The sequence below is a fragment of the Tyto alba genome, unplaced genomic scaffold (assembly GCF_018691265.1).
Source record: "Tyto alba isolate M040663 unplaced genomic scaffold, T.alba_DEE_v4.0 Super-Scaffold_40, whole genome shotgun sequence".
In the NCBI taxonomy this organism is placed as follows: Eukaryota; Metazoa; Chordata; class Aves; order Strigiformes; family Tytonidae; genus Tyto; species Tyto alba.
The window spans coordinates 7,487,029-7,631,207 of record NW_024881316.1 but is presented as its reverse complement, the minus strand read 5'-3'; the positions used below and the strand labels follow the sequence as shown (position 1 = coordinate 7,631,207).

Sequence of the window (144,179 nt, the reverse complement as noted above, 5' to 3'; positions counted from 1 at the left end):
AGCATGTCCAGAGATGTGTCAGACTTCAGTGGTGCTTTCCTTTTTTGTTTCACCCTTTGTTCTATGGTACGTGTCACTGCATGCTTTTGTGATTGCTGTCTTAATTTTTCCATTTGAATGAAAAGGTGATGACATAAATAATTGTTGGTAGCTCCTGAGCAGTTAAATCCAAAGTCTCAGACCAACCACTAAATTCTGTCCTTCACATAGAAAAGTTTTGTCCCTAGTGCAAAGTGTTGAAGAGCACACTTGTTGACCATGGTCTTATCCTAATATTCTGTCATGGCCATTTAGGTACTTTAGCAATGAAAGAAGAACCAAATTCTTGAAGATATAGACAGAGATCTAGCATCAAATAAATACCATATAGCCCACACAACAGCTATGAGCTGCTCACAGATGCCATTATTAGTACAGAAAATAATCTGCAGTATTACATACCACCTGTGATTAGCACTGAAGACTTCATACCTTGTATCCCAATACACCTATACTGTCTTGATACGGTCAAGAGTAGAGGAATGCATAAGTAACTACAGTTAAATCCTTCTGAAACAAAGGTCTTCAGTCTCTTCGGTGAGAGCTGATATGGTTGGTCATGCTTAAACAGATTTCAGCATGAGTGAGGGTTACAGAAAGAGGACCCTGTTATCCACAGAGAAGGAAGATGGCAGATTCTGTTTTAACAGAAGAGCCAAATGCTCTGAGCTCCTGGAACTTTAAGTTAGACGGGAAAACAGGTTAGTTTGACATGTTTTTAATTGAAAACCTTCTTTCTGAGGAATATAAAGGAAAGTCAGATTTTCAGATGACTATAAATTCTGGGAAAAAAATATGAAGTTTGATATTGGTAATGAGGGTATCTAAACACAGAACTCTCAATGTACTTTTAACTGATGTTTTTTAAGTTGCTTCTTGCCAGAAAGAATAAATGCACTCAGAAACTCAAAACAAGTTAAAAATATGTAAAATATTAAAAAAAAAAATACAATGATAAGAAAACATGAGAAGAGATTATTTTAAAAATAATGAGTAAGGAAAAAAAAACTATGTAAAATATCTTAATGGGTTTATTTTAAATATTGAGTGAATTATACAGCCTGTTTTCTTGTTTTGTTAGTGAAGCATCCAGACCTAAAATATATTTGCTGTTTCATGAATATGCAACAAAATTTTAAATATTTGCTATGAGGCTTGGCAGTGTGAACTTTCCTGAAAACTTACCAACCTGAATACTTAAAAGTACCTTGGATTCACCTGCTCTCTCTGCCTCAAGGCAGGATTTCTAGTGGCTTTTCTTCTTTTGGTCAGGCAATGCAGAAAAGCAGCCACTATGGATGAAAGAGTTCATGACCTCTGTCAAATGATGTCCTGACCAAATAGCAGATAGATGTGTTCAAAGGCTCCCCAAGTAGGCTGAAGGGCTGGTACAACCAAAATGGAGTAATTATTCTTATAAACCACAGTTGCTCATTTTGCAGCTGCCACCCAAAACAGGGCCTTTAGTGTGCTCAATGAATTTGAAAACATTTTTCAGCTCTGTTAAACACCAATTTATTTGTAAAAGATCAGTCATAAGTAGAATTAGAGTAACTGTAAAGCACTGTAAAATGGAATCAGTTTTGCTGGATAGGAAAAAGAACAACAGCAACAACAACAACAGAAACCAACCTGCTTCATCATCTTGGAGCTTTTCCTTTACTTGGAAATATGATCAACCCAAAGAATGGACATAGGAGCTGTTTTTTGCCCCCATCACCGGGTCGGCTCAATGCAGCACTGAATCCCTCCCACACTTGCTTTCAAGAATGGTCAGAAAATTACCTGACCTCACCCTCTCTCATTAGTAAAACTGTAATCAAATCCTCTTGACAGTAAGGGGGTTTTTTAAGTCATAGTGACTATATTTCAAACTGCTGCTGGTAGCAGTGTTTTAATTAGGGCTCTGAGTCATACCAGGGCTCTGTGCAGCCCTGCTCCTGTAAAGACGCAGGCATAGATGTGCAAGGTGCATTTCTGCTGCTCGGGTGTGCAGGCTGCCTCGGTATTCCATGCTCCTATCAATTGCTGTTCACACCGAAATCATAGGCTGAAAATTGCAAGAACTAAAAGGCAGATATTCCTCCTACTTAATTATGCTGCTGGAAGGGAGTCACGGCTTTTTAAGGAGAGTTGGAGTGGGGAGTAGTAATCCTGTCATCTGTCCCACCCAAATTCCTCTGGGCACGTACACCAGGGCTGGCAATGTGATGCCACACAAGACAGTGAAATTGCTTAGATGACTTGGTTACAGGTTAAAAAGTGCTGGAAGAAGCTGCTCAAATGGGTTCAGACCATGCTCTCCAGCTCCAAATCCAGTGTTCACCATTAGACAGGCTGTAGTACGACTTGTTTTTTCTTGGTGATGCCAAGTGTTTCATCTGACTTGGGAAGATCTCAGGGTTTTATATCAGGGTTTTTCCTCTATTGGCCAAGTCAAAAAGAGAAAATTATTTTGTTTGGTTTTGTTTGTTTTTTTTTTTTTTTTGCAATTCTCCAATTTTTTTTTTTTATTTTATTTTCAGATTTCAAGATTCTGCAGTTCAGCAAAAATGAAGGTATTCAGAGTGAAGAAAAAGGATGGAGGCAGTATGTCTAAGCCTTAGTCTGTGAAAATATACACTTGTACTTGTCACGTCAATCGTCCAAAATAAAAAAGGATTTACTTACAACTTAAAAAAAAGACATCAGCCTGAAGCCCGAGCTACCTGCTCTGTCACAAACCTAACTAATATTTCCAAGCACATATTAAAAGTACAGAGACTGCAGCCTGAGATGAATACCAAGCGTATCCAAGGGATTAATGCAAAACCTGCCAAGTGTCACAGTTCACACCTTAACCTGATCTTTGGTAGCCCACCGAGGTTTGTACTGCTAAATTAGACTAGTTTTTATAGCAAATGGCAAACGAATGGGGAAATGTGACTAGCATCCAGCAAAGATCATTACTAACAATTAGCATACAGCGTCACTGGTAATTATTTAAAACACCAAAAGTTTAACTTTATTTATTATTAAATGTGCTGTGGCATTTCTAGAGCTCTCAGTCAGGTATTAAGGTTCTTTCTGTGTAAATGCAGCTGCACAACCCATAATCAAAGGATATTCTTTGATGTATAGAGAACATACACACAGCAAGCTGACTGGATAACAGTAAGAAAATTATGATGACATTGTAAGCTGTGGTTTCTGCTTTTTGCAATTTGTATTAGGTCTTATCAGACAAGCATAATTTCTAAGAGCAAAAAATGTATCATCCCATCCAAATCCCATTAGAAGATGATAGATGAAAAGTAGTTAGCTGTTTTCTCTTCCATTCAAGAATTTCAGGTTGTTCCTGTTTGCGTTATTTAAAGTTAGGTTTCTTGACAAATACAAAATCCTGGCAGAAGCCAATATTAATGGTATTTGAGTGAAACCATTAGTGCTTTCTCTTTCTGAGAAGCCAGGGCAAATGATGTTCTTTGCATTTCTTGAAACCATTTTAATTGAATTTGGAGCCAGCTCAGGTCTCCTAAATTCAGGCTCTGAATATCCAGTGGAGGAGAAAATACCAAATAGCACTTGTAGACTGAATGAATTATCAGCAAAGAGCCTGATGCCGTAAAATGTTCAGTGACTTTGATTCCTGTTTAAATCACAGTAAACTGTGATTGTTCAGTGTAATTGGCCCCAGGTGTCTGAGGCACAAGATTGCCCTTTAGTATAAAATATTCCCATCCTTGTTAGCACTAGTGCAATGCTAGAAAGCTGTGTGATTCCATAACATCTTGATTTTATGTACAATGGGAAGAAGAGAATGTTAAATCTTAGAAATTTATAGAGATTCAGGAATTGTGGAAGTGTCTTTGGAAAAGATTACATTTCAGATTGATAATATTTGCAGGAAGTATCTATTTTCAATCTTCTTTCTTTAGGCCAGTCTACCAGCATAAATTGCTGTGTCACTAGACTCATCCAGTTTATACACTAGTCACCTAGAGAAATGTAGGAAAGAGTGTGCTTGCTGTCCCCAAAGCTGTGAGTAAGCAGGAAATATTAGACCTCTGTTTTTAATGACATGTTACAAAATATTCTTCAAATTCTGAAATGCCTTATGTAACTTTAAAATATTCTCTTGTATGAATCCATAAATTCTATAAATATTTCAATTAGCATTCCAAGTGTGAAAACACCATGATTTCTTCTGGTTAAGTAGTGTTTATTTGCAAGTCTGAGGGTCAATGATTGATGGGCAGAGTATCAAAGGATTTACCTGAAAAATGGCATGTGATTATATGCAGATTTCCCTGAATAATAGGAATAAATTCAGTAACTTAACCAAATCACAGGAACACTCCCCATTTTCAGATATGTCATAAATCTTGCTCTGGTACAGAAGCTCATTAATAGCAAAAAAAAAAAAAAAAAAACCAAACAAGAGCCTTTATGAGCATAGCCACTCCACCTTGAATATCTGAGTTCAGATGTGATCAACAGTAAAATTAGTAATTTTTCCTTAGGAAGAATGATGTACTAAAATAAGCAAGAGAACAGCAGGGTGGTATGACGATGGCATGCTTGTAAGATGTTATTTGTACCCATCACACCTGAGATTTAATTGCTTCCATTTAAAGATATAAGGAATCTCGCTGTCACTGAGAATGAAAAACATAATAATCACTAGCTGATGACAGATCCTCAGCAGACGTCTGCTGTCATAGTGCTGCAGCACTCATTAAGGCATGTATTCAACTGGAAAATCTTCCCTTTGTTGTTCTATTTCACTGTTTAGGATTATGGTCTCCCTTAAACTATGTTTTTGGGTAAAGCAGGTATTAAGGCAATGTAATTGGGCTAGAATGTGCTCTGCCTGGGCTTAAAGGACCTGAGTCTTCGGTATTGATAACATGGTCGTGCAAGTCCAGTCTCTGAGGCAACGTGTTTTGTGATTGATTGTCCAATGCGCCAGGCTCCACTGTGCCATACTGGCAGAGATTCCCATCGCAGCTCAGATGCAACGACTAGGACTAGACCAATGGGACAGTGGTTTTGGAAATTACCCCTGTGCCAAATTCAGATGTGACTTCAGACTCTCTGAACAGTGACGAACTGCTGCAGATTTTTCCCAGGTCCCTGATGTATTCTGGTGCCATTCGTCAACTTTCCCTTTGTCCTTTGACAATGGAGTCTATATTTTTCCACTGTAATATAAGTTAGCACTTCCACAGGACTCCATCTACACAAAAATGATTTCTCCTTATAGTGTGGTATATCATAGTAGTTAATTATATTGTAACATTCAGGGACTATTAGGAAAGACATATGTCTCTCTCATGTCTAATTCACTGCTTTGCTTTCCAAAAGGTGCCAAAAGCCTGTTTCATATAGGGAAATTATAAAAACTATGGCCTGTAGAAAAACAAAACAAAACAAAACAAAAAAAAAAAAAAAAAAAAAAAAAAAAAAAAAAAAAAAAGAGTAGTGGAAAGAAGTTAAGAAATTTAGGGGAAAATAGAAAACGAAGTGAAACGTGAAAGGGAAATTATACATTAGGTTTTCCACACAGTCTAAGCAGCGAAAATACATACATAATGGATTATTGTGGTTCATTAAAAGCATCTTATAAGAATGGTATGTATCAAACAATGCAAGAAAAATGCATATAAACATGCCTAAAGATAAAACCACTAGACTGAATCAGTGAGGAAGAAAAATTCAAAATAATGGGCAAACATGACATTTGGATTTGAAGATGATATAGAGTATTTTACCAAGCATAAAGAATACATCTGAAAGAATGTGGAGACCAGTAAGCTTTCTGTCCAATCAGGAAAAATTGTCTGAGCACGAGCAAGATAGAACTGCATTAAATACTTATAACTATTTAAAGTTAATCAGTCAACAAATCCAGAGCAATAAAAATGACTGCTTCCCAGCAGGTGGCAGTGAAGTTAATGTACTCCACCTCAACATCTTTTTGCAATCTTCATAGAGATTGGTAGATTTTCATACTGGAGGGCTTCCTCCTTCTTTTTCTAGAAAGTCTCTAACCAAGATCTCAAGGAATGATAGAAGAAAAGAGGAGTCAACAGAAAAAAATCAAGTATCACAAAATGCTGGCAACCAACACTGTCTGGATAAAAAAAAAAAAAAAAAAAGAGTGTTTCTCATAAACACCAGAGAAGAAATTTGTGCAACATTATAGAGGCTTTTATATATCATCGTGGCTTCAGAAGTTTTGCTGCTTAAAACTGCTGAGAACTTGAAGGTTTTTCTCCCAGTTAGTCTGTTTAATCTACTTTTCTTGAACAGCTTTGTGATTCAGACTAATATCCACCCCTTATATTTTCAAAATCATAGGCAAAATATTTTTAACATGACTGTTGACAAAGCCTCTTTAACATGGTTACCATGAAATACATGGTGCAGTCCTGTGAAAGCGCAGCATGATAGATGGATGCTGTACAGACTTACCAGCCATCCTGATTTGTATGCAACAATTCTGTCTTCATTCTGAAACTCCCGCATTATGCTAGGGATTATGATTGTTCTGAGACTCCTGATCCCTAAGAGAGGCATGCAGAAAAATATCTAAAAGTGCTACAGTGAGGAGAAGTTGTAAAGAAACAGCTGGAGGAACCAGACATCAACAACAAAACAGGGAAAATACAATCCCATAGGCCTTAGAGGGATAATTGAATGACATGCTCTGTCTCTAGCATTCCTGATATTCTACCATTCTTTCTTCCTTGTCTGTTGCAATGTCACTGCAAATAATAACCCTCTCTTTAATAATACAGAAAAGATTCATACTTGACTATTATGATGTTTTCTAAATCACTCTACCTTCAACATTTTTCTACTGCATCCTTGAAAATATACTGGATACTGAAAAATCCTGTTAGCTGACACGATCTGTTGTAAAGAAACCTTGTTTTTTCCTTTGTGTTTGTTTAAATTTTAAAGTATTTGTTTTAAAAAGTGATCTGCATGACTGTCCCAAAAATGAAATTGTTTAAATTTTAAAACCAATTTACAAATTAGCGTTCTTTACTGTATGTATTAGTTCATTAATAATGGATTTCCATGTGGTGCTTCATTATTGCTTTTTTAACTGAAGAAATTTAGCCAGTTGCTTTTTTAATTGTGACTTGATTATTTTTTACAGTAGACTTTACTAAACTGAAATTAAACACAATTATCTCTCCTAAGTGTCAGATCCCCTGAAAATATGTATCTAACTGGTACAGCAGGAATGCTGCTTGTGCATTCACACAAGAAGCTGAAAGCAGCCCAGCAGAGAAATGATAAATTTGGGAGGCTATGTTTATTAGAACTGAATGCTGTGGAAAGTAACCAGGCATACTGGCAAAAAATAATATTTCAGTCACAAAATAAGTCGGTGGAAAACATCTTTTTCAAGGTACTTTGCTGGGGGAAAAAAAAAAAAATAAATAAAAACCACACCAAATTAATTTAATTGTCAGAGGAGTCTAAAATTCAGTTGTTTGGAAAAAATAGCTAAAGCTGGCTTCAAAGAGAATGCAGATAGTTGCACAGATATACAGATATTGTGACCAAACTTCTCTGCTAAAAAATATTAAAATTTCCCAAAAGCTAGGAAATGACAGAAATAAGGTTTTTTGTGGAAGGCTGTGTATATATTATTCAGAGGGTTTTCCTGAAGGACCCTGACTCATGAGTCTCCTTCATAGGATCAAGCAAGGATTCAGATATGCAGCACGGTGCAGTCTTAACATTTAAAATAAAAGATTAGGCAGTCAGTGTAGGAGGTTGTTCTCTTCTGTATGGGTCACCATGCAGAAAGGGACAGAAACATGCAGTTGGCATTGTGGCAGCAATTTGTTACATGGGGAAGGAATATCCAGCAGTGTGATCAAAGAACTGCTCAGATTCTGAAGGAGAGAGGTTTTGAGTTTCTCAACTCATAGTCTCTAGTTTATATTTATTCCCTTCGCCTGTTCCTTCTGCCTCTTCCTTTCCTGCTCCTTTTCTAATCTCTTCCTTTCCCTTTTTATTAATCTCTCTTATCCCTTCCCACCTTCTCTGCGTCCAGTCAGTTAAACATCTTTTCTACATTTTTCCTTATTACTCAGAGCTGATCATAACATGGGAACTTAGTTACAGAGACTGGAGTCACAGCACCGCTGAAAAGGCATGAGCAACAACAGACGCAGGATATTCTCATAAACAGGAATATCCTCCTAAACATCTAGGTCCCCAGGATGGACCATACCTGGACATTTGGGGTAGCAGAGACAAGGCTAAGTAGCAGACTGAAACAAGAGCGTCTTCAGAGGACAGAAACAGTGAGTTCTACCAAGTCATACATAATTAAGTTAATAATATTTCAAAAGATTTATAGTTTGTTTAAATTTGGAGAAGTATTTATAAAATCGGCAAAATATTCTTATTACCTCAGAAATCACCCTGCCAAATGTCAACTCCTTGCTCCATAGCACAGAGACCTAATGAGATACCCTTAGAGGAGAACTTTAAAATGTGCAAAATAATATTAGTCTTATCTCCTGAAAATTTCCAAACTGTTTCAGCTGAAACTACCCTAAATAAAGAAACATACAAACCAGCCCAGAAACTAGGAGTCTTAGGTCAGAAATTACTGGGAAACTTCAATCATTAGCTGGTGTATAACCTTGTCAATAATGCTGAAGGGGGGAATGATACGTTACTAAAACTGACAAATGCAAAAATTACAAAAACTGTATCTATAGTATCTGCCTGTCCTGCAGGACAATGTCTAACCTGCACCTGTTCAAGTACAAAATCATATCTTCTGTTAGATAAGCTCTCTTTAAATATTGATTGACAGAGACCTTTCTGCTGTTGATGGTAAATTGTCAGTTACACTCTGATGATTCCCAAGCTCTAGAACAAAGAAGTTGTAGTAAGGCTTTTAATGATCAAAATGAGAAAAAAAGTACAAATGATAAAATACCAATGTATCTTTAAATTGCATACAGCATTTGCAGAAAACACTCTTATTTTTTGGTAAGTATCAAAAGGATGATTTTTTTTTTTTCCTGCAGATTTGCTTTACAGCAAGAAAGATCTGAATATTACTCAATACAAGAAAAATATGCTTTGTTTCACCCAAACTGCTGGAACACCCCAGCAGATATTGGTAACACATGTTATGATTTTGATTGGCTGTGGTCTCATAGCTCTGATCAATAAACTAATTGACCTGTGTCAAATTGGTCTTCTGGGCTTTTACTGCTACTAGAAACAATTCATACTCAAATTCGGAATAAACATGTAGAGGAAACGGGCAGGGTAATGTCCCCTCTGTGAATAGCTCATTCTGGAAGGATAAAGGCAATTTCTTTTAATAGTTGCCACTACCCTGATGTTCCTTAAACTCTCACTTGATTGTAGAGCAACTCACTTTTTACCCTGCAACAGTTTTACATATGCTGCCCTGCTCTACTAATATCCCTCACCTATTTTTCTACACCGAATCTTTCATTGCCTTCCTGAAGTTCTTTTCTTCAGTGCCACATTTTTCACTTTCATTTATGAGGCCTTGAAAAACCTCCGTCCTGTGTTGTTTTCACTGTATGTTACTGTTATACTATACATGTGAAATTCAAATGTGAGGATCAGTAATCCTTGCATTTAGACAAAAAGGACTAGGGGAGATAATCACCTACATGATTTTTTATTTCTTTTTTTTTTTTTTTGGTGGCTTTCAATGGCATTGCGATATCTCTGAACTGCATTTAGAAGTTTTTACAGGTGTCTCTCTGCTCCAGGACTAACGGAACCATTTCCTTTCAGCTTCACTGTTAACAGTGTCTCCAAAACTATTTCAAAACAAATACCAGCAGGCATGCACAGATTGTCAACTTCCAGTAGTAGTAAAAGTAAATTCAACAACATTCAATGTGGATTTTGGGGAATTAATTCCTATATACAAGGTTGTATCTTCAGTTAGCTCAACATCTGTCTAAGTCCTTTATCCCACATACAGGTCCTGCTCACATTATCACTTCTTATACATGCGGAGTAAGTTTCTCGGGAGATACACAGTCCTGTAAGTACTACTGAGGAGCTCCCTTAAGAACTCTGCTAGGCACAAATGTCAGCACCTGGGTTTGTACTTCTCTTTCCTCTGGCCCCCACTCACTAGTTTCTTGTTTGGGGAGTCTTCTGCTGTGTTGCATCAGATGTACACAGAGAGATTTTCATTCCAAAGAACCTTGTGCAGTAGCACAGCAGAGACATGGGCAAATCCTCCTTAAATAATAATAATAACATCAAGATGAAACTAAGTTTTGGAAGTGCTCCATTAGCATTTACTCTATTAATATCAAGAGGTTATGTCCTTATGCTCAGCTAAGGCTTTAAAAGATGTTAATTTTAATAATTATGCAGCAACACTAAACTTTTTATGCTGTCGTAATGAACGGAGGTAACTATAAATCCCAAATGTAAAGAAAACCAGAAACTCCTCAGACGTGCCCGGATCCTGGCCAGATCCAGACACGCCTGAGTGAGGCATGTCAATCTACCAGATATCTCCTGTGCGTTTTGTTTAGACTTGTTTGTTAAACTGTATAAGAGCCGGGCCCTCTCACAGCACAGACGCAGACCTCCCCTACGAGCGGACGCCCTGCGTGGGACTTCCCAGCTGCCGGGGAAGGCTCTGCGACCCTTCGCTGGGACGGGGCTCCCCAGCTGGTGCACGGGTCGGGGGGATGGTAAAGTAGGAGGGCAATTGGTGATGGATCTTTCTTAATCACTATAGCCAGCTTTATGTAGCAATGACTAGGTGCATTACCTTGCTTATTCTTTCTGCTGCTTTAAACTAAAGTAAAATAAGCCTATTTCTTTAGCTTGGTGTCTGTGTCCTCTGTGTTAACCCCGTCAAGTGGCAAAACAGAGTATAATATCATTAACACCTCAGTTATTAGAGAGACGGTTTTTAAAGAAAGCAATTTTATTTGTGTTTGCAAGGGTTCCTAGGATTTGCTGGTTGAGAAAAGTACAGACTTCTGTGATGTCTCTGATAGCAAGAACTGTTCTTCAAAATGTAATCTTTTTTTGGAGAAAAGATAGCATCTTTTGCACTTTGCACACTTAGTTCACGAAGTTTTTTTTAAGGGCACAGGTCAGAGGTAAAACTACTTTAATGACCACTTTTTTTTTCCTCTCAGCTGCACTTTTCAGGTGAGACAAATGTGTCATTTGGCAAATGAACCCTGGCATTTACTATCCTGACCACACTTAACGCTTAGTGATTCCTTCACTAAAGAGTTAACAGGGGCTTTCGCCAGTTAGTACTACTACATTTCCTATCAACAAATAATGACCTTTAATCTGCTTTTAGAAGTGATTTAAACCTTCACTAACTGAAACTCTGACTACCTAGAAAGAGTGTGATGGGAAGGCTCCTGAGTTATGCTCTGACAAAAGCACATTTACCATGAACTGAGGACATGGAAAAAATCGATCAGCTGTCGTTACTTCTTGAGAAACATCCCATAATTCTTGCAAAGAACAGATGAGTTGTCCTGCAATTGACCCAACTGATGGGAAAGGGTTCATAGGGCATTTAAAACAAAAACCATTAGAATTGACCATCAAGACATGCAAGCAGAAGCAATGATAATATGGAAATAATTTGCTGAGGAAATGTTTAAACCTGTAGTAAACTACACCATATGGGTGTCACTCACCCAGGTTACTCTGCATGGGAGATAGTCTTGTGGACTGGCTGGCTGAGCTACACTTTTTAATATGTATCTATTTTAGTATTTGCCAACATTTATCAGACTTTTCTCTTTGAGCATCTGGCAGCAGCTGATTAAAATAACTGAAGACCAGCATCTTAAAGTCAAAGTAGCATGTAATTGCCAAATAGGACATAAGATTTAGGACTATATTAACACAAAAAAGAGACCCAATGTATCTTCTTCTGTATGAGATCAGAGGGCCTATCTATTGCCCTAGTATGGTCCAGCCTGTTTCTTTCTCTTGTCTGAGAGATCTTGGGTGCTGCTGGAGATAGCAGCCAGGAAGGATTCAGTTCTGAATGTTTTGTTATATATTAAACACTGCAATCAACTGGTAATTTAACTAATACATCAAAGAATTTGTAAATATTAAGATATATAGAGAAAATTTCTGGGAAGAATTCAATAAAGATATGACAAAAACATTTAGATTGTTAATTATTTTGTATCTAAAAAATCATACTATGTTTTCTCAAAGGACATGGTGTTTCAACATAATATAGGTGATAATATATCCATATTACCATAATGTAGGTGATAATTTCTCCCACAAGTTTATGATTAGGACCAGTGTCCATTCTTGCATTTAATAAGTCTGTAATCAAAACCAGTGCAATGCCCAACATATTAGTAAAGCCATACTTTTATCCCTTCTACATGTGTTCTTTATTAATGCATCAATTTTTTCCCCTACAAGCTATTAAAATACCAACGAGTAAACCATTCAAATAATCCATACAGCAGAGGTCGATGTTAATGATAATAATCAATACATGAATTTCCCTTAGGAAGAAATGTCATTTATAAAGTTATATGCTTTGGGAAGCATTTGGGCAACAGGCATTCTTGGTGCTTCAAAACAACGGCAGGGAGTCTGAGGCATGCTGTTAACACCCTTTTGAGTAGATGTGACTACAGTTTCAACCTATTGAAATTCCTGATGTGTTGCTTTGTATTTAATCACAATCTTTATTAGCATTTATTCATTGTAACTGTAGTCTATTCATTTATTCACTTAAATGTTTATGCAAAATTGAATATATATAACAGTGGCAACATCTTTTATGAGCAACAAATAAAAATTAAGCCTGCTTACATTGCATGTGCATGTCTATTCAACAGATGCCCTGTTATTATTTGATGGATGTCTGTGCCAGAAAAAGAGCTAGAAGCATATTCTGTTTAGTTTAGAAATAATTAATTCTTAAAGGATTTTCAGTTTTCTATTCATCAGATACACACACATATGTATATGCATGCACTCATTTTATAGTAAACATGTCATTTGTATTTGCCACAGTCAGAATTCTGATTAAAAGGAAGCATGATGGGTCAATGTCTCCATTGCTAAAAGTCAGTCTATTTTCACCACTGACACTCATAGAAACAGAGTAGTGCCAGTACAGGCTGACTGAGAGTATGGCCAGTGTTTCTCATCATTCTGTCAAAAAAAAAAGTCTTAACTTTAAATTACTTTTTTTTTTTTTTCCCCTTGTAATTTTTTCTATGTCAGTCTAGGATATAGGTTTTCATTTTCTACCAGGGAATAGAAACAGAAAGGTTTTCATGTTCGCACTCTTTATTATTCTATTGTACTAAATTCATCAGTGAAGTTCCCAGGATTGTTGCCAGTGAGATAGGAACAAGCCACTAAATTCTATTTGATAGTCTAGTTTCCCACATGTGTTCTTAAAGAATCATAGGTCACAGATATACTATCTCATTTTGAAAATATGTATATATAACCAGTGAGAATTATATCTGTTCTCAAGTGAAAGGGTCTTGGCCCACTACTAGCATCACTAAACACTTCCAAAAGGCATGGCTGGTTGCACCAACAGCAGGATGCCTTTTGTTCTGCCAGCCAATATTTCAAACTGGCCTCTGGAGAGAGAGAGCATGTCATATCTGCAATAATGAGACCCATGAATGATTTATCTGCATGCAACTCCAGAGTCTGTTCTCTTACTTCTGTCCTCTGGAACGATGTGTCTGGGAATTGTTTCTAGTACAATGCCTCTTTGTACGTGCAGCACTCTGGCCTCTCATCAGAACAGAGATGGTACAGGTACAGCACTTATCTCAGGTTTAAATGCTGAGTTTAAAAGAGAATTCCTGGGGGGAAAAAAAAAAAACAAGAATCGAGAACAGGGTTTTTGGTCAAACAGCTGCTTCTTCAGGCACTTAATTTTGAAAATGCCTCATGGAAGTCACTTAAAGAACCTCCTTTTTGTCAGCAAATCCCCGATGGCACTTAATTCCTTAATTCTTGACCACAATGAACAGTTCTTTTCTGTTTTGTGCCTAAAATGCTGTGGGACATACAAGTACCTTTACTCTTCTTTAACTGTGGGGTTCTGATCTAGAGCATATGCTCTAACCACATAGTATAAATCCACAGAAGGAGATACCCCTGACCACTCAAGAGCCAACACATTCACTTTGCACTGACCTTGAGTCAGGGACAGTACGTTTGAATTAGTAGACCACAAATTTGAGCATTGGCTTGGAATAAATATTTAAAGTATTTATATAAATAAGAATGACATAATCACCAGAGAATAATATTAGTATGTTACATCATATCCTATAGCTTGATAACAAAGGTGGGATGGGGAATGGGGGACTGAAACTTCCACCTGCTCTGTGAGTGGATTTGCCCTTTACTAAAAGGTACTGACTTCAGTACCTAAGCCCAGGAGAGAGTTAGTGAGTGCACAAGGGTGTGTTTACCCAGTTTAGATTTAGGCATCTCTGTCTCACAAAGAAGGAGGCTTTAAGCCAAGTTCTTCACTTCAGCAACTCCCTCTAATTGCCTTAGAAGTTCTGTACACTGAGTTTTGTGGATTCCGTTCTGAGGTACCTTCTCAGTCATTAAAGTATTTCTCTAATCATTGTGGGGAAAATGTACTTACCTAACTTGTGGCTGGGGATGCTGCTAAGTAGAACTGAAGAGGTAGTTTGGTTTACTGCTGCACTGAACCACAATTCCCAGTATGAGTCCAGGCCTCTGAGATTATCATTAAGTGAGAGAAAAATTGTCTTTAAAATGGTCTTTCATGCAGTAATTTCAGACTGATGGAACTAATTCTGAGTATTATAAATTACTCAGAGTAATGGTGATAAGGACTTAAGTGGCAACTAGAACCAAGATACAGACTCATATTTTAGGGCCACTAGGGATCACTGAACTCATTTAATCTGACCTGCTGCCGAGTGCAGGCCAAACAATTTCATCTAATAGTTCCTGCAACGAACAGAAATATTCTTCCCTACAGTGCAAGTTAGCATTACTCAATCCCTTAGCTTCTGGCTGAGCAAGAATGTAGCCCTTGAGAAGACATCCAGTGTTGATTTAAACACTTCAAGCTTGAATAAACACTTTTCCAAATATAAAGAAAAACAAAGAAAATACAAAGAAAACCATGTCTCCACACTGCTATTAATTGGAAGATAAAGAAAGAGTAAAGACAGTAGTTTTCTGAATTACAAAATTGTAAGTTGCACAAGAAGCTGTAGGAGTCCAGTCTCAGCCATAGATGTATTTCTTTGTTTATTTCCTTTATTCTTCTATACACCACTGAGATTTTAAAGTAGGTTAATTCTGGAGGCTGAAAGGGTTTTCCTAGTGATTCCAGTCAATACGGCTTTGGACATATTTCAAAACCACTGAAACTAATAGAAACCTTTCATTGTCTTAGACACGGTTTGAAACTAGCTCAATGTCTAAAACATGATCCAAAACACTGACACACACACTGGACTATAAGATGAACCCTTTATGACTAATTTTACACTTACCAATAACTAAGTATTAAAGTTAAGTAGCATCTTGAAACTCAATTTAAATCCTATGAAACATAACGGAGAAAACCTTAACCTTAGTACCTGGTACCTAGCTTTGCAAAAAAAAGCTTCCTTCTGCTGCCACTTATACTGAGATAACTAAATAAAGAAAAGAAAACACTAAAGTAATCAAAGACTGATCATAAAATGGATCAAAAACGTATTGCAAATATATGTATATGCAATACATATAGTAGCTGAATCTGAACAAATAGTGGAATGCATTTTATATTAACATTTCTTTGTCTCTCAGAAGATAAAGTAGATAGTCCTGTGTCACAAAAAGACAGTCCTTAGACTGTTGCAGAAGAGAATTTGGTCTATTGAACTGATTTGATGTGAGGTTACATGCCCAAAGGATCAAAAATAACTGTCAGAGAAAATTGCCAAAGTCATTTGGCTCCCTCCTGGAAATCATTTCAAAAAGCTGAGAAAAATGGAGTATCAAAATCTTGGAGATAGCCTAACAAAGCCTAATTACATTCAAGAAACTTTTGACCTCTCTGTTACTAAAGCTTAAGGCTCAAATCTCAACTACCGTATTGCACCACTGTGCAACCTCCCTCATCAATGGTCTGTGGTAGGATAGAAGGAAACTTCTATTGAGTAAGTACTCTGTCACTTTAGTTTCAGTCCAGCATGAATAATCCAGTATAGGAGGAAAAATAATTTGTATTAGGCACAGGGCCATCTATCCCTGACCACCTCCTACATGGAGTGGTTTAGGAACTAAATTACAAATGTTTGAGTCTCAAAATAATCTCTGGTCTCCTTGATGAGCAAAAATGCCACCTTCTCCCATCACCTTCCTTGGCTTTTCATATGTCATAATTGGTAATGGCAGCTCAAAAGCTATCATGGAGTATATTTATGGTAATTTCAAACCAAGCAAAAAGTCATTTGCATGGCTATATCCTGAGTTGAGAGACATGCAATCAGCTAGTAGAAAATGTTAAAGAGAGAGCATCAAAATTTAGACATGATTGAAAAATATAAGCCTGATGATATTTTGTATCAGGAATGCCGCATGGTTTGTCTGTTAAGCAGAGTACAGCAGACTTAAATTGTTTCAGTGTGGAGCAATGTAGCTCTGAGTAAAGCGAACCTTCATTTAGTGCATCATTGTTCTGTGGTAAAATGATGACCTTCTGTTGAGTAAAGGGATTTGATTGGCAACAGAAAACAGTACAATGAGCAGAAGATCCAGAGGAGAGCTCACAAAGAACAGATAATGTTAGATGAATGTAGATAACAGCCTTCTTTCTTTGACAAAAACACCACTTTGCTTTTCTTAAATGTGCCAGAAAGCACTTTCTTTCACTTTTGTCAGCCAGGAACCTAGGCTATTTTCATTAAGGCTTCATTTGTGGTATGAATATTTTTTGTTAAAATATGTTTAATGAAGAGAAGCAAATGTTTTTTTCAAATCCTCAGAAAACCCCAAGAAATTCCAAAGATGTCCCTGCAGCCCCTCCTATGAACAGATTTAAGAGATGCAGGCTGAACAGTTGTCTCAGACTTCCAAATCTGTATTTAGTTTTGCAACCTATTAATAATAAATTAAAACATAAAAATTACTTAATAATCACTTCTTGCTTTAAATCATGTTTTATTATTACCATGTATACCAAAGTATGATTTTATAGTTGCATGTCTTTAAAGATAGCCTTCTCTTAGTCAGGTGGAAAGTGTAAAAAGTAAGTACTTTTTAACATTCCTCTGTGTCTTCTGCAGTATCTTCTCATTACTCAAGAGCAGCACACGGTACATGCATGGTATGCTGTTACAGCATAAGATGGTTTACAGTCAATGCCATCAGCTGGAAAGTGTTTGATCCCATTTCAATGGTTTGCTAGGGATTGTGTGATCCTCAGGGGTTTTGCAGGCTCACAAGATTTGAAATACATAGACATTTTACAGAGCGCTTTGTGGTGCCTGCTGAGTGGTTTCCTGAAGGTTGCATCAATTCACCACACTAATCAACTGATGGCAATAAACAAGAGTCATTTAATTACTATTAAAGACCACTTTCTGCCTCTGGATATAGATGAGTAACTGCCAGTGACTTTAAAAGGAGGTACTGATGTGAGCCTGAGCCTAGAATCTAATTCTATGCGGTTTGGTTTTACTCTCTTGCTTAATGGTTTGGCTGGAAGTCCAAAGACCTAGATCATGTTTTCAGATATCTTTCCTTGGTTAGAGAAAAACTGCTTTATCAAAATGCCCCATGAGCATCCTCATGGCCTTATCTCCCAAATGCAGACATTTTCTGGTACTGGAGTAACCTCAGCATACCAGAGGTGAGCATCAAAATAGAAAACTACTCCATTCCACATGTAGCCTGGGCAAGACCACACCTTGAAACATTGATGCTGCAGATCCACCAAATCATGGTCTGCAAGGTAGAGGCAACACTCCAGAACACTGCAGGTGTTACTTGGTTTTCTTTTTCTAAAATGTTGCAGTGCTGTCAGAGGTCACTATTACTATTATACAGTATTACTATGGTCCACATGCAAATGTGGAGCCAGAGTCTGACCACACCGTGCCAAACGGGGAACCACACAGATGTACTGGTATGGGATACGCTCCTCCACCTGCAAGTTGCCTAGCAAAGACCTTCCTCTCAGCCTCATGGTTGAACCTGCATTTATCTATTAATTTATAGCAGAGCTTGGGCCATCATTAGCTGATCAACCGAGTCATTCCTTTGAGTAGTGGATGTAGGGTAAGAATAAAAAAAAAAGTCACTCTAGCTGCTGACATATCAACTCCACCTTGTAACTTCTACTGTAGGAATTTAACTCTTGGAAACTCATAGGAAATTATTCAACATTAAAAATTAAAACGTTGGAAAGCTCATTATACTTTTAGGATTTCAAACTATGTTGGATTTGATGACTGGTACCACCCAACAAGCTCTGAAGCTCTATCTTTACCATGATTAGTACAGCAGGCTGAGGAACATATCTTTTTGCTTCTCACCATTGGTAGTAGCCTGGTTGTAGCTTGGTCTCCAAAGACTAGATTCACCTCGTCTAATTTTAGATTCCCAAGTGAAGTAACTAGTGTATCCCTGTAGCCAAGTAAATGCATTTGCACTTTGGCTAGTAACTGGCTACAGGCTTTTTTAATAACTGCAGGGACTCAGGATGAGGCTTTTCAGACTCTCCTTGTCTGATCTTGGTTTTGTCAGTCACGAGGTTTGTTTCAGCTTGCTTGGTTGAAACTGCAATTTCCTAATGACCAAGTGGACATTAACTAATTTATTTTAACCTTGCTTAGCTTTGTATAATTTTGTGCTGCAGCAACTATTGCTGTTGTAATGTTGATATAATTCCTGTAAGTACTAGATACTGGTTACAGGTAGCTATTCTGGTAATTAATCTGCGTAGAGTGAATTATCTAAGACCCCAAAACAACATCGTGGTGCAGTGAAATACCAGTGAAAGATGCTAGCAGATCCATGGAAGCATGGGCCCGAGCCCTGGGGCTTCAGGGCTGTACACAACTTGCCCGTTGTCAACTACTGAGCACTAAAGGAATGCAAATCCTGGAGCTTAGTGAAACTGATTTTAGGAGTCAACTAGAGAACGAGGAAATAAGTATCTGACATATATAATATATACCATATAGAATAAATTCAGAAGTAACTTGAAATTGAAAGTCAGTGGAGAAAGAGCTCGGTGTAGGCTTTGTTAGAAAGCCAAAACAGACTCAAACGTAGACTCAGTTGAGGAGGAAGAAACCACCAACATCACTCCCCTCCTGGCAAAGGACTTGAGGTGCTGACTATTGAAGTAACCAAACTACTGAAGTAAAGGGGAAAAGTCAAGAATGATATCCAGGGACTGGAGAAAAACTGAGTTAATGAGTGAATGATAAGAAAAAAAAAAGTTTTTGTAAATATTTAACCCAAGACATATGGGGCCTGATTTATAGAAGTGCTGAGTGCTCACATCTGCAAGCAAAGTGTTCTGGATATACAAAGTGCTATATCAAGCCTAAGTATTCTGAAAATAAGGTCACCAAGGGCCATATTTTTAAACATATTTAGGCACCAAAAATTACAAAAATTTGCCTCCAGGGATTTTCAAAAGGACCTGAGAATTTAGATGCCTAACACCCATGAGGGGGAGTTAGCATCTCCTTAGGCTAATGATCTCCTTGTACTAATTCACCTACCTGCACTTCTAAGATTTAAAAAAATCTGTCTCTGAGTAGCTGAAATTTGGCAGCCTAAATGAATTGATATTTTTGACAACATTTGTCTAAGTCACTCTGTGCCTTATTTCCTTTCATTTAAAAAGTATAATAATACTATCTCATGTCATAGAGCTGTCAGGAAGATACATTGAACTAAAGGATTTGAAGCATTCAGAAACAAGAGTGAAAAAATTATTGAAACATCTTAGCATCTGATCATGTGCAGGTTTACACTACAATGCAGTGTTTGGATAATGTAGACAAAATACAACTCAAGCTATAGCTCGTCAGGAGAATCAGGCCTGTGAAGAGGATTCCGAGGGATGGGATCTGTACTTTTCTTACTCTTTTTTTTATTATTATTTTTAATAATGTGTGATCACAATTAAAGCAAATTATTAAAGAATATATAGCTATCCTTAAGAAATTTTTCCAAATATCACACCATTATCTGAGCCAGAGTGACTTCAGCACCTCAAGAGACTCATCATCAGGTCTGCTATCCTGATCCACAACCTACTTAGTGTGTCAAACAGAAATTTAAAAGGCAACTTGAGCATGGTTCATAAGGACCCAGAGGAGAAAACTTCTGATATTTGAGACACTTTAATCTGACAGACAACAGCATAACAAGGTTCCATTTCTGGATAAGCTGGAGACAGAAAAGTACAAATTAGGAAGAAGAAAAAAATTTTAGCAAGGAGGGTAATCATTGGTGAAGCTTACCAAGGGAAGTGACAACTTTATCATAAGTCTTTAATTCAACATTGAATGACTTTCCAAAGGATGGGATGCAAACAATAAATAGAATAAATAGGGAAGAATAACTCCTACCTGCAGAGGAACATTATCTGTGCTGCGATATTCAGTCATCCAGACTCAGACAGTGTCATCTCCTCTGGCTTAAAAAAAATGTATCTATACATGGCTGCCTTTCATGGTGAACCAAAGATGGGCACATACTATAAGATGTACAGCATGCACTCACTGAACTAAACACGCAGCAGCTATCTTTGGGGCATGTAGTGTGCCTTTTTTTAAGGAAAATTAATTACAGGTAATTATTATATATCATTTTTATTAACGTCACATATCAGCACTGCTCCTTAATGGATATAAATTGAAACACTGTCCTGGAGTCCTACCCTACCAAAAATTAAACAATAAACAGATCAAAGAAGAAGGAAAAAGTAAAATGTATTACAGTGTGAAAATTATTTACATTCAGCCATATGCAGTGGTATTTTTGGGTTTTGCTTTTGTTGTTATTTGCTTGCATTTCCTTTCAATGTCATTATTGCAAAACGGTGAATGTTTTAGATGTTCCAGACTACAGACTGTGTTCATCATCAAGGGTAATACAGATAATAAGAATAGATTTTGTAACTGTTTTTATTTTTTCCAGCATTAAACTTAAATAAATTTATAAATAAATGTATGACAATAATTTTGAAGGAGTTGTATGACTTTGTAGCAACCATGAATTTACATCCTAATTTGAATGGTCCTACAATTCAATGAAGTTTAAAAGATAGTTAGGAAACCTCGACAGAGAACAAGCCACTTTATATTGGGCACTCCATCTGGGACATTTTAGCAACTGAAAAAAAGGGAAGAGAAATTTCTTGTGCTAGCCACTTTAAAAATCTTGCATTTCAAAAATTCACATATCCATTGGTTTTCCCCTGAATAAAATTCCAGAGGGGGATTTAGAGTTCATATAAATTCAGAGAGTTTCATCTAGACTCTGATTTGTAATAGGTTATTCAGTTAGGCATTTAGAAAGAACATGACAGGACCTAATCTTGCCGCTTGTTATTCATGCTGCAGATTGTCCTGTTGCAGTCACAAGACTCAGATTCATCAGACACAGTATTTATATATTCAATATTATTCAAATAAAGGTGAGGTAATAAGCTGGAGCTGGGATGGGAGTACTACTTCTTTTCCAAATCCATCAGCTAGTTTTGCAAGAGAGATTCCCTCTCTCTGCAGACTTCGCCTCTCTTATGTCCCTAGACCATCACAGCCACAGCAGTAATTATGCAAATTAGCACTTTTTGGTTTTAATATTCTGTTTAATCTTCTGGTTTTGAGTTTAGTAATAATTGCTAGGTTTCTGGAAAGTGTTGCCTCAGAGGAGTGAATTAAACTGGACTTTGCGGTTTGACATCCAGTTTGATTGATCATGTTCTGAATGTAACAATGGAGTTCTGGAGATTGTATTCAAAATATATTAATTACTGTATGGATTTTACTCAAGTGGAACTCTGTGGCAAAAACTGTAATCAGTGTCCAACTTGTTCTTCAATCTTACGCCCTTACCAAAACCTGAAACTTTTCCAAATGTACTTTCTTTGAAGTTTTAATCTGTTAGATGCAAGTAGATTTTTTGACTATTGTTTCTCTAATTATACAAATGATTTTATGTATTTCACTTCAGCATAAGCAATTTAAACTGTTCTCCTACTTGCTCTGAAAATTTGCGAAGAAGATTTGAACTTTAACTTATCATTAACTGGATTGAAAACCTTTGACTGTATACATACTTGAAGTGGAAGTTTCCAAAGTACCAAGTGGGTTTTTTTTACCACATCTCCTGCAATCAGCGCGAAAGCAGCTTCACCAACCTCTCTGTGGGCTACTAACTTTGGCTTGTCTGCATACACAAACATTTCATGGCTGCTTCCCACTCCGACGCATATTTTTCTAACGTCAAAGGAGTTTGAGGCTTTTCACATCTCCCAGCTGTCTAGCCTATGTGAATACAGGATTTGGAGCCGATATATTATCATTATTACTAGTTGTTATTTGGAACCATACTGGTGGACCGTGAATCTGTTGTCCTACATACCGTAAAATGTGAGAACACAAAGATGGTTTGTGACTCCAAACAGTTTATGGTCCTTCCAGGCAAATGAATGAACCCAGGAATGTTAGAGAAGAGCTCAAAACAAAGAGACAGATCTATAATTAATCATTAATAGTTGTAATGGATACTGAAGAATAACAGAGAGAACAGAGGATTAACTCTTATATGGGTGAAAAGACTTCTAAAGCTTTATATGTCTCTGCAAGGACACTGCAAAAAGGGTTACTATGGTGTTTAATGCTTTGCTTGCCTCCATTAGTTCAATCTCATATATACAGAACCATGTTTCAAATAGAGAACATGTTCATTTTTCTAACTGTAGCCTCTGCCCAACCAGAATGGGCTCTGACATGAAAAGGGTGTATTTCAATTCCCCTCGATGTTAGCAGTAAAAATTGACATACAAGATGGGACCTTAGATATTTTCTTCCAGTATTGCACTCAGTAGCATTTCCAATATTCTACTGTCGGTATCAATCCAAAATTAAGCTACGCCGATACTGTAGACTTCTGATGGCATAGTTTTGTGAGCCACTGATGTGAAAATGTCTTCCAGAAGCTCCTGTTATAATCCTATTTGCATTAAAAAAAAAAAAAAACAAAAAAAACAAAAAAACACAAAAACCAAACACAAAAAACCCTGTAGCTTTTAACTGTTTAACTTGTTTAGCTGTTTAACTCAGAGATAATCAGATAAAGTATGCAATATATAGCTTTTACAAGAAAAGCGGCATCCTTACTAGCAAAGAGTTACTGCTATGGTACACTACTGTAGGAATACCTTTAAATCATTCCTAGTGAAGACATGGCCCTTAGTGAGCAATTCTGTTGATGATACACAGAACAAAGTTTGCAGCGTAGCTGTATTGACTTGGTAGCACTAGCTAACATTTGAAGAAATTGGTACATTCTTTGTTTCCAAAATCACCAGATTTAATAGTGAATTATTAAAGAAACAAATCTGTTGATGTGTTTGTGTTCCTTTTTTCCTGCATTAAGCTTCATTCTAGAACATCGCTGCTGGAATATATATATGAGGTATCAACGATAAAATACTGGCTCACAAGATAGGAGTCAAGGCAGGAGAAATCCATAATTAGATTTTTCTCAGTACATCCATCTTCATTTATCCAAGAGGCCAAAGTCATTATTATTTACTCAAGAATCTCCTTGGAGAGTAGAACTGTAAAGATTTACTGCATATTATGAGAATCTGTAAGTATATTGAAGTTCCCTAGTTCAATTATTTGTTCCTTTTACATTTGATTATAATAGGAAGAAAGTTTTACCAGTGCCTATATGTTTGGTTTATGATGATATCTTCCCTCTCCTAAATTGTTCCTGTAATGGAAAAGGGGTAAGTGTACTTCATTTCTTCTCTCATACTTTGTTTCTTTTTTCACTAGCTGATATAAGCTTACCTGTAAAGTTCTTTGTGTTTGGTATAAGAAGTTATTCATTTTAATTTGTTAAGAAATTCATGACAGAAAGTCTTAACTAGAGAAGTCATACTTTTCTCAGTCACCCTTTTTGCTCAGTGGAGACTGAGGCTTGGATGCAGCAAACCACGTCTCCTTAAAGATAGTGTTACCCCAGACCAGTTTGAATTAATGAATGAAGTCCTTGCTTTATCTTGGCCTGTTAGAGCAAGACACTTTTTTCAGGATCAATCTTATTAGCTTTAGTGCAGAGGCATTTAATTTTAAATTTTAAATCTGATTGTCCTGTGTAATGTGAAACTGCTGTTTAGCAAAGAGCCTTGCTCAATAAAAATGGCACTATGCACACACATACATAAACCCCAAACCAAAACTACCCTAGTTTACCATAGATTACTTAATCTCACTTAATCTTTGCTTTTCCTTGATAAAACATATGGAACAAACAAAATATTCGGTGAATAAATGAAAGCTATTATAAAGCCCAGTAGCTACACTTTCATATAGGATATATTTTAATAAGTGATATATTTTATTTTCTCTAAAATAAAGGCATTATCAGATTCTATAAATGTGCCTAAGAATGGAGATTTAAGCCAGTCAGATTATCAGGGTTAAATGTATTCAACCTGTTGTAAAGTAAAAATTGAGAACATACAGTTGTTTCTCCGATTCAAATATCAGTAATATTTTGTGTTATTTTTTATCTTAATCACATCCAAACCTTGGCCTGGCTTCAGTTCTCACTGTACAACACAGTTCCTGTCCGGATCTAGGATCCCACTCCTCATCCCACCACCCTGCACACTGCAACGGGCCACTGCGCTCATCACGGTCATTAAGGCTGATTACACAGCACCAGGCACTGGCATTAGTCAATCCAGCTGTAGAATCAGGGCCAAGTTTAAGGCAAGCCATAACTAATGAATGTCAAGAACAGCAAGCCAAAGGATGATAGATTTTTAAATGATGCAGTTAACCCCCCAAGCCAACAATCAATTACAAATAGGACAATGCACACAGGACTCCCATGAACACAGGTTCTGGGTCCTCCAAAATGAATGTGGAGGAAAAGAGGATCCCTGACCCTGGAAACACTGGTGGGGCAAACTATGGAAACAACATTAGTGGAAGAGCACATGTTTCAGTACTGCACGTAAGCTTTTAGTAAGTGCTTAAATGTTCTTACGTTAAAAAACACTCATTACATAAATGTTCAGACCATGTTGGGCAAAAAATAAACCCTCAGTTTTTTTTACATGATTTTGATAAGTATCTACTTTCAGGTTTGGGGAGGGGATTGTTTCATTTTGTTTTATTTTTGTAATTTAGTTCTGTTTCTTTCGACCTTTACAATATTCTGCTTTAAAAAAATCAGTCTCCATCTAATTTTTTTTTTTACTTTTAAAACATCTATTAACATCCACATGATTTCTGTTATGTGAATGAAACCTTTTATCAAACTGTGCTCTCAGGAAATATTTTGGAACCTTCGGAAAACAGCATAGTGTATTTCGAGTCTAAGGTGGCAAGCTCAGCAGCCAGCTTTTGCAAAGGCAATTTATGTAGCAATGGTAGAATCAAAAAAGGCTTATATTTTCTCTCCAATGAGAAAAAAATGTTTACTGCTCTCACACAAAGGTTTTATGGAAGACATGCAACCTCATATCTAAGAATAAACCAGTTCACTACAATGACTCTGAAATTTAAGGGTTAATGTTTGTATTCTTCATAAACAAAATGTTACTATAATTTAAAACCAGAAAATCTTCATAAAACCTTGTACATAAACACTAATCCTTGTACATATATATAAAAAGCATGCAAGAATTTACAGCGAGCCCTGTAATTTCCTGAAGAACTGACAAATTTCCAATGAAATAATTTTGGTGAAAAAAAATTTTCTACGGCCATATATGTGCTTGCTTTGATGCAGACTAAATTTGTAGTCTAAGCTAGGAGAGAGCTAAAGTCATTCATCTGAGAAGAGACAGGACCTCAGCGGTTCATTTCCTATTCTGAATCTCAGAGAAAAAAATGTTAACACTCAGTCTCCCATTTCTCAGGAATCACTCTAACTACCAGGCTAATATTACACTGGACTCAGCTGTCCCTACTGAAGATGTTCATCAGCAGCTACAGAGCAAGAGAGGAATAAAATAAAAATTACCTATATTAAAAGGTGCATTAAATATACCAAAATACATTATTAACTATGTCAAAAATATAAGCCAATTTCTGTGCCATTCACACTAGATAAGTTCTTGCTCAAAGATGCCATTATCTATGCAGACCCCAAATCTTACACACAGGCCAATTTCCCTTCCCTTCCCTGACTTCCCTACTTTCATGTCTCTTAATAGACTAGAGTCCTTGCTGGAGAAGGCAAAAGAGGGATGGGAGTGACAACAAGTACAGGGGAATCATAGAATGAATTGTAGAATGGTTTAGGTTAGAAGGGACCTTAAAGATCTTCTAGTTCCAACCCCCCTGCCCCGGGCAGGGCCCCCTTCCCCCAGCCCAGGGGGCTCCCAGCCCCGTCCAACCTGGCCTTGAACCCTTCCAGGGAGGGGGCAGCCACAGCTTAACTGGGCAACCTCTGCCAGTGTCTCACCACTTTCACAGGGAAGAATTTCCCTCTTACATCTAATCTAAATCTACCTTCTTTCAGTTTAGAACCATTACCCCTCTTCCTATCACTAGCCTCCCCAATAAATGGTCCCTCCACACCTTTCCTGTAGACCCTCTGTAAGTACTGGAAGACCACTATAAGGTCTCCCCAGAGCCTTCTCTTCTCCCAGCTGAACAACCCCAACTTTCCTAGCCTGTCTTCATAGGGGAAGTGCTCCAGCACCCTGATCATCTCTGTGGCATCCTCTGGACCTGCTCAAGCAGGTCAATGTCCTTCTTATGTTGGGGTCCCCAGAGCTGTACACAGCACTCCAGGTGGAGGTCTCATGAGAGTGGAATAGAGAGGGAGAATCACCTCCCTCGACCAGCTAGCCATACTTCCCTTGATGCAGCCCACAACATGGTTGGCTTTCTGGACTGGGAGCGCACTTTGCTGGCTCATGGTCAGTTTTCTATCCACTAATAACCCCAAGTCCTTCTCCTCAGGGCTGCTCTCAATCCACTCCTCACCCAGCCTGTATTTGTGCTTGGGATTGCCCCGACCCACGGGCAGGACCTTGCATTTGGCCTTGTTGAACTGCATGAGGTTTGCACAGGGCCACCTCTCAAGCCTGTCAAGGTCCTTCTGGATGGCATCCCTTCCCTCCAGCAAGTCGATCACACCACACAGCTTGGCGTCATCACCAAACTTGCTGAGGGTGCACTCGATCCCAGTCCATATCACCGACAAAGATGTTAAACAGTGCAGGTCCCAGCACCAACCCCTGACAAATGCCACTCATCACTGCTCTCCACTTGGACATCAAGCTGCTAACTGCAACTCTTTGAACCATTCAGCCAATTCCTTATCCACCGAGTGGTCCATCCGTCACATCCATGTCTTTCCAATTAGAGACAAGGATGTTGTGTGGGACAGTGTGAAATGCTTTGCACAAATCCAGGTAGATGGCTTCCGTTGCTCTTCCCTTATCCACCAATGATGTAGCCCTGTCATAGAAAGCCACCGAATTTGACAGGGATGATTTGCCCTTAGTGAAGCCATATTGGCTGTCACCAATCACCTCCACGTACCTTAGCACAGAAATCTGCAAATTAAAGGGGTGCTCAAATCTAATTCCAAGACTGAGACCAGAGAAAAGAAAAACAGAGGTAAATTTATTGAGAATTTCCTTGCGAGCAGCATTGAGTCCTGCTCCTACAGGCTTTGCAGATGCTCAGAATTGGATCTAATAATTTTACAGTGTCCCCTCTTTCCCTCCCCTTGCCTACTGTATTTGGTGGCTTGGTTGAGCCTGTGGAGATCAGAGGACATCCTCCAGCCAGGGGCTGTAATCTGCCTTTTAGAACACATTTTTGCCAATAGCTGCAGGGGAGCAGAAGCAGGCCCTTGACCTTCTCTCAACAATTTAAGAAAAAGATGCACATTTTAGTAATTTTTCTTTTTCCCAGGGAGTTCTTACAAGAATAGTGGCACTCAGAAATACCTTCATGCCAACAGTGAGCTCACAGTGTTTTGAACCAATTCCCACTATGGTTATAGAAATATTCGAATTGTCTTTGGTGAACTTTGAGTCAGGGCTCTCCTTTGGAATGAACCTGTTAGAAGACCAGACGAATTCTCTAAGTGACTGTAGACCTTACAGCAAATCAGCAGTTTGAAATGTGGAGCTACGTGGAAATCTACCCAATCTCTCTCTTCCCTGGCTTCACAAGTGGGAGCTGTTGATACCTGCACAGCTCTTGGTACAAGGCAGAGCAGAAGAGCATAGTAAATTAATAATCCACAAGCCATTCAGAAACGTCTAGGACAGAGACACTGACACCAGGGAATCACATGTCTGCACTGAGCATCTAGTAAATTGTTTATTTGGAGGGCTGATGAGAAACACACAGATGAACATCTGAAACAACTACTTGGCAGGTAAGGCTACTAACGTACTTTAATAAATAGTGCTATGTTCTCATCATTGCTATATCTTTTTCCCAAACGTACTCACAGCAGTTTATCAACATTATGTAATGCGGGGAGAGTTCAGAGCAAGGATAAAGAGTTGATAGCTTTTGGTGTGCTTCTTTATTTGACATACTTGATTTACAGGTCTCCTGTTTACACGGTGCACTTTGGGCTGTTGTTTCTTTTATTTTTAACGTTAAAATAATTACTCTTGATCCTAAATAAACATCCAGGAGGTCCTTTAGGTTTCGGGAGGAGGCTTGGAATACTGCTTTTAAGAACTACTCCAGCGTATGGTTTATTTCTCATACAGTCAGTGATTACCATCCTCTATATGTTTTCCTCTTGTTTACCGCCTTTTTCCCCTACCACAGCACGGTTTTGTTTCCTCCTGCCGGGTGGGAAAAAAAAAAAAAAAAGGAATTAGGAAGGAAGAGCAGGGTAGGCAAGCGCCAGCAGCGCTTTTCCCCTCGGCGATGGAGGGGGGGGGGCGAGGAAGAGGGGCTGGGGACCTCCTGCCCTTCAGAGAGGAGCAGGTCGCCCTTCCCGGCGGGGGGCGGAGGGGTGGGGGGGTGGGGAACGCTCCGCGGGGACGCGCCGGCGGGGCAGCAGCAGCGTGCCCGCGCCCACCGGCGCTACCTGCGCGGCCGCCGCGGCCCCGGGGGGCTCCGGGGCCACCCTGCGGTGGAAAGGGTGGGGAAAAGGGGGGTGGGGGGGTGGAAAGGACGACGACACCGCGGAAGGGACCGCGGCTCCGCGGCCGGGGGGAGCGGAGGGACGGAGAAATGGCGGGATGGACGAACGGCTGAGGGATGGAGGGATGCCGGGTGGAGGGGTGGCAGGATGAGGGGGGTGGAGGGACGGGAGGACGCGGGCTGGAGGGCTGAGGGCTGGATGGATGAGAAAATGAGGGCTGAGGGACGAGGGGGATGAAGGGCCGAGGGTCGCAGGGCTGCAGGAGCGAGCGCCCGCGCTTCCCAGCTGCTCCCCCTCCGCTGCGCGCCTCCGCGCCGCTCCCCGCCCCCCCCCCAAACTCCCCCCCCCCCCCCCCCCCCGCCCGCTCCTCCGCCGCTGCGCGTGCCCGCGCCCGGGGCTGACTCTCCCTCGCATCCTCCGGCGGCGGCGGCGGCGGCGGCAGCGCCGGGGATGGGCGGCGAGAGCGCGCCCAGGAGCAGCCCGGGCCCCGCCGCTCCCCCCTGCTCCCGCGCCCGCTGCTGCTCCTGCCCCGCCGCCCCCCGCGCCCCGGGGGCAGCGCCGCCGCCGCGCTACCCGCAGCCCCCGCCTCGGACGGGTGAGTCACTGGGCCCTGCCCACCCCCCCCCCAAAAAAAAAGCACCTGCCGTGCATCATCCCCCCCCCCACTTCCCCCCGCGCCTCCCATCCCGGGGCGGCCTCGGGGATGGGGGGGGGGGGGGAGCGGGGGGGGGGGGGGGGGTTCGCGGATGGAGGCACCGCGCTCACGCCTGCCCCCCCCCCCCCCCCCCCCCCCCCCGCCCCCGAGGAGAACGGAGGGTCCCGGCCCGGGCTTGTGCCCTCCCCGCGGGGGCGGAAGGTCCGCGGGGCAGCAGGGGGGGGGGTCCGTGGGGCTCCGCGGGGGGCTGCGGGGGAAAAGGCTCCCGCCCTGCTGCCCCTCCCGAGGACCGCTGTGCACATTCCCACGGGGGTCTCGCACACGCACAGGCGCACACACAGACACCCCCGACAGCCCCGCTCCCCAACCGGGGCCAGGAGCCACCTTGACCCCCCCCCCCCCCCACCCGGGGCGGCTCAGGGGAGGGGGCAGCGCCTTAACTTTTGCAAGGGACCATCTGAAGGCGGGATGGACCCGGCTCAGCAGAGTTGGCCACTTCCCCGGAGTCGCCCCCCCGGGAGGCGGCGGAGGGTCCCGGTCCCCCCTCCCGGGGCCGCCGGGTGCAGCGGAGCGTGGCCCTTCCCACGGGGGACGGGGGGCGGCTCCTGGCAGGACTCAGCGCTCAGATGGATTTTTCTGACGCTCCCCGCCTTGTCCCCAATAAATAATTAATTAAATAAAGTTGGGGCGGGGGGGGGGGGGGGGGGAAGGAGGAGAAGAAGCCTGTGCTCGTTTTGCGTTCGCTGCCCAGAGCCGAGAGTGCAAATGATGGGATGCTGAGGTTGGAAAGCGTTTTGTGGTTTTTATGTGTCATGATGCACACGGTTGGTTGTAGGTAGTGTAGTAACTCTCTGTATCCCAATAGTTCCCTGTCGCAGGGTTGTTATGGCAGCAGCGCTTCCCCCTTCTTTTATTTAGCATCTCTAGCTCAGAGTAATGTTAAAGACCTGGAAAGTGCCTTTAAAAAGATTGTTGTTTTTTTTTTTTTTTAAAAAAAAAAAAAAGAGCAACCTCTTGCCTCTTTGCCAAATAGCCAACAAGTACAAATATAAGACTCACACTAAATCTTCACTCCCTTCTCCAGAAGCTGGTGCTGTGATAACACTTAAGACTGAAGGAGGCTGGGGGAAAACGTCATTTTTTTTTCTATAATTCCTGCTTTTTGTTAAATTTTGTTGGAGATTTTGCTTGGGTTTGAAGTTTTATCTTTCATGTGTTTCACACTTTTTCATAGTATTATTTCTCACTTACAGAGGGCTTCTTAGTCCCGTATTACACCAGGTAAAGAGATTCAAGCAGTTCTACATACAAGTCGTGCACAACGTTTGTGGGAAGCGAAAGCTTGTAATTCTGTAGATTTAGATTTTCTGTACAATTTATAGGATGATTAGTTTTCTTCTTGCAATACAAAGAGGAATCTGTATAAGACTCGTCAGAAAAGGTTTCATCACATCTTAACTGCCATGGCTGGTCGCAGTCTGAAACAATAAGATTTAAAGGTTATTATGGAAATAAGTTTCTCTGTCACCTGTAATGGTCACCCTGTTCTCAGTCAAACCACAAATTAGTTGTAAGGGAAACACTGATCCTGATTTCAGTTTAATCAGTAGTGGTTTTTTGGAAACAGTGTTTAAACGGTAAAGCCTTTGATGAGTGTGGATATTAAAACCACATTAAATTGGTAGAGGGATATATTATTTTGCAGTTTTTACTCTGCACTGGAGTTCGCTTGAGTAGGGGTTGAGCAGTAAATGGTAAGGAGAGAAGGATTTTGTCCTGGAAACTCCCGCATTTTTATTTCCAGCAGAATATTTTCAGACTGATACAGATATTGCAAGATGAAATGTTATTGACTTGTGGTATCTTGTGTCCAATTGTACATTTTGAAATGTTTGGTTTATGAGTAGGAAAGCAGCACAAGTGTGTAACTGTTGATTTAAGAACGAGGAAATGCTGTCCCAGGATGATTCGCGTGTTGAAAGAGTCTAGATTCAGGTTAAATAGGTGGACTAAAATTATGTAGTGTAAGTGATCCGTAACTAATTTTCATTGCTTATCATGAAAACAGGCACTCTTGTCATCTTCAAATTGAAATAGATATTGGAAGAGAGATAAAGAACAGCAAAATATATGTTTTTAATGAGAAACCAAACTCCTGAATAAACCTCAGATATTTCTGAGGGAATACAAGCACATCTCTTGGTATAACAGTGGTTGTGATTCTGATCCCAGCCAAATCAGTATGAGATTCTCCCCAGGCACTGCTGTGAGCAGAATCAAAGTCATCTCTGCTAACCATTTTTGAGGAACCGACACGTGAAAAGATCATTCGTATTTTTTCCCCGTTGCCGTAGCTGGAAGGATTTATTCATGTCTCGTATGGAATATTCCATGCTTTACCCTTCCGAGCCATTTTCACACCTATAGTTCTTACCTGATCAGACAGCTCAGCTGAGATAATTCTTGTGAGAAAGAATAGCGTATGTATAGCTAGGGGCAGTTTTATTGGGACCAACTAGTTATATGATAGTTGTGTTTACTGGGAAAAGGGTTTGACTTTGAATTATATTTTCATATCTGATACCACTAAAATTTCATTTTGCGTGGTGGGAATAGCATGTTTCTTAAAATGGCATTATTTGTTTTATGATTCTGATATGAAAGGACTAGCTGAATTTAATCAAGCTGGAGAGCAGATGTTTCCAACTTCAGTGATTTAAAAATACCCTTAGTGATTTAAAAATAAACTTAAATTGTAATGAAGAAAAGACAAATTTGGTCACTCTGAAAAGGGTTACAGCTGAAGTTATTTGATACAAATGAACCAACAGATTGCACTTATTTAAAATTAAACTGAGGTAAAATGGAACACAAAAGAAAGCTGGCAGAACCCAGTCATCATAGGAAAATACACAGTGTGAACCTGGAAAGACTATTGCAAAAATTACCCAAGAGATTCTGACTTTAAGGGTCTGACTCCCTTATGGGAGTCGAATGGAAAAAGCCTCATTGACTTCAGTAATCATTAATAGCTGGAGCATATTCTAAGGGAAGGGATGGGTAAAGCTTATTTAATTAAGTACCACAAGAATTCTGACAGATAGTTACTAAAACCAGATTGGAAGTATACCGGTTTTCTTCAGTTAGGAGGAAGTGCAGGCTCCACTGAACTGAATTGGAGTCTTGCCATTGATTTCACTGGGGCCAAAATGTCACCCTGAGAATTATGTTCCAAGTGACTTTTGAAATACGTTGCATGTTATATTTAATCTGGTTTTAATTTGTGTGATATTCTATTAAAATGAGGTTACCTTTGCCAAGCTTGAGTTATTAATTAGTTATTAGCAATCATTTTCCCTTTCCTTTTACATTTTTTTAAATGTCAGTTTTTCAGAAATGGCAAGAAATACAAAATAGTCTTCCTGTAAGAGTGCAATCATAAACTGAATAATTCAAAGCCTGTACTGTCATTGTGCAATCAAATTTTTAATATGATGCTGTCAAAGTCATAAAAAAAGAAAATCAAATGTGACATCATAGAAGACAATGTATATAGCTGACATGACATCTGAATGTTTTAATTTCCCCACTTTATATTTAGTAGTTAATGAAGATAGACTTTTCTTTCTTTCCTCTGAGGAGGCTAGTAATACAACATACTAAATGTTCGTAAAAAATGATGAGTATATTTTCCTAAAAAGAGGTATACCTCTTGTGAAGAAAAGTCCCTAATGTGAAGGAAATGAAATTGTAAAGGAGGCAATTTAAATCCTTCATTGGGAAACATAGAACTGAGATAATTTGTAGCTAATGAGAAAAACCATTGTCAGGTTTTCTAGAGTATGGTAGGTACGATCTTGACAAAGGACAATTTATTAACTGTTCCTAACTACGTATGTAACCCTGTAAAAAAAAAATAGAGCACACTTTCGCCCTCAAAACCAGTCATTTCTGTGGTGTCTTTCTGCAGTCTTTTGTCCTAAATTAAGTATCTTTAATGGTACTGAAAAGTACCAGGTTAGCAGAAATGGAAAATGAAACTTTTTACCCGGCGTTTGTGGAGCACAGAGAGCAGCAGTGCAATGCGGTGCCCCCACACCCAGCTGCCATTTCAGCCCGGCTTGCCTGGGTAATCGACATGGAGAAAACGTTTGCCCACCAAGACTTCCCAGGTGGCTGAGGACCTCTTTGCTCCGAGTGGTCAACGTACTGAGGAACTCTGCCTGGAACAGGATTTTATTCATTAGCCTTGGCCTCTGCCATCCTCAAAGAAACCAGCCCTGGTTGAGGCTCTGCGAGGGTCCTGCGAGGAGCTCGGTCCTCTCGGCGCCGGTGCTTTTGAAAGTGCCAAGTGCGTTTTCGAGATCCTCTAAGAAATGGAGTGAAATAACCAGTTCATTTCACACGGGCCACAAACCAGCTTTCAAATCGCAATGATTTTCCGTCACTACTGCATGTTGGCTGTATTTGAATCAGTGAACTAGAGGTGAAAGGCTCCAAAAATGTGATTACCAGTCCCCGGAGACATTTAGTCTTTCAAGGATATCTTACTGGAAATACGTGTTTGTATTTCACAAACTGGAGTGGAGAGAAATGAATTAATAACACACAAATAATTTTCTTTTGTTTTAAAAAAAGCTTTCACACTTTTGTTTTGTTTTGTTTTGTTGAGAGACTGTTAATTCCATGTTGTCAGATATTTGGTTCTGGAATACATACATAATCCATGAACAAACAGCCTCATACTTGTTCATATTTCATTATCACATAATGCTGCATTTTTGATCTGACAGTGGACAATGGTTTAACCATGCACCCCCCTACCTGTTTAAATTAAAACATTCCAATACTAATGTTTGGGGTGTTGTATTTTTCCCCCTGATGTCTGTCACTCAGAAGCAGAAAATGTCAGAAAACAAATGCATTAAACAACAAATAATAACCTGTTACACATAATAGATTTTGATGTATAATTGCTTATTTTGTGTAAATTAAACCTACTACTCTTTTGAGAAAAAAATATCAACTTAAAGCTATTGTAATTGTTTTATACTACAACTTAAGCCTACTATGTAAGTAAAACTACTGAACTAAGGGAAGCTGCCAATTGAACACTGGGAATGAGTATTTAAGTGATAATCCAGCTGTTCAAAGGTCTCTTTTTTTCTGCATATGTCTTCTTCCTTTTAGTTTATCTATAGAAGTTTCAAACTGAGAAAATGTGTTAGAACTTGAAACTGCAGGAAAGCCTGTTTTCTCATTTCAGTGTTAGAATGGAAATGAGACACAGAGATCTATAAGGTCTAAACTTTGAAGGACACAATGATGTAAAACATATACTACATTCAAAAATATTTTTTTCATTTAGGAAATGAGTGTGAGTTTTTTTAAATATGGAAGGTATTTTTTAATTTTTTTATTTATCTAGCATCTTTATTATTGTTTTATTTACCTAATAAAATAATCCTAGAAAATAATTTCTGGACTTTAATTGTATATCAGCTTCCATCCCAAAGCACCTAGATAACATTAAAACATTAATTATCATTTTTCATATTAAAATGCACAAATTAAAAATCTGAACAAATGACAGATTCAGACTTCTTTGTGATTAGCAAAAAGTAGTATCAATTTTTGTCTAATGCCTGTATTTGTTTATCGGTGTGTTTTACTGGTTAAGAATGAGTGATGCTCAAATATTCTTTGAGAAAATAACTAAAAATCTTAAATATAGTCCATGATTAAATAGAATCATCTAATAATCATGGTGCCTTTCTTACTGATTTGAACTACAATTCAAATTGCAGATTTAAACTACTGTGATTGAAAACTGCTTGTACTTACGATAAAGTAATCACTGAGCATCTTGTTTACATTTCTGTCTTTATGTTTCCCCAGTTTCTCCTGAAGCTTAGTTTACCCATTTTCTTCACCCCAGATGGAGACACTGGGTAGGAGTTCAAATATATTTAAATAGCTTCTAAATAATTAAGCAGCACTAACTCCCTGTACGTTCAAAGACTTTCTTCAGATGAGTCACCACCCCTTAGGAAGTCAGGTACCAGCAGCAGTACCCAGAGCAGATCACTAACCAAGGACAGATGGGTGCAGGTGGCAAGTAGACCATGCCAGATACCACAGGGTGAAGCAGGCTCATAAAGCAATAAAACCAGTTTTCTGTACTTATCAGGGTGACATTTCAGAGGTTTTTGATATTACAAATGTCTCATTTTGAAATGAAAGAGACAAATTTAGAAGTCTTCAAAAAACAAAGTTTCTTCCCCAAATTGTTTTGGATAGACTGAAATGTAAAATAATGTAATACATGTTCCAATATATCAGAAACAATTTGAATATTTCTTTTTTGGGGTTTCCCTTTCAAACCAAGATTTCAGCAAAATCAGTTCAATTTTGTGAAGCACTGTGATTTCAGTGGAACTGCATATTCTGATAGAATAGGATATCAGTCAAGTTTCTCCAGTGACTTAACCTACAGAAATAAAAACACCTTCCTTAAAATTAAGGTTATGCTGAAAGAAGGCATCAATCCTGAAACTGTTAGTGTATATGCAGAGATTTAGGAATGTGTGTGTTCCAATAAATTGGCTGATTGAGTACATCAGGGTACTCATGTCACAATTACTCTGAGTTTATCAGACTTGAGTCCTCGCTATTCTTTGTCAAAGCCGTTGAAGTCTTGTCTTAGAGGGACAGAGTAGAACTGGTGGTAGAACTTGAGCTGGAATCCTCCATCAGAAATATTTTTCAGTAGAAATAATTCATGTTTTGAAATCAGAAATGACATTAGGATGGGTCAATTGTAGAAGATCCCTAATTTAATTTGAAAAATGGAAAATCATAAACTTTTGAAAATAAGGATTTGAAATGGGAAATATTTTATGGACACTACTGCTGAATACTGTATTTAAATGGAATGGGAGGACATCCAACTACACTTAGAAAGCAATCAAGTTATTATTATTGCCCGTATTGTTATGTTTGGAATAAAATTTATCAGCTAAACAGCCAAGGCTATCAAGCTAGGCTATACCAATTTTACAATTTATTTAAGCTGGCAATACAAGATTTTCACAGACTAACTGCTTAAGACTATTATTCAGCAGTTCTAAATACCCGTAGTTTAAAGGCCAATGTTTGAGTATAACGAAGTAAGCTTGCTCTGACACAAATGCTAATTAGTTTCTTGCAACTACCAGACTTAAAAAAAGAGTTTTTAAGCAGTACTGTTTAGCTGAATGGAGAGAGGAAATGCAATAATATCTAACAAATGCCATTTTGGAGCATAGGGAACTTGCTAATTCTAGAACTTGCAATAATTAGGAGAATTTTAAGTGAGAATGCTTGGCCCCAAGCAACATTCGCCTCAACCACCTACGCTAAGAGGCAACTGATGTCCTACGTTAAATATTATCACTGATATTAGAGTTTCAAGGGAGAAGCTCAGGGAAGGAATCAAACCTTACCTCCTGGCCAGTCCCCACGCCTCCCCTCCAGCTGCTTAGCATGCGTGGGAAGCACGGGAATGCCCAGCTGCCTCCTGGGGGACACAGATTCCTGGGGGACACAGCCATCATTCCCCATTACTTGACCTTGCTGAGCCTCGATGCTCTGCACAAGCCTTCCTGACCTGCTGGACCTCCAGCACTGGCCCGTGTGCCTGCTTGCAGCAAGCTGGTAGTATCTGAGATTCTAACTAAAGAATATTTAAGGAGAAAGCAATGAGAAGATTTCAAAATAATGTTTTAAATATTTTGGCAGTTAGAACGCACGTAGCTAGATAAAGTGTGTTTCCTTAAGGCCTCATTGAGATGAAGAGCCTTCCTTCCACAGGTATCCTTAGGACAGGCAAGTGCAAGCAGCTGAGAGCATTCATATTGTTCATATCAATAACGAAAAAAGTGTTAACAACAATAATTACATTTGGTTTTTAGATCTTTCCAGACAAGAGAAGTTTAAGCCTTGCATGACAAGTGGTACTAATTGTTGATCAGAAGGAATTCCAAACTGATTGCACGTTGGAGCAAAACATAGCAGCACTGCTATGAACTCGGGGCTTGGAATTTTAACACAGTTGATAATATCCAGCATGAGCTTGAGAGTGATTTAATTTCATGCAGTCAATGAAATAAATAGGAAAATTGTTGGGGTGTTTGTGTACGTATAAACTGCAGTATGAATGAGACAACTCAGTTCAGTAAAAGGAAAGAATCAGTTGACCAAAACCCGTAGACTACATCAGTGGGTAACCAAAGATACCAGCAGTCACATTTTCTTCACATTTATAAGATGTGATTATAAAATTTGGAGACAAATGCCAGTCTTGGAAGTACAACTTGAAACTGGGAGAATACCCGATATTAAAATAGGTTGCTTCATCCCACATCATCTTGACACTTTCAAATAAGCCTAAATTTAATTAGCTTTCACATCACTACATTCCTCTCAGTCTTGTTATGAGGCAAAACAGACTAGATGTGGAGACAACTCACTTTCTCAAATAAAGATTTTGCGATCACATTTATGCATAGTGTTCATCACTGAGGAACAAAATCTGTTTTCCTTAACACCTAAGATACACAGGGAAAAAATGTTATGAATCTGTTGTGTAGTTAATAATGAAGCAGGCAGCCATATGAAAATACCATTTTTTTAATGAGAAATTTTACTGTTTTGCCAGTTTTCTATTCTGAAAAGAACAAAAACATAAGTTAAACATTTCTACAGATTAATATTTTTTTTTATTTCAGTCAGTAATTCTGCTTATAGGATAGTATAGTTGTAGTTAAATTTAGAAGATTGGTTATGATAAAACCAAAATAATTTGTTATTCTATATGTGAAAAAAACCACTGCAGTAGAAAGCTATTTCAGAATAGAAATTTGATAAATATACCTTTTTCACTTTCTCAAACCAATTTTTTATTGAAATTTGCACAATTCCAAGAGATGCTTTGATGTAAAAACATCAAATTGTCTTTCATTCTCCTGTGAAAAAATTTCATGCAGCTCTAGATCTACAGGAAGAATACAATATCCTATTGGATGCTACTGGGAAAACCTGCAGCTTTCTGTGTTAAGGTATATAAAGACAGTAGTCTAATCTGCTGAACAGAATCACTGTGTTTTAGCCATAAAATTTAAGTATATATATATACACACTTATATAGGAATATATATATACACACATACATATATATATTCCTCCTGGTCCACAATAGCAGCTGAGCTCCTCAGGCACCCTACCTGCTTAAAAACCTCCTCCTTGAAAGTCAGCCATTTTTTTTTTTTTTTTTCCTGCCTAATAGAGCAATTTCCTGTGGTGGATTTGTGAATGTATTTCTTTTCTTGAACTTTGTTGGATTGACCTAATTTGTAATTCTTTTTGCTCGCATCACTATGCAGATAATAATTTTTCCTTTCACTGCGTTGTTATAGAATAAGTCATTCTGATGTTTGTGCCCCATTTTTGTAAGTGCTTAATGCTGTGTAATGGTTATGGATTATCTGTAGTTTTCAGGTAAGTAGAAAAAATGGCTCCAGAATTATGCCTCTCTGAAGGTCAGAGACACACAGCTAGAAATGGAAGCCGAGCCACTAGGTTCCCAGTCCCCAGCTCCAGCCATGCCTCCTCCTACAGTATAAAATTGTTTTAGCACAGATTTTCCACAAAATATGGAGAACAATTTTGATGCCACGAAGGGAAGATAATATGTGATAATAACAGGCTATTTCAGCAGTGATGAGAAAAGGCTGGCACAGACTCGAGAGAATAGTCCCTGACCAGTCTAGATAGTAAACTATGCTATCTACTGGTATGTATATTTTTTAAGTTTTCTACGAAGTATTGCTTCAAAATAGTATTTTCCTCCTGCTTCATTACCACCTGTTTTCCTTTCTAGTCTGTTCCCTCTTAGTCATTACTGATCTTTACTTACCTTCTGTGACACTTTTTTCCTGCCTTTGTTTCTTTTATTCCTCAGATTTGTTTTATTTCAGTTCTTAATTTCTTTTACATCATTTCCCAAATTGTCACTTTTTACTTAATTATTGAAAAGTTGATTTATTTGCCCCAGGAAAAAAAGAAGGAATTTGAAGTTTTCACTAACAATTAACTGTGATAATCGAGGGCAAAATCCACAGAGAGACTTACAGCTAAATACATTCAGGGTTTTAGGCAGCAGAGATGAGACTTGGATGCATTTGTCTGTATTAGCAAGTGATTCAGCACAACCAGTAGATCAAAGCAGCTGGTGCTGAGGTCCTTATATTTAAGGTATGTGATCAATGTGTTTTATCATGGACTAGATTTAGTCTGGTGTCTTGGACCAAATGTTATTAGCCTGCATGTAGTCTGAGGCTGTTTGAAGGACTAATTACTTCATATCCTTTTGTCCCCACTGCAGGTTATAGTACATTTGGTACAGACTGTAAGCAGAGCTTCCAATTTACTTTGCTTCAAAAGAAATCTAATCCATGCACACCAAGACTGCTTTGCAAACCAAACCGATGTGTGGTAATTGGGATTCACTGCAAACCCACACTTCTTCTCCCAGTCAAATAACAGTCTCTGAGACTCTTCACCACCGCCTTGCCCTGGAGTTATACATTCCTGACTCAGGTTCTAGTCTTAAAATTTTTATTTCGTATGTCCCCAGAAGAACCTTAAGTCTTCTGAAGACTGAACAAGTTCAAGGACCATGTAAATCTTTCATTGTGCCAGCTCATGGACTAAGTACCGCAACCAGGTACCCATTCCTGGGGCAGTTCTGTCAGACACTAGGCTAAAGCGTCATTCACCTCTTCTGTCTGGGCAAATAAATATTTAATTCCCCCATTCTGATCACATAGTGACACGATTCCTACACATGTGGTCAGTGTTTATCTCAGAACAGTCTCTGGGTGTAGCAGGTTGCAGTGCCACAGCCAGAGCAAGGAATCAGCAGAGTTGAACCCAGACTGACAACATTTTGGACAGCAAATCTAATCACAGTGTTATTAGGGGAGCACCAGCACATTTCTTTTCATTTTGAATGAAAAGCTTTATTCTATTTATTTTTATCCTTCATCCAGTTTCTAAAAATAAAAAAAAATTAAAAAACATATGTCTACTTTGCCAACATGATCTGAAGCCTGGATGGATAGATGCATATCTTTCAAATCCTAAGCAATGTGCTTAACTTCTGGCTGGGTGAAATTTAAAACAGACTTTGTGATTAGCGTTTCCTTCCATATCAAACTGCCTGTTCAGTGTTGTGACTTTACACAGAGCCCTGCTCTGTGTGCAGATTGACCACTAGCCAGTCTATACTGCTTGCCTTCCTGGGGGGATGGTGCCCACCTCACAAACACTTAAATGTGGAAGCTTCATCTAATGTAGGGACAAGACACCACAAGTGAAGTAATGGATTGCTCTGCCTTTTAGTACCCAAACTTCTTTTTGGCTGCAACCATCAAGCTTTGCAATGTTTACCTGACAGGTATTTTGTTTATAAAGACTTGTTGTCTACCCAGAGTTAGGCTTCCCATGCAAAGCCTAGACATATATGTGTAAGAGTGGGGTCCTGAGAAATCAGCAAGCAGAAGGAGGGATAGCTTAGAGGAAATATGATGGGACAGTACACATGTACAACCTACACCCTAGAGACAACTACTTTCAGCGCTGGGGAAGTGTCTACCATCCCCCTGAAAGTAAGCATATAAGCTAGACCTGCCTTTTCTCCAAAGTAACTAGGACATGCTGCTAATTGATGCCCAAGTATCCAGTAATCAGAGCACTTTACCATTTAGGTGGATGACCTTTTAAAAACAGATCCACACTTCTGAGTTGGAGAAAAAATTTCACTCACAGGCACTTTTGGGTCAGAAATGTGCCCTAACTGCCGACTGAATGGTTATTTTGGGATGAAGTTAGTGACTTTCTCCTCTTGAAACTTGCCAATTTGGATAATTGTTTAAATAGCTAGTGGAGGAGGAACTTAAAACTTGGCCCCCTTTCTCCACAGAAGAGCGGACTAACATTGGTCTGAGGAGTCGATTGCTTGCTATTTGGCTGAATAAATATTTAAAAGCAAACTGAACAGTTGCAAGAGGAGAAAGTGAAAAAGTTGTCTTGCCAAATAACAAGTACTTTCTGGTTAATGGGAATCTCCTGAGAGGCAGATAGTCTCAAATCTAATACTCTCTATAGATCAGATGAAGTGGGGTTGTCTATCTTCCAAGAGAGAATTTAATTTACTGTGGTTTCAGAAAGTTGTGCTTCCTGCTTTTTTCTTTTTTTTTTTTTTTTTTTTTCCCCATGCATGTGACGTCTGCTCTGGCAAGCATCTTCTCAACATCTTGGTGCTCTCTGCGGGTGAGGCAGTTGCCTCTTATGAGCGAGTTCATGCTCCAAGAACGTTGGCAGGGCCAGGGCTTGAGGGACCTGGCACATGAGCACCATGAGCTCGGACATACTGGGCTGCAGTTGTGTAGGGGCTGGAAAGTGTTAGTGGTGTCTGAATGCTCAAATTGGCACTGTCCAAAGTGGCAACTAAATCTCTTGATAGACTTTGTACTTCATTTTAGGGTGTTAAAAAGCAACACTTAGGAGCCGTTAGAAATACAGAGAGATACTAATAATGGAAACCTTCAGCAAATTTAATGTTTTATAGAAAGTGCTCAGTATTTGGTTTGGAAAACTGAATATCTCTCTCCTTTCATATAATAGATATAGTGCCGTGAGCAATAATATAGCTTTCTCACACTACTTCACCACTTTGTCTTCATTTTTTGTTAGAAGGTACTCAAGTCTGTGTCAAAGGTATAAAATAAGTTAATATCCAAGGGAGTAGAAGAATGTGTTAGTTCACGGAATTATGCTTCGGACAAAAGTAAATATCTATCACTTTCCCATAGATACCCATTTTTGACAGACTATTTACTCAAAAAGATCTTGACTTTACCAGTCCTTTGTCACTCTTCCTATTTAAGGGTTTTAAGTCTATGAGGCAGAGACTTTTATCATGTTTTCTCCTGTATCCTTGAAAGCAACTATGTACTAACATGATAACTCAATCTAATCTAGCTTTTACGTCTTATTTTACAAAGAAAAACTTACATAGGTTTCTGTAGCGCTAAAAAACCTTTGCTGAAGTCCTTAAAAATCTGATTTATTCAAGTTGAATAAGGCATTCATACTCCCTAATGCTCCTTGAGCCATTATCAAATCGTAGATATGATTTCAGTGAAAGCCATAATGTTTGTGGTAAGTCTTCTCTGGTATGGATAATGGAATAGAACAAACCTTTGAAATTTATTACTCCCTGTTTAGACTGAAACCTTTCTGAAGCAGGATTAAGTTGACAAGAGCATTAGAATTTCCCAGATAATTATTTTGTCAATGGCTTCAAATCTACTGTAAGCAGGCGGTAGGCTGCCTTTCTCTATTAACATTTTATGACCTCCTCCAACCCAAAGAAAAGCGTTTCCATGCAAAAAATTTATCTAAATTGTAACAAGTTGGAAAATATTATTTTTCTAATTATAATATGTGGTTTCATAGTTGCATGTGTAATTCCTTTTTGATGAGTTGCCTGCAATTCTTCAATAGACAAATTTTGACTAAATTTACAGTCCAGTGATTAGAATATATCTATTCCACAATATCTTAATCTTACAAATTATTCTTGGGTTTATTTCTCTTTCTGAGTTCTGGAAAGGCTAGCTTTTTTTTCTGAAACACAGATATGCCAGAATGGTCATCATGTCCTGTTAGAGTCAAATGCTCAGCCACTGATCGGTTGCGCATTAATATGCCTGTGAAAGCCAACTTTAAATATTTGCATTTTGAAATCCATGAATTTTCTATAAAGCCAGTGAGTGAAGCTAGAGATGTCTCTCTGACCATGAACTAAGTAATTTAAAAGACAACCTAACCTTACATATGAAGACACCTGAAATTTTAAGTTTAAGCATAGATATGGCAATGTATTTTAATTTCTGTATTTTTTCTCTATTTTTTTTTTTTTTTTTGTCACTAATAATCTGCACATTTGCCTCTCATCTTCTTCTGTATTTTCCCATATTCTTTAGCAGCATTTTATCATTCAGGGTCATGCTCTGACTTGTAATACTGTAATTGACCCAAGGTTGTGGGCCTGGAGAGGTTCAAAATGTACTCGTGTGGCTTTCCTCTCACCTAACTTTAGCCACCAAAAAACTAAGCTAATGTTCAAGGCTTCCTCTGTAGTTAGAAGAGAGAAAGAAATCTCCAGAGGGCTGCGCCTTCTGGACCTCTCTTAGAGTCCCTCCCTCTATATAGCAGAGAGTCTAGATAGGACTATAAAAGATCTTCAGTGAGTACCAGGAAGAATACGCCTAACTTCTTTAAAAAATACAACAGTATTATTTAATACTATAAATTATATTTATGTAAGATTTTCAGTTTCCAGTGTCATCACCTGTGGTTGACTTGGATTATGTGTAGAGAGCAGGAAAAGAGCCAGATGAGCTTGCTGTGCCACCCCTGCAGTTGGGAAAGCAGAGAACTATGGTACAGAGATATTTGTGCTGGCAGCACAGAAGCCATTGTGGGGCTAGGAGCAGCACAGCTGTGTTCATGCAACACTGCACACTGAGTCAAGAAACACTGCTGAAACCAGCTTAATTCACTGGCACAATACCCAAATTTATATGAAACTTGTTTATAACAAATAGACCAGTAGAATAGTCTATATATTTAGCAAGTTTCTTCCAGTTTACCACTTTCTTCAAGTTTCTTACTTGGTTTTGAACAAATCATTGCAAAAATTCAGAAAGTTCAGAGACATCTTGTACAAGACATTTTCTGTTACAGAATATATGCTCTCCTGAGAAGCAGTTCAACTGTTGCTTTTGTCCTGCTATTTCTGTATGTATGCACGTCTATATTAAGGAATATGCCAATCAGGAAAAGAGTGAGAACATCCTGATAGTTCTGGAGTAGTAGTAATAGTAATGCAACTTAATTTAATTACAGAGAAGTCCTTTCATTAATTTCTGTGAATGAATACAAGCTGAATGCTAATAGACGAGTGTGTACCAATAGTTACTGCTGAAACAAAGGGATACACAACCTAAATTTCACAATAAAAGGTCACAGCACTATTCCCAAAAAATTTTCTGAAGCCGTTCATGACATACCAATACCTCTTATTAGGACTGCAAGGCTATAGAGGATAAAAATGCAATCTTCTCTGAAAGCCTGGAAAGGAAGTCTGACTTTCTGTGCAGTTATTATCATTTTGCCAGCTGAATGGGTATCATTTAAATTAGACCCTGTAATATTAGTGCTACATACTGTTTTGTAAGAGAAAGTATTTTGACTGGGTAGAATCAAATTTGTCTTTGCCAAATTTGTCTTCTACACGGGGATGGAGACTGCTCCCCATTTTGTCTTACTATTCTTTTTCACAAGGGTTGCGCTATGTTGTTTTACCTAAAAGTCCTAGTCTGGGAGATAAAAATCTATGTGTAGGGAAATCTTAAAGGAACTGATCAGAGGGCTCCGCTAATTTTATCACTGTTATTCTCAGCAGAGGTGAGTTGGGAGTTGATCTGCTGAGAGGGAATTGTGAATGCCCCTTCCCATGAACTGTCAGGACAGCATGAGCATTTGAACTTCTACTTCCCTAACTTGCCTTTGCTCCAGGAGAAGAACATGGAGACAACAGGTTTGAGATCCAGCTCTGTCTTCTTGGAGCAGGAAGCTGACTTCAATTCTTTCATATATACACAAGGGCCTTACTGTGCTTTTGGGTTGAATGTAACAAGAGATGGGAAAAAAGGAACTAAGATTGGGTTTATAGCAGCAATATCTTTTCATTCACTTTACTCTTACGAATTCACTGCTTAATTTCCCTACTGTTTATGGGCACATGAAAGGGCTGGTCATACCTAATCTCATTATTTTATGATATGTGCTGTGAATTTTTTCTCTTATGCTCCAATCTAGAAAATTAGAGCATTACATGAAAATCTCAAATGCCATAAGACAGAAAAAAAAGAGAAAGCTAGGAACATGCATAGTACATTTGCTGTGCAAAATCCTTTCCGGCTTCTAAGCCTACTGAATGTTACTGTCTTCTCAGTTCCGTTAGCAAACAGATACTATTTAAAGTATTTAGGTTAGACTGGATGTTTTAGCCTGAAACAAATTATGAACAAGTTATATGAGCATATACTAATGTGAGCAATTGAACTGCTGGAACACAGAAGTTGTAACTTTCAGCTGATGAGGTGATGAGAGAGGGGGGAAGTTAATCAATTTAATCATATTTGTAACCAGAGGATGATGTAGGATGATGTTTTTCAAAATCCTAGGTTTCTAGGATGAGTGTATCTGTCATCAGTGCAGATCATAGCTTCAAAATACATCCCATAACAAAACAAAACGAAAAAAAGGAAAGCATTTTTTAAAAGTGTATACATATCTTTCTTTTTTAATCACGTAATTTTTGAGACCATCTCATAGTCTCATATATGGCTTCAGTTACCATTTTTGAGCTCCTTTGGCAGTTCTACAAAGCAATCTGTACCACTGGGGCAGTTAAGATGGAGCCTGGAGAGTGACAATGATTTTGAGTGAATCCACTGAAGTCAGATAAATTTGTGCTTCAGAAATGGGGCGGGAGACTTTTCTACTTTACATATACTCTTTATATAATTTGACAAATCTCCAAGCAAACTTTTTTTCTCATCCCTTTTGAGAACTATGAAGTTGTGCAGAGATAAAGGCATCTTTCTTGGCTTATAGAAGTTTTAATTATTTTTGTAAAAAAAACAAGGCCAGTAGGAATAAAACTACTCCACTTCTGTATAGAATAGTTCTCATGGGTGAGCCATTAAGAAATTATCTTTCTGAGATTTAACTTGAACTATTCTAACCCTGGTGAATCTTAATCCTAATTTAGCTCCCATACTTTGTTGCTCATATACTTAGGCAGGTAGTACTATTGACATTGGTGTGACTACTCACCAGTAGGAATATAAATCAGGGTGAGTAATCATAAGGAAACCCCTAACGCTATAATTATAATCTTTTACAAAGTAATACTCTCCTTGACTGCTTGTCTTCTTGCTTCATACCTAAAGTCAAGCCTTATACCTGAACCTTTGGTTAGGCTGTGTGTCTTTCTGTTATGGGATAGGCTGTGGAGAGTTGGTGATGCTGACTCATTATGATTTGCTGCAGCTTTCCCAGAGCAGCTGCTTTTTCTGACAAACATAATGCTCTACGCTAGGCCTTTGATTTTCTGCATATTTTACTTGCTCATTAGGTCTTGCTCTTTGTATATTACTTCTTCATTCATTGTACTTATTCTACTCTGTGTTCCCAGATGGTCAAGTATTTTCATCTGTTTTCTATTTTGATTTTGCAGAAGTTGCTGAAAGTTTTGATAAGCATGAGCGGATGCAGGTTTAAATTATAATTTAAGAAAATAATGTAAGAAAACCGTCTGAATCACTGGGTGCTCAACCATAACAAAAATGGGGGGAAGCAGAATACTAGAGGTATACGCTTTTCTACTGCAGTTTTGAGAGTTAAATCAGCATTATGAAGAGCTAAAGATCTGCACATGAGCACATGCCACTTGCTGGAAATTGTTCCTCTGACTATCGCTTTCACTTGGAAAATACTCAAATCCTTGGCAGTGTACTGCCAACATTCGTTCTGAGCCCTCCACATGGACAGAGAAGGTATTGTTTAATATCTTGTGTATCTGATGATTTCCCACTTTCACAGGAGAGGTTCTTGTTAGAGTTTTGCCTAAGGAAAAAAGGTAGTAGTATTTCTGTCACTTACGCTTCATGTTTACTAAGTAATTTCTTTTATCATTAATCACAATGAATTGTATCTGAGTTTTAGCTTTATGTGTTTTTTACTGGTTTAGAAACTTGTCACTCCATAAGCATCTGCATATTCTTAATTTATTATCAACATTGTGCAGTAATATATTATAATGTATTATCTACTTGATATCTTTATAAATTAATAACATTTTCATATTTTAACTGGTAGTAATACCCACAAGGAATAATCATTTCCATTTTGAATTTTATTCCCATACTACATTCTAGACCATGGTATTCTAAAGACTTATAAAATCAGTGATTTTATGGCAATGTGAAATGCAGGAATTTGTTTCTTTCTAATATTTTCAGGCAAAATTTTGGTTTGTTGCATTCTATTCAGATTATTGAATTTTAGGTCACAATGTGTTTGATTTGTTAATGTTTTTTGTTATGGTCTCATTAAAGCGGGATCAGGTTCACAGGCTCTTTTTTTTTTTTTTTTTTTGGCTAGTGGATTTTGAAAATATAAAACCTCAGTTCATTTAATGTGATACCCAGTTAGTTTGTAGCCCAACAGCGTATCCTCTGCATGACTCAGGAATCACTGTGCTCTTGTCCTAAAATATTTATGGAAGGATCATCAACTGACTATGCAGATAAATAGAGATTTTTAGATAGATTTCACCCTTTTACTTCTGGTACAAGACTGAGTAGTCCTTGAAGAATTTCGAGCATTGAATTACCATCCTTCTGTGAGCCAATTCTTATAAGATGCCACTGGATGGCATTCAGAAGACTAATGCTAGAGACCAGACATCGGAGTAACTGAGAGAATTTTCAGTTTTGATAGGTATTCTGAAAGATTTTATCTTCTTGAATGTCAGTTGTTGTTTGCAGTTAATATAATTTTGCTCCAGACATTGGCAAATAGCACCAAAGGAAGCATATTTTGCCTCATACTCTTCTTGTTATTTCAGTTTAGTAGTCTTCCATTTAGGGAGCCTTGCAAACACATAGAACAAGTGCCAGGAAACACCTTCACAGCACCATTCCCGTCACTCTGTGTGACCCAGTTGCCTTGTGGAAGGTCAGAGCATCGCGGATGTGTTGGGGCATCCAGAGAAAGAAACAGTCCTTGATGTCCTGAAGATTTGCTGCTCCCTGCTGCTTTGAAGCCGGTAATGCCGGGTCCCAGCAGCCAGCAGCAGCCAGCGCAGCACCCCTGGGTGCCCTCCCGGGCTTCTCTGCAGGCGCCCATCAGCTGGGGAGCCATCAGGAGGAACTCACCACAGAGATGGAGGGAGAGGTTTTAACCTCACGGTCCTTCACCAGCACCATGCCAGGCTCCCTAAATGGTCTTGGAGGGTCTGGGGCAATGCATCTGCTCCTTCACAGGGACCACAGGACCAACCCTAGTGCTTTCAAAGGGAGTGAAAAGGCCCCTCTAACACCTGTCCTCTGAGAAATCCTGATCATCTGCTGTTCATGCCTGATATAAAAAATGGCTTTCTAAACTATCTCCTAATTAAGGAAATGTATTTTTCCCCCAAACCAAAAGAAAACCCATTCCTAAATTCCTAGCCAAAATATTCCACAGTTGACATTTGTCATCTTTGTTATATTGTTTAAGGGGACTTAACTGTTGCATTCAGTGTCATTTGATTTCTATGTATTATAGTCATAGTATAGTTATCAGTCCATTCTCCAGAACTGGCTAAGTCTTGGTTTAGGAGTTTTTTAAGATTATTTTTGACTGTGTCAAGATGTGTTAATTAGATTAAAAAAGTAGGTTTTCTTCATATAGATGCATAGTGAGAGCTAAATGAAACTGAATTATGCTGAATAAACATATATTTACTTTAAATAATGTGAAACTGCATGCATATAATTAGATCTTTAATGCTAATTCTAGAAAATTGCATAATCTATTTTTTTTCAGCACTTCAAATGTGTTCTGGCTTTTATTCTTATTATCTCTTTACAGCAACAATCATTTTTATTAAGAATGTATTTAATTCAGTTCAGCATATATTTTTGGAGGTAGTATAAAAAGCTCTTGCTGTGATACTAAATGTAAGATGTCTGTTTTCTGGGTGAAATTATTGCACTAATGATTAAGAATCCATTTTTTAACTCTAACTTCAGAACTTTCTTATTTATACAAAAACTGTCATTAAAAAAAAAAAAAAACACAAAAAACAACAAAAACCCAAACAACCAACAAAAAAACCCCCACAAATAACAATTTCTTACAGAGTTCTTTTGTTCCTTTTGATAGTTTATATTGCTATTCACACAGGCTGTTTTCCAAGACAAACTCTACTGACTGATATAGAAGAAAAGCAAAAACAGATTCAAAATTAAATTTTCTTACTTTTCATCAGTCCTGAATATATTTTGTAGGGGGCTTTTGCTTGTTTTTTTGTTTTGGTTTGGTTTGGTTTGGTTTTTTGGGTTTGGTTTGGTTTTGTGTTTTTTTGGTTTTTTGTTTTTTTGGGGTTTTTTTTGCAAGGAATAGAATATGTAATGAATAAAGACAAGTTTAAGATGTGACTTTTCATTTTTCAGATCTCTGTAGTTTAAGCTTGACTCCTAAAATTTTACTGTAGTTGAATGATTATGAACATGCCTGCTCTGCCATTTTCTCAAGGAGGTAGTTTTTCTCTGTGAACCCGGCCTGATGAAGGTTCGGTTTGGTTTGGTTTGTCTGCTTTTTAAGAAGATTGAAAGAAACTTGGTTAGTGAATGATGACTTTATTTCCAAGAATATTTCTCTCCTGATGATTAAAGATTTTTATCAGTAAGAAATTACAGGGATCTTATTAATCAAAGTGGATGATTTAATGATCTTTCAATGATGTGTTCAGATGTTGGGGTAAAAAGATTCTTTTACTGACTAGAAATAATGGCAGCATGTAACAGAGTGAGAATGTTCATCCAGAGATGGGTCTTAATGAAAACAATGAAAAAATTAAATAAAACAGTTTTATACTTGGGAAAGAGAGAGAAGGAATAAGAAATACTGAAGACTGAAACAGCCACTGCAGATAAATTGTTGAAAACAGAATGGATGAATTACCAAAATAATTTCCAAATCTGTTTCCAGTTAGAGAAATAGAAATTGCCTTTAAAATTAGTAAGAAAAGAAAGTAGAGCTATAAAAAAATCCGTCTGTTAGCATAAATTCTAAGGGACAAATTATTTACAAAGATATAAGTGCCACATACCTAGCTTTATACTGCCTGGTTTCTGAAGTATACAAGTGCAAATGTCCCCTAAATTCAAGGCAAAAACTCCTTCTGAGGGTAGTCACATATTAAGTACTTGGAAAGACATGAGCTGGACTTTGCTTAAGAAAAAAGAAAAAAAAAAGAAAAAAAAAAAAAAAAAAGAAAATCATTGTAGTTGGCAGCAAAATTGGATATATCCATGGCATTTATGGCAGATTCACCCAGGCTACCTCGTTCTAAGAGAGGAATTCACTTTCCCTTTGCCCTTCCCACTTCTGAGAAGGGGATCACAACCTACAGGATAGTCTCATTTGTTCCCCCAAGATTTACATGAGATGACACTTATTTAAAATATTAGAAAATGAATGGATGCTAGTTGCCTCAATGTATATGCACTGATGATTTCTCTTTTTCAATGGAAAAAATTAAATCTGCTTTAAGCTAAATTAGGTTGTTCTTCTTTAGGAAAACAAGGAAGTGGTCATCATCAGGGAATGGGACCAGATATGATTTCCAGTTAGATGCCTATCTTCCATGTCTGTAGATATGGACCAACGTCAGCTTAAAGTGAAGGCTGTTCTTTATGCACATAAAGAGTTTGATGAGCTAAAAATTCCACATCAAACTTCTGTGGAGACCTGCAGTTTGTGAAGTCTAGTCATTGGGCTAGAAAGACCTTTCAAATTCAAGGATGCCATCACAGGACTCAACATATTTCTTTGTTCCAGAAAATCTAAGAAATCTTGTGTATTATTTAAAGAAACCATACATAATAAATCCAAACTTATTTTGGTAAACTTCTGAAAGTAGTCAGAGATATCATTTTCTCTACAAACGGAATTAACCAAATTTTCAGATTCTATGCTAAACAGTTGCTGAAGTATTACATTACATTAAAAACTATAATCTGTGTTTGTTCTTTTAATTTGATGACATAACAGCGAGTGGAACTTAAATTGCACAGATAAAGTTAAGAAAGACACAGTCCTCTCTCTATAAGGTCTGTTAGAATCTATTTATGCTTTGATTTAGGGATCATCATTGTCTGACAGGAGGTAGATGATACCTAGAGTTGTAATGCTTGTGTCCTGGCCATGAACACTAGGGAAATGTTAAGATTGTCTGAAGAAAGGGGCATGGGAGGGAAATCTCCAAACAAAGGGATCGTGTTTGACCCCTTGAGGTTTTATCCTTTAGCTCCTTGCAACAGAGTCTAACTCCATAGGACTAAAGCTGGCCAAACAAATTAATGAATAATAGAAATAATTTCCACTAGTTCTATTTAAAGTCAAATATGGCAGGTGGACAATTGTTTCCTTTTTATCCTAAATAAGCAGCCAAATTAGCTCGAGGCAGGGCCTGTGTTTGAATATCGAATGAGGCAAAATAGTGATTTCTAAGTCTTGATTTATTAGCAAAGACATGTATATTTTTTTGTCCCAAGTCTTGCTGATGTTCTTACTAGCAGGGAACAATCTGTTTAATGTCTCTTCTGCGGTTATGACACTTTCAGTCTTCCTTTTTCTGTGCCTTTTTTTTAATGATCGTAGCATTAAAAGCTAAGAAGAGGAAATATCACATCAACTAGCTTGACCCACCTTCTTTTATTGTTTGATATTCAGCTTCATTGTCTCCTACCTTTAAAGGGTCAATGCTAGAGCCTGTAACTGATCACTCTTGCTTTCAGCTGGGGAAATCTGAGGCGCTGTTACTGCATACAGTTTTGTTCTGTTTTGCTGCCCTTAGTTGTCACTAGGTAAAGCTTTTCGTATTCCCAAGAAATGAAGTGCCTCCTGTGAATAGTTGCCTTACACAAGGTCCCTTTGTCTGAGGTCTTCTCACTCAGCAGAATCAGCAGTATAATAAAAATGTCAGTTTAATTTTTAGTAGGAAATGCTTGACTTTTTTAACAAGAGAGGAGCGCTCAATGATGAAGCAGTCACAAAATAAAAACTCTTTTCATGACCACTGGAATTAGTGGACAGGGACAGTGAGGGAGAGAGCAAAGGGTGGGAAACTGGCTTTCTTCCAAAACAAGAAAAAGCTACATTTAAGGACATAATTGAATGATTTGGCATTGCTTTGAAGAACTAATGCAGCATAACCTTTTTAAATGAATAAAACCTAAGTGTATAATAATCCTACGTGAAAAATTTATAAATGAATGTTTGAAGTACTAATGGATGAATTTACAAATATTTTAAACTGGGAAAGCAAGAGACAACACAACTGCTGTCTGGATTAAAAACTACAAACACATGCACACAAGGCAGATTATCTGCAATGAACTAGCATTAGAAAAAGGAAATGAGAAAACTTAAAAAAAATTAACATCTTGTCAGCACACTGACTTCACTTCTTCCTTAATAGAAAAGGGTGTTATCAGTTTTATTTCCTTTGAGGATAGCAAAGAAGCTATTATAGTGCAGAATCCCTTGTGCTTATGAGAAAAGAGCTGAAAATAGATTGAAAAATGTGTGGGAAAAGCAGCCATAATCAAAACTAGTTACTCTACAGAAACATTTCATTTTTTTTATATCCCAGCTAATGATACATTTTACACATTTTTCTGTTTACCTAAAGAAGCTGCTAATAGTATTTTATGTAAGCACAGAAAGGAGAGAAACTGAGTTATGGCTAGTTTGCAGAGAACTCAAATTCAATAATTGCTACATAAAGCATGCTTAAGTAAAGATATTCAAACCCAATAAAAAGGGACATTCCTATAAATATCAACAGCGTCTAATTAACAGAGAATCATAGCCGAATCTATGACATACCCCAAAGGTTAAATATTGTTTTGTGTGTCTAAGAACAGGCGTGGGAAGCAAAAAATAAGAACTATTCATCACCGAGGCACAGTGAAACTTGTCAATAACAACCTCGCAAAGGCCACAACTTCCATCATCTTTGTAACTGTTGGCTGCATAACGTAGGATGATTAATATGAAGCATGTCTCCTGGGAATGGAGGTTTGTAGTTAGGATAGGCAGAAGTGACTATCAAGTGACTGGCAATATTTATCTCATTCTGAGACACAATTTTTCCCTTTTCACATGCAGGCGTGGCATAGCTGTGTGCTCCCAAAGATTGAAAGCCTGTGTGATGCCCAGACTGGAGAAGGACAAGGTGAAAACACATTTCAGGGGGTGGTCAGCACAAAGATGGGAACTTGGGTCTATGTCACCAGGGAGGCAGAGATTTCTCTGCTGGTGATTAGGTCTTTTTACAGCAAGAATAAGAGTGGAGTGTTGAAAAGGTATTTAATAGGGAATTATAAGGGAGAGGATTTGGGATTTAACCAAAAGGCACACATGCCAACAACGCCAAACTCATCATTCCCAATTAAGCCTTCTCACTTCTTATTCCTTCATGGTTTTCTACATGAGCAAGTTAAACCGAACAGCTGTTTTTTTCTTGATTTGTTGTGTTATTGCCTAGGCTGCTTCCTTTGTCTTCTTTCTCCTCTTGGATTATAGTGTATTTTCACTGAAGAGTTCATGATGCAACAGGAAACAGCACAGAAGAATGTATGACATGGAAAAGTGATTGAAAAGCTGTTGACAGTGAAGAAGGGAACAAGTCAAACTAACACTAGGAAGAGAATAAGCATGGAAAATGATCCAGACAGCTGATATCTGTCTTATCTACTGCAACCGAATAAATATTTCATTTTGATTGGAAATGGCCAGGAAGCCAAAACAATCCCTCAGAGAAGTCCCATTTTTCCAAAGAACAAAGACAGAGTATGAAAATACCACAAATAATTTCCACTTCTTAGCTTTTATTTTTGCTTTTCAAGTTCTCATAATACGCTGTATCTGTTTTTCAAGTTAACACATAGTGGCTTTTTGCTTTAGCCCATTGTAGTAGTATTGCAGGACTCCTCTTGTTACCAAGCACAATATAAGCTCAATATGGCATTTTTAACCCAAATTACAATTGCTTTGAGTCTCTGAACAGATGGAAAGACTGCTGTATATCATCCTTTTGTGAAGAGAAGCTCTTCAAATAAACAAATATAATTGCAAATTTCATATAATAAATGTAAAAATACCAGATAAACTGTTTTCTTTAACAAACTGCTATCCTCTCCAAAATGCTCTGAATTTTTCCTTTTCTATACTTCATAGAAGTCATCCCAAATTTACTGTAAATGGAAGCAATCACAACTTTTAAAAAATGTTATAAAATATATTCTTGTTCATAAATATCTCTGTACTATATTGCCAAACTTTTGGGGATTAGAGTATATTTTAAGTTTATAAATGAGAGTCCTATTTGATTATAGTATAACAATCAACAAAAACTAGCACAAAAAGGGGCATCTTTATTACTCAATTTTCAGTGTCTTTTCCAGCAAAATGTTGCTGAAGGTCCTGCTTTGCTGCTGGAAAGACAGGGAGCAAGTGGTATAGCTCCCATGGATTTCAGTGAAGTAAGATTTCATTTTTAGAACCCAAATTCCATGTCATATACGTGACATTGGAGAGGATATGTGCTCTTCAAAGCCAGCAGAGCCTATTGTCTGAGACTGAACGTAAAAAGCCTACCACCTCCTAACAATCTTTTTCTCCTTCAAGTTTTGCAAGATGAATTTTCTGACAGATACATCTGTACTGCTTGCCTAATAATAGCAATTGTCTGTGTAATTGGGAGCATAAAAAGAGGTGGGTAAGCCTTTGAGGAAAGCCAGCTAAGCATGCAAACACTACTTGTAATTGGTACATAAATTTAGGTGATCTAGTTGCATATGTATTTCCTGCTTAATGGTGATATTTAGAAGCTCAATACTTGCTCTCCTTCCCAGCTTTCCAGGCTCTAAGCAGAGATCCTTCAATGCATTTGACTTTATATAGCTTTTACAAGGCCCTACACCCAAAATTAACTGTTATAGATAAAACATATTGTTTCATTCACCTGTCTTTTTCCAATAATAATAATAATAATAATAATAATAATAACAGCAACAATAATAATAACAATAAAATAATAAAAATATATTATAAAATAATAATAGCAATAATAATATTAAAAAATAAAAATAAAATACATGACAGTATGGAACAATAGTTTGTAGATAATTCACACTATTTTTTCTTGTATTGTTTCAAATTTAGGATTGAGCTCCACAGATCCAGCTTTGTCTGGGCTGTCTTCCGTATAAAACGGTTTTGAGGATAGACTTCAGTTGACCACTCATACAGAACAGATTGCTCTTCTTCAAAATTCAAGTTCAAGGTCACTTCCTTCTATAATTTTCCTTCATCCTCAACACAAAGCAAGCTTCAGTGGTTCATATACTCTGTTTTTAAGTTTTTTTCAAGATTCCGTTTTCACCAATTAAACATATTTCATCAATCCTTGCTGAACTCATCAACAACTTCTTCCAACTACAGATTTTTATTCTAATGCTATCTTAGTTCTAACTTTCTGGAATTCTTCTCCTTCCATCTCATATTTCCATTAAATTAATTATTTAATTCTGCTCTGTCTTTCTTATCTGTCAGTTCTCCCTCTCTGTGCTTCACATCATGTAGCTTCCATGCTCTTTCACATTTCTTGTAATCCCTCAGTGGTCATATTGACCACCTACTTCTGTCGTTACTGTTTCCAGTTTATCCAGGTCATTGAATTCTGGTAAATCCCAAAATAGAAACGATAGTGAATCCTAGCCCACTGATGACTGATCGCATATTCACAAGGCTTAAGAATGGTAACATGATTTCTGAGGCAGTGACTGCAGGTGTGGCTTCATTTCTGGGATGCAGGGGTAAATCACTTTCTGTAGCACTTCGAAGCACATGCAAGGAACAACAATGCTTTGATGAAGCTGAACCCAAAAAAAGAGATATCTGGCTGCCAGCCAGAAATTTACAATTGTGTTCACACCCTTTCTTATTGAATCTGAAGCCCATACACATCATAGGATATTTGTAGATCAAATACTAAATTAGGATGCAAATACTAAATTAGCATGCAGTAAACATGTGCAATGACAGTGCTGATGACCACTTTTTATTACTATTTTTTTAACAGGTAGCAGCAGTTACAGTTTTAATCCCCATCATTATAAATCTTGACAGTAATAGCCCGATTTATTTTGTGTGCAGGTTTGAAATTGAGACATTATCAGCTGATGAATAAATGTTTCACTAACATCTCAATTATATCAATTGTCACTGCATGCAATCATGAATATAATCGTATGCATGAATAGTTGCATTGCCATTAAAATATGTGAAAACTGCATAACTTAGAAAAATAACAGAATGCCTATTGGTTTATTTTACTACATTTCACAGCTAACATTATTCTAGGAGTTTGAACTCTGCCAGGATTTGCAAGAGTTTGTTGCTTGTAACATATCATGGCTGTACCATTCTATATTGTTTCCATTTGCTTTGAAAAATACCTTCATAGTGCTCTATTGTGGCATACTTTTTAATTTTCTATGCGAACAACTTATATCCACAGCCTCCTTCAGAAAGACAGAATCTTATTTTAATGTTGAGAGATGTGTAGGAGAAAGGAACAAGACACATATGCAGGGATAACACAACATTTTATTCATGAACTTAACAAAATAAACCATAAAATATGTTATAATTAATAGTATTTGACTAAGTCCTTGTAAGACCCTTTTACAGCAAGAGGTCATGACTCAGGTCCAAAGATATAGCTCAATTCCCAGCTGAGCTGAGAAGAAACTTGGAACCTCAGTTAACAGAAAAGTAGAAGTTTTCCTGATTGAATTAAGGATATGGTAGGTACTCAGTGGAATTCATTAACTAAATTATCAATATGTCTATCATCCTTCAGTTTAAGTATTTCTTTTACTTCCCATTTTCACTCTCATCTTTATTAGGCCTCTTAACTTTTCCTAAGGGATGACCAACCCTCTTCAGATTGTCATAATAAGTCTTTTCACATCCTTTTCCTGACTGAATACATTTATCTCAGTGGGAGGGATTGAAATTTTTACCAGATTTCAAAATGTGTGTATGTGTAACTTCACCAAGGATAATTTTATTTCCTGAGATAGAAACATTGCCTGATATAAACAGGAAAAAAAAAGATCATTAATTATTTTTCAAACTGGGACAAATATGATGGCAAGTTTGCCATGGAATGGATCAAACTGAAAAATGATAGGCGAATAAATACAGGAGGTTTAGGTGATCATCAATTCCAGTTTTTCAAGTTCCTAGATAGGGAAAATGAAGCTCTGACAAATGTTATATAGATGTAACAGAAGCTGCTGTTACAAGGAAGCTTTTGAAGGTGCATGTTATAAAACAGACCCCAGTACAGATAGATTTTTTCTGGGATTAGTCCTCTGAGACTGATGTTGCTATGACTGATAAGAATCAACTAAGAAAAAGGAGAAAACTGAAATAAACTTATTTTCATTCATCCAGATAAGAATGCAGTTAAGTATCAGAGGGGATGATAGTCAGGTAAAAACAAGAACAGCAGTAGATTTACAGACTTCCATTAGATTCCTTTTTTGAAGGTGGAGTACAGAGTAATTTTGACTTTTCCTCCTGCATTTTTTCCCAAGTGACCATTTTTTCAATTTGCTTTTCAACAGCAAATTCTGCAGCACTTAAGTTGCAGTAAACTCTTTTTCAGCACTTCTCTTCAATCTTATGGCCCACAGCAACATTATTTAATTAAACCATGGGACCCATCTGCTCTACTGTAGTAAATGTTGGGTCACTCACTGTCACCAACAGGATCAGGGTCAGATTTCTTATTCTTGTTTGATTTTCTTGTAACTGACTGATGAGATCGCAAAAACTGTAATCTTAGAGAGATACACTTACCAACATCAAATTATATTTCATGGTATAGGCAGATGCAAAAAGGAATTTTAATCTGCCTACATATATCCCATTGATGTTCTGTTTTTAAACACAGGACAGAAAAAGCAAACACGTATTTTTTCTGTAGTAGAGTATATTAGACAAAAGATTTATTTTTATATTCTTTCAGAAAAGCATCTATTTCAGACACAGTTTTGACAAACTATAATTAATATCTATTAAAATATAAAGAGAGAACAGAGAAGAAAAAAATGTTAATCTCTTAGAGTAGTCATCACATTTTTCCCAGGAAAATACGTGTAAAAATAGGTTTCATCTATTACTCTCTTTTGCGTTTTAAAGATTATTGCAAGTTGCAAAGAAAAACATGAGAAGTTGTTTGCTGTATGGAAAGGAAGACAAATAAGAGTGATATGTAGTAACAAAGAAACACTGATCCATTCATTCCTGCAAGTGGGTAGTCTTTTTTTCTGAATTTCCTGACATCTGCTCAAATCCTTTATTTTCAGTTTCACCAATATGCATATCCATTCCAGATGTTCTAGGCTGGACACATGGTTGTGATTGCTACTAAGCTGATCTCCAGAGGTTATGTCATACCTTTGGATACCTTTATGATACTGACTGTTACTGGGAAAGACACTGCTATTGCTCTGAGAAACACAATATTCTCTGAAATATAAAATATACGTAATGACAGTAATACAACTAAAGTATAAAAATACCATAAAGCATGGAGTAAGAATTTTATTACAAAATTCTACTATTTATAGAGCGCATGTAAAATAAAGATAAAACTGAAATCAATATCTTTTATACTTTCCTTTTAAAAAAAATGCCTGCAGCTCACTACAGACTTAGCAGAGCAAAGGTTTAAAATCACCATCTAGTGGCTTATGGTTCGTGACATCAATTATTAATTAACTCTACATTATATTGAAAAATTAGTAAAAAAAAATACTTAGAGAAGGTATGTCTTTCAAAAATTTTCTACTATAACAATATATTAAAGCAAACAGGACCACAAATCCTTTCTTTTCCTTCCCAGCTATTGTTTTCTCTTTTTCTGTAGGAACCTGATTTTCCTATGGGGGGGTCTAAATCTTGCCAATCCTCCTATTTTTCATATTCAGAACCTTCCTGCACAAGTAAGCATTATTCCCAAAGTATATGCCATCAGAAACCCTCTTTTGATAGAAATCATTCCTGTTTGCAGTGCCTTTGCAGGTCACAGCAACGTTGTATGGCAAAAGGAACGGTCTTTCTGGTAGGAAGTTGATGATCTGCGGGGAATTTTGAACTCTTCCAGCTGACAAGCAGCTGCTGTAGTTTACAAAGTGTTATTTCCAGTCTCATCAGCTACTGAATTGGATGCAAAGTTGCACTGTTTTTCTAAGTCTTTTTGTGGCCAGGGCCCAGGATATCTAAACTGAAGTCCCAGAATGAAAACAGTGATTGACGATTTCATTCTACTGGCAAAGGGAAATCTTTGCAAGGACAGTAAATCTTATTAAATAGAAAACAGTGCTTTTGCTGGGGTCAGTCTGAGACTGAGAAATCGCCTTCTCCAGGAGGCAAGGACCGGCACAAGTTTGAGTGCCACCTTCCTTTCCAAGTGTAAATTGGATTTCCTTAACCTTTCCTTCTGTAACATAAACATTTAGACAAACAGTCAGACAAGCATTATATGTTGTAAAACAAAACATTGCACAGGAGACACATCTTCCCCTGGGGAGAGGAATGAAAGAATAAACATGTAACAAGCATTAGTCACATTGCTTAATGCACTACTGGAAGACACTCAAATATTCATTGTGAGTATGCTATAAAAAGATATATAAAGTATAATAAATGTACTATGTACTATATAACTTGTCAAGTATTCTACTGCATTCTGAATCAGCCCGAGTTAGAGAGAATTTTAAGAGTAGTTCCATGTACAGTTGAGGAAGGCAGCAAAATCTTGTCAGAAAGACAGTTTTGCATTTGTCTTAATAAGTGCAGGTACAAAAAGCCTTCCTGATCTTTTTTAATAGAATTCTTTTGCAGCATCTGTAATTGGCAAATCATCAAAGGCAATCTTGATTGAAAAACAGTCGAAAAATATTCTGAAGAAGAGAGGCCAGGGTAGTGCCCTCATCATCATCTTCATCATCTGGCTGTTTCCTAGCAACCTTTTAGTATCACCTCAGTTTATTTCCATTGCCATAGGGACTGAAGAAGGAACAGTTAACAACACAGACACAATCTGCTTAGAAACAGAGAGCAGACAGTGAAAGCCAAACTGAAGGAAATCAGAAGTTACTTCTATGCTCAGCAGAAAGCTCTTGGAAATGCTTGCTGCTACACAGATGAAGCCTCCATCTCTGGTTGAAAGTTCATATCTACAGTCAGTCACTTCCAGTGTGTAGTTTATAAGCACTACTTTGTTTAGGATAGGATAGGATAGGATAGGATAGGATAGGATAGGATAGGATAGGATAGGATAGGATAGGATTAGAATAGAATAGAATAGAATAGAATAGAATAGAATAGAATAGAATAGAATAGAATAGAATAGAATAGAATAGAATAGAATAGAATAGAATAGAATAGAATAGAATAGAATAGAATAGAATAGAATAGAATAGAATAGAATAGAATAGAATAGAATAGAATAGAATAGAATAGAATAGAATAGAATAGAAAGAATATAATATTTCAGCTGGAAGATGCCTACAATGTCATCAACTCATCCAACTGCCTGACCAATTCAGGGGTGACCAAAAGCTAAAGCGGATTATTAAAGACATTGTCCAAATGCCCCTTAAACACTGACAGGCTTGGGATTGGGACATCGACCACCTCTCTAGGAAGCCTGTTCCAGTGTTTGACAATCCCCTCAGTAAAGAAATGCTTCCTAATGTCCAATCTAAACCTCCTCTGGCACAGCTTTGAACTATTCCCACATATCCTGTCCCTGGATACCAGGGAGAAGAGCTCAGCACCTCCCTCTCCACTTCCCCTCTTCAGGAAGCTGTAGAGAGTAATGAGATTGCCCCTCAGCCTCCTTTTCTCCAAACTAGACAAGCCCAAAGTCTTCAGCCATTTCTTATAGGACATTCCTTCCAGCCCTGTCACCGTCTTTGTTGCCCTCCTCTGGATGCATTCAGGGACCTTCACATCTTTCTTAAATTGTGGTGCCTAGAACTGCACACAGTATCCAAGGTGAAGCTGCACCAACATTGAATACAGAGGGATAATCACCTCTTCTGACCAGCTGGTCATGCTGTGTTTGATGCACCCCAGGATGGGGTTTTCCCTCTGGGCTGCCAGGGCACGCTGCTGACTCACGTTGAGCCTGCTGGCGACCAGCACCCCCAGATCCCTTTCTGTAGGGCTGCTCTCCAGCCACTCCTCTCCCAGATTATATCTGTGCCTGGTGTTACTTCATTCTAAATGCAGAATCTGGCATTTTGACCTGTTAAATTTCATCCCATTAATCATAACCCAGTGCTCCAATCCATCTGGATCCATCTGCAAGGCCTCTTGTCCTTCAAGAGAATCAACAACATCTCCCAGTTTGGTATCATCAGCAAACCTGCTAATGCTGCATTCAACTCCTGCACCCAGATCGCTGATAAATATATTGAACAGGACTGGCCCTAGAATTGAACCCTGAGGAACGCTTGCTCATGACACCTAATAACTCTTTAGATACAACTACTAATAAAACCTCTACTCTCTCCAGCTGGCCTGTGGAGTACCCTTCCAACCTTATACATAATGGGCATCAGCCCATTACACACACGTGTTTCATACTGCATGTTAATTAGTACAATAAGTATGGTAAGCATCAGTCTTTCAGAAGCACAGATGAGTTCTTCAGCTTTATGAATCGGAGAGATTAAAAAAAAAACCTCACAATCCTGAGTTCCTGTATCACACCATGGCAAATTTATGGTCTCGGGTATGTAGTAGTCAAGACTAGGATGTTGAAAATTAATCAGTGGTTGCAGATAGACACTGGTCTATAACTGTGCTCTGCTATTAGAATTAAATTTTCTGACGTAATGGTAAAGTTTGTGCTGAAGACAACAGGTTTGCAGTAACTAGGTTCTACAACAGAGACAGTTTTTCAAAATGTTTTGATTTTGTATGTTTTTCTATTCATTTGTTTGCTTCTTTATTTTGCTTACATGGAATATTACTCTCTTTCTCATCACTCCTTACCCCCTGACATGGAATTTTCAAACTGCATTAAACAGAAGTCAGCTCTGTCACAATTCCTTCTTTAGACCAATCAGTGGTGAAAGGTGAAGCATGTCACATATTTTCAAGAGTGAATCCAATCTGTCACAGTTTTCTACTCTTCTTAAAACTTGTTCATGTAGTGTCATCTTTAATAGAATTTAACTTCTGATGTGGATTCCCCTACAGTCACTAGAAGTTGTTCAGTATCTTATTGTCATAATGTGTAGGGACAGAGACCATGAGCTGTCCCCAGAACCAGGGCTGTTTGGACAAGTCAGCAGCATGTAGCCAAGCATTCTTCTTTAAACATTCCTGAACACTCTGCAGCATGCTGGGGATACAGACCTAATTTTTTGTCTGCACAGTTTAGGGCCCCACCTGTGTTTCATAGATCAGAAGTGCAGAATTTTATGTGGGGTCTCCAATGCCCATTTGGTTCTGCTCATTTGATTTTGTTGACTAGTTGAGGAGTCTTGGCAGAATTGTTGTGACAGTATGAGGAAGAATCCAGATGTATGTGCTACAGTGCTTCATTTCAGAGCGAGGTTCTATAGGCTGTGTGTTCAGTATTGTGGTGCTAACAGTGCTATAGTGGTGACACAGCTGTTTGTACAGACTAGGCCAGAGCTTTCCTGAGGCTATGGAAAAGGCAGAATAGATCGGAAGCGTACTCTCCACCAGGTAAGATGCACACGCTAGTAAGACAACTTAAAAATGGAGGGGAATGGGAGGAATCAATTTATTAAAATATTTACAGGTGCACTATAGGAATTCTGACATAAATGTGCAATGACTCCTACTAGAGAGTAAATTATGCAAAACTCTGCCAGTCAGTGGCAAACCTTACATAGACCTCAGTGGTTCCAGAACTTAAGCAAGTCATCTCAAGTACCACAGAATTAATGTTTCTCTTTGAAAAGCAGTAATTCAAGCTTTGAGTGGGTAAAATATTATACCTCTCGCTTGTAATGCACAAAGTGAGTGTCAAATTTTAGGCATCAGTTTACCTTTCATTTAGCGTTATATCACTTTTTATTTGTATACATTATTTATATCAAAGGTGCAAATTCTGTGAGTGAGGCTTAGTAGAAAACTGTAGGCCAAAGCAAAGAGCCTTGGACTTCTCTTGTTCTTTTGCCAGTTCTATTTTTATTACTCTCTTTGGCTTTGCAGCACACCTTTGAATTGCCTCTTGTGCAGAATCACTGAATCATTTAGATTGCAAGGGAACAACTTGAGAACACCTAGTCCAACTCCCTGCTCAAGTTCATCTTCCTTTGCCATAACTGGTCACTTTCTACTCTCTTCTCTGAGCATTGTGAACACATGATCCATACCCATCTCTTCTAAGCCTTCTTCTGTTGTAAGGTTTTGTGGCTCAGTCACAGGCAGCCATTGACTCCATACAGGAGGTGACCAAGTTTAAGGCCTTTCCTGAGACCCAGAAGTGAATGCTGTTGGGGGGCTGATACTTGCTGTCCCCTGGGTAAAGCAAGGAGTATTATCTGCATCTGACAGAGAAACCCTCATACCCTTGCTCAGTCAGCATGGAAGGTTTGGGGACAGTGTATGGGAAAGGGCCGCTCTGGGTGCAGAGTTGGGGTCTGGAGGACAGCAGGGGATATGGGACCACCACAGGGGCCAGTATCCATGGTGCCCAGCTCAGGGCTCAAGAAGGTCTGAGCTCGCTACCAGGGTGCTATGCAGGCCAGTGGTTTCCTCAGGGCTGGGCTGAGGGTGGCCAAGGGCAGTCATGGTGCAGGGGGGCAGCACCCACACTGATGGGGTGCAGCCCCACAGCGCCCGAGCCAGCTGAGCCAAGTGGGGTGGTGATGGCAACAGGCCCTGCTGACGGGCTGATGAACATCAGCCAAAACCAAGGTAACAAGCCAGGGCCAAGGACAAGCCAGGAAATCCAGATAACTGTTCAGAAACAGGGCTGGAGATCCTGCAGCATTTCTGGAGGGTGCTAAAATGGGGTCTTGGGTTGCAGGCAGGATGGGAGTACCCTGAAGGAGGTGGACAGGGACAGTCAGGTCCACCAGTGCTCTCACAGCCCTGAGAAGGACTGACTCTCTTTGGCATGCACACTGCTTTGGGATGTGTCGTAAATAAATAATGATAATTACAAAGTAAAAGGTCATTCACTCAAACTGAGGAAAACTGAGCAATATCATTTCATTTTTGTTAAACAAAAACAGTTGAGAAAAAAATAAATTATGAGAGAATATCTTGTACTGGCAACATTAATAAGTGATGTCAATGTAACTTCAAGGTAGTCTCATTAACAGCATGATTTTGTACAAGCTTTGCACAATAATTGTCAAAAGACTTCCAATATTACTTAGATAGTTCAAGCATACCTCTCTTAAGGTCCACTGGCTTGGTTTAATAGTTTATTCCCTGAGGAGCTGAATTATTTATTGATTTGTTAAGGAGAACAATGATCTAAATGCAAGAACTGAAGTGTATGTAATTGAGAACCAATTGGAGGGGCATTAACCTACTCACTAAATTTAAGTGCAGACACTTAAATTGTCCCAAAGATTAAAAGAAATTTTTCTATTCAGTTGGATTCTTTCACTGCCAGAAAGTACATTTGAAGAATGAAAAGGCATAACTTTTTCCTTCTTTTTAAATATCTGATTCTAAAAGTGGCAGAGCAACAGAATGTATTTTTAAAATGACTCAATACTTGCTTACTTAGGACTATAACCTCAGACTGTATTGTAAGTACTGCTATAGCTAATATGATTCACTAATGTAGCTTTCCCAGCATGTGACATTCGAGCAGAAGTTCTAGGAGAGTAAAGTGATGAAGGAATTTCAAGATCTGGGAAAAAAATTGTGAATCAGTATGCTTTTTAGTCTGAGCACTGGGAGAGTTCAGGACATTTTGCTACAGTCAAGAAAATAAATTTATTGTAAATGATATGCCGTTAACCTTTAAAGTAACTTTCCTTTAGCAGGAGTGGTGTTGTACCAGCATCTTATTATACTATCAGTTCCTCTGAGTAATAGAGGCTGTTAAACTACCTCTTAAAAATTAATTTCTCTCGCTAATAATGGGAGCATCACTGGTCCCCAGAAGAATAAACTATACTTGAATTGACTCAGCCTGGAAGTACTGCCTTCTTCCAGTGCTGTGTTTTGTGAGTAAATAGTGAAAAACTATTTGAGCTTTTTAAAAGAAAAGCGTTCTCATCTGTTTGACTTCCACAAGATATAATTAACTGAATTCCCAATGGGGCAGTTTGAGCAGTTTCCTTTCTTCAAATTGAACACTGTCAGTATGTTGGTAACCCTCTAAATAGCTTGTGAGCCCTGTGATGATGCTTGCTTTGATGCTGCTTCCAAAGCTACTAGAATGCATTCAAAGTGGTACCATGAATGATTTGTTAGGCTTTATGTGTTGTGTGTGGTCATTTATCTGGAACTATATGACTTAACACTAGTAAATAATAGGCTTATAAGAATGTCTTCAGCCCCACTGAAAGAGAGGTCACTCTGTGGAAGACATTAAGTGTGGGCTTAGATATGTTGTGCTAAGCTTAATTCTTCTCTGTATTTTTATCTGCAATTCCATACGTACTCAAAATAGAATCTGACATCAATTTGTTTTGTACAGTGCCCTATATATCTATTGGATTGTGCAAATTATAATGAAAGTTATAACATTTCCTTGAAAAAAACAGAATGATTCTTCTCCATGTGAGATCATACTTTTAAATACCTTACAAGCAAAAAGAAAGCACAAATTCAAGCTCAGGGAACAGTGTTATTAAAAGCTTTTCTGTTTCCAACATGAATTAATTTTCCCTTCTTCCTCCCTTTCCCTCTCCAATTCTACCCCTTACTTCTTTCATGCTCTTATGTGTCCTGTTTCTTTTTCTTTTCTCTCTCTATATTTTTTTCCTCCATCCTCTGCCTTTGTTCATTTTCTTTGTCTCTCTCCAGGATATCCAGTGTGAAAATTTATTAGCAGCATAATTTGGGCCTTCTCAGATAATTTTTCCCTAAGATTGCTGGAGGTACCTGGAAATGCTCTTGTGCACGATCACAGAAATGGTCGTAATTTGTTGTTGTGTTTCTAACTTGTTTTTGAAGTATCGATCTGTTGGAGGCAAACAAAATCAGAGTTAATTAGAAGGTTGAGATTCTCACAGTCCAGACCCAAATTTAAAGCACTTTTGTGTGTGATGTGTTGTAGTTAACAGAGATTTATTTCTGTTTTGTGTTCTATTTATGGTGGATTAGCTGCATGTTGTAGGGCCTTTCTTTTTCTTTAGTAAAGGATAAAACAACGTTATATTCCACAGGTTACAGCTTTGTTTGGCCAGTCAAAAACCGTAAATACAAAAACTCCTGTGGTCTTAAATATGGTTATAGAAGTTGCCCGAGAGGATTCTTCATTAATGTTGAGATAGACACTATCATCAGCATTCTTCATAACTGGATATTTCTTTTGACTGGTCTTATATTTGCTTTGAGACCCAAACCAAGATATTATGCAGAATTTTTAATTTTTTTTTTTTTTTAATGAGTAAGAAAAAACCCAAAACATGGTAGTTGCAGATGTTTTGATTTGTAGATGTCTAGGTATGTGATATTTGCTTTATCTGATTTTACTTTATTTTTTAGTCTTTAACACATTCCTCTCAAGATGAATTTTAAACACTTAGATTACAAGGCAATGGCTGTTATCCTGTGTTGGATAATGACATTCTTAACTTTAAAAACCAGTGATTAAAGGCTAAATAAAGCAAAACATACGTGACTCTGCGTGTCCAGTATACAATACAGTATTTTTGATTTTGAGTGAGCATGGAATTCAGCCTCAGGAAAAAGCCCTAAAGCAGCTTTCTACCTACTACACTTTGACTTTAGAAACATCTACACCTACTTTCAAGATGGTATCAGAGCCTAGGACCAGAACTGCAATCATTGTATTAATGCTTGGAAGATTCATGCTTTCCTTCAAACGCTGAACTATATTAAAAGTTAGTTGATTTGTTCAGCTTTCAAAAAGTGAGTCCCCTTCTCTTTTTCTCTCCTCCATCTTCTTCACTGCTTCTGCGCAGTTTCAGCACAGTAACAGAAAAAAAAAAAAAAAAGAAAAAAAAGTCAGTACTGATTCTTCTATAGAGCGGTTTATTAACACTTACTATCATATTCATTTTCATGTGGGTAATCATTGGGATTTTTGCCCTGAAAAAATTATGAAGATAAGAATACAAAACTGCAAAGTACATAAGTGAACTGAGAATTTTTGTAATTTTTTACTTTATTTTTATTTATCTTACTTAACCAGGTTATAGGTTCAAACACCCATAACAGGCAACCAGGATTCAATGATAAGAATTAAAATTTATTAGGAATATCTAAAGAAACATGACTTCCTGCAAAGATATGAAAAGCTTCCACTAAACTGTGGACCAACTCCAATGAAAATATATCTTATTTCTTTCCAGCTTAGTTTGCAAGCTGCTAGCAATTCCTTGTCATTCTCCATTCTAGCAGAACCACTCCTAAAAAAATTAGTTCTTCTGGTCAAGCCTGTGGAAAATGGAGCCGTTTCAGAAGGAAAAATTCAGATGCCTGTGATTAATGAGGACTCCTGTTTCCTGGTGACATATTTTAACAAATTACCATCCTTATTTACTTGCTCCAAAATTTTTCTGCCTTAGTAACAGAAGTAAATGTGTATTATCCACTTGGTCGTGACACCCTGTGGTTCAGCATATCATCCTAAACTGAAGTGGATGGCTTTTATGTTAATGCCATAGGCTGTGAACTGTGGCAAATCAGAAGACAATGCACTTTCACAAAAAAAAAGTTAGCAATAACAGCCAGCAGTAGGTCAATACATATAGGAAGACAATAACATCTTAAGAAGCCCCTCTTAATCAGTTAGCACCTTGACTCCATACTGATATAATGACATGAAAATAAGGCTCAAGCACCTGTTGCAATGGCTAATTATTACTACAGAGAAGTCAGCATGAGCAGGAAAGCGGTAAAAGACCCATCCCATGAGTGATATTTTCATTAAGCAGAAGATATTGAGCATCTAGAAGCAAAACTGCCTGGAGAAGGAGAAGTGGTGGGGGTCCCACGTGCACAAAACCAAAACAAGAGAAAATTTGAGAAGGAGGAAAGTCATCTTCCAGTCCAACCAGTAGTATGATAGCTCATGAACTATGTTACCTGACAAGAACATTGAGAAGTAAGACTGGGAGAGATATGTAGAGAAAGAAGCAGCTTTCAGACACATCTTTTGTCATCATTGGGTTTCCTGAAATCCTTGAGCATCTCGGCTAAACTATTTTAGAGGGTACTGTTGCCAGCCGGTTCCATGAGCTATCACAGCACATATGTATATTAATTGCCAAAGATGTCAAATAAATCCTTTTGCATCTTGGCTTTCTTACACATGACAGCCTACACAGAATGTGGTTTTACTTTGTTATAGGCTGCTACATTTCAAGTGAAATAATATACTGAGTTTGTGCCATTGACTTACACCCTGTGCATCCTACTTATACCAGTAGATTTATGCATTACTGACAGTAGGCACAGACCATAATCATATATTTCCCCCCTTTCATTTTAGTGGTGTAAAATTAATGCATCTGATTAAAATATCTTCACAGACTGACAGGGACAGCAGTATCACTGCAAGGGAGGTTCTCCTTGTATTTGAAAATTACCTGAGGGGTTTCAGATGGTCTTTTAATTAATTTATAATAACTTCTGAATATAAATGACAATACAAAAACAAGTTATTGAGACAAAATGCCTGAATGCCATTTGAATTGTATTCAGTAATTCGACAGGCCTAACTGAATTGGGATTGCCTCAACATATGGCAAAGATTCAAGAAATTTCCAACACAGAATAGATGACTGAGATGGCAGTTTACACATTACACTACTTGAGACATTAATTTATTGGTACATATGTATTACTACAGACTTAATTTTAAAGAATGTGTGTTTGCCCTTGTTTCATCATTACCTGTACATTTAAAAGGTGATGACAAAATTACCTTTGTGAGTGTATTTACAGGCAGATCTTTACACCTATTTTAAACATACCAAAGGTGCCTTCACAGTGATGTGAGTATAATTATACACTCAAAGTAAATAACAAAAATATTATGTGTTCAAATTTATTTTAAAATCACATTTCTGGAAAGTATATTAAAACGATTCAGAGTACATTAGAATGTCTGAAAATAATTGCCACTAAATTTATTCAGTTATGTGGAATGTGAAGAAATCAACCTAGGGTCGGCTTAAAAAGGAAATTAACAATTTAATCAGCCATTGCACAGGAACAGATGGTATGACTGGGAGGTTAAAAACAAGAAAGGACAGAGTTCTTCAAAGTTGTCTTAATTTGTTAATGGATGTATACTGGAATCATGTAAATGAAAGGTTCACTGATTATTTACAAATCAAATTTCCTAATTTCTTAGTTGCTGAAGGGAAAGAATGGAGATAAGAGGCTTAAGATACACATAACTTTTTTTCTATTCCTATGAACAAAAAGTGCATAGTTTTTCTTAAAAATTTTCATATTGTTCATAGAAATCTTCAGCCCTCCAGGCTCCCCCTACTCATTTCAGAGTGTAAATAAGAACAGGCAGGCTGCATCTCTTCTCCTGCCACCTTCTGCTAGCCTCTTTACAGAGATCTTCAAGGTTATTTCCATTTTATATCTGGTTTTCCTACATTTTAATAGAGATAGGGAAATACTCATCTAAGAATTAAACATGCATAATTTATCCTTGTCTATCAAGCAGGTTTCCCTTTAGACTATCAGCTCCCCTTGTTGTGTTCATCTCGTCATCTCATATCTCTACTCCAGACAATAACTTTCTTTAGATTCTTTCAAACTATTATTGACTTTGCTGTCACTTAAGACATTTGCCTTTCTTGACACCAAAGGACATTTCATTTGTAATTTAAGTGCTCTTCTATTAATGAATTAATAGCTCATAGTTGTAAGGGGCTAAAAGCCAAATGCTAGTCAGAGATGTCTGCAAGAGCATTAGACCCGAAGCCAAGCACTGCTTTAAAAGCTAGCGTATAAGAAATGGGAGAAATAGACACTGTTTGAATAAAGCATGACCAGCACCACCTTGGTCCTTGACTTCTGCATCAGATTAAACTGTTATGTTTTCAAGAAAGATCATCTGATAAAGTTGAAGGACAGCCTAGTGTCTATAGAAGTAGCCTAGAAAACAAGAGAGCAAAGTGTTCTGGGTCTCATGTCCCCATCCATATACAGATAGTAACCTCCTGCTTGCTGAGGTAAGTAAAATAGGTGTAAATACAGTTCAGAGACTAGGGGGAAGTGCTGATTCTGTTGCTGCATTGTTAGTGTACATATGAATGTGTGGGTGAAGGAGGAAGACATATATAAATAACTTTGATAGGAATTTACAGAAAAAGGCTTCTCCAAGGGAAAAGACTTTTGGTCACTATTATAAGGTTGAGATTGAAGAAGTGGCTTGTTATTTAAGAAACTTTTTCTATGATTAGTGTTATCATTTGTTCAGTTCGTTAGCTGCATTTATGTTCCCTAATAAGATGACATTCTTATTTAACATTGACACCTTAAATATCAGGCATCTTAACCCAAGCAATGATCTTTCTATAACAGTTTAGGCACATTTTGAGGGCAATTAATTCTTATGAAGAGTTAAAATCATAAAATAATTCAGGATGGAAGGGGTCTTGGAACATCTGCAGCCCAACCTACTGTTTCTCAGGGCTTTATCCAGTTGGGCCTGGAAAAACTTCAAGGATGGAGACAGCACAACCTCTCCAGGTAACTCATTCCACTGTCTGGCTGCCCTCAGCAGAAAACATTTCTCCTTATATCTAGTCTGAACCTCTCTTGTTTCAATCTATGCCCATTGTCTCTCATCCTTCCACTGTTCATCACTGCGAAGAAACTAGCTCCACCTTCTCAATGACCTCCCGCAGATACTGCAGAGGTGCAGTTGATTGGTTTGGCCCTGGTTAGAGACAGGTCCGACTTGGAGCCGGGGGAGCTTTTGAGAAGCTTCTCACAGGTGGTACTTCTGTAGCTACACCAACCACTACCAAAAAAAAAAAAAAAAAAAAAAAAAACAAACCGCACCACAGAAACCCAGCACAAGTCCCCATAAAGCTGCCTCTTCTCCAGCTGATCTCTCTCAACCTCTTCTCACAGAGCAAGTACTCCAGCTTCCTGAGGATCTTGGTGGCCTCTGCTGGGCTCTGTTCAGGTTTTTGATGCCTATCTTGGTCTGGGCAGGTGGGGGATGAGGGGAGGAGAAGGAAGAGCCTCAAAAATGAACACTTTATCTAGATGTTGTCTCTTAAATATTGAGTAAAGGAGAGTAATCACTTCCCTTGATCTCCTGGATGACGTCCTGTTAATACAGCCTCTCATGCTGTTGGCCTTTGCTGCCATAGCACACTGCTGCCTCACGTTCAGCTTGCTGTCTTTTAGGATCCCCAGATCCTTTTCCACAAAGCTACACCCCAGCCAGTCAGTTTCCAGCCATATCATCATAAGGGGTTCTTTCTTCCTAGGTTCAGGACTTAACATTTTCATTGAATTGCAAAGGTTCCTGCTGGCCCATTCCTTCAGCCTGTCTAGGTCCGTCTGGATGGCAGCCCTGCTTTCAGTTGAACTGACTTGTGCCCTCAGTTTGGTGCCATCTGCAATCTTGATGAAAGTGCACCCTATCGACTACTTCAGGTCACAGATAAAAATGTTAAAGAGGACAGGTCCCCATATAGACCCTTGTGATGCTCGCTTGTTACTGTCTTTCAAATAGAGTATGACCTATTAAATGCCATCCTCTGAATCTAACCCTCCAGCCACCTTTCTACCCATACAGTTTTCCACCCAAACAGACCATAATGTCCTAACTCAGGTACTGTAACACCATGAGAGACAGTCAAAAGTCTTGCTAAAACCCATGCTAATGACATCCACTTATCTCCTCTTGTCAACAGATCCATTCACTTTATTGTAGAAGGCATTCAGGTTAGTCACACATGTTTTACCATCTCCCTCCATCACATCTAGTTTGCATTGTTTACTGTTTAGATTAGATATTTTTATACTGCTAAAGTAAGTTTAAACACATCCTAAAATTGTTCTTTCATAGTTCTAGATATTTTTATTCATGTTGTCCTTTGTAAACACAGGACTGTTTTCCTCACCCAGTGTTTGAATACTGTCTATCAGCTCTTACGACAAACGAAATAAAGAGGTTTAAAGTGTGGAATTGCTTTCAAATAAGAAGGACTTCTGATAGACTGGATGCTAATTGCAGCATCAGGTATCCTGCCAGTTCTAGGTTGGCTCCTCAATATGACTCAACTTGGCAGAACCAGCACAGACACAAAAGCTGATTAGTTATGGTTAGAATTTTTTTGCAAGTTTGCCATTGTAACTTCCACGAGAACAAATGATAAAGCTCCAATTGCCCTTTGTGGAAACTAAATTATACCACTAGAACAATTCAGGAAATCCATCATGTCTCGTTTGGTTTTGAGGTTCTTGAGAACAGTGGCTTAAACTGGAAATTGGGTTGTTCTGAAAGAAGAGAGAAAGCTTTACTCAGAAAAAGAATCTTCAGAATCTAGAAACTAATTTCCAAATCTAGAATTGAGAAACTTTTGGCGCCTGTGAAATATGACATCTACAATACATTTGAGGAGAGTATAAAAGCAGATTAGCCAATGCATTTATCTGAAGAGTTGCTAAGAACATTTCAAGCTTAGACCAAATTTCTAGCACTTAATGATACAACACCCCCCCACCCCCAGATTTTATAGTGTATACTAAATAAAAAAAAATTATTTTGTATTTCTAACAATGTTACATACAGACAAAGATAAACTGCAATCAGAATTATGTTGCCAGTGCCGGTGTAGTAGGTATTATGGTCCAGATGTATTTTGGTACCCTCTAGCCTCTTCCCTCCTGGGAATCTCTGTTTCTGCAGCCTGTTGGATACTTCAGAGTGGTAAGGAAACCTCTTTGGACTATATAACTTTAATACAGTTTGTTCTCTTCACACTCATCTATCTGTGAATTCTATCTCATTTGCCAGTCTGCAGGTGCTCTTTCCCTATTAAGTCAAGCATTTGCAAGGTCCACAATCATCTACAGAAGATCATTAGAAGAGATATTGGGTTAAATTATTTGTGTATATACGGCTAAGTACCAAACAAGGGTCAAAAGCTTATATTGTCTCTATACATCAAAGATCTCTAGTTCACAGTTCCAAGGAGTAGACTGAAAACCCAACTCCTAGCTGTGTTACTCAAAAGAATGAAATCATGTGGCTCAAAGCCTCCCTCACAAGGAAATATGTGAAGTAATCTAGCTATCAGGAGGAAAGTAAAGTGACTGACCTATAACATAATAATAAACCAGGGGCATGGAATAGGAGAGGGCTAATGGATGCCATGGATCCATAAATGGATGTTATTTATAACTGTAACAAAAACCACGGCCTACAGTTTATAGATAGGCACATACAAAGTAGAAATATGAGACATTTCTGTCAGTGAGAGAAAATAACCACTGGGTCAATTTATGGGGGAAAGTAGTAGATTTTCTGTCCATCATGCAACATTTTAAAATCAATATTGGTTTCTTTATAAAAGATGTACTGTATTCAACCATAAATTATTGAACTTCATGTAGATGTTATTGGGTGAAGTCTTACCATCTGTGTCACATTGCAGGTCAGGCTAAATGACTGCAATGTTCTCTCTGGCCTTAAAATCTATGAAGTGATCAATGACTGTTACAGGACAGCAGCAGTTGAAAAAACTAACAATCACTTATGGTCGAAAGGAAAAGGAGACACCATTTGATCTGATAGACCTATTCGGTCAATACCAGCCTATGTAGACTTCCAATACTTGTAAGGCAAAAAGTGACCATATCTACCAACCCTCTGATTTCCGCTTTTAAATTCAAATTCAGTATTTTATAATTTTCACTCCTCTGCATAGAATATAGTGGGTTCAGTTAAGATGTCATTTTATTTCATGAAAACAGACACAAATGCTCAAATAGGACTGTCATTTTAATGTATATAAGCAATGGGTGCTTTTTGTCTTGTAGTTTGTGATCACTGCTCTATTTTACCAGTTTTCTGATCTGCCTCTTTCCCTCTGAATACCACTTCGTGCCCCCACCTCAACCTTTAGACTAATACATCATTAACAACTTTACTTTTATTTATGATTTAAGGAAAAGATGTCTGAAAAATAGAAAAAAATATTTATGATCGAATGACAGAACTCAACATCTCTCACAGTCATGAGTTCAGTATGATCTTTGCAGTCTACATGATACCATGTAGAAACAAATGAAATAATTTTTTATAAATTTGTTTTGAGGTTGGAATTAAAGTGCCTTTGAGATTCATTATTCTTTGCCTTCCTAAATCTTTTGCATATCTTGGGACAGAGAGAAATACCATTGTTTTTAAGAATAAAACTAAGAATTAGTGCCTTGTTAAGACAGAAGAACTCTGGAAAGACCACAGTCTGACTTTGTATATTATGTGTTATCTTAATTAATTTAGCTGTAAATTAGCCTTCAGGATTTCCATGCAGTCTGTCTAAAAGGTCACTGGAATACTAATAAATTCTCTTGACTTCTTTAGCTATTCTATGTACAGTAGGCTGTGTAGTGAGAAGTGACTGAACTTCCTTGGAGACATTTACTCCAAAACATTTTTTTTCTAAACAAAACTATGTATTACATGAAGTTTAAAGAAAGCGCATATTTTAAAAATACAAGTTCTGGATGTTACTTGTGGGGAACCTTCATTTTGTTTTAATCATAAATATCAATTTCTCCTGTTGAATGAAGAGCACTGTGACAATATGCTAGTGGAAGATCGACTATTTTTTTTTAAATATATATAATTCCAGTATTCTCTGGTGAAAGTAGACAGGAGGATGGAATGAATATCTTGTATTTCTCTATGACAACATGTTTCTGGATGGGGAAGACTCTTCCTGGACCATTCTCATTTAAAAAACCTGTTTCAAAAATAAAGAATATGGGCTAACCCTCTGAGTTGATATGTTTTCATATTTTGTACTTCACAAAATAATTTCACAAGCACCTGTATAAAAGGATCTTGTACATACATGGAAATTACTTTAAATTACATTCTTATCATGATGTACAGTTATAACAATCACACCAAAATTCCGTTAGTCTTAAAAGAGCTGACAATTCACACAAGATTTATAGAAGAGCAGGTAAAATGCTACAATCTTATTCTGTGGCATTGTATCAGTGATGTGTAGATCAAATGATTCTTAAAAATATATTTTCCTATAGTACAAGATGACAGGTCTTCTTAAAAGCATTACAAAGTATTGTATGAATCTGTTGATGCTATCTACATAAAGTGACATGCCGTTAAATGGCCCAAGTAGGATGTAGCTCATCTGCCTGTTCTCACACCAAAAGAATTCATAGAACTTCGTTAAAAGTTGGGCAGAATTGTGTTGCCTTCATTTAATCTTAAAACCTTTTTCTTTCCATAATATATATTAAAAAAAAAAAAAAAAAAAAAAAAAAGAGTATAAAAGCTGTATGAAAATATTATCTTTATCCTGGTAGATTATGAACAGATATTGTTCAAATTATGAAGCACTAAATTAAAATAGTAATAATGAGTGCATTATCTGATGAATTATCCAATATTTACTGTAAGTTCTGCTGGTAATTGTAACTTTATTTAACATCTGCAATAATTTGGGAAAAAAAAATAGAATCAAAAGGATACATTCATAGCCATTGCTATCAAGACTATTAAGAGAGAAATTTAAAACCTGAACCTTGTGAAACCTGATAAAGGTGTAAAAAAGATCAACATGAATTCATCCTGCAAGAAAAAATTATCTAAGAAAATATCATCGCAGGTGAGACTACTTAGTAGAAAGAAATACCTAAACAGTTGTGCAATCAAAACACATGTGTTGTCAATAATTTGAGTATGATATCTATTTTTAAAAAGGAGCTTCAGATGTGATTATAAGTCTAAAAGCAGTACCTAAAAGACTAATTAGGACACAGTGTCTCACTATAAGCATAAGCAGTAGAATCTGCTTAAACCATATTATAGTGCTTTCAGTCCTGAGTATTTGGTTATGAAGACACTGATACTCAAAGGAGAAAACAACATATGCAGCCTTATACATCACGTAGCGCTGTAGGGCAGCCATCTGTGTCACAGTGCTATTTCAACCAACATTAGGAAGGGTATGTCTGCAGCTCACTGCTGCATCATATAGAGGTACCCATCTCCAACAAGCAAGTTCCAGAACAGGAAGCATCTGAGTGGTGGCATCAGTTTAGCCAAGCACCTGAGTAACTAGCACTGCAAATCAGAAGAGTAAAAATACCTAGGGATATTCTCTGCTATGGAAAACATCATACTAAGACTGTTAAATAAAAGACAGAAGTGAGTCACATGGATATTTGATGACTTGCCACAGTTTTTTCTATTACAGCCTGTAAACTAGGCTAAGGTCTTTCTCAGTACTGAACTTGCTTTGATCAAAATGAACACCACCATTCTCTCCTGCTTCATATGCTTTGTTGCCAGCGCCTTTGTACTCAGAGATTCAGAAGTGGCTGTACTGAAGTGTCTTGAGCTGATCTTTTCATGCCCTTTTCTACTGAGAGGGAATATTTACATTTTCCTGAACTTCTAAAAATAATAACCCTGAAAATCAAGGGAAGACTGGAATGCAGGACACTAAGGCTACATCAGTGCTAGTAAAACAAGCAAGTCACTAGTAACATCTTGTACTGCTCAGTTTTTTGCATGTTCCCTGGCTTGATTTTCTCTGGTGCTAAGAAATGCTGAAACATGTTTCAGAGCTTGAAAAACAGACAGAATCAATTCATCTGGCTGTATTGATAAATCTGTTCCATTTCAGGAGAAATAGGTTTGTGCATAGCTGTGTGGGGATATGCCATCCTCAGGCTGAGGTTTGGTTTTTGTTCTGTATGTGTGACCTTAGATTCATTGCTATCAGCTGTCTTTCTTGAATCAGATAATTGAACTGAGTCTTCAATATCTGACCTTAATCCTCTCATCCTGGGTTAAGGATCATTTAGACAGGAGGAATCTGGTCATGCTCATGGTTTTGACCAAAGGTTTCATTCCAGATTGCAGAGCACTTTCCTAAAAAAAAATTGCATTGAATGTGTTGTTTCATCAAACAGTGAAGCGGTTTTGGTTCTGAAACTCACTATTTCCTTATAGAAAAATAATGAATCCAAATCTGCTCCAAAGAGCCTCCTGTTTGATTCCAATAGCAAAATATTACTTACCTTTGAATTATAGATTTTTCCTTCTCTCTGTCCATATTTACTCAACTTTCATTGTGCAAAGGAAGCAAAAGCTTATTTTATGCTAAGTATCTGTTTTTGAATCATGCAAAAACCACTCAATTCTAGGTATTATTGATCATCCATAGATCATCATTTTGAAAGAGGAAATAAAATACATAGGGTCTTCACTAATGTTATTTTATGATTGAGTATTTATACACACCCAACAGTCAGAAGCTGGCTTTCAAAGTTGTTGCAACACTACCGTATCCTAATTTGAGACTCATTTTGTTGAAGCCATAGATATATGCTTACATGTGCACTACCAAATATGACTCTAATGTAAGAAATACAGAACACACTAGTTCAGTCCATCAGCTACTCACATTAGTCTGCTACACTAAAGTCAGAGCTCATTTCTCCACACATCCCTGTTGCTGAGCTAACACCTAAGGACCACACACTTATCTACCACCATTAGCAATACACAGCATCCAAAACTGGAATAGCACGTGAATTCTCTTCTAATGTCTCTTTTGTCCAGATGACCCAGTATTTCACAACTCCTCCAGCAGTTCTTGTTCCTACTCTTCCATTTCTTTTGTTTACTAGTTCTTTCCTCTTGCCTTACAAGACTTACTAGACTCTACTACTCATGGCAAGCCTCATTAAAAATAGTTTGGACATCACAAAAAATGTTCTAAGTTGTTCCTAAATCAAGTTCTATCCTTTGTAATGAAGTCACTTTATAGTTTAGATATAGATCTAGAGCAGATCTACAGTGGATCTACCAGATCTACAGTCTACATCTAGTTCCAATCTAGATGCCTCAGAACTAAACTTAAATTCCCTAGGTTGCCAGCCAACACTGATCATAATGATGGTTCTTATGGGACACCTCTCATCCTCCACTTCAGGAGATTATCTGCATTCCTTCCCCAAATTCCCGTGAGATTTAAAAAAACCTTGTGGTTGGTTCTACTTGTACATATTTTTCTTTGCGGATCATGTCCACCAAGTAAATGGTACTACCATCTTCAAGCAGCTCTTCCTTCATTCTCCAGACTCTGACTCCTTCTGGCCAAGCTGAGATCTTTGTCCTTTTGAACTCTCTTAAAAGTAGTGTTTTTAGGAGTCGTGGTAAACACATGTAGTTTGTCAGGAGTAGCATAGCATAGCACAGCATAGCTAGCACAGAAGTGGAACCTTATGAACTTTTACATCTTCATCAACTTTAGCTCTGATACTTCCCAATCCAAAGATCATGGAATTTTTATTCATTCAGGGCCTCAAGGCTTCAGAAAGTACCCAGAAATAGAGAACTATAGATACATCCTAGTATCTCATATTTAAACTTCTATCCTATCTTCATATTCAAATAATACACTTACCAGTACACATACTTTGGTTTCATATGCATGTCTTTTATCAGTACACACATTTACAGAGAATGTATCTTGAGGATAAAAGAGATCAGTTCATAAATTTATGTTCTTAAACAAATTTATTATTTTAAGACTCCTAGAATTTACCCTGCACTACTGAAGCAAATGAAGTTTTGCCTCAGACTCTTCTGAGAGCAATTCTGTAGGCTGTGTCCATTAGTAATTGGGAGAAAATGAGGAGAATTCAAGTTACATACCAGAACAGGCCAAAGATTTCAATGAGACTGGGATGAATTAATAAATAATGCATTTTAACAAATCAGTCATGGCAGCAACTTAATTCACATCATATTCATACAAGTAGAGTATTTCACAGACTCAGAAGCATTGATCTAAAAGTTTTACAGAAATAGAGCTTATATTATATTTATTTAGAGCTAAAATTATATTTATTTATCAGGCAGCCAGTTTATTTGAAATTTACTGGTAATATTCCAGGAGAAAGTTGCGATTGATAATTATATGTTCATATGGATTATTTTAATAAAAAACTTATTTGTCAAAATATATGATATGAAATATAGTGTAAATTAATCTAAATCAGTTACACTAATAACTTCTGGCTCTGGACTGGAAGAGAACTTCAAGAACAGCAAAAAGAACAGCCCTGGATAACGAATACACAGCACACAGTGAGACTTAATTTTAAAGGATGAGTGATTTCTTTCTCTGTTTGTTACCCTTCAGCATGTTCAACTAATGCACTTCCCTCTCTGCCTACCCCTTTCACTGTTCAAGACTTTTTCTCCTGATGCAGAATGGAAATTACAAGGCTTTTGAATAAGTGAGTATGTCTGACAAGTCTAAAATAATTTCCAGTAATTCACATTATAAAGGAATTTTATTTGTATCAAGTTAGAAACATATATTTTGTACTGTAAACAAAATCAAATCAGTTTCTAAAATTTCATCCATGAAACAGAACTTAGCAGGCATTTAGCTTACTGGGTCTTAAGCACTTAGCTTATTTGGATCAAACTTACAGGAATTCAGTTATGATTCAAAATTAAATTCTGTCTAAACTGGTGAGGTCTGATTCTCTATTTTCTCTCCCCCCTCACTTTTATCAGTGCATGTGTTTGCCAGTGTAAAGTAATTCCAGAATAGACATAGACCAGCCTGCTTCTTTTACACCAAATTGGCAGAGTCACGTGTGGTTACACAAGATGCAATATAGTGAGAACAATCCTGAGATGATGGTGTTTGCATTGTGTCATTCAATGAAAAAGGAACAAATAAACAAGACCTACCATAATTATTACCGCTACCAATTACAAACATTGTGAAAACTCCTGAGGGTCCATGTTTTGAGACTTAAACAAATCTAGCTGTGAGACATGGTGAAAAGACCTACGTGAGGAAAGCACATATTTAGAAAAAACAATATGAGTTTCTAAAATCTTTCTCTAAATGCTATAGCACTGGTTACAAAAAGAGGGAACAGATTGCAGTAGAGTGCCTGGAAATCTGCTGTAGAACAATAATTCCTGTTTCATCTGAAAGTGTTTTAGAGTTGTAAGTGTCACTTTTGTAAACTGTTACTCCTATGACTGGATCACCTAGATAAGTAAAAAATATAGATGTGAATCAAATAAAGACTATACATGTGAATTGAAGGATCAGCCCCTTATTTAGTGAACACTGAGTTAATTGAAACCACAAAAAAACCCAAAACAAACCAAAATCAGCTTGGAGTTAAAAAGCAGCATCAGATCAATGGCACATAGCAACAAAATAGATAAGTTCAAAGGTTAAAAAGGAAGCACATCTTTTTCAGTTGGAATTGCAAAAGCAATATAGACAGGTATTACACACATGCAAATTAGCTAAGGCACTGACATTAATTTCATAAAACTCAGCCTGCGTTGAACCTCTTTCTGGTTATTCCTTTCCTTGTTTTTGCTAAACTCATTAGCTAGACCCTTGAGAAAATTTGCACTCAATAATTAAGTGCTCAGTAAATTGCTCAGTCACTGTGACGTGCTATGGTCCAGAACCAGAGTTAAATAGGAAATAGGATACTGGAGCTTTTGAACAAATGAGAATGTGTTCTTGAATTCTTTAACAATGTTGTTTCAATTAATAGAACTTACTTGCTAGAACCAACGTTTTTAGGCAGGTGCACAAGTTAGACTTACCCTTCATACCTTTCTGCTCACAACGCAGAAGGGCTGGGACAGGGACCAGGTGTTGGCTCTGCAGCTGGGATTCACTGGGCGGGTGAATAACTTCATCCCCATTAGCAGCAAAGCAAAGGTGATTGCAGAATCCAGACAGGTACAAAGATGCTTATTTGCCTTCACAAGTTCAGGCTTTTGACCTGAATGAACACAGGACTATGTCCTTTTCCTCTGTATTTTTTCAGGAAGTAGCACAGCTTTAGATAAAGTCCCTTCTTAGGATACTTTTTAGTTTACTGTTCTCTGGTAAATTAACACAGAAAAATAAACTAAATTATCTGGAACTAAATGTTACAGTTGTAAACATTCCATGGGCTGAAACTACTCATACATGCCAGAATTATTGCATTACAAGATTTGTGTATTCTTGTAATGCATTGCATTTGAATAACATTGTTCAAATCAAACATTGTCTCAGGCACTGGTTCCTCTTTATCCTATAGACAGCTGCTTGTGCATGTTCTTGGAGGACTGTATTTTATTCTGTGTCCAGTAAACCATTTCTGTGAAAAACTTCAGTAATCAGTCTGTAAGTGAAACACAGCTCCAAGTCACCATGTAGACCTCTAACCCAGTATCTATACAGAAGCATAGTTTAGAGAGAATAACACTTTTAGAAATAAATTCCAACTATATCTTCTCCATGAGCTATTATCCTTGATACAACTTTCTTCTTAAAACCTGAAAATTCAATCACGTGTCTTTGTGCTGTTTGTTTCTCTCTCTGTTCTTGTCATACAGATTAAAAATTTACAAGTGTTTGCCACTGTCTGTATTCATTTTTATTATTCCTTCGGTTCCAATTCCTCTTTGCCATTCCCACGTTTTGTGCTCTTTTTCACTGTCATTGGGATTACACATAAGTGTACCCTCCTTCCATTTTAGTAGCCAATCCTTCAGGTGCAGAATTTAGCGTTAATTCTGTCTGAATGCTCTGTGGATACCTCAGCTTATTCAATGTGGATACCTCAACCTCAAATTCTTGTTCCCTTTTCTCCCATGACACTTTATTTCTTCTGTGTTCTGCCTACATGTCATTCTAGAAATAGCTACAGATCTTTTACCCCTTCCTTTAAATCCCTTCTGAAGAGCCTATTCTTCTGTAATGTGATATCCACAAGAATCTCATCAGTCGTTGATCTACTTAGAGATGTTCTCTTCATTTACCTAGATAGCATAATAAATAATCCTGACTTGGATCTATCCTGCCAAACATTAGCCAAGTTGTGACAAGGGTCTGATCCTGGTATGCAGGGCACTCCTCTACTTCTATTGTTCTATCCTTCTGCCCTCATTCCTTATTCTCATATTCACTATGTTACATGCAAATATTTGGCATATTTTCTTCAGGTAAGTATCTTTGTGTTTCAGCACAAATATTTAGTGGTTATGAGGTGTCATTAAGTTACAATATTAATTAGGGTTTTTGTAACTGGAAACACAAACATATGTCAACTTTCAAAGACAAAAAACTACATTTTCCCTATATTTGCATTAATCTAATTATAAATATCTATTATGTATTTTTTAATACTTTCCATTCATTAAACAGTTTAGTAATATTTTGAAGGCATATTCAGCATTTGGAGAAAATATCCACTGTTCCCAGGCTAGAGAATAGACAGCAAAGAAACACAAAGCAATTATACCCAGGCTTTGAGCCACATAAAAAAGAATTATGATATAGTATATTAGCAGATTACAGGTCAGATAAGGATTTATCTGCAAAAGAGAAAAATTTTCTGCTAATGGTGTAATAAAAGTACACAGTGACAATTACTAAAACACATGCATCAGAACAAAGAGAAGATCACAGAAAAGTGTGATCAATATAAATGGTAAAAATGTGGTTCAATATAAAATGTGTTTAGAATTATGAAATATAGCAATAGCCTAAAAACTGGAGGGAAAAAAAAAGTAACTAAGAAAAATAAATTACATAATTATAAGGTCATCTGTGCAGGGTTGGAGATATAATAGCATTTCATTTGAGAAACAGCAAGTGATCTTATAAATGAAGACATCTATTGTGGCACTTTAGAGAACATGGTGAGGATGTTAGCGTCTAACTCCAAGGACCCAAATCAAAAAGTAAAAGCGCTTCTGAAGCGCTGCTTCATCTCATGGAGATCCCTTTTGGGATCACAAAATCCTAATTAAAATGTCTGTGCCTACACATACACCAAAATGTGTCAGGAATACAATTTTAAGAGGTAATTTTCCTTTTAGTAGAGTGTGTTGAGTCATACAACAAATGTGCCTTTTTTTCCTCTTGGCCCATTTTCTGCTAGCGTGGACTACCAGTGAGATGGCTCTTGCAGAATCTCTCTTAGCCAGCAGGACAGGTCCTGTCCCTTCCTCCCCTGCATCTTCAAATATCTGTGTTATCCCTAGTGACTATGAAGGAATAAAGACATGGAAAGAAGGGGAAGCTGAGGTATTTTGGACCATCACATAAGCAGTAGCTCTTGGCAGATTATCAAAACCCTGTGCACAAGCACTGAAAGCAAAAAAACTGTGGAGAATCTTGGGATAATTTGTATATGATGGCACACATTGATATCTCATCTTCTTCCTCTATAAAGATATTCATAGAATATTAATGAATGAAAAAATGATGACTATTGAGGATCTTAAAAGCAAGAGCCGAGCAGCATATTTGATTAAGGTCTACTGTGCAGGGCAAGTGTTTGCAAAGGTCTCTGTTAAGTCATGTTTCTCCATTCTGAGATGTAGCTTCCTCATTATTCTGAGCATTTCATGCTTAAAAAGCTTTTTGGTCTTGGTATGGTATCCCACACCCTCTCATTTTATTCATTTTTAAAACCTAATTACATTCCCGTCCTGAAATTTCAGTACCATATGGCCTAACTACACAGAGTACCTCTAACGGGCAGTATGTCTTTCTTTCAGGTATACGCTTGCCACCTTATTCTAATTTTGTTGAAGTGTGATCCCAAATTCTATTGGGAAGTCTGGCTAATATAACTCATCAGACCTAGGAGGTTATGTTATATCTATGGCAGTAGGATATGACCACATATTCTGTTAAACTAGCAAAAATGAGGATTCAAATCTTTGTGTCTTAATATCAAACATGGAAGAAGACACTCCATATTTTAAAATCAAAGCAGGTTACTATGTTAAAAACCATCAGTCTGAGACAGAAATCATCCATGGTGACGTATGCAGACCAATACACCCCATTTTCCTCTAACTTGGTTTATTTCAATATTTTCATCAGAAAACATGCAGTATTTCTGTAATAACTTGTGTATGACATACCAGTACTTCAAGTCCTCATAAAAAGTATATTTATCTTTTCATCCCCCAGTAAAAAACAGTTCTTGCTGACCTGAATAAATCTTAGTAAATGTTTATATTTTGCAGTCAAAATATCCTCACTATTTGTGATGATGACTCATGTTATCCTTAATTGCTTGATGGATATTTTTAAAAATCTTAAGGTATATAGTTTGGAAACTACCCAACTTTAAAAAAAATAGATGTCACCATATTTAATGGGATATGAAATTAATTTCAATTTTAAAAAAATGATACTTTCTGTCATTTTACAATTCAGGTAATATATAGTTACTGTTTCAACAGAAGACTGAAATATCATATTTCTTCTGATAAAAAGTATATGCCCTTATACTTGAATGTTTCTAATATGACTTCTGAACATAACTGTAATAAAGAGTTTGATATCTGTTTTTTGTGTATAACTTTTACAGAATTACAGTCTTGTTCTTAGAATGAAATTAAGCAGTGCTCTGACTTGTTTACTTTTATGTTTTCATATTCCAAGGGAATGAATTCCATAATCAGAAATTTTTAACATCTTCCACAGACAATTTGTTTGCATGTTACTCATTATTTTAAGATAGTCACAATAGTTTCTTAATTATGCAGCCTGTGGTGAAAGCATGCACTTGATAACCAAAACATAGTGTTTAAAAAAAGATAAATTCTGATACCAAAATATACAGAAAGCAATATTAGAGATTTTCTAGCTCTGAAACAAGAAACAAAGGAAATAGAATAGCAGAGATGGTGTATGTGTGTATATATGTGTGTAACTTTTTTGTTATGACATTGCCTTCCTCCTATTTGTCTTGAACAAGGCCATCACAAGAGCTGCTCTCTGCTGATGTTTCATCATGCAGTTGTTCCATCTATCAGTCGTATACTGCTGATGTCTAATGGACAGTGAGAGCTGCCTGTGTGTTCTCTTCTCAGCTCAGCTGCCCTCCCATACTGAATTTTCCTCCATTCCTTTTTTCAATAGGTTGCATGCTTCTCCTGCTCCTTGCTATTATCTCTCATGAGATATTACAGATTCTGTGACATCCATTCCTGAGAGTAACAAATCTCAAGTCATGGATTGGAATAAAAGGGAGATGGATCTGTACCAAAGAAGGCAAAGGAAGGAGGGAGTTAGAGAATAAGTAGAAAATAAACATGTGGTTCAGATATAGAGATAACTTGGATAACTTCCAGAAGATAAAAGGAAGAAAAGGGAAAACACACATAATAAAGGAAGCATTTGAAAGGTAGAAGGAAAAAGACACACAAGAAGATAATTTTAAGCCATATTTATATTAGTACAGAGATTCTTAACCCAGTACAGAAAATGTAAATGAAAACCTGTGTCCACTCTTACACCAAGTTAATCCAGTACATAACAAATTTGCTTTTATTGTACCTCTGTTATAATAATAATGTATGTTAATATAGACAGTGTGTACAGCTATTAAGTGTAGATTTTCCAAGTGTATTGTGTCTTTCATTTCAAATATAATATCTTTGGCAGCAGAGAAGATAACCAGGAAAAAAAAAATCATCAGCTTTTTGTTGGCAAAGCCTAAGTATAAAAGTAGCAGCCTTGACAAAGGTAATTAGAGGCTAAAATTGACGCCCTTCTATTTAAAATAATTTTGGGGATGGAAGTTAAATTTTATAGTCCCTGAAGTATGTACAGTTTCTTCCCCGCCACAACTTTACTCAAACTAGAAAAGACTACCTTGACTGCTGCATTACTATGCTTGTTGGATTAGATAAATTTCATTCAAAATGAAGCCTGGGGAAAGTGCTGCTGTATTGTCAGTCACTTAAGCATGATTAACTTGCTTTTTAAAAAGGCTTGATAGTATAACAGGAGTTCTGTATTGCTTGATTAAATAATACATAGAATTAATGGGATGAATCTTGTTCTGGGGTGCAATCCATTAAAAAGCATACTTTTTTTTTTTTTCTTTCTGCTAAGATTTTTGTTTGTTTGCTTTTTAGAGATTTTATAAGTCATGCAGGTAAACCAGAAAAAAAATAGTATCAATTTCATGTGCAGCTCATTTTCCCTTGATTGCACACTGAATCATTATATTTTAGTTGCTACTGTTATGGGATATCAGTGAATGTACTCCTCTTTACATATTCAAAAATGTGGAAAATCAAGCAAGTCAGTGTAACTGTGAGCAGAAATCAGTCTACTCTTTGGGTTTTTTTGTTGTTGTTGGTGGTGGGTTTTTTGTTTGTGTTTGTTGTTTTGTTGTTTGTTTTTTTTTTTTAATAAGGTGGAACGGTAGTGCTGCAGAAATTATTTAAGAAGTCTGTGATACATTGCAGCAGATTTGGGTATTAAATCTAGTGCTCCAGTAAAATCATTAGCTACACTCCTCTCTGATTTCAGTTCAAGGTAGTACTCTCTTTTAAGTCATTTAGTAGCTTCCAGTTCCCTAGACTATGCAAGATGACCCAACTAAACTGGCAATTTCCCCAGAATGAAGACTACAGGAGTCAGCCTACAGATTATTTTCTGGTTTTACCACAAATATTCTCACCTAATACTTCCCATGATTCGTATACTTCCTTGATATTTATTGAGCAAGAACCCTAGGGTAATTCGGGAAGGAATGGAGCCTTCTAGTACAACCTCCAACTCAAAACAGTCTCAGATCTGAGGTCAGAATCCAGGTGTCATCTGGGCACTGAATAGTGGGGAATAAGCAGTTCTCCTGATCTACTGGCTGCTGTCCCATGCAGCCCAGTTGCTGCTAGCCTTCTTTCCTGACAGGGCACATGGACAGCTCACATTCGGCTTGCTGTCTGCCAGGATCCCCAGGTCCTCTTTTGGCAGAGCTGTTCCCCAACCAAACAGTCACCAGCCTATGTCATTGCAAGGGGTCTTCTTCCCAGGGACAGGACTTGGCATCTGTTGTTGAATCTTGAAACCTTCCTCTTGGCCCATTCCTTCAGCCTGTTTAGGTTGCTCTGAATTGCAGCCCTGACCATTAGCACTTGCTTGTTCCCCAAGGCAAAAAAAAAAATCTTATCAAATCACCCCTCACAAAGAAACACTTTAGGCATCTAAAGACAGAAGTCTTTGATAGTTTTGCTATTTCAAAAGTTGACAGAGAGTATCTTCTCATATGAAATTTGGTTAAGTGTCTGGCTTTTCTGATACCCAGCTCATACAGATTCTGTGTGCCAAACATGAAAATGTTCAGCACTGAAAGAACTTTATTTAGGTTATAGTCTGGGCTGCAATACAGCTTTATGGCTTTACAGGCAAAAAAAAAAGACTCCTGAAAGAAGAGCTGTGTCCTATGTGAAGTTCAGCAGCCTCATAGTGTAATTGGTGTAATTGGTGTGGCTGGGTAATGGTCATTCACAAGTCAACCTAACAGTCAGGACCAGAAAACTCCTGAAGGCTAAGCCATTCATAGTCCACACTAACATGAATTTTTATTGAAAAGGCCATTTTTGGTGCCCTCACATGACCTTCGCTGCTGATTTAGTGCAACTTTCCGATCTGCTTTGCTTCTGAATAGGGCCACTTCAGAAGAACGTGGGATCTGAACCACCTCTGCTGAAAGCAGTGTCAATTTTGTCTGATTTCTCAGATAATACTTTCTCTCTTTCCTGATATGCTAAATCCCACTCATTGGTTTGTCAGTGCCAGAAATCCTGGAGTCAGGCTTGTCATTGGCAGACAGGTCCATTCATACACATGCTGTGTTTTTTCCTCACTAGAGTATCCAGGGAGCTTCATCTCATCCAAAAGAGAAAGAAAGTGAACACCTTCCTCCTGGCTTTTTTCCCCTGGAGACGTACCTGCCAAACTCTCTAATTCATATGATAAACTCAGGAATACCCTTTTGGAGGCTGGTATCAAGACCCTTCCATCATCTCACACATCATAAAAGCCCTTCAGTATTTCATTTCAGGTCAACAAAGGGTTTGGGTTTTTTCCCAAGTGGTTGGCAGTACGTCTGTGGTCTCTAGAGTGAGAGGTCATTCATCTGTCCTCATACAATGGCTGATTAAAGCAGATGAATTCAGACTCAGGCACTAATTACAGTGAGTAAGGTTCAATTCTTTCCACAACCCCATGCACTGAATTTAGGCTGAATGAAGGTTTTGTATCTTTCCTGCATCACAAGCAACTTAGCATCACAAATATGCATGATCCTTATGTTTTCCTGGCCCAGTATGGTAGAGGTGATCACCGAGAAAAGGCAAATGATGTAGAGTGAGGCCAGCTGCTATAGCAGCCAGCATCACCAGTTCTTTCCTCCAGTTCCAATTTAACATTAATATGCTACAAAATTTGACATTAAAAATCTAGCTGTGTTGCCTCTGTCATCTGTATCCAATGACTACTTTGTTTTTCTCCCATTGTTCTTCTAATGTTAGTCAGCCTACTGACTGAGGTTTTCTACCAGCTCATCCTGGAATGAGTTCACAGGGCTACTATTCCCCCCAACCCCTCTATTATTCCAGTAACAGTTCCCTGCATGGCTATAAAGCAAGACAATTTCTATTGCTCGCTTTTATCCTTACTCACTGCTCAGCTATAGATTCAAAACAGAAAAAATCTTACCTTTTTGGTCTTTGTCACAAATCAATTCCTCAAGGATTCTTTATCACTTTGCTTCCATTTCATGGTCTTGCTCTGTTTTCATCAATATCCTCTGAAACCTTCATGTCCAGGACTGTGTCTTCCCCTGAGTGGTACAAAGAGGTATTTTCTCTTTTTTCTTCATTCATATGATACATCTTCAAAAGCAGCCCTTTGTTACATATTATTTTGAGTTTTTTTATTAATATCTTAACATTAAAAGAAGCTTTAACTACAAAAACAAAGACATATAAAGAAAACCTGAACTGAAGCATATTTTCTTAGTTCTCTGGTAACCCTGAAAATTCTGACAGATCGTATTCTCTTCACCATGGACTACAGCCTTGTTCTTTTCTTTTCAAAATAAACACTTTATTTGTTTGTTGGCTGGTCAAATATGTTAAAAGCAATTCAGGAGAATGTTGCAAGAATAAACATAGTTATACCGATGGAGAACTGAGATAGCAGTGTTGACTTTGCATGACCATTCTAATCTTGTATTATCTCTTTTCCAGATTCTAGAATCACTAACCAGACCTCTATTGTGAATGCCAATTCACAAAACTTAAACAAACTGAAAAAGAAACCTAAGACTTTTTTCCATTCAGGTTTTGAGGATGAGGAGTGTCTGGTATTTGCAAATTTATGTCTTGTTATTTCATAGATTTCCAAATAAATTTTTAAGGAAACAAAACTAAAAAAAACAAAAAAAAATAGCCCAAAATGAAAAAGATTACAAAGGACTCTGTCATCTTTAGATGTTCAGCTCCTGGAAGACTATCCAAGCTCACATAGGTCTTATCCATGATCAAATAGGAAGACTGTGCCAAAGCTCTGAGTAGACATCAGAATAGTTAGTTCTGTGTTTTGTTCAAAACACCATTCCTCTTAATATGAATCTACTGTCCAGAACAATGCTTTTCTAAATCTACTTGCACCCAGCTCTTTTTTTTTTTTTTTTTTTAATTTCTAGAAGATATTTTATTGGAAAGTCTGAAATTGTTCCTGCTTCATCTTTGAACAGATGACAGTAAGAGCACCTTATTAGTTCATAGTGAGGACTGGACAACCTCAGACATTCAAGTGAATACAGTAAAGCTAAAATTTATGCAGTGTTGTACAAAATGAGATAGAAATGTCCAAACCTGGTGATTTTACAATAATCTCTTCCTAGTTTAAAGTATCATCCATATATTCCTTCCACCTCGTTTTTTAGAGGTCTATGCTGCCCTCCATTTTACACATGACATTGGTACCTGTCACCTTTGTCACAAGCTCCAAACCTCACAGTCTCCTGAGATCCTCAGGCAGTGCAGTTTCTCCCAAAGCTGCCAGGGACCTCTGAGCAGTAGATCAGGAGTTCACCAGTAGCATATTCTGTAGCTTTTACGTGTTTGAAATCACAACCTTAACACTGTCTTTTTCCATGTATAGAATTATTAATTTTTGGTAAAAATGGAAAAAATGTCAAATACCTTTTATCTCTAATAACATTTGTTTTCTTCTGCTTGGTGCTCTATTTTTATCGTCTTTGTGCTTCCTTGCAGCTTCATGTTTTATAGCACATCACACACAATAATGGTCATATGTCTCACACCTGATTATTTCTATGCTCAAATTTGCTGGAACATTTGCTGGAAACTTTCCAGGATTACAAGGGCAACAAATAATCTTCATAAAACAGAACAGATGGCAAGCACCTTTGTCTTCATTATGGCATCACTGCTTTAGAAATCTATCAGTCCAGATGCTAAGAAAAAGATGGATCTTTGTTCACGAAGACTAATATCTGTTGTTTGTTTCACACTGTGTTAAAATTATGGTAAATATGTAATCTTTTTATGACTCGGTAGCTTGGGTTTATATGTGCAATTGTCTGTGTGTTTTTATTTTCCCACTTAATAAGACAATTGCAGACTCAAACGTAATCTCAGAATAGTAGCAGTCAAAAAATCCCATCCTGTTGGTATTTGTTCACAGCTAATGAACTCATATTCAGTTAATATCCATCAAGCTGCTGGGGTAAGTGATGAGAACTGATCAGTGTTTCTTTATCTGAAAAGGTCCCAGTTCCCTCAAGGCAGGACAGATCCAATAGTGGAACTGAAAAAGAAATGGGAAGTTATATGATTCTTAGGATCTAGCTTTCATAGATATTTTGGGAGTGTATTTTTTACTTTAAAATGCAGCCAGTTGCATCAAACAGGCTCTCTTCTATCAAAAACTAGCATAGCTGAGTAACCGCATGCAAGAATCCCTCCAAAGTTGCTATTGCCCTGTCCTTAAACTACAAAGTTCAAACACTGATCTACTATAGACTAAATTGGAAATTCAAACAAGTCACTTCTTTAACCTGCAAGCTGAATATATAGATAGCCATAGATAAACATACCTGGGGGGAAGATAAATAATTACATGCCATGATGAAGAGCAGAGGAGTTGCCTCAGAGGCACAGAAGGATATAGAGTAACATGATGATATCAAGTCAATGCATTCTGAGAGCAAAGTAGGAAATGTTGCTTAGTCTACATGATGCACAATGAAATCACCTTATTTGAGAACCTGTGCAACATTCAAATTTAGTTCTTACTACACCTTTTTTTGTTTGAATCGAACTTCGTACAAATGTTCATTCACATAAGTCAATTCTTCACCCACAAAATATAGGTCAACATATGTTACTCGGGTTGGAAAACCAAAATATTGAGAGCTAGGAAATGCCAGAATTAAGGCTGTTTGTCCATCTTCAGTCTACTCTCATGTGAATGTGCATATTAAATCTTTAATTATATGATCACATACTATTTTTCCCAAAGGACCTCTTACTCACTCAGCACGAAAGTTGGAAAGGGCTCAGTGAATGAGTTAAATAAAGGATCAGCTATTCAAAAGGCACTATTATCCTGAGAAAAATTACAGATTTTTTGGCCAATAGTACAAAACTGATACAGAAGACATTGATTTTCGCTTGACAGAGGTGAAGTGGGTGAATATTTAGAAGCGTCATCAAGGTGTCTAAATACTGATAAAATATTTGACAGTGAAGTTGATTGGAAGCATCCTGTTTTTGTAAATGATTTTTAGAGTATTTAAGAATTTAAATTCCAGCAAGACTTAAAAGGATCAATCTGTGTGACTTCTACTAATGCCAACAGTAGTTATACAACTAAATTCCTCTGCACCACCCCAAATTTTCCTCTATATTGTATTTGATAATAGAGATTATCATGCACAGTTTGAAACAAATGATAAGACAGCTTGGTTACACTGACAAATTATAAAGTAAGTAATTGTCTGTAGTTGTATTTAATTGTTAGTCAGTAGAGCAGCTGGAGAAACAAAAGTGCCACTAATGTCAGTGCTAGGAATACAGAGGATGGCAATAGTGGGGTAAGTATATTGTGAATGATCAGGTAGTTCCAGTATATGCAGCACAGCTGAAAGACCGTTAGACACAGGAAAACACACTGCTCCCATTCAGCCTCAGACTGCAGTATTTTTCTCTGATTATGATTTATTGTCTTACCTTCTGACGATTATTCACCATCTGGGAGAGTCCATAGATCACCAAAACCAGGAGACGGGAGGCAGGATCTGAGAAAGAACACCAAGTACTTTGCTTACATACTCTAGAAAAAATCTTGGATAAATCAAAAGCAATCAGTGCCACCAAACAGGATTTTTGACAACGTCTTCTGAAGGGAAAAAAAAGAGGTAAAGCAGCGGCCTAAAAGTCAGGTTCTGAACACCCAAGGCCAAGTCATTATGATAGCCAGAGCTAATACTTGATATATTCAGGTAAAATATCCTTTTTTTCAGTTCCTTGACACTGTAAAATTTCAATCATTTGAACTGGATTTTTCTGTGTTATGTGTTTCAGTTAATAGATGCTCAATAGGGTAGTTACTAATTTATTAGAAAAACTAGATATACTGAGAATGTGACGTGCCAGACCTGTGCAGACTGAAAAGAACATTCTCTACAGTTTTTTCTCCCAGATTCTACAGGTCATTCTGTCCTCTGACACTGGGGACCAAGAGCACAGAGACTGTCTCCACTGTGCATAATATTCTCCAAGCTAATAATCGAGTTGAGGGTTGATTGGAATAAAAAAAAGAGACAAGGTTAATCCACCTTAGATTATTATAGCTATTTCATAAAATTGAGTTATCTTGGGCATTTCTAATGTACTAGATGCTATGCCAGCCAATAAAGCTCACTTCTAACTGTAACTAATCAGCAGCTTAACCTCCACCATAAAGAGAACTGGTCAAATTGATTCATGAGTGCCTGACATAAAGTCTGACTACTCTCCCTTTTATCTACAAAATAAAGTTCCCAAATCAGAAAGAGAGTTTTAAAGGCACTGACTTTTCCACCTAGCAAGCCAGTATGGTATGAAGGTACAAAGTAGGTCTATATGAAAGGAAGAAAAATCTCTGAGTTAAGACAGTCATGTGATAAGGTTCCTGCAAATAATTTAAAATATAAGGTACATATGTCTCATTGGGTTGCCTTCACTTTCAGACTCTGTTAGAGGGAAACAAAGAAACTTTTTCACTGTTCATTACACCATTATTTATTTTACATTCAGTTGTGGAGCTATTTCATGCACTGAGAAATAGCTATGTTATGCTCTAAGTTGAAATAGGTGGGCGACCTTTCCATTGTGCAATTCATACTCACTTTATCTGGGGGCAAACAATTTTGTTTCTGTCTTTCCAGTTTCATCCTAAGATTTCTTATGTGTGTGCCTTTAAACAAGTCTCAAGTTTTCTGTATTGCTACCTGACCTGTTGGTTTGGTTTTATTTTGCCTGCAAAAATTTTGTCCTGCTTTATTTCTTATGTGTTTTTCTGTTATAATCAGTTACCCAGCATAGATATCTTGAGTTTTATTTTAATAAATCACTAAATAAGTTTGAACTACAACTTTAATGATGTGAGGTAGGACAAAGAACAGAGTACTTAACAAAAACAATTACAGAAACAGATTGTTGAAACAGAAGAGACGTTTGACCTAGGCATGTCATGTTATTATTGTTTGAAATTTGAAGAGGTTAAGCTTTGATCTTGCAAAGGCATGCTCAGAGGCTTAGCTTAACTCACTAAAATCAATACTGCTTTTTGTAATGTGCGATGGCAAGCAGGTGCATACACCTTTCAAGTATTGCAGCCTAAATGTGCCTATAATCAAAACTTAATGTGAAAGGCCACAGTGTCACTGTTTAACAGCTTTTAGAGAAAACAATGGAAATCACATGTTAATCTTAACTCCATGTTTTTCTTAGCACATTTTATTCATTAAAAATATTAAAAGTCCAAGTTTAAAGTAAAAAAAAATCAGTATGGTATTTAAGAGATGAACACCCTTCATGATGTATTTCCACACAAGAATTGTTCACCACAACATGGCTTTTAATTTTTTTGAACCACTAATTGTCATTCCACAGAATGGATTTTTTTAACTTAAATGTTAAGTGGTTTATGTGTTTATTTATTGTCCTTCACTACACCCTTTCCCATCTTCCGCTACCAGATTATAAAGAAATGCCAATGTATTTTTCCCCAAAAGATTAAGGTACACTTTGATTTATTTTTTTTTTTTTAAATTATGGATAATCTCCATTACACATTCGATTCATGTATTTGAATATGGATTCTTCTATAAGGCAATAGTGTCATCTTTGGTAGTTCAATAGTGTCAGACAGGACAGTTGCACAGGTTTTTTGTCAGTTTTCACAGTGTTGGAATACTCTAATTCCTGTGCATGTACACAAAAAAATATCCCTTTTGCAATGCAACTATTTTTTTTTTGATAAATATTAAAGACTGCACTGGCTATATCATTCTTTTGGTGGCATAAATCAGTCCTATGTGAAGGACACACTAACAGAAGGACAAACATGAGTTGGTTGGAACTGGCCATTTGCAACATTAAGAGCATTACACTTCAGAGAAGTTTCATACAAGTGGATTTAAACATTTTATAATCCTCTGCAAGAAAAGTGTTCTGCATACAAAATATATTGCATCACTTAATCTTCTTAGGTGGATGAGAGAGGAATGCAGCAAAAAGTCACTTATCTTGTGCTAGTTCTAATACTGCCAACCCATGTGTGTCACATGCTCCTGTTTTAAGGAATAATAACAGGAAACAGTGAGCAGGGAATAGCTGTGAGTTATATAGTTTGCCCTAATACATACGGATGAGAATTCTAGGACCAACACAGGTCAGGCCTGTAGTGTGTAGCACCACAGAAATATAGTAGAAATATAATGTTGCTATATATCCCCGAGACAACAGTTCTCAAATTCTAAAAGAATATTTTCCATAAATCTCAGACTATCTTCATTGTTTGTGTTTTCTTTCCCTCTAAGGTCCTGTAGCCTTGGATAGCTGCCAGCCTGCTAGTAAATAACCTGATCATGCAGTCCTTATTCAGACAAATATGTTGTTGATTTTTATTAAGCCTGTTCTGCTATCTATCATATTTACCTACACATAGCTGCAGTATCTTCAAAGGGCACAGGATACAAACATGTATGCTGGGGCTAATATTCTTATAAGCCTTGACCTGGGAATTGATCATGAACTCTTCATACACGCAGAACTTCCAGAAGGAAATCACATACCATTTTTTTATTATATTATATAGACAAGCTACAATGATACTGTCCACATTACAGCTAAGCTGATGCTCATTTTTTTAGATGGAGGTACCAAAAATTTTGGTACTCATATGCAGGTGTGAAGAAAGATGTGCATGTGTCTTAGTTTTGCCTTTTGCAAACTAGAAATCTGGCATTGAATCAAAATTGTTCCAGAACAATATTCTCTAAAGATTATTATTGTCTTAAAATTCTTCATTAAACATTAAAAGTTTTTGTGTGTGCTTAACTCCACACACATGAATAACAGCTCAGTAGAATTACCAACATACATTAATGTAAATTATCATTATAGTTCCTTTAGAAACATAGTACAGTAAGGAATCCTAACATCTTTACAGTATTTTGATTTGTTGCGAAACACAGAACAATTTTAGCTATTAATTTACACAAAAAGTTTCACTCATATTGCAAACTATATTAAAATCTAACTTGTGTCCTGAAGTAAGTCAATTAAAAAAGTATTGTTAAACTGGCTTTTTTATGAGCTGAGTGGTTTTATATCATAACTAGTTAAATAAAAGCATATGAAGCATATGAAACATCATAAGAAAAAATATATTACAGACTAAGATAAATAGCAAAAAGATCAGTTCTAAGGAAAAACAAAAGCAACAAAAAAAAAATAAAAATAAAAACCAGTGAGATCAGTATAAATTGGAACAATGGAAAAGAAGCAGAAAACTGACAAAAATTAAAAGTCAAATTAAGGTAACCAGAGGATAACAAATGCCAGAAAAAATTTCTTAGGTATGGTGAATGTCATTTCAGCTAGAAGTTAATGGAAGTTATTTGATCTTTTAAAAGTAACAGAGAAGAACTTGTGGTGGAAATGGTGCTCTCAGCTTTTATGATGGAAAATGTGGATTGACTGTCAATCAGCTTAATGATGTTGAAAGAGAAACTAACTGAGGTTGAAGCAACAGATTTGTTTTATAAAAAGACTAGAGGTTCACTTCAGTAATAAATTTCTTTTTTTTTTTTATTTACTTAATTTATATGCCAGTTGAATTTATAGGCAGCAAAAGGAGATAAAATGTTACACATTAATAATATGTTTATTGTTAATAAAATAAAAAGAATTAAGAAATGTTAGTTCTGAATAAAGACAATTGTGTAGCATAGTGTACCTTTTTGTAAAAGAACACTAGTAAGTCTTGATAAGTATTTCAATGTTATTTAGACCCTTATTGGAATATACAGAGATGCTTGTTGATATTTTTTTGCCTATATAAACCAAGAAAGAAATAATCAACAACCAGTAGAAGGGTTTTCAGGTCTCAAAAACTAGTCCCATTCTAGAAAGTATCATGCAGCCTGATGCCCATCAGGAGGATTTACATAGTGTCAAGATCAAAAACAAATAGGTTTTCTTGCATGAAGCTGGAGAAAGCTTAAAAAGGCTTAAAAAACTTGCAAAGATCTTTCCCAAAGAGAAGGGCTTTCCCAGCAGATCAGAAGCAGCTAGGGACCTCCTAATCTGGAGCCAAAGTAACCACGCCAGTTGTATATATGAGTTAGAAGGTAAGGGAGACAAGTCTACACTAACCTGGAGAGGTGTTCTTGAAAATCCCATCTCCGTTACTGAGCATCATATATCTGACTTTGTGTCTGTGGCCATTCAAATACTTTTCATGTGCTCCATGCTGAGTTCATGAGTAGTTCTGCTAAGTTTAAGTGTGAACATTCAGAAGTTTCAAATGGAAAAAATAAACGTTTTCAAGTCAAAATTCAAGGTAGCACCCAAGCTTCACAGGCAACTTCTGTTCTGAAGGTGAATGTTTTAAGGCGAAATAACTATTCTGGCTTTACACCTCCTCAACACAGGGAGAATTTACTTCTTATGTTTTCAACTATCTCCAGGTCAAACAATATATTTACTGAGTACCTACAGATAAGCACATTAGCAGAAGACCTCTAATACACTCTTTCTCAGGTGTATGTTGTAAACACAAAGCTCTGTGCACCCAAGATATGCAAGATATGAGCCTTCTGGGCTTTGATTTTGAACTGATTTCATGTCTTTCATATTCTTGGCTGACAAGTTGCAAGAGAGAAAAAAGAAAAGTTATATCACCAATATCTTTCCACAATGAGTCACTGCTTGTTGGGTTGGACACTCTTCTGAGACTACTCGTTCCAACAGTCATGAGTCCTTCATGTCATAGGAAGCAAAGATCATTCAACACCCAATTTGGTAGCCAAGTGCAGGAGCTGGGCTTCAGGGTCTATATTCTAGTTGAAGAAACATGACTACCTACCACCTTAATATGCCTACCTGTAACAGAAGTAGAGTTGGAGATTCACTCTGCTCGGGACTGGTTTAAATACCAAAGCGTTTCACCTGATGGCCAGGTGCAAATCCCTCTTGTAGGCTTCTAGACATCCCCTTCATTCAAGGCAACAGGGACACATGGCTTTATATTGCAAACCCCGCTCCAGATGCTCCACTTCTCAGTAGCACAGTGCACTTTTCAGGGCAAACATTACACTTGGCTCTGAGTATGTAGGTTTTAGGCATTGGAGCATTAAACTGTAGTTGCCTGAACCTTTTTTTAGTTTTTAAAACAAGTGACAATAAGCACTGTATTCACCAGTTTTCCCTTCTGTTAGAAAAAAAATAATAGCAGAAATTGACATGAGACTTGGATTGTAAGCAATTTACCACTGAAATAAAAGGCATAATTCTACTGAGAAAAGCCAGAATAAAGTGGCCACTTGCATATAGGATGTATATGAGTTCAGAGCAGGGGAAATCACACTTAACTCCTGTGCAGGATTTATTTCAAATTGTGTTTAAGATGATTTCACCTCGGAGATTAATGTTTAAAGTGAAGAGAAGTGAGTAGTTGCAGGATGGAAAGCTGATTTGCGAAATGTAATCTGAGATGGAAACTTTCAGTTTGGGAAAGGATTGTAGTATGCTACAGTAATTTTAGGGCTATTTTGCATTTAGATAATGTACATGTGATTTGATGGAGAAAACTGATGGAAAAATGGGTAAGGAAATTATTTAACTCAGGAGCAATATAATTATTGAAGCGTAATTCATACAAGCAGCATACCTGGGATTGGCAATATGTGCCTTTTAATTTATACTTGTTGAGTATAAATGCATTTTATAAAGCTCCCTCCTCACTTGTGCTCAAGGAGGACATATCCTGTAGAGAAAGTCCCTTCACTAAAAGGGTCAAGGTGAGTGCAGCTTCCTTCTGGTGGCCACACTGAAGAAGGGAAAAAACAAGACAACGTTGGCCTCTGTGGCAGCCAAGACAGTATCCTCACAAGTTATAACACCTCAGAGGATATGTGCAAAGTTAGTTGCCTACTCAAAAAGCACTAGACTAATAAATAATGCAACTAGATTTAAAGAACTTGGATCATTCAAGGGATTCAGCAAGCACTGAGCAAATAGAAATCAGTCTGGAGAGACCTAAGCACATGCTGGGACATATTTGCTAAATAGAACAATTGTAAAGTACACTGGAAGGAAAGGGAATAAACTGAGGAGCAGCAGTAAGAACACTGACTTAGCGTGTGAGCATAGGGACACTCTGTGTTTCTATTACCCTGATGGCCCAACCCTTCTCACCATTCGACTGGATTGTCACCAGGCAGTATTTGCAGTGTCTGGACAATCTGAATGGTATAAAAAGCAGTGACCTCTTAACTTGCTGAAGGAAATTTTCAGTTCCTCCTTTTCCATTGCCTTCGCTGCCATGATAAGGTCACCGATGGCCACTTGTTCCTTCAGAGGAGTTTACACTGTGTTTTCCTGCCATTGTTGCTACAGCCCTCATCTGGTCTCATGAATTTTCAATCAATAACCCCACTGCACGCTTCTTCTCACATGAAATATGGCTGCCAAAATAGTCATGTCAGCTATTATGGCAGGCTTGCCTCTGTTCTGTTCTGGCAAGCTCTACCTTCTTGTCCTGTTTCCTACCACATCAGAGCCAGCCTTTTTGTATTTGCCAAAGCACATCACATTGGAACATGTCCATCTTTATTCACTTTGCTGCTATGGTGGCAAACGTATATTCCAGTTCCATCTAGATACCTCCTTAATGCTACAATAGATTCCTAAAGTTGATCTTCCTATTAACACCTAAGGACACATCATTTGGAAAGAAAATGAAAAAAAAAAAAAAAAAAAAAAAAAAGGAAAATAAAGGTGCCAGAAAAGGTTTTTTTAAAGAAAAGAGAGTATTCTGATATGAATTCACCAGCAAACAGGATGGCTGATATAGATCAATTTTAAGCTTTCTAAAGCAATTTGGACATGAATACTTAAACACATGATCTTACTTCTGTTATCTTTGTCTTTCTTCTTATCTTCTGCTGCCATCATTTGTTGTACCTTGGCTCAGGCAAAATACTCCTTGTGACAAATTTTCCACCTGCATGTGAATGTTCATAATGCAAACACAATAAAATTTCTGATCTAATGGGGTCCTCCAGGAACCTGCCAAAAGATATGTTATTTCTATACTATTTTAGAAACTATAACTGTTACCTCAGCCAGGCAAATTCATACACCTTTATAAAGGAGAAGGTTCTGTCGTCATGTGATTTTTGCAAAATATTAAAGAAGTTTGAGCCACCCACATGACCCAAATCAACTCAGTTATGGAGTAGGCTCTGTCCATCATCTATTACATAAGCAAGATATCACTCTTAACAAAAAAGTGCACGGCAAATTCCACTGAACTAATGGCATTCATAATAAAATATATTGTATACAGAGAAGTATTTCAGATTTCCAGATGATCAAAATCTTTTCTGCTTGGTATGAGGGGTAAAAAAAAAAAAAAAAGGTGACAATTTTTCTGATGATATATAACAGCATAGATTAGAACCATCAGGAAATGACAACTTCCATTTGTAGTCTTAACATAACTCTTCCACATATGTTTTATTGTACAGCCACTATTTACATGTATTTCAGTATTTCTCAGATAACACCCTCTAACATTATGCCTTTTCTATACATATTATCAAACATTTAAAAAAAAAGAAAATTCTTTAAAACAACAACCAAAAAAATCTTAAAAGCCCACTCTGAAAACTCAGTTTTGTAGATACAGCTGAAGAAACTTACCTTTAATTATTCCATTTATGATCCCTGAGAGCATCAAGCTTGCTAACCCAGTCCCCAAGCTCACGTTTACAGGAACAAAGTCCAAAACACCTGAACAAATGCATGTTAAACAACCTGACCTTGACTCTGTACTATGTACATTATACTAGTGATGTCTTTGTAAACTGTTGTTTCAGCTGAGTTAATGAGTACGTTTCCTAGACAAGATCAAACTGAGAGCTCATGAGAATGCGGGTGACTGAGAGCTAATGTGATATGAGATGGAGCAAAAGAGAACAAAGACACACACTCACTTTTGATTTCCCTGAGGGGTTAAACAGAGACACTGAGAGAAAAGTCTGTTGGAGGAGAGGGAGTGGAAAAAAATGCTTTCGATAAGTGTGGAGAGTTGAGAGATTTTGTGCTGCTATCTATTTTCAATATTTTCTGTAAGAAACTGCTCAGGGTATCCAGGAGAGTCCCTTACTGGGAAATCTCACTGTAGCAAGTAGCTGTTAATTCCATTTTAAATTAGTACATTTTCCTGCAGTACAATTTTGGCCTTATAAGCACATATCTAATAAATGCTCTTACTCAAGAGTTCTTCAACTGCTTAAAGGTAAGGGTGTGCAGTAAGATCATTGTCTCCTGGAGCTGTGATCCAAAACCTGCTGTATATTTGGCACAGGCCTAGCTGTGTCCTTAACAGGCCAGTTTTAATGCAAGCTACAATACTCAGTTGAAATCCTTGCCCTACACAGCAGCAAGTTGGGAATATTCCAAAGGTTTTGACCTCAGAGCTGAAAAAGAATTTTGTATAATCCAGAGAACACCAGAGGCTAATCAAGAGCAACACTGAGGCATTTACTGAGATAGTCAATGACAGTGAACTAAACGAAATCTTTTAGTAAGTGTGAAGCATATAAAAATCAACTTTCTTTCACATTTGTAACCTTTACAAAACAAGTAATTCTTCTGCTTAAGATTGAAAAGACCTAAACTACAAATGAAATATTTAATGGGTTCAAACTGGCTAGGAAAGGGGGGAAAGGTCTATAAATCTACAAAATAAGACACCTTATGTTTTGCATGTTTGGTTGTTTTTCCTGGAGTTTGGACTAGAGAGGTGTGACAAGCACATGGGAAGGTTGGATAGAACAGCATGCAAAAAAGGGCTAAACATGTTGTGCCTTTTTGGTATTCTAATTGCATTGCTTCCTTCTGTTGCTTCAAATCACATCTGACACTTACTTAGTTAAATTAATCTGATAGATTGCAAATGTGTATCCAGGGCTGTAAATGTAATTGGCATGTGTTAAAACTATAATCATATTGGTCTGAAGTATCTGCATCTTATCCTCCTAAGAGCATTCCCAATTTTTTGACCTGTAAGTCAGAAATAGTGGGGTTTTTTACTTTGCATTCTTAGCTTACCCAACACTTCTGGATTTTATTTATTACATGGTTCAGATTTGTCATTTTCTGTTGTCATGGCCAGTGGCTGTGATGTCCATAGATGTCATTCAATAATATGAAATTGTACTTTTTTCCTCCCTATATCATTTTTTGTGAATTTAAGAATTTTTACATTGACAAATGTTTAGTTCTCTTCAAGCTTGATAGAAGAGATTAGGATTTTGTCCCTAAAATATATTTTTCTTTATCACTGTAAAACTTATTTTTAGTTTTGCATGTTACTAATATCACTTTAAATGACAAAGATGAAATTCTCATTTTAACCAAATAAATACACAGTAATGTTTGTTCCCTACTTTCTTTACTATTTTATTCTGACATTTTCTTTGTCACAACAATTTTATAAACTATGTTTGTATCTGTGCTTATTGTGAACATACTTTATTTTCTGGGGTTTTGTTGTGTGTTTGTTTTCTTTTTTTTTTTTTTTTTTTTCATTTCATGTTTGCAATGGACTATTTATATGGTGGAATTTAGATCCTGGGTTGGTGTTGGCAGTTGACCCATAAAGAGGTCCTAATAGTCTGCTAATCACTCTGCCCTTTAGATCCCTATTGCAAAAGAAAGTAGAGAAGACATATACAGACCAGTTCAGATTATACAGTTCAATTTAAAACTATAGATGAGGTGTAGAATGTTTCTGATGTCATTGCATTTCATACTTTCTGCTCATGACAATACATCTATGCAAATTCCACAGAGTAGAGATTAAACATAGATAGGAAAATGTTCTAATCCACTGGTTTTATTCTTTGCTACATATTTTGTGTGATAGCATTCAATTTTTCTCAGTGCTAAAGAAAATGCTTTTTATAATGATATTAGGCCTTTCTGCATGAACACATGGATTCCTTTTTCTCTTTACTGGACAAAAAGACCCTAGCCCTAAGATGACTCTTTCACATAGGGGATCACCACATCTGGGATCTTGTTCTCAAGAAGTAAAGAATAAGCAGGATTTACCTAAGAGCTTTTGATCCTCAGATTTCTCTGCCTTTCATATATCTTGTCAGGCCGTAGTATGATTTTGTAAGGTGATTGAATGGGACTGACAGCCTGATCAGAAAACTTGATTCTGTCATTTAAGAGAGTTGTTTGGGGGAGTTTGCTTTTATTTTAGATTGGCAGATGAGACTTTTCTTGGTATTATGAGTTGGAATAAGGCTCTGTGAGGGGTTTAACTGCCCTCAAAACATTAATTTCTGGTCTATGTGAGGAAAATGTAGTGAAATTTTGTGTTATTTTTTCTGGCTGCCTAATGTACAATTCTCTCTCTGAGAAGCAGTCATACAAGAATGGAGCTGTTTCAGAGCTATTCCTGGATTTACTCTTTTTCATGTTGCAGAACTATCATCACTTTCATTTGCTCATCAAGACCAAGAAATACAAGCTTCCCCAGGCAGCTGGGAGTGATAATGCTTGTTTACCTCAGGACAGGATCTAGGCTTACCCAAAAACAAAGTTTCCGACTCCAAAGGTGATACAGATATGTAAAGTATCAGGAGAGATTCAAGCCACGGGAGATCTTTCCTATATGGCATTTATGGTGAGAGATCTTTCCTATATGGCATTTATATAGGTTAGGGTATTTAAAATTATCTGTCTTTATACTGCCACACTCAGAAACAGTTCACAGAAAGTGAGGAAATAAGAAAAGTCATTTAGACAGTTTATTCAAGTTTCAAGAACCCTTACAGACTGCTTCTTGCACATAGTGTAATCTTTTCTTGTAGCACCATTGCAAGATCATAGGCTAATTCATGTCTGCTACCTCTGGGTTACCCCTGAGTCTCCCAAGGCTCATGCAATTAATCTTCCTTTCACAGGGGACCTCTTTGTTCATGAAGACACGAATCAAACACATTTTTAAAAATTTCTTATTAAGCTATGAGCTTGATATACTCTGCTTTTAGTGGCATCAACCTGACATAAGAGTAGCATCGATAAAATCACTGTATTTCTCTCTTGTCTATTCTAAATCTGTTGGGTGCCTTGCTGAGAAAGAATGAAGCCTTGCTTTTTCTTTTTTTTTCTCCAAAGTAGTTGCATGAGCTCTTTGTTCTCCAAACTGTGCCTCAGCTCTAAAGTTAAAATCACTTTTCCTTGAACATATGTAGGGAGAGACCACAGAGGAGCTGTGAGCTAACCTGGGCTTTGCGGTGGGCCCTGCCTGTGATCAGGAGCAGATGTAGGTATGCAGGACTTACCTTAGGATATAGTCACAGGGATAGCAATCATCTATTTAACACCTCATTCCTTTTAATACCACAAAGGATGCATGCCACCTTCTCCCAGTTTGTGTTGACAAATAAATCAGGTGGGAAGTTCAACCGGCTCAGCTGCATCAGTTATTTAAAGAAGTTGAAGACCTTTGACAGAACACCCCAATTCAAAGTAATAATTCATTGACCATTTACTTCTGGATATTGAATAGAAACGTAGGAAATTTTTAAAGATATTGGTTGGTGATTATTTGTTCATTCAAAATGGCAGTACTTGTACATCATTAATATTACTCCATAATTTCTCTGAACGGTTCAGCAGCATCAATGAGAGTGCATTTGTCACACCTCTGGGGCATATGTACAGCCTTTTTTTTTTAACTACTGCTTGAGATGTTTGTTTAATATTTTGTCTGATGTAGCCAGATTCAGCAGCTCTGTGGGCCAGATGTGTGCTTCAGGAGCCCATCACCTTCAGGACAAATCTTGTCTGTTGCCCATGAGCACAGTCTCCAGCTTTCTGCTTGTTTGTTTGTTTTTTTTCAGCCTCTAGGACCTGCATGCTAAGCCTGCAGTCAATGTACTCTGTGTTGGTTTTGTGGCTTTTAAACCATTAGACTGTGGTAAATATAGATTATCTGGAAGATACCCTTTATTCATCCTTCTTTGGAACTGGCAGGTGCAAGCAAGAAAGGTAGAGTTGCACATTATTGTTCTCTGCTGCTTTTGAGAGTAATTTGGGCATTAATTAGATTTAAGAGCCAAGAGAAGGACTTTACATTTGTTGCTCAATACATTTCAGGCAGGGTTTTTGTCAGATGCAGGACTATAAAAAGTGAAGATTTTTGTACAATCAAATAGCCAGGCTATAATCTCAGAGTTTGGTAACAGCAAAATAATGTTAAACATTCATCATACTCTGCGATTCTATCTGTATTCTACCTGAAGACAGAAATATTAAATAATTAATACCCACAATCTCTCAGCAAGTTAACTGTCATTATTTCCATTTTATATATAAACTGCAGAGTAGAATAATTAAATACTTTGGTTAAGGTCACACAGTAAGTCTGCTGAAGATATGAAAATAGAATCAAACTCCGCTGATTCCCAGTTTGGCTCTTTAGCCAGAGAACAGTCTTTTTCCTCAACATGTCTTTCACTCATGATACATCCCATACATAGTCTAAATTAGAAGCATCATTAAGAAGTGAAGTTAATTACCTTCTCTCCTTCAAAAACTATTTGCTGATTTTAATATTGAATACATTCAAGCAGTTTGTTCATGCGATTATGATGGCAAAAAATCTAAACACAAATCTGAAAATAATCATGCTGTTACTCCATGTTTTCATGGTATAAACATCCAGTAACACCCACAGCAACATTATTAAGACAAAGATCAGCAAATATAGGGGTTTAATTGGATTCCATTTTCAAACATATCAAAGCCCTAAAAGACTAGCATTTACATCCTCCTTCTTCTTTATTCTTTTCCATGACATTTTAAGCAAACCCATTGTTATGAAAATTAAGGCACTGCTTGAACCAACAAAAACTCTGCATTTTTCTAGAGAAATGGGAGGGTAGTTTTTAAAAGCATGTTATACAACAATTTCTAAAATCTCAATTTCAAAAGCAAGTACAAGGAATGGAGAGGGCAGAATTTGAAGGTACGAATGTTAATCACTGAATGTAATAATAGCCAGAAACTTTAGAAAATTCCCTCTGGTATATTTGTTGAATTTTTATGTTCTGACGTAAAAGGAAAACATTTGACATGTAGGCACTTATGGAAATTTTTCATATAGAGCCTAAAGAGTCAGAATCTCATTGAAGATGAGTGATTCTAAACCTAAAACAACATGAGGACTTAGGCACCTACTTCATGCTCTTAAATTCAAATTTTAAGGCACCTGTGAAACACTACACCCTCTCAGCTGCCTTACAGGCTTCCCATGTCTGGAGACCTCTGCATCTAAGGTTTTGTCAGCGAAGGCTTCAGCACAGAAGTCTACATATTGGCTCCTGAGCTCTGATGAAACCACTCACACTTCTACCGTGACTGAGTTGTCGAAAGCCCAGGGGCATCCCATTATCCTGCTACGATTCTCAAATCAAAATGGGTTCTCCCTGTGCTACTTGCATACTCAGACCCCATCACCATTTTTGGCGGATGCCTGAGATTGACATGACTCAGCACGGAGAGGGGAAGGATATCTATTTGGCATGTAGCTGAAAGTACTCACCCATGATGTGGCAGGATGTGGTTAAAATGTGTGTTTTTCTGAAGTTTTGAAACAGAGATTTACACTTTCTGCAGGCTCTCCCATGAAGCTGCTGTATTCTGGGATACATCAGAGATGGAGGATGTTTGCCTTCACAACCACGGTGTTTTGGTCAGGTTCACATTCTGCTACAGGAGCCAAGTTTTTAAATTTCACCTGGGATGCACAAAGATTTTTATTTCTGAATGACTCTTTACAGCTTAGCTGTTAGGCCTCTTTCCTAGAATATAGGAAACCAAATCAAACACAGAAGGGATTTGGATTTGATTCTCCAGTTTCCCAGAACACTGTTATAGACAGCTGCTCCTTACGTCCCCCACCTCCCAATCCAGAAACGACTGACCTTGCTTCATCCACTTGACTCCAAAAGAGGATTAATGACTCTACATCCCAAGAGGAAATAAGAAATAAGCACCTACTTTCCCTCTGAGACACTTATTTTATGATGAGCTGAATTACTTACTGAAATGTCTCTCTCCTTTAATATGAGAAGTATATTATACAACCAGACACCTAACTTTTAGGGGATCAAAGTCTCAAATGAAATGTCTAGGTTAGTTTTGAAAATAGTGATGGATTTCTGAAGCATATGGATGATAGGTTCTTTTGAAAAGTGTGCCCTTGGCTCTTCTGTAAATAAGACCCTGGTGCATTTCACTGAGCTTACTGTTTTAACTTGCGACTGTGCAGAGCTGTGCAACATATAACAATAGCTTAAATTATACCTGTTTTCAAAACCATTAGGATGTATTAAATGAGGAATTTTAATGTGGCCATCATTATGAGATGCAAATTCTAAGAGTCAACTATTTTTTTCTATATAGAGGACTTCCATTAAAATTCATTATATTTATTTAATTTCTAGTCTAAAATTGAGTGATTTGCTTATTCTCTGTGTAAAACTGTTATAAAATACTATGCAAAACATAGTTATAAAATACTGTGTAAGAAGCTTTAAAAGGTAATTTTATGTATAAATCTCTGCAGAGAGGAATGGAAACACTTGCTGACCCTTAATATTTAATCTTCTGGTTGTCACAACATAATTTTTTTTGTTCAGCTCTTTCTTTTCTAGCTCCAACATAGAGGGGTTTCTGGAAGAAAATAGAAATAAGAAGCTTCACTCATCCTTATTGTCATTATGACTAAATTTATAACATAATGCTATGAGTTTACCAAGAGCATATTATTACAGATTTGTGATGCACAATTATAAAGTTATGCTACAGAAAAAGGTGTTACCTGTGGTCACAGCTGTAATTCATATGTCATTAAAAAAATCTATGATTTGGAAATCATGATTTGGGGAAAATAATCTGAAGTAGCTGAGAGAAGAGAACTAAGGAAGGGAGTAGGGGTAACTTTTTGCCTTGAGGATAGTAGAGTCCATCACAACCAAAAACTTTATAAACCGTTTCAAAATATTTCTTCGTTATTGTGTCTTAATAGCAACATGCCACAATGGCATAATACAACAGTAACATGCAGTAAGCAGTTAACATGGGACAGATCTCCATAAACGCATTCTTTCTTTTTACTAATGCATAACTGCCACAGTTTACTTTTTTTTAATTGGTTTCTCCTTTTTAAGATCCATGACAGCTAAAAAGCACTTGAAACATCTATGAAAGTCATGAACAGACAAACAGAGACTGCTGATACTATCTACTCCTATATATCAGAAAATTGAATGAAAGATTGGGTCATTTTTCTGTGATGAATATATCTTTACATAATATTTGTTTTTTTATAGCACATTGATTGTCTTCTCACAAAGTCTGTAAACATACAATATACAAACGGAGAAGAAATGTAAAAATAATAGCTGTATTGCATATTAGCTCAGAGTATATTTACCTACTCTGGTCTTCCTATGTATCCATCAGTTCCATCTATTCCTTCTTTGTATCATCCTGCAACTAAGAACTGCTTCTTCCTGGCATTCAAGTCATACTAGAATAGAGGTTGTATTTTACCAACCTAAAAAGCTCAGTGTCCATCAAAGAAAATGCATGGTTACCTTTCAGATGGCAAAGCCTTTACACACAAGGGCTATGCAGTGTATTATTACCTGTACATGCCTTCTGTGAGCAAAGTTCTGACCTCATTGCCCTTTTGCACAAATTAATAGAAGTGCTAAAAATCCATGATTCGTAAGGACTGTCACAATGTCTATGCTGAATAACTCCTCTGGTCATACTCAAGAAGTGAACCAGCTCTGTTCTGGGTTTTGTTTAAGGGCATCAGTGCAGGCAGCCCTCCCAAAGTCATGATATAGGTTGGACATGTTAGCTCAGACAGATAACGGCTTGTGCTCACACGATATCTGAACTAAAATGGTTTAGTTTGGGCTTATTTGGAGGGCAAACATGTCAAGGCTGTAAGCTGATGATATGAACCTACCAGTGGTGTAAATCAGTTTCTTCTGCAATCAGTACAACTTACTTTGTGCACATGACATGATGCTGATGTTAGGAAATAATTTGACAGACCACTTTTTGCTTTTTATTTTTCCAGTCTGATGGATTTCATCTGTGCTAATTTGCAAGCCCAAAGCTGTCACAGAACCCAGTTACTCCCTTAACAGAGGATTCAGACAGTACAAGAGAACTAGTCTTACTTACATGATCATTTCTGTACGTATTTTCGGAATATTGCACAAAGAATGTGAGTCTCTTTAACTCAATTTTATGATTGAAGAAACTAGACCAGGCATAAGATCTGACTTGCCAGTGTCACTGTCAGCTGTCCCATCATGCAAGCAAACCAGGTATAATGACATTCAGCTGGAAACTCAGAGTATCCTACTAATAAGTTGCTCTCATTTCCAATCTCTGTCAAAACTACCATCATAGATTCTCGTTTATGGTAGTCTAAAGTGTGCTTTCCTATGTGAAGGGATTAAATGATATTTTAAATGTGTTAATGAGTTTACACTGAGATAAAACTCTTCCTGTTTGTCTAGAGGGAGATTTTATTTATATAAAATACATCTTTCATTCATAGCAAAATTTAATACCAGCCCAGTCATTATGCTTTCCACAATTACTCTGAAAAAGAGCCTTGTTACAAGCAACAGCTCTGTCTAACTATGCCTTAGAGATACTGGCATTTCCAAACCTATGCTATAACAGTCAGCAGTCCTTTGGGAGCAATGATAGAAACTGATACCTTTATTAAATATTAAGATTGAGCATCAGAGGAAAATCTGTGGAAGAGACTAGAATGTGAATGGGGAATGTATGTGCATTTGGGAAGACTTGCTGCAGATCAATGCCCTATTCAGAGCAGACAGTTCTGAAGGTTGAAGATGAGGTTCTTGCCCAAGAACAGATCCCAGATCTGAGATTTCTATAATCATCTTGACTTCTTTTTCTGAACAAAATAAGAGACACTTTTAGCTATTTATAGCATAAGTAGCTCTGAAACTTTTTTTTTTTTTTTTTTCAGCATATCTTTCCTCAGTGGAATAAAAGTTTCAGGTATTATTGCAGTATCACAAAATAAATCTGTTCTTCATCTTTCTTCAATTTTAGAAGTGAGGACAGTGATTTTAAAGTTGCTGGAAAACCACAGGCATTGCTTTCTTTACCAAGTGGCAATGCTGTGCAGACAGCAGTGGTATACCATTCTCAGGAAAGAGACAAGACTAAGCAGGAGTCTTCGTTTTACTAGTGTCCTAGTCCTGGAGTACTCAACAGAAAATGGGACTCTCTACTACTAAAGTTCATGAATCATTTTAAGAGAAAAACAAAAAAACTCCAAAAGTGTGCAGAAAATAATTCATAGCACATGCTAACTAGCATAGTCCTAACATGCAGTAAAACAGCACTGAAGCATCTAGTCAATGGCAAAATTCTCTAAATTATAGCAGTCATCCTGTGACAGTAATAGAGCTAGGGCAGTTCAGACCATATCCATTCCACATCTCTGATGATTTCTAAAATACTGAGATTATCACCCAAACATTTTTCTACTCTGGATCTACTCAATTGCTAAACCAGTTCCTAATGTCAAGTTTATTCAGCATAACTTAGCTCCAGACACAAAGTAGTCTGCAGTCATGGTTCAGATCCATGTGACATAAAAAACAAAAAAACAAAAACAAAAACAAAACCAAAAAAAAAAAAAATAAAAAAAAACAAACAAAAAAAAAACCACATTTGTTGGAGACTATTTCAAATCTTCCACATTAAAAGTCCTCTATATTGAGAGAACAAGAATTGAGTTCTGTGAACTTGTATTGGAAATACCAAACAGTGAAACTCAGGAGCTGCTTTTCTACAGTCCCATAATAGGATTTCTTGTAATCAGTACTGTATTTTTTTAACCTTAGCTTTTGAGGCACACCAGGTTACTTTTTCACACTTTGCTCTACAGCTGTGGTTCCTAGAAATGTATTTCCTTGGGAAAATCGAAGCTCTGTGCATTCACAGGGCTGCGGTACCCAGGAACATAAGGCTTCTTGGGTTTAGGCTTATCATACAATTGAATGTAAAACAACTGGTGAAAACATTTTTAATAAGTCTATGCTGTGGGAAATTTTTTTGTGTAAGTTCATATGCAGGTATGCAACCATACAGGGAAGACACTAACAGGTATAAATTATATTGTTTTGCTGTTTCTTTACCATCATTTACTATTATGGGGCTCCAGAGGTGAGATGCACTGAAGTTTGGCAATTCTCATCAGTATTTAATTGCTCCTCAACAGATAACTAAGCCAGAGCAGTTCACAGTGATGTGTACTTTCCTGCCATGTTTAACTGTTCAGATCTATGCTCTACAGTGCAGTTGGGATGTTGAACAAGCTAGGATTATTTAGAGATGTTGTTCTGCTGCTTGATTGCCATAATGCTGCTTCCCTCATCAGAGACATTTTGATTGGAAATCTGCACTATGAGTCACAAAGGACAATGTTGATGTAATTAGGATGCTAAAATGACAGTGACAGAGTGTTAGTCGAGCTGTGGGAATGACATTCAAATACTGGGTTTCATACACTGTATTTACAATGGAAATATACCTCCAGACTTGTGATGAACAGTAGCAAACATCTGCCACCATCATGACAGAAAAAGTTGGGATTATTATTCAGGGAGTAACAACAGCTTTCAAAACTGCAAGCAAAAGGCAAAGTGCTGATGGCTGAGGAACAGGAAAGGCCACATTTTGGGGATATACGCCCGTATCCTTTTGCCCTTAGAAGAAAGTCCTTCTGTTATCCCTCCTCAACCCTCCATTTGGAATTATTCTGCTTAGGAGACTTTTCTATTAAAGTCAAAAGACAAGGGGCTAAGAGTTACCTTCACTGTACCATTTATTCACCAAGCCTCCCTTGCTTTGTTTTATCTAAGTGATTTTTCTCCTCAGCTGCTACAGCAGGAATAACTTTAGTGTGCTGTATTCAGTCTGGTATTAGTTATTCTCTATATCATTCTGTGGCTTTGTTTATTATGCTGCTCTTTATGACATCATAGCCTGACCAGTTTGGAGTGCAGACATTTTGATAGCTTAGTGGTCATGTTTATAGTGTGGCCAACCGTTAGGGAAAATTCAAGACCAGTGATTCCCAATTGGTAAGGTAAAAACATATTAAAAGTGAGGCCCAGCATGAAGCCCCACTAAACATTCAGAGCAGGACCTGTGTTGGCTGGATGTCAAGGCAGAGCAGGGCTCTGGAACAGGCAAACCAAGGAATGTGGGAAAAAGTGGCATGGTGGCTTAAATGGTTCATTTGGTGGCAGCGCTGTCACCTGTATCCAGAGTCTTCCAGAAGATCTGAAAAGCAGGGCAGGGAGGGAACTGGGGTTGGAAGCAGGCAGAGATGAACACAGGTGAAAGAACATAATGCCTCTTATTTCAAATGAGGTATTTACATAATAATCTACAGGAGGCCTGCAATCATAGATCCAGAAAATGTATGCAAAACACCAGTGTTATAACCAAATTCATGGGATTTTAATTCATGCTCATTAATCGGATGAAAATTTCACATCAGTGATCTGGATCCTGCAGACATTTTTAATTCAGAGTGTCTACTGCTGGGGGAACAAGGAATAACTCTGGTAATGAATAATGAGCAGTGAGGCTGGTATGAAATGCATGTAAGATTAAGAAAGAATTCTGCAGGAAATATCAGGGATGCAATACCATGTCTCCATGAAAGGAACTCTAGCAGCCTTAGTCCAGTATACGCTTGTAGGCATGGAAGTTAATTATGCATAGCAAATAAGACAGTAAAGCCATGAATCTTCAATTCTGAACCCATTTTAAATAACACCATAGGACATGTATATAATATAAAATATCTTTAACAAACAAGTAACACTATCAAGAAACTGTCTCTATTCTGAAACATTTACTCTGGGCAAGTCTGGAGATCCTGTCTTTCCTGAACACTCTTGAAGTATTAAGGCTTCCAGTTCTTTATCTAAGCATTAGTTGTCTGAGCACTGATAATCTTTCCTCTTTCTCAGAAGAGTAGTACCAGAAGAAAAAAAAATGCACTGATTCCAAGTCTATTTCTCCCAGTCTTCTCATGGATATTTTCTCCAACAACTTCCATGTATGCAATAACTGTTGCTGGATTAACATGCTGGGCCTTATCAAGAACACTCAAAGTTCTGTTGCTGTGCCTTAAAACAGGCAAATGCATATAAAAGAGCAAACTCTAACTGAGAATGAACAATAGGAAAAGCGACATTGGCAATATTGTTTGGTTAGTTCAATAAGTTGTTAGGATGTTGCTGGAGCTGCCAGATTTCCCTAACTGTTGCCAGTTCTGAGAAATGAAAAGGGTGTGGCATTGCCCCAAAAAAAGGAATGAACTAAAGATGAAAACAGGGTCAGAGGATAAAGAAAAAGGAACTGTAGAAGTAAAAAAAGAGAGAGGCTGTTAAGAGAGTGGGTCATGGCTGTTCTTAGTAGGAATCATGATGTCTGAGGCTGAGACCATGAAGTATAATCATGCTGTTTTAGAGGTGACTAGAATAGGACTAGTGAGGAGACTGAAATTTTCATTAGATATCCTTCAAGGTCCCCTTATCTAAAAGCTTAGGGGACACTGGGAAGCATAGTTCTCCTCTGGGTGCTTGCTGCTAGAGAGCAACAGTTGCTGGAAAGTCTCCTGATAGAAACTACTTATTACTCAGGCTATGTCTGTATCGAGGTGAGATGTATTTCTTCCACCCTTGCTTCCCTTTAGAAGGTAATCCGGTTGTACAGCTCAGGAGAAAGACGTGATGCTGTTGTCATATCCCATCCTGACAGGATGTGACCATCTGTACCTGTCCTCCAGGCTTGACAGAGGATGAGAAATCTTCCAGCCATTCAGGGTATTGTAAAGGGGTAGCTGGAATGATTTCTTGTCCTCTGCAAATTTTTGTGATGTTGAAAATGTTCTCTTTTTTATCAGGGCAAAATTGGAATATTTCAAACCGTTCTCTCCTTAATGAGGTCTGATGGTATTAAAACAGCTACGGACTTCCCTCAAAATTTGTTCAAAATCTGACAAAAATTATTCCTGAGAAAATGTTAACAAACCCAACATTCTCAAGATAAGATATGGTTTTGACAAACTGATAATGGACAAAACAAAAAAAAATAAATAAATTAAACATTTTGTGATCAAGTCTCTTTGAACTTTCATAGATCAAAGTACAGTTTTATGCCCAATGCATCAGAATCGAAAATCATTTGAGAACCAATGTATGGAGAGAGAATAGAAAACAAAGGGCATTTAATTCACCTTGTCCAATGAAAACAAGAAAGTAATTTCCACCATGGTTTATAGCTACTGTCCAGCAATTCTGAGTCTGTCCTCCACTAGCAGAGAACGGCAGCTTATACACTGCAGGAATTTGTAAAAGAAATACAAAATCTTTCCTCTGCATTTCAAGCAATAACAACAGTGGAAACATTTCTACTGTTCTTAGGTTTTGTAAATCAAGGTATTCCAAAGCTAAATTCTGTGCCACAGTTGCCTGAACGCTATCCCTTTTATGTAATTTCCCTTATATGTGGCAGTTAAATAAAACAGTGATGTAAAATCCCAATGGAAAAATAAATCTACCTAGAGCAATCATGCTATCAACACATCAGCTCTGCAAAACTCTGTCTTGCTTCCTTGCACAAAATGACAATTTAAAGTATCTTTTCCAAAGTCTCCTGGGAGATTATCGTATTTTATTCTCTATTTAGAAAAAAAAAAAAAAAAAGTAAAAATCTTTGAGAACCTATTAGAAGTCTCCTAGTGAAATACTTACAGTTCAGTTCAGCCTTATATACCAGTTTCAGAGAGGCTGAAATGTAATTTATTTCATTTTACTTTCATCAGCAAGTAAAAGTCATCCATCCAAAACCAGCTTTTCTGGATGCACACATTTCATTTGTTATCATCTTAAATAACACAGAAGTGCAGTCAAATTCCAATATCTTTCAATTGCACACAAGTTCCGTTAAGTAATCTTTTACTTTCTGTTTAAATGCTTATACCATGAACATTGAATAAATGCTTGCTTGGCACTCAAAAAAATAGCTTAAGGCAGGAAGACTTCCTTTAAACTGTAAGGAATTTTCTAAACATTTGATGAATGCCTGAAAAACTATATTTTCCCATTAATATTACATTATTTGGAATCTTAAAAAAAGTATTCTTCACATAGTTACACATCTAAAAATCCAAACTAACTCAATTTTTTAAAGTCCTCCTTCTCTGATCTTCAAACATAGTCTTTCTCTTCATCTGTTGTATCAATTGTTAAAAACAGGTGTCATTGGAAGCTCACTAGGAACTACAAACAAGCACAGAAATAGTTCACAGATACACTGACTATGCTAATATACCATTAGTCATAGAGCTGATATGTCATGTTATTTCTTTTCCTTTGGCAAACATACAGGTCTTGGCATATTTTACTGCTGAGATTGCAAAAAAAAAAAAAAAAAAAAAAAAAAATCAAACATGGTTAATTATTCTTGTGACCCTTTTTCTGTGGTCATTGTCTGTGTAAGTGATCTGCTTTGAATCTATATTGTAATTCTGAAATGGATTCCCTGAGTGCTTCCCCTCACTGTCGGTTGGTTCAGTTCTTAAAGAGATTTAGGTGTGCACAAACTATTTTCCTTGCCAAGAAGTAGTCGAGGCTTTGTTTGAGAACTTCTCCACAGCTTCCTGAGGATATTCAGCTCCAAACCAAGGTGAGGGTTGGACCACCCTCAGGTCCTGCAGCATGCACCCTACCTGCATTCAGCAACAGGGCTTCCAAAGCAGCCAGAGCTCCTACAGCAGCCTTAAGTGGTGCTCACGCTTCATAAAAGGCTATCCACTTTATAATGTGCTATGTATGTTTTCCTCTTTACTGCCGGCTGCCACCAGCAGCTACATCTTCAGGCTCTTTGCCACTCCTTCACCATCCAAGAAATAAAATCATGCACTCACTTCAAACACGTGCTCAAACAGATTGACATAAGGTAGGAATGACTCACAGCTAGGTTTTCAACCTCAGGATTCTAATGAATATTTCTAGCTTCTAACACTTTGAAACAAACATTTTTTGTCTTGGTCGAAGGAAGAAAAATTCATTCAGTTAATATGTGTATTACCTATGGTGTGTTTATCTACCATGCAAGTGCACATGAGCTGTGACCTGCTGATTATCCCATAATGAACACCACAGACTGAGATACAAAATATCCTCCTGCCTTCATATACATTCATACAATGCTTTTCTTGTTCTCACTTGGCCATACTTTCTCTAGCAATAAATCAGTCTGCAGGAGGAATAAAGCTCTGTGAAAGAAACCCTCTTTACTGCTGAAGGTCCTGCAACAGGAACCAGTCAGTAAGAGACTAATCCTACACAGAAGCTGAGTTCTGCTGAAGATCCATTTTCCCAGCTGGTCCGCTAGTCTCAGCAGCGCTAAGGAAGCAAACTGGATGTGTGCACTCAGGTCATCCTCCTGTCATTGTCACATGCAGAACAGAGCGAACCAACCACCTCTATGAGTACAGAATCATTTAAACAGAATAGATTCCCACATATTCTGCTTACATTTTAATCTTCCCTTTTGGCATTGCAGAGCATAATTTCAGAACAATAGATAACAAAACCAGATGCTAAGGCATCGGGCATGACACAGAAACCTGAACAGAATAACTCAGAGAATAAACAGAAGATATGTGCAAGAAACCTTTGAAAGAGTTTATTCTAAAATGTCCTTAGAATATTTTATATTTTTTTAAAACATGCACATAAGTCTTAGACCTTTGTATTGGCAGTTAAAATTAATCCACTTGAAATAGCTGCTTGAAAACAATTATCATATCTGTCATATTCATGACTCAAAACATAAAATCACAGAAAACTTGAAAGAAACTGACTGGTGATAAAAACGAAGCTGATAATCATTGATGACACTGAAAATGCAAAAAGGGGCAGAATACAAATGAAAACTGAATTGGATTTTAGGAATCCTTTATCTTTAAAGATTTCTAATCATATCAAATATATCAGTAAACATGATTGTTTGCTTATTAGGAAAGACTCTTGAGTAAATCCACCCCATTCCCCCATGACATATTTCATTAACACCCTAGACTGAGCGATTGCCTTCTCTTCCTAGCTCAAGTTTTTCCAAAAGTCTAAAGGCAGATTTCCCATCTCTGGATATGTATACAGAGGTCTCATGCATCTCGTGCTGTAAATAATCTTCAGGATTGCAGGATTCAGATTGCTGCTGTGCTTCTTGCTGAGGGAACTGTTTGAGAGCAATGCCGTCTTTCCTGTCCTCTCTGATAAAAGGGTTAAGGTATATAAGAAAGAAAAAGATTTTATTTCTCACATACAATAACCCCCACCTCCCATCCACCCCTCCCCGGCTCAGTGCCTCGGTGAATTCAATGCCCTGTTTCCCTCCCTCCCTCCGGTGTGCCAGGTTGGCAGCAGTAGCCACCCCATTGCCTTCCGCACCCGCGGGCTGTCGCCTTGCAAAGCAGCAGCACATTTCATCAGGACCACTGCCTCCGTCCACGCTCAGAAGGTTGGACAGCAGTTCCCTGTACATTCGTGAGCATATGTGCACATGTATATATACGACATACATACAGATGTATGTAAGGGTATGGATACATTGAATTATAAAGCAGAATTGGTAAGACACATTTCAGGGAATCTAAGGAATTAAGTGTGCTACCAGTACCACATAAATGGTGTGTGCACATACATGTGTGTGTATATATGCATACACACATAAGTATCTATTTATATCTATAAAATGTTGCAGGTGTGAAAACTGAGACACATTTAATAGGTGATTAAATCTTTCCTGAGGTTACAGATTGTGTGTGCCTGTGTGTATGTGTGTATACTGGAGAGTGTTTATTATTTGTAACTTGTTCCAGTGTTTAGATTCCCTGAGCTCTGACTTACATCTATCTTGCTGTCTCCTGAGTTGCCTTAGGTTTTTCATTTCTAAGTTAACTTTAATCACAAAGGAATAGCTTTTGAGCTCTTTTTTCTCACTTCTTACATGTCCCTGCAAACAACCAAAAGAACAAAACCCTAACCATACTGAAATTAATAGGTTTTTCACTGTTTCTGTGAGCAAGATTTCATCTCTGATACTTCTTGTCTTTCAGCAAATCCAGCTTTGTTGACAGAGTTTCAACTATAGTTCTGAAAAAGGGCTGTGGTTTTTCTTATCGTACAGATCAAGGGGTCATTGACTTTAAACTGATTAAATCTTCCATTTCTCTTTGCTAACTTAATACAATCAAGAAGATTATGATGTGTTTCAGCGATTTGAAACAAATATACATGCCAGAGATAGCTGATCTGAATAAACATGATATGACTAGTTTCTGGTGACATTTGTTTTAAGGAAAACACTCTATCCCACAGACTAAACTCCTTTGATGTAAATTGAAGTCATCATTGTCAAATATCTGTTAAAATCTTTATGATATTGTGAAAATCACTTTATCTTTCTGGGACTTCATTTCCAGCCCTCCTTTATTCCACATAAAGCAGTTTCAGTAATAATTTTCTGACTGCTGTGATTAAAACTTAATTAATGCTTGTAAAAGTCAAAAAGGTATTTTAAGGGAAGGCATTTCAGAAGTGGGAGTATTCATATTACTAAAGCAGCATTTTATTTTGCTTGTATGGTGCTTTTAATTTGTAGATTTTAAAGTTATTTATTAAAGGAGGGAAAATGTCATTAGTCTCATGCTATAGGTGTCTGTGAGATAGAAGCTGGTTAGTACTTAAATTAACGGAAATTAAATTCCACTCAACTAAAGTCAGATTAAGATGACAGAGAATCCAGAAAGTCCTTCTACCACTTTGCTCTTTGCCCCATATATGAGAATTGTTAGGGCACCGACAGGCTCTAATTGTCCTGACAAAGCTGTGCTGTCCTCATCAGATCAAGATGCTGTCCAGTAAGATCAAGATTTCCTAACATTACTATTATTATTGCTTTCGGTTTCAATCCCTTTATGATAAATATATTCTGGAAGACATTCAATTTTATTTGTCTGGGAGGAAACCTTGGTGGTATTTTAATCTTTATTTTGTGTGACATCTGACAACATCCGATCACGAAGCCCAAAGGCTGCAGTCAAAAACCAGCTTGTGTGCCGAGCATTAGCATGTCTGGCTCTCAGACCAAAAGCCTTGATAGGGTGCCCAGATCACCTATCTAATGCAGGAAATTAGTTATGCACTTCAGGATGGAGACACACAGCACAAGTAGTGGAAGAGGCTAGATGTGTCTTCCTCCATCCCTCACCATGGCACATCCAGCACTCTGAAGGAATGGATCTTCCTTGGAATGCAGAGCTGGGAATTCTTCTTTGAGGTCAGGGAGCTAGTCCCTTTCTTTTAGGAAGAAATTGAAACACAGGCAGAGGCAGATTCACCCAAAATAGAGGCAGATTTTTAACATCTTTCCAACAAAGGAGATTCAAACTAACTTTGCTACCCTCTTTTTACAGGTTTGTAAACTGTGCAGGGAATGAAACTGACTCTACCCTACCCTCTACTGCTGCAGATGTGTCCCTGGGCATAAATCATTAGGGAGTCAATAGGTAAGGGACAGAAAGAGGTCAAGGGAAAACAGTAGTGTCTTGATTAGCAGCTAGGGCACCAGTAAGGAGGAAAGGATTCTCCGCCCCACATCCTGAAGCTCTTCACACATTTTAAAATCGGCAGCCACTGTCACCTAAGGAGCTAGGAAATCTTTAAGGAAAGTCAGATATCTAGGTCTGAATCACTTCAGGCTGCAATAGCATTCCCATCTAATAGGACATAGCTTCAGCTGTGGCATAAAGGGACTTCATCCTATGCCTGTTTCTTTTAAAATCAGATAAATAAAAAGCAGCTGCTGCCACTGCGTTTAAGATGGAGTCTGCTCTTGTGGGCACATCTACATCCTTAGGGCTGAGAGCTGGGGGAATAGCTAGTTTATCGATTGTGAATGGTCCTTCCTGGTGAAGAATGAGCCCCTCCTGGGGTGTGCTGGCATCAGGCTGCTAAGTGCACAGGAGCCTGAAAGGCAGAGGGCCAGGGAGAGTTTAAGCATGGCTAGCATTAAGAGACAAATGAACAGAGGTTTTCAGGGTTGCAGTGTCAGAGCCAGACACCAGCATTTCCACTGATCCCTGCCAGTGGTGCCTATTTCTGGTCTGGGGCTCCTTAGGACTTGGGGTAGCCTAATCAACCAGGGATTTAGGTCCCTCCTATTATTCTTGTCATCAAATTAGTCTTACCCACATTTGCTAAACTGTGTTAACTGCAGGGATTCACAGTTTACAAAGGCAACTGCTTGCCATCTTTTTTCTTTACACCAATGTCCTTAAAGCAGAGGAATACAGAATTAAAGTGACCTCATATTTAGCTCTTTTTGTAACCCTTTTCCAATTTATTTCCCTTGATCTCTCTCTTTCTCCTTGTATTTCCTCCTAGCTGTCTCTGCTGACATTCTTTAGAAAGTTACTTTCTGAGTAAGATGGCTATATAAAGTCTTCCTCACGTAGTAGGTACAAATGAAAACTCTTTCTTTCCCCTGTTTAAATACCTGTTTCCAATGTGTACATTAGGGTTGTATCAGAGAAAGTCTATGGGCTGCAAACCTCAAGATCAGAAAAAGGCTGTTTGGCAAATTGTATTTCTAAGATATAGTAAATAATTTTATATTAAATAGTTACTGTAGTGATAAAAATTTTATTAATTCATTGAAGAATTTTTGATCTATTAAGAGTGGAATAATGTACGACAGTAAAATCCAGTAATTGAACATCAGGATGAACTGCTTTACCTTACAATGCAAATATTTAACAGGTTTTTTTAACAAGCATAAAAGGAACACAATAGGCTAAGAAATATCAAATGGCTTGAGTCTCTTCAAATGAAGTATGATCTCCGCACTAACTACTGATCTGCTTTGCACAATGTACTGTCAACAGCCTGCGCAAAATATTCTTCATTCCCGTATTCCAACCTTGAGAGTTGCTCTCAGAAGCATGGGTGCATATGTTAACCTGGACAGTAGGTAGTAACAAGAAAATATCACCTTAGAACATGTAGGTGTTTGTAACTACTGGAGGATTTTTTCAGACTATTGTTCCTTCAACCCATTCCTCTTATGTATTTGCTATTTCTTGACTGAAGGATTTCTTTTTTTCCTCTTCTACAGAAAGAATCTTTTCAGTGACTTTTTGTTCAGCTTTGTATTTCTCAGCTTGTTATGCTAGTAGTTCCAGCTCTCTGCTCTTCCTTTTGTTATGCACACAATAAGACACTCCAAGAAATTAACCACTGGTTTCTCTCAACTGCGATTTTGTTTTCTCAGAGGAGTGTGCAGTTTGAGAGGTTTAGGGTTTGTTATTTTTGCTGGTTTTACAACCTATACTATCTAAAATATATATTCTGTTTAAAATATGCTTTCAGTCTTGCTATTTAATGTTTTAAGTTTTGAGGGATTACATTTTTGTTTCTGCTTGTGTGTGTGCATATGTTTAAACTTCTTATAATATTATTAGGAATTATTCTGAATTTACTTTGTATGGAACTTCTCTTTCTCTCTGTGCATGTTAAAAGTCTTCTGTTCTTGTTTTCAGTGTCCGAACTTGGCAAATCTTTCTAGTGGCTTACTTATTTGTTTGCTCCCACAAAACGAAGCACTTCATTTAAGAGTCTTGTTCTATAGTCATTTTGGAGTCTTGTTTTATAATCACCTTCTCTCTTATGACTACCAGCCTCTTTCTTTAAAATGTTTAGCACTACCAACACAAGTCACCTTGAAAACATAGCTCTTGGTGCACGATGGGAAAATGATTGGTGCTATTCTTCCATTTTTCTAATTGTCCATAAATTTAGTGCTGATGTCCTTACATTCATGAGTGCTCTACATTACATCACTTACTTGAATTGTGCTTTTCATAGATGGAAAATAAGCAACCATCATTTTTGGTACTCAGTATCTTATCATAATGAAGGACTTGCATTCTCTATACACAGACGCTAACCTGAAGCTTTGAGTCACTGATGCTCTTTTATGAAAGCTAGAGCAGTGAGGAGCTCTGCTCAAGTCATTTAGACAACAACTAGCAGAACCTGGATAAGGACTTTTGGCCACTGTTGACCAAAATTAGTTGCTTTTTTGCTCAGAATAGTCAAGAAATCCAATTCAGTTGGCTGGATTTCTAAAACAAATGCCCATCCTTCTGCCCTGTGATGGAGAGAAGGGAAAAAAAAAAAAAAAAAAAGTATTATTTGCAAAGAATATGGACATATTTTGAAAAAATAAGCTTACAAATATTAACCTCTCTTCTCCCATTTTCCTTCTGACTGTATTAGAAAATGCCACTCTCTCAGCTATAGAGCAGATTGCAACTGCTTTGAGCACTTCGGTTTCTTTCTTTTCTCTCTAGGGCAGCTGTTGTCTCTCTGCAAGTAGCACCCAATAGCACTTAAGACTTTGCAAATTAAAGCAACAACATTGACCTACATCCTAAAAGAACAGTTGCATCAGTACAGATCCCAAACCCAGAGGTATAATGAGTTTCTTAAGGAAAAGGTGCTAGGCAGGCAGGAAAGTGAAATGTTAAGTAGAGATCAGATTATGAGGACTTTATGGTATTTTTTAGAGGCCTCTCAGGTTTTCTTTTTAGGCTATAGAGCTATCTCAGGAGTTATGCTGCCACAGGCAGAATCCTCCAGATCTATGCAGTTGTATCTGCAAAAAAAGCAGCATTAAACCCCAATTAAAATTTTCGAGCTTGCCTATGCAGCAAGATTCAGCAGTGTAACTACTGCACACAGCCTCTAATCATATCTACACAAACAGCTGGTGCTTAGAGCTCCAAAAGTCTTGCTTTGCCACAGAGTAATGTTCCCTACAGTAAGTGTTTGCTATTATAAGCACGCATCCTCTGCTCTTTCCTGGTTTCGATTTGTCTGCTTTGCATGGGGAGGTGTTTTTCCATTGTACTGGGGAACTATATACGAGGAGATCAGCCAAAAGCGACTATGATTCTGGGATGTGGAGTTTAGCACACATGCACAGCAAAGCCTATCGTTCTTCTGCCACTTCATGCTCCATCTCTGTTTGGCTTAGCTCACACCATTTTCACATATATTGTGAGTTAACTAGGGCTTTCTGGTGGGCTGGTGGCCATCACAAATACACAGCTTCTGCAGGTATGTTATTCATACTCTAGCTGGTCGGCTGCAGTTTTACAAGCCAGCCACAAAGCTACTGAAGAGCTCTTTCTGCAGTTCTGGCGGAGTCAGAGAGAACAGCAGTTTGCTGACCCCAAACCACGTGGAAAGAAGGGAGAAAGAGACCACTTGCTTCTGGAGCAGCTTTGCTTTGATCAGCTTCATTTGGTGCAGAGCGTTTTCAAGGCTTTTGAAGGAAGTGTGGACTGGCTTGTGCTGCGTAGCTAGGATGAGCTTTATCTTCAGGAAGATTAAAAGCACTTTCCTGGCAAGGCAGATAAAGTTTGCTACTAAGCTACCACGATGAAGAACTCCCTTTTCTGTAGCTAGCACAGTATGGAAAGCCACCACCCCTTTCACAGAACACTATCGGTCATAAACTAGCTGTGATGTGGACAAGCCAACGTGGAAGTTAAGGTAAAAAAGGTCCTGTCTCTGCATGTTACCAAGTCTGGCAATGCTGCTGAGGTTAATGATAGCTTTGCATGCATGTATTTTCCAGTCGTGCCAGGGAGGGAATGGAGAGTACCCTTTGAGACAAACCTAGAAGATCATAATTAGAAAGCAACACAGCTGCACTGTGAAGAGGGGTGTCCTAACACAAATACCAGATTGTCTGGAAAAGTTCCTTGCTGATAGGATTTATTTTTTTTTTCATATGTGGCAGTGGGGGTGGAGATAGGTCACTCCAGTATGGACAGCAGCACTGTATCCATTTCCCTCTGCTATTCTGAAAGACTCTCTGTCCTGGCTAATGCCTTTTGCTGTACTGTGCAACGCAGAAAGGAACCACTGAGCTGTTGCCTAAGCAGCTGGAGAGTGACAGTGTGTGACTGCCGTGGGGAGGAGGAGAGGATAGATGATAATCACAGGGGAAGGCTGGGGGCTGCTGAGCCATAGCAGCATGCTGTGTGTTGCACAGCAATTGGGAGAAGGGAGCTGAGAATAGGGTTTTCCTCAGCAAGGCCTGAGGGGACAAGATTCAGAGATTCCCAAAAAAGCAGCAGTACCCCAGCTAGAATTGACAAGAAGCTTTACATTTAGCCTCTGAAAATAGGGAATTTTTTGTTGCTGTTGTCCACACAACTTTTCAGTTTCCTTCACATTTTCACAGTGTACAGTATGGCTATTTCTAGTTTTCAAGAGAAGTTTCAAGATGGGAGATTTTTTTACTCATTTATTCAGCAATTCTTTACAGTTTTAGACTGCCAGCTTGTGTTTCTATTAGGTGCATTTTACAAGAATCTGTGTTTAATATTATCACTGAGTACAAGGCTGGAAGGAATCAAGTGAGGTCATTTAGCCCAGCCCCAGGACCTGGGGGCAGAATCTGATCTCTCATTGCTTAGTGGTGCTTGTCTAACCTGTTCTTAACAGTCTCCATCATCCCTAAGCAATCTATCTTAATGGCTACCTGTCCTCGGGGCACTCTTAGATCATTTTTCTAAAAACGTACAAAATAAAAATTACTGCTGTTGAATAAAACGATTCTATACTGTTCTCAAAGTGCAAATACACAAAACTGGAATCTGAGGAACTGAACAAATAACCTGAAAGCAAAGGAGGTGGAGAGGGGAGGAAAAAGAATGTTGCAAACAATAGAATAAAAATATGCAGTCTGAGATTAGCAGCTCATTGAGCTTTCAGCCTTTAACTGTATGCAGCTCTGCTTAGCCTTTTCGTACTCGGACTGCTTTCAGAAATCTGTGGCACAGGCATGGAAAGGCGTGGAAGCAAGCCCATGTTTGGATAGTGGGGGGAAAAATCCACCATTCTGGCTGCAACAGAGGAGTCATAACTGGGAGTGGTGAGAGTTAATTCCAATAAAAGGAAGCTTTCTTCAGTCTCATAGAGCTAAAGCAAAAGCAGTTTGGGGCACATCCACACAGCAGTGACTTGGAGATAAGAAGTCACACTCTGGCTATCCGGAGGCAATCAATCAGTTTCCTTTTAATACTGCAGGTGGAAAATGCTCCAGCTAATTGGAAGTGTGGTCTAAGAAAACACAGCTCTTAGCATAAACACAGATAGGTCATAGCTGAGTCTGGTGAAACATGCCGGAGGACAGGGAGAGCAATTTCAAATGAGCCTTCTTTCTAACAATAACAATTGTTTGCTTGTGATTCCTATCAGTTCCCATTGCATTTGACTGTCCTTTCTATAGTCCAGGAGTATCTACCTAGCTAGCTGTCTGCTTCTAAATGCACCTACCTCCGACACCTCTGTTTGCCTCTGTCCTGCTTCTCAATCTTGATAAATCCTCTGTGCCAGAAATGCCAAGTGATGATGAAGATAAGAGTTAGTCCTGAACACATAAGAATTCTTAGATGAGAAAAGTAACAAGTGATTTTTTTTTATTCATTATCCAGTGTCCATGATATAAAAAATATTTGCTACAGCTTAATTTTAAAATACTGTCCTCTTCCTTTGGAAATTCTCAGTACTAGACCAGTAATTAAAGTTATACTTCTGCAAGTAGTGATATGTTTTGGGCTACTGGCAAAATCTTGAGGATATACCAGAGAACCTGGTGTAAAAATATACCAGGAAAAAAGGTACTGGTATTATTGACCAAAAAGGTTACATTTTCTCCCTCCTGCAGTGTTGCATAACCCAAAAAACCTTTCTGGAATAAATGAAAAGTCACTGTTGTAAGGAAGCCGTGATGAAACAGTTACCATAAAGTTCCATTTTATTTCTTAGTGAACATGATGATCCATTCACAAAACAGATATATTTTTGCAAGCCTTGCCTGGTGTACTTGGGGTTAACGTTGCTGGTACCCTGTTACTATCTCCCTGTTTATGTTGCTACTAAATGGAGTTGCTTGCTGATGGAATGCCAAGTTTTGCACTTAAAAAGGAGCCTTGCTAAGTTTTGTACCAAGAAAAATAGTCTTGTACTGATGAAATACTATAATTTCAACTTGGAAAAAAAAGCACCTAGAAAATACTTGCTATGCCACAACACTGAAATGTACTTTATACCAAAACTGTCAAAAGTACCAAATTCTTCCAGTTGGCAAAAGTCTCAGTAAACACATTTCTTTGACAAAGTTTTCTTTTCAGAGCCTGGCATGCCAGAGATTAATGGGGGAGGGGATCCACAAAAAGCAAATCTGTGATTCTGTGGTAGAAGGACTACCATGAAAGAGGAAGGGTGAGCTAAGGTTACTTGACAGGATGTCTTGTAACAAATGTCTCCTCAGAGTCACCTTTATAGTGAGAATTATACCAGGAGATTGATGGTGATCTTGGTCACAAAAAAAGAAGGAAATAAATAAATATGGAAAAGACTCTACATTTTAGAGAATATGGTGAAAAAATATTCCATTAATTCTAGTGGACAACTTAAAAAATGCAACCTATACTTCTTAGCAGTATAGACAAGCTATTTCTCAAGAAAATAATACTTGTCCGCAGGTGCTTACCACATGCCTTCACTGTACTGCTGCCTGAGTGTTTAGAGGACTTGGTCCCAAAAGCCATGAAGACAGTTTGCTAGTCCACTTCATAGGTTTCTCAGTCTGCTTTATAAAGCACAGAAGTTATTGCATCTGAGGTTAGCACTTCATCCTAAAAAATTACTGCTATTACCAGTGCACATCTTAATAGCTATTACTGGAATTAAAACAAAATGGAATAGAAAAATAGAATTCCATGACAAAATCCTGTCCAGCTCCTCAGGGTACAGGTAAATGATATTTTTAGGAGTCTGCTCAGGTCTTCTGCTTCCTTGCGAACCTATTATTCCAGGTTTTAATGAGTCTTGGTTTTACAACCCTTTTCCACTATCCCATTTGCAGTAGCTTCAAAGTGAAGCATGCCAGTGATGCCTATACTTCTAATGGATGTATGAGTCTGGGTAATGAACAGCTAGTTCTCTGTATCCAAAGAAGGGAAAAATAAAAAGGACTATCCTGACTGTAGGCTCAGTAGGTTGTGGTGAAAGGTTTTGGTGAAAGAACCATGATCCCAGATCAGGAGGGGACACATCAGTTCACAGGGCAGCAAAGCAGTGCAAGGAAGCAGATCTGGAAGGTATAAACTAGGTAAACTCACCTGTTTAGTGTTGTGAAATGTTAATATTGGTACGCTGGGTAGCGCAAACAGCAAGTGTTTATCCTCACATTGTCACTATAATTCAAAAGCTTCCTACATAAATGCAACACTGTGGACATAGTAGAATTTCAAGCAGAGAACAGAATACATAATATCTGGTCATTTCCTATGTAGCAAGAAATGACATGTGATGATGCAGGGTTTTTTATTAGTTAGCTGAAGAGCTTAGTGTAAAATAATCCCTATCAGAGACACTTGTGTCAAAGGGCTTTTAACTGGAGGGTGACTAAGTTACAAGGCACAATGTTAAGGTTCTTTTCTGGTTTCTCATCCATTTTAATCCCTAGAAAATGATCAGTCTCTGTGAATAGACACCTTTTCCAAGCTATTGTTCAAATTCAACTCACGCCATCTGTTCAGCAAAAAGATAATACATACCTATTCCTTGTGTTGATTTCAGTAGCACAGAAATGAAGAACCGAGTTACATGAAGATCAGCTCAGCCTCTTGTTTTCCCCTTGAGCTTCAGCTCCTAGAGCTGCTCAACCTAAATCCCTCCTTCCTTAGAGACCCCATTCTGACTTTTACTGTAATGAGGCAGGGAAGCAGACTTCTGCTCTCGTGGGTCATAACCTCCCTTCTAGACATATTTTCCAGTAAAAATCAACATAGACATAGGCTAAGAAAAGCCAATGTGATGTTGCTGTAAAACTACGTATTTCTTTCAGAGAGATTTAAACTGATGAGGATAACGGACACAACAGTTCCTCCCCTTTTGCTGAAAGCAGAGGTTAGAAGCTGCTAAACTCGGTCCTAAAGAAAGGGGCCAAGACAAAAGTCAGACTCAGCATACCACCATGTTTGATACAACTGCAGTGTGAGTTCCTGCCCAGGCCCTGGCCGCGGGAGCTCTCTGTGGGGAAAGGCCGAGACCGCTCCAGGCCAGATGAGGCCGGTTCCAGCCGGCTCCAGTGGGCCCAGCCAAGATGGTGGTGCCTCTGGGAACGCCTATTTAAGAAAGGGACAGTCAGTGAGTAATGAGGGGGAAAACTGTGAGAAACAGCCCTGTGAGCACCGAGGTGGGAGAAGGAAGATGGGAGGAGGTGCTCCAGGCACTAGATTCCCCTGCAGCCCATGGAGGGCCTGGGTGGAGCAGTATCTACACTGCAGCCCAGGCAGGACTCCGCACCAAAGCAGAGGGATATGCCCTGAAAAAACTGCAGCCCGTGGACAGCCCACACAGGAGTAGAGGGTTGTTGTTTTTGTTTTGTTTTGTTTTTTTTTTTTTTTCCTGAAGGAATTGTATCCCGTGGGAATGACCCATGTTGGAGCAGGGAAACAGCATGAGGAGGAAGAAGCAGCTGAGAGAAATCATTGTGGACTGACTGCAAACCTCCATTCCCCATCCCTCTGCACTGCTCAGGGGCAGGGAGGAGGTAGAGGAGTTGGAAATGAAGGAGGAAGCTGAGCCTGGGAAGGTGTGTGGGGGGAAGATATTGTTTAAAATTTTGCCTTTGTTTCTCACTATCCAAATCTACTTTAATTGGCAATAAAATACATTCATTTTCCCCAAGCTGAGCCTGTTTTGTCTGTGACAGTGATTGCTTAGTGACTGCCCTGTCCTTACCTCAACCCACAAGATTTTCGTCTTATTTTTAACCTTGTCCTGCTGAGGAGAGGGAGTGAGAGGTGACTGGGTGGGTGTCTGACAGCTAGCCAAGATTTACCCACCACAATAACTAAAACCAGAATTAAGTCCATGTGCCTTCCCAAAACAGGACAGACATTGTAGCAAATTCTGTTTTCCTCAAGATACAGTGTTATAGTAAAGCTGTTACCTCCTTTTTACTTTCCTCAACAATGAATGTGAAAACATTTTTGTTGTAACTGTAGTGCTACACCCACACATCAGTTTTTACACTCAAAAAGCAGCAAAGTTACGTTGGCATTAGTGAACCTCTGAATCACATTCTACCATGTCTCCATTTTGAATGCAACTACTTATTTCACAGGCTAGAAGAGGTGAGCTATGAAACTGGCTTAAAAGGCCTGAAATCATCTTTCTGCTTTCTGCAACTTTTTTTTTTTTTTTTTTTTTTTTTTTATGTATTCATTTGTATATTATATTTTTTAAGTATGTATTTAGGGTTGGGATTTTTATAAATTTTTTTTGTGGAGCAAGCTAGTTAAGATAACAAAACCTAAATAATTGAAAAATATGCAGAAAAATAAATCCAGACAAATTTTATAGTCATTGAAATGCACTGTAGAATTACCTTTTACAGTAGTCCAGTATATTCAGAACACTTCTTTTCGGTAACTAACTTCCACTCCTTTTTCCTTTTATGTCGTATTGCTCTTCACATGGCTTACTGTTTTTATTTTTAGAACACCTCTGAGTTCTAGGGCTACATTCGGGAACAAAGGATAGCAATAACCAACCACTAACTTTGCTAGATTTCACAAGAACCATATGGAAAAGATGTTCTGGAAAGAGATTCATCACTTCTCTCAGAAGAGACAACCAGAGAGAGGACAAAGGAGGCCATATGAACTCTTCACCCCCTTTTTCCCACAGGAAAAATGGTACCTCACAAAGATGCATCATATCTCTACTTTTCCTAATTTTTAACACAGGGATGTGTCATAAAAAAATAATCAAATATTTAAGGACACCGTTTTACTCATCTTTCTTTATGTGGGAACTATGAGAAGCTGCATATGGGAACAGAGGAGCTGAGAACCACTGTTGCCACTTTCCTTCCCTAGTTGTTTTAGGAGTCCTCTGGAGAAGGCATGAATGTAGCCATCAGGCATGAACTAGTTTTCTAACAGTCTTATTGATTACAGATTTAAAGTTCCAGTTCCTTCCTTTTTCATTCCTCTAATCCTATATCCTCCATATGTATGTACACACATATGTGAATGGACCAAATCTGCAGCATGTTAACCCTTACGCAGGCACAAAGACAGAATCAGAGTAATTTTGTCTGTCTTGTGTCTCTTAAACTATTAGCCTAGGTTCTAAGATATGTACTGATTTACATCAAGTAAGAGATGCATTAAAATCCTGTTTTGAATTTATGTTATTTAGCTTTTAATGTGAAGAGAAGAAATAATGTTGCTTTGTCATGAATAACATGCAAGAACCAATACCTTCTCCACTCACAGGAAATTTCTGAGGTTGCAGCTCTGTGATATTGAAGTTCTATCCATTTTGATGTCTGATGGCTGACTGCTTTAACAGGACATATATACGTAATTTAATATCTGACATAATTTTCTCTTTGTCTTCCTCTCTTTTTTCTCAGAACAAATTATGACATCGACATCTAAAGGAATTTTCCGGCCTTTTTTTATTATCTTCATTGTCCTTGGTTGTTTCATGGCATTTATACTAATTTATATCAAACCAACAAACAGCTGGATATCTGGTCCTATAGAATCAGCCAGTTCAGTTTTGAAAATGAAGAGCTTTTTTTCTTCCAAAACTGATAATCTTAATGAAACTACTATTTTGATCTGGGTTTGGCCATTTGGTCAGACATTCGATCTAACATCCTGCCAAACAATGTTCAATATCCACGGGTGCCATCTGACCATTGACCGGTCACTATATAACAGATCCCATGCTGTTCTCATTCACCACAGGGACATTAGCTGGGATCTGACTAATTTACCTCAGCAAGCCAGGCCACCATTCCAGAAGTGGATTTGGATGAACTTGGAGTCTCCAACTCATACTCCACAAAAGAGTGGCATTGAACATCTCTTTAACCTGACCCTGACTTATCGGCGTGATTCAGATATTCAGGTGCCTTATGGCTTCATGATGGTCGGTACGAGTTCCTTTACATTTGAAGTGCCAAGCAAGGAAAACTTGGTCTGTTGGGTTGTAAGTAACTGGAATCCTGAGCACGCTCGAGTCAAGTATTACAATGAGCTTAGCAAATACATTGAAATCCATACCTACGGACAAGCCTTTGGAGACTACGTCAATGATAAAAACTTGATTCCAACTATTTCCACTTGCAAATTCTACCTTTCCTTTGAAAATTCAATCCACAAAGATTACATTACTGAGAAACTTTACAATGCTCTTCTGGCCGGATCGGTACCAGTTGTTCTGGGCCCTTCCAGAGAAAACTATGAGAATTACATTCCAGCAGACTCTTTCATACATGTGGAAGATTTCCTCTCCCCCAGAGAGCTGGCAGAGTATCTTCTGATGCTTGACAAAAATAACAAGATGTACCTTAGTTATTTCAACTGGAAGAAGGATTTCTCAGTGCATCTTCCCAGGTTCTGGGAATCACATGCATGTCTTGCTTGTGACCATGTGAAAAGACACCAGGAATACAAGTCCATTGGAAATTTAGAAAAATGGTTTTGGAATTAATGTGTGTGTGCGTGTGTGTGTGTGTGTGTGCACTTTTTTGAAGAAGCCAGAAGAAACTTCATTCCAAGTGGAGAGGAAAGAAAAAGAGGAAAAAAAAAGAAGGAAAAGAAGGAAAAGAGAAACTTATGTCATGGGTCAGCTATCCTCTCTTGGCTATCTTATTTATATTTTGTAAGAGATTTTAAAAGATCATCATCAGCAGTCATCAATACTCAGTTTTAAATTATAATGTACATACTAATTATGTGCACTGAAGAATATTTGATTGTTTACTATAATTTTTAAACAAGATTTTCCACCTTTTCTGTGAAATACGTCTGAGTCTTACACTTAAAATAGCCATTTTTAACACTTTTTTTTTTTTTAATTATTTTTAACATTATATTTGCTGTTTAACTTATTTGGAAAATGAGGACAAATTTTCAAATGCCAGAGAGAACTTTAAGAACATAAATTGCTGTTTCAGTCTGAAATGTGTGTAATATTTCAAAAGACAGTAAAATTTTTTATCGTTCATCTTACATTTTAAGAACAGAGTAAATTTCAATACTTGTCATTATTCCAGTGTGATCAATTGCAGCCCTTTTTAAGGGTGATGAACCTAAAAATATAGTTTTTAGAAGGTATTACAATAGTAGACATCTTTTGTTTCTAAAAATAAGACATTTCTTAACAAATAGCTCCATTAAGTTAGTTCAGTAATACATCTGTTCTTATCCTCTGAAGAATAAAGAAGTCAGATAAAGAGATGAACAACCTTAGTGACCAAAGCCCATATTCAACCAATTTTTGCGTGTATCTAAATGTAGCATGTCCTTAAGTCTCATTGTGTCGCAAGTATTATTTACCTGAACCAGGGCTGAAAGTGGTGTTATACTGATACAGAGATAAACAGATTTTAACATAGGCATTTGATTACGTCAGCCTCATGCACTGAATTCAGCTGGTGATAATGGATTTTCAGAAATAGCTTGTTGAGAAATTTCAGCAATTTCTCTTATATAATTTCTTGATTAATTGTCAATTTGTCCCCAATTCTGTTAAAATCTCTTGGACTTTAATTGTGGCTGGACAACTTGCTGTTATGGCTCATGAATGTGGAAAAAAAAAAAATTATCAGTCTATTTTCTGCAAGAAATATGCTGAAAATCAGTAAATAAGTTATCAGGCTGACATATTCAACCATTCAAATCATTAAGATAATGAATTTTTGGTTTTGAAAATATTTTATGCGACAGATATAAACAAATGCACTCTTAAGAGCAGCAGTTGCTATCAAAATTTGAATATATAAACAGGTTCTTAAATTTGCTCTGATAGCAAATACAAAAATGTGATGATTGTCACGATCATTTAAAATGTCTGCTTTTATCATGTGTCATTTGATTTTATTTTTTCTTCCAGCTAAGACTTAAATATCTGATTGCCATATATATTCATATGTACAAGGTTGGTTTAATGACATAAATGTATGGATATGTTTTGTTATCAAGCAAAAGCAAATCAGCTTGGTTTCTCAGGTTAAAACGTTACAAACCGCAACTTCTGCTGAAAAAAAAAAAAGTCTAACTAGAAAAAGTTCAGTTTATGTGACATATGACTGATCAAGCAAAGTAATTGATCAAGTACTTAAGATTAAACTTACAGACAACAGTGTTGCTAAAGTAAGGGAATAGAGATAAACAATGATAAACATTTAGCAAAAGATAAGGTGATTTGACAGATATTTTTTTTACCCCAGGCTGGAATAGAAACACCGAAGGCTGTAAGAGAAATGTAGTTAAATTTCTAAAACAGGAAACTCCATGGAAAGGTTATAGAAACACTTGTGCTCTCCCTGTGGCTTCAAAAGCTGTATTCTGATCCAGATATTTATTTATACTATTTACTGCTGTCTTTAAAAGCTAATTTGCAATATACTGTGAGCCTCCTAAACTTACCAGCATTCCATTATGAAACAAGATAAGTTTACCTTGCAAACTAACGCAATATAATGAAACCCAGTCTTCTCAAAACAAAGTGCTGACATGTATGTAACGTGGGTAGTACTTCTATAATTTTGAAGGCAAGTGGCTATTGTCTACAGTCTGTCCTGTAGGACATCATACCTTTTGTTTTCAGGAGGACTATGAAATTCTCAGTGACTGAATATGCCACTGCTTTGGTTGGATAATCTGATTCCCTTGATGATGGAATTTGGAAGTTCTTTGCATTGATCTCAGTGGAAGTACATTCACCCACTGGCAAATATGCACAGTCCCTCATTTCATTCATCATTTCAGATAGTGGGAGTTGTGCTGTGTCTTACAAGGCCTTATGTCAAATCAGACTGGTTTCTTGGCATCAAGATTCAGCCAATAAATTCTTAAATTAATAACAAGTAAGCACAATAATAAGATATATGACTTGTTACTACAAATATCGATTGGTGTATACACAGGAAAGTTTTGAAATATATGCTAAATTTTAATCCCATAAGTAATGTCATTAGCTCTGTGAGTACTGGATCCAGGAGGCATGGCTAATCTTAGGATGAATTTCAAGAAATGTGAAAGTGTTTTGATGGAACTGGAAAGAGAGTTGTTCTCTTCACAGAAACTCCACACAAGGCTTGTATACTTTGCCTTCAGGATGCATTGCTAGAATGGTATCAAGGATTAATAAAACAGGAGAGAAATCTAATCCAGACTGAAATGACCAAGAATCATGACCAAATCCTAAACAAGACACATGATCCTAATGCCTCACTGACATTCTTGAAGAGTGTGGGCTGGAAAATAAGTGAGTCAGCCATTTTATGAAGATTTTAAGATCTACAGGTATCAAGCCTTAAGCAGTGTTGGATATAAAGAGCTTTGCTGACAGAAGATGAAGCGTCTTTGGGCATGTCCAGCCTAGGTGGTAAATGATGTGAAGCAGCACATGTAAAACATCTGGACTCCATGCATGCATAGAGGCGGTCTACGTAGACCTACCCACCCAACTCACAGAAGGTTGATTCCAGTCTATATATATAACATTAAGCATTGTGATGTCTGTGCTCCTTCAGTGAGCTACCCTACGTGAACAGCTGGCACAAATAGGCTCAAATAGTAAGCCACTGTGAAAGAGAATGGAAAAAATAATTATGGAAGGGTCAATTACATGGAATTAGTTAAAATAGAGAGCAAAGTATTATTTATGTTGGTACCACTGGCAGAAGAGAGTTGCACAAGAAAAGAGAAAGGAAATAAGAGAAATCACACAATTTCCTACTATTTTCTCAACAATTTTATTCCAGACATTCAGTTTATTTTATTTGACAGCCTACAATAATCTTGCATATGCACTTGTCACAAGTTAAACTCGGCAGTCACTGAAGACAGAGAGTAATCATTATTCCTTCTTTTACAATGACTTCTTTTGGATGTTCTTAGGCTCTCTGTTGTGCATAGAGCTATCAACATTACTGCCTCTCAGTGTGGAAAATAAGACCCAAAACAGATAAAATACTAACTGCAGAGGCATTTCTACCCCACTGAATGTGAATAGACATCAGACAAAACTGGCAGCAGATCCTTCTAAAGCAGAATTTTCCTTTCATTTCACAGGCACTCAATGACCACAGCAGCTCTTGCTCAGTATGAGATCCCCGTTCCTTAGCAAATCCTGGTTGCCAGTTTCTTTGAATACCTCTTACCATCTGAGGTGGCTGTACTCACAATGAAAAAGCAGCCTGAGCGAGGCCCACAGAATGTGCGAGACACAACCAGCAACATATTTGTCTTTTAAGAAACTGATCAAATAAAATGAAATTTGGACTAAGAGAGCATGAATGTGGGGATTTGTGGAGTTCGTGCATACTGAGGAAGATATGGGAAACTGGCACTAGTGAGCAAAGTAAACAACTACTTGCTGTTTATAGCTGCTCGTGTTTGTTCCTCAAACTGGGCTTTTAAGAAAAAAAAAATAACACGTAATTTTCTCCTATCTTGAATCAAGCAAGCTTCAGTTAAATAGCCAATAATTGTTGCTGATTATTCAAAAATGGGACTCCTGTTGGTCTTGTATTATCAGTTTTATTAGGTAAAAAATAATGTTCAGGGGAAGAGTGAAGTCTGTCAGTAAACCAATCATATCTCTTATCTGACTTCAAGAATCTTTATTCTTATTATCTTTTTTTATTATTATTTTGAAGTAAATCTTCATGTCCTCATGCAACAATACTTTCTGGGCTTGATTCAAGAAAGACCTTAAGCACATGCATATGACCATGAGGCTCAGGCATGTAATTAAGTTTAAGAGCATTTTAAATGTTTTAATGCATCAGAGCTTCAAACAGTATGTTTTTAATGCTTTTGGGAATTGCACCAGAGACCATTGTCTATAGCCAACAGAGGCCAATTTGTGTAGCCTCTTTTGCATCCTGTGTGTCCATCCTGTAAGTAAACTGGCTGCTCCGAACTGGAAACTGGACTAATTCTGTCTTAGTGCCTATGCAATATACCTTGGCCCTACTCTTCTGCTTCAGCATGCTACATGTGCCACTGTCACCTCGTGCCATCCACTCAGCACGGCACTCCCCCTTACAACTTGACTGTGCTGTGCAGGATGAGTGAATTTGTGTGTGGCATAAGGAGGTGAGGGGAGCTGAGGCTTGCTGAGATGTTATTTCGAGGACTGTCCTAGGAAGAAAGCATAAAACTTGGTCATGTGTGCATCCTTTTAATCTGGACTGAGTGTGTCCTAGAGAGAGTCAGTCTCAGCCATACCTGACTTTCCTTTTGGAGGAAAATTTTTGGTTCAGTCTAGGTGGGACTTGGAGTGATCAACTGTGTGTGCAAAGTGGGAACAAGAGGTGTGTCTGTACAGGCTGACAAGGAGAATTCTGACCTATTTAAACCAAACGGTGAAAGTTAATCAAATACTCAAGTGTTCCCTTGGTCAAAACTACTACATTATTAAGAAGAGAGTCCAGGGGAATTATTTGTTTATCTACTAGTTGGTGGGCTTTTTATTAATATTGGCTGACAGTTGTGTTTTGTTTGTTTGTTTGTTTTTAATAGAAGTGATTTTTAAATGTTAGAAATCAATCGATATGATTCATACAAGGTAGCTATTTCAGCTTTTTCTTTTGCACCTTGCTCAGGCAAATCTTCCACCAGAGTCAGCAGGTGATTTGGGAGATTCCCATGCTAATTATAAAGGATTGAGACAAGGGTGGAATGGCTTGGGTGAGAAACAACCTTTTTATTCATGGATGTTTCCCTTCTAATATTTGAATAACTATCTCTAGTGTTACAGACAATTCTATCTTCAGAGATTCAGTGTATAATTCATTCTGGTTAGATATGTTCATAAAAAGTCCAGAAATACCAAGAAATTTATTAAACAAACCATGCAGTAGTAATTTTATTTCATGGCACAAATGCCACAGAGTGATACAGATGATAAAACCATAAACTCATGAGGAATAATTAGACCCAGAGACATCACCCTGCAGTTTTCGTATTGGAAAAAGTCATTTCATTACTCTATTGGAAAGGTAATTAATTGCGAATCTTTTATGTCACCATATTCTCTATGCAATTAACTGAAACCAACAGTCTGTGCATGGTGAATAGGTCAGAGATTTGCCCACGTGGCAGAGAGCGTTTCACCTGTAGGTTAATAATCTGAATTATGAGTGGGCTAGTACAGACCGCTGTGTGGCAGCCTCTAGTAGATGACTCGGTGATCTCAGTCAAGTTTCTTGTTCCTGCTTTCATCCAAGGAGGGAAAGAACTGTCCTGAGACTCATTTGACATCTTCTGTGCATTTCTCAGCACGCTCAGGGGGTGCCTTAGGACACTCTCACTCTTGCAGCCTATACCGTGCCTACTTATGGTTATGCAGAAGACTTTGCTGTTCCAAGTAATAAGACTATTGACAATTTTTGAGGTATGATGCCAGTCTGTACAAATGAAGTATTCATACATGGGGGAACTCTTCATTAATATTCTTAAGTAAATGATTAGTAGGAAAATCATTGCAAATTGGCAGGAAAATCAACTGTTTGTTATTTTTTATATGAATTAGTCCAGGGGAAAACAGGCTTTGATGAAACTTTATCCCTATGACTTGATACAGCCTGTTTGGATCCAGATACAGGGACATGCATTGTAGCAAAATTCAAAAGATATCTGGTAAACCAACACTTTATATATATATATATATATATATATATATATATAAAAGTTGGAATAAATTTCCTATAAAGCCTTGAAGCTGTAACTAAACACTTTAGCAGTCACCAGACAAAAAATGTTCCCATCAATCCTTTTCTTTATAACATGATAAGAAAAGCCAGTCCGGTATATGCTGTTTGGCAAATAACCACAAAATATACATTTTCCTTTGTTGTTTTGTTTTGTAACACACATGTTATAAGAGATGAGGTTAAATAGTTTGGAAAGTTAACTCCCTTGGTGCAATTTGATGTTTTAAAGATTCAGTGGATATACTGAAGACAAGAAGGTGAGAAGCTTTTCCATCTATACAAAACCCTAATGTGCCAAACTGTTTCCAGTGAATGACCATAACAGTTAAATATAATGAGTTTTTATTAGGATTTGCAAAATCTTCTATTCGCACTGTAATTTTGCACTATTTTGTAAGAAAAGAAAAAAAGGAAAAAGAAAAAAGGAACTGAAAAAGAAACAGAAAAAAAAAATCTAAAAATAGATGCCAAATGTATAGTTTGTAAAATAATATTTTTCTTATATAAGGTGTCATCACATTGTGAATCTAACTGTGTTATTGTAAACTGTGAAAAATGTGATGTACTCTTGTGACACAGCCTACCAAGGGCCATTTTTAACATACAGATTAGTCACCTGGACTTGTTTATATGAAACATATTCATAAATCTAAGATCACTTTTATACTTATTTTTTGTAGACTATTTTTCCACATTTACAACACAACTGTTATTTTATATCAAACATTAATTTTGCTTCAAAATATTATTTGAATAGGTGGGTGGGTGTCTTAAATGTGCCAGAGATTCAAAATTGTTACAAAAATAATTCAGAAACAATTTTTTGCCAAACTGTAATGCTACTGAAATCAAAGATGATTTGTTGAACAAGCAGGCACACTGTCAATAAACGACAATTTCTATTACATGATAATGATGATAATGTTACATTTTCTAGGATAAATGCCTGGAAGTTATGAGTTGCATTTCCCTTCTTTCTCTCTATAGGTTGGGGAAATGAGACTGTGTGCATAGCTTAATGTCATAGATATTCAGCCACTCACATAATGTCCCATGGACTTGACCTCTGAAATATATTGATGAGAATTAAGAGAAAAACCCTTAAGCCGCTTGTCTGGATCCAAATTCAATTTCTGTGGTGGGTCACGTGAAAATCGGATGTTTGACACACACAGGACTGGTACAATCTCTGAAAAGACAGTAAGTACTGTATGTAGAAACATGGGACCACATTTACCTTCTTCATGCAAGATCAGGACCAAAGTCCCTTTCTTGTGTATTTGAGCTTACACACATAGCATTGAGTGGGATCTGATACGAACTCTTCCTTCATGTTCTCAGCTAATGATATTCCTCGTATTGACAACTTAATCTTTTATGTGTTTTATATAGTATATATATAATACATAAATTCATGTGTAAGAAATAGTAACGATGGAAAATTGAATTTTAATAAAAATAATGAAAACCATTCTTACCTGCAGGCACATTTTAAGATGCCATGTTAAAAGAAGATCTTGTAAAAAGCTGTATTTTTTATTTATTAGTGATTGTATATTTTGCCCCATAATCTAGACATTTTATAACAGGGATTCTACCAAACTCTTTCTTTGTTCCCTTTGAACAATATCATCACTCTGAAATGCATCTGAAAAATGTAGAGGGTCAACCACTGATGTTTTTCAGTATTTTTTTAATTTGATGTTGTTGTTAAACTTTCTTCTGATTACCTATAGCTATGTTCAGAGTTTTCAACGCAATTTGACTGCAGTCAGAAGATACCTGCTGTATGAAACTACAGGTAACCGTAACGATTTCAAGGACTTTCATCATTTATGTGAAATTAATCTTTCAGGACTCTGATTCCAAGACGGTTAACAAGGAAGCTCACTGACTCTTATTTATTGAGCACTGGAATTCTCCCCAAAGGATAAACACTGAATTATGTAAATAATAGTGCTCTATATAAACCTAACAAATTATTGTAATAGGTATATTTAAAATAAAAAGAGAACATTATAAGTGTACTATAGTCTTTGATCATTATTTCATAGATATAATGTCATTCTTTTTCTTCATGTGGTAGTTCTCACCAAGTGTCTGACCTAAAGATTGTTGCTAGTCATTCCCACTTCTGGCTGAGATCTCACAAACAGAATTTCAGTTCTTTTTAAGCTGTTATACATGAATTCTTGTAAGTGTTCAGTGTTAGATTGAATTTATATGAACTGTTGCATAAACCTGTATACAGCAAGCAGCACAGCTGAACCAGTATGGTACTACAGTTGAGGTTGCTTTGTCTTGCTTTTAGCAATGTAATTATGCAGCACTCTTTGAGCAATCATTTGATTTTCCTGAATTTACAGGACATTTGTTACTGGAAAATGGGCTTTATTAGGTCTATGTAATCATACCAAAAAAAATTATCTTTAAAAATTCTCAGAGGAGTAGAGTAGTAATTTACATGCTTTCTATTTCATTGCTTTATCTACTGCATAAATAACCCACGTTTGCAGAGCTTAACTGTATCTAAAATAGTAAAAGGTTAACACAATGGTGTCAGTTTTATTTTTAAATAAATATGCAAAAAATTGAAATAGCTGCCACTGAAATAAATATAATAAATAATGCAGTATTCCCAGTAGAACAGAGCAATTGATCCCAGTGATTGCAAACTTTATTCAAGACAGAATATTATAGCTGGCTACTGTGCAGCTTGAAAAATGGGTTGGGGTCTTCAAAAATCCTTTTCCTTTTAATCAGACAGGCAAATTTGCTTTCCTCCTAAACTAATAAAACTTTTCTGATTTGCATATGTTCTTCAGAAGTTTATGTCATTTACTCAGACCAAACTTGTCATCTTGAACTCATTATTGACAAGTAGAAACGGATTGATTTTTTAATGGTACATGGGAAAGAAGTCCCTGCCACATTTTGTTCATTCCCCACCCCCCATTTCTCCTTCTTGCATTCAAATACCAGATCAAAAAGTCAATCTAGAACAGAACATACAACTTCCTGTCTAAAACAAAACTTCTTTTCCTGAAATTATCCATTTCTTCTTTCTCTCACTTACAAACTCCCCCCGGATATGCCGACCTACTGGACACAAAGCCTTGTGCGTTTGGAAAGCCAGGTCCCTGCCCCTGAATATCAGAAGCAGGCAACCTAACGATCTGCTTCTGAAAGCACAGCACTGAAGTGGAACCTACGAAAAAAACAGTCATACATAGAAGGTGTGTAGGTTTCTAACACTGCCAGCATAGGGGGCTATTACAGATGCTGACGCCACATCTGTGGGTGATAAGGCTGCGGTGGGCACAACTTCCACATGCAGTGAAACAAGCAATAAGCCCCACATAAACTTTACACAGGCTGGTCCTTCAGCACAAACCAGTTCATTGGAGCAAATGTGCAGCCAGTGTGAGTCTGAGAGCAAGCTAGCACTTCTCAGCAAGGCTAAGAGAGGAGGTAACATAGGCAAACAGTTTTGCTACTTCTGGGCCCATTAGTTGGTTGCATCCTGGCTGACCACACCACATAATATGCCATGTCAGTTCTCACACTGACTAAAATAGCAGCTTCCTTTAAAGAAATACGCTGTCTCAACATATATTTTAATTCCAATAAAGTCTTTGGATAGGATAACAAGCCTTTAGGCTGTAGCTTAAGATATCTCATAGCAGATTTCTACATGTAGGTGTATATTGGTACAAAGAATTTCAAAGTTCCCACTACATGCAAAGGAGTCACAAGTTTAAAAAAGTAAATGGGAGTCTGGGAGCAACTCAGCTCACCTACTTGGTATGTCTTCGTCTTCAATCCTACCTAAGAACACATTAAAAAATAATATATTAACTACCAGTTAAATGACAATTGTTATTACAATTGATTTTGATGTACAATGAATCAGAAAAATGAAAGAAAACAAAGTTACTTGTATTGAAAGGTGGAAAAATTATAAGGTTTCATTTTTTCAGTCAAAATTAGGTGTTTGTGATGTTCTAACTGATACTTTTATGACAGATCATAACCACTCTCAAAATTTTTGTCTTTGATCAAAAACTTTGGATTTCAGTAATAGATAAAATAATATTAATTTGGGAAATTGCATACTAGTTTCAACACTTTTTATGAGACATTTCTTTTACCCAAAGGAGGCTATTTTTCAATGATAGGATTCTTGAATGAGGAAAATGTCATCAGCTGCATTTTCATTCTTCTCTTGGCTTCTGTCATCTGAATTCTGTCATGTGTGAAGAACACATACTCGGTGGGATGTGGTTAATCAAAATGGAAGAGTTGTTGCAAAAGGTTTCAAAATAATTTCTATACAGTCACAGACTTGCTGCTGTACCACAATCATGTTATTCCTGCAATAGGAGCAATCATCTAATAGCTGATTGCCATGTTTCAGACACATACTCTCGAGTTATGAAGTTCACTTTGGTTTTTAAGCTGCTCAGTCTTGTTATTAACACTATTACAGTTTCTGGCATTTGTTGACATTGTCTCCACCTTATGCCCACTTGGTTTTCTCAGTCATATCATGCCCTCTCCTTCCACACCAACTGGATTTTTACATTCTCTGTCAGTATTTTGACATAAGAAAAAAAAAAAATCTATTTCCAGCTAGAATGATTCAAACCTCTGTAACCTTGAACTAGTGAGCCCTACACCCTCATGCCACTGCCCCTTCATTGTCACTAAATTAGGTTTAATTCACTGATAAGTGCACTGAAATGAAATGTAACAAGGTACATGGGCAATCAGGTGCTTTTTAATTAGTTCTGCTTGTCAACCAAATATATTATAATGCAATCAACCGATGTGTCAATTACATCCAGAGTGGCAGTTTTACCCTTGAAGCCCTTT

At 37.5% G+C, this 144,179-nt stretch overlaps 1 protein-coding gene across 2 annotated transcripts; it reads left to right on the top strand.

The window, feature by feature from the left end:
• The first annotated feature begins 28,630 nt into the window (after window positions 1-28,630).
• Window positions 28,631-133,557, top strand: FUT9 (fucosyltransferase 9). Of its 2 annotated transcripts, none has more exons than XM_032989913.2 (2): window positions 28,631-28,713; window positions 131,979-133,557. In XM_032989913.2, exon 2 carries the CDS (start codon window positions 131,987-131,989, stop codon window positions 133,064-133,066), a length of 1,080 nt encoding a protein of 359 aa, XP_032845804.1. In that variant the 5' UTR covers window positions 28,631-28,713; window positions 131,979-131,986; the 3' UTR covers window positions 133,067-133,557. The 2 variants fall into 2 exon arrangements, with proteins under 2 accessions (XP_032845804.1, XP_032845803.1); XM_032989912.2 differs by lacking the exon at window positions 28,631-28,713 and adding an exon at window positions 131,175-131,253.
• The last annotated feature ends 10,622 nt before the right edge of the window (window positions 133,558-144,179 follow it).

Excerpts from the sequence above, each read along its gene's own strand:
- FUT9 (XM_032989912.2), top strand. The coding sequence starts at position 131,217 with ATGAACTCTTCACCCCCTTTTTCCCACAGGAAAAATG. Across the intron at positions 131,254-131,978 it reads TTTTTCCCACAGGAAAAATG|AACAAATTATGACATCGACA; the intron begins GTACCTCACAAA and ends CTTTTTTCTCAG.